The 137518-nt window shown below is 54.9% G+C and overlaps 6 protein-coding genes, 1 long non-coding RNA gene and 2 other non-coding genes across 13 annotated transcripts in view; 6 read left to right on the forward strand and 3 right to left on the reverse strand.

Moving 5' to 3' along the window:
• The window catches only part of UBE2M (ubiquitin conjugating enzyme E2 M), a 9651-nt gene extending 2873 nt beyond the window's left edge, over positions 1-6778 (reverse strand). Inside the window, exons 1-4 of the mRNA XM_059491312.1 lie at positions 6010-6778; positions 3230-3324; positions 2138-2176; positions 1115-1218 (exon numbers count right to left, since the gene is read on the reverse strand). Coding sequence (XP_059347295.1) covers positions 1115-1218; positions 2138-2176; positions 3230-3324; positions 6010-6118 — 347 coding nt within the window. The 5' untranslated portion in view covers positions 6119-6778. The remainder of the gene's footprint in view (positions 1-1114; positions 1219-2137; positions 2177-3229; positions 3325-6009) is intronic.
• A 2847-nt stretch (positions 6779-9625) lies between these two features.
• TRIM28 (tripartite motif containing 28) lies at positions 9626-28844 on the reverse strand. Its single transcript, XM_059491304.1, is given in 18 exon segments — positions 9626-10015; positions 10669-10803; positions 11385-11459; positions 12132-12240; positions 13229-13494; positions 13964-14267; positions 14932-14991; positions 15372-15408; positions 15670-15799; positions 16393-16463; positions 17212-17326; positions 19069-19215; positions 20337-20451; positions 21308-21424; positions 24563-24689; positions 26581-26760; positions 26798-26873; positions 28629-28844. Coding segments are annotated over 18 exon segments (2418 nt in total). The 3' UTR covers positions 9626-9877.
• A 12629-nt stretch (positions 28845-41473) lies between these two features.
• On the forward strand, positions 41474-46499 carry LOC132085708 (zinc finger protein 628-like). Its single transcript, XM_059491142.1, has 7 exons — positions 41474-41623; positions 41708-43289; positions 43713-43840; positions 43886-44074; positions 44120-44344; positions 44558-44707; positions 45131-46499. The coding sequence occupies exons 1-7, from the start codon at positions 41474-41476 to the stop codon at positions 45617-45619; spliced, it is 2913 nt and encodes a 970-aa protein (XP_059347125.1). The 3' UTR covers positions 45620-46499.
• A 4352-nt stretch (positions 46500-50851) lies between these two features.
• On the forward strand, positions 50852-76137 carry LOC132085709 (uncharacterized). Its single transcript, XM_059491143.1, has 22 exons — positions 50852-50960; positions 52453-52567; positions 52655-52738; positions 52846-52926; positions 53004-53075; positions 53153-53245; positions 53542-53665; positions 54127-54182; positions 54229-54321; positions 55008-55019; positions 55082-55682; positions 60973-61275; positions 62966-63064; positions 64360-64386; positions 64884-64910; positions 67701-67727; positions 68663-68683; positions 68794-68820; positions 69760-69847; positions 70334-70468; positions 70802-71060; positions 76033-76137. Exons 2-22 carry the CDS (start codon positions 52502-52504, stop codon positions 76135-76137), a joined length of 2400 nt encoding a protein of 799 aa, XP_059347126.1. The 5' UTR covers positions 50852-50960; positions 52453-52501.
• On the forward strand, positions 75877-75949 carry TRNAK-UUU (transfer RNA lysine (anticodon UUU)). Its single transcript has one exon. It is a non-coding gene; the product is annotated as a tRNA-Lys (tRNA).
• TRNAQ-CUG (transfer RNA glutamine (anticodon CUG)) lies at positions 76123-76194 on the forward strand. The gene has a single exon. It is a non-coding gene; the product is annotated as a tRNA-Gln (tRNA).
• Positions 76195-77173: 979 nt separating this feature from the next.
• SLC27A5 (solute carrier family 27 member 5) lies at positions 77174-86159 on the forward strand. The gene is made up of 10 exons (XM_059491339.1): positions 77174-77728; positions 80793-81002; positions 81424-81582; positions 81969-82093; positions 82185-82379; positions 83106-83196; positions 83322-83520; positions 84133-84230; positions 84914-85044; positions 85558-86159. The coding sequence occupies exons 1-10, from the start codon at positions 77239-77241 to the stop codon at positions 85732-85734; spliced, it is 1875 nt and encodes a 624-aa protein (XP_059347322.1). The 5' UTR covers positions 77174-77238; the 3' UTR covers positions 85735-86159.
• A 178-nt stretch (positions 86160-86337) lies between these two features.
• Positions 86338-92952, reverse strand: THAP7 (THAP domain containing 7). 4 transcript variants are annotated; one of them, XM_059491341.1, is made up of 7 exons: positions 92911-92952; positions 92529-92608; positions 90884-91061; positions 90761-90798; positions 90564-90611; positions 89451-89582; positions 86908-87473 (listed from the first exon to the last, which is right to left on the reverse strand). In XM_059491341.1, the coding sequence occupies exons 2-7, from the start codon at positions 92606-92608 to the stop codon at positions 86927-86929; spliced, it is 1023 nt and encodes a 340-aa protein (XP_059347324.1). In that variant the 5' UTR covers positions 92911-92952; the 3' UTR covers positions 86908-86926. The 4 variants fall into 4 exon arrangements, with proteins under 4 accessions (XP_059347323.1, XP_059347324.1, XP_059347325.1 ...); XM_059491340.1 differs by lacking the exon at positions 92911-92952 and having other exon boundaries at positions 86338-87473; positions 90574-90611; positions 90906-91061; positions 92529-92758; XM_059491342.1 differs by lacking the exon at positions 90564-90611.
• Positions 92953-111355: 18403 nt separating this feature from the next.
• On the forward strand, positions 111356-115922 carry LOC132085851 (uncharacterized). 2 transcript variants are annotated; one of them, XR_009420287.1, is made up of 7 exons: positions 111356-111737; positions 112530-112594; positions 113213-113276; positions 113967-114042; positions 114161-114470; positions 114811-114928; positions 115701-115922. It is a non-coding gene; the product is annotated as an uncharacterized LOC132085851 (long non-coding RNA). The 2 variants fall into 2 exon arrangements; XR_009420286.1 differs by lacking the exon at positions 111356-111737 and having other exon boundaries at positions 112377-112594.
• The last annotated feature ends 21596 nt before the right edge of the window (positions 115923-137518 follow it).

Genomic DNA, 137518 nt, shown 5'->3' on the forward strand with positions numbered 1-137518 from the left:
CACAGCCAGTGGGCAGTGGGCACTGTGGTCAGCGGGCACGGCCAGCGGGCAGCAGGCATGGCCACAGCCACTGGTCACTGCAGGCACTGTGGCCAGTGGGCACTGCAGCCACAGCGGTCAGCGGGCACTGCGGCCACTGGGCACGGCCAGCAGTCACTGGGCACTCATCCACGGCCACTGGTCACTGCGGGCACTGCAGTCACTGCGGTCAGCGGGCACTGTGGCCACTGCTGCCACATCTATGGCCAGGGCAGCCATTGTGCCCGCAGACATGGCCAGTGGTCAGTGGTCAGTGTGGCCACTGCAGTCAGCGGGCACTGTGGTCAGCCGTCACTGCCACTGAGGCCACTGCGGGCACGGCCATGGTCAGTGAGCACTGCGGCCATGGCCAGCGGGCACTGCGGTCAGGGGTCAGTGGCCACTGCGGCCATTGTGGCCACGGTCAGTGTGGTCGTTGGTCATTGGTCAGCGGTCAGTTGGCAATGCAATTAGAGGACAGCAGTCAGTGGGCAGTGGGCAGTGGTGTCAGTGGGCAGTGGGGTCAGTGCGGTCAGTGCGGTCAGTGTGGTCAGTGTGGTCAGTGTGGTCAATGTGGTCAGTGTGGTCAATGTGGTCAGTGGTCAGTGTGGTCAGTGTGGTCAGTGGGGTCAGTGTGGTCAGTGGTCAGTGTGGTCAGTGGTCAGTGTGGTCAGTGTGGTCAGTGGGGTCAGTGTGGTCAGTGTGGTCAGTGTGGTCAGTGTGGTCAGTGGGGTCAGTGTGGTCAGTGTGGTCAGTGTGGTCAGTGGGGTCAGTGTGGTCAGTGGTCAGTGGTCAGTGGGGTCAGTGTGGTCAGTGGTCAGTGGGGTCAGTGTGGTCAGTGGTCAATGGTCAGTGGGGCCACCACAGCCACCAGCAGGTGACCACAGCCCCCCAGGTGTGTCCCAGGTGTGTCCCAGGTGTGTCCCAGGTGTGTCCCAGGCTCACCTGAGGATGTTGAGGCAGACGTTGCCCTCCAGGTCGATGTTGGGGTGGTACAGCATGGCCAGGTGTGTCACTGTGTGTCACCGTGTGTCACTGTGTGTCACTGTGTGTCACTGTGTGTCCCAGGTGTGTCCCAGGTGTGTCCCAGGCTCACCTGAGGATGTTGAGGCAGACGTTGCCCTCCAGGTCGATGTTGGGGTGGTACACCATCGTCTCACACTTCACCTTGGGCGGGTCGTGAGGGTACCCCTGCCCCACCTGGGGGGACAACAGGGTCACCTGGGGCCACCGAGTGACCACTGAGTGACCACTGAGTGACCTCCAGGGGCCACCAATGGCCACCGAGTGACCACCGAGTGACCACTGAGTGACCCCCAATGGCCACCGAGTGACCACTGAGTGACCTCCAGGGGCCACCAATCCCCTCCCCAGCCCTGGCCTACCTGAGGGGGACACACCTGGGGGCCACCGAGTGACCCCTGATGGCCACCAACCCTCCCAATGGCCACTGAGTGACCCCAAGTGGCCACTGAGTGACCTCCAGCCCTCCTCTGGCCCAGGAGCCACCAAGTCACCATGGTGGCCACCAGCCCCTCCGGGGGCCACCAACCCCCCGTGACCACCCAGTGACCCCCAATGGCCACCAACCTCCCCAGGGGCCACCAGGCAGTGCCCGGTGGCCACCGAGTGACCCCCAATGGCCACCCAGTGACCCCCAATGGCCACTGACCCCCAATGGCCACCAACCCCCAATGGCCACCAGGCAGTGCCCAATGACCACCCAGTGACCCCCAGTGACCACCCAGTGACCCCCAATGGCCACCCAGTGACCCCTAATGGCCACTGACCCCCAATGGCCACCCGGCAGTGCCCAATGACCACCGAGTGACCCCCAATGGCCACCCAGTGACCCCCAATGACCACCGAATGACCCCCCATGGCCACCAACCCCCAATGGCCACCAGGCAGTGCCCAATGACCACCCAGTGACCCCCAATGGCCACCCAGTGACCCCCAGTGACCACCCAGTGACCCCCAATGGCCACCCAGTGACCCCCAATGGCCACCGACCCCCAATGGCCACCAGGCAGTGCCCAATGACCACCGAGTGACCCCCGATGGCCACCAACGTCCCCAGGGGCCACCGAGTGCCCGCCCAGGGGGGCCCAGCACTGACCTTGAAGCTGAAGACGAATTTGCCGCCCTTGTAGAAACCCTGGGGACACACAAACGTCACTGAGGGGACACGGGGACAGGGACACAGGGGACAGGGACACGGGGACAGGGACACAGGGGACAGGGACACGGGGACGGGGAGGGGACACACGAGGTGACACCCAGGTTCCCCAGGGAGCTTCTCCAGGGAGGTGCCCCAGGTTCCCCCCAACATGGCCCCCAGGTGCCCCCCAGGTGCAAGGTGACACAGGTGACACAGAAAGCTGCCCCAGATGCCCCCAGGTGCCCCCCAGGTTCTCCAGGTGCCTCCAAGTGCCCCCCAGGTGCTCCCCAGGTTCCAGGTGCCCCCAGGTACCCCCCAGGTCCCCCCAGGTGCCACAAGTGCCCCAGGTGCCACAGGTGCCACAGGTAGGTGCCCACCAGGTGCCAGGTGCCCCAGGTTCCCCCCAGGTGCCCCCCAGGCACCCTAGGGACGTTCCCCAGGTGCCCCCCCGGAGACACACAGGTGACACAGATGACCCAGGTGCCCCCAGATTCCCCAGGTACCCCCAGGGACGTTCCCCAGGTTCCCCGCAGGTCCCAGGTACTCCCAGGTGCCCCCCAGGCTCCCCAGATGCCCCCAGGTGCCCCAGGTGCCACCCAGGCTCCCCAGGGAGGTGCCCCAGGTGACACAGATGACCCAGGTGCCCCCCAGGTGCCCCCCAGGTGACACAGAGGTGACACAGGAAGGTTCCCCAGGTGCCCCCCAGGTTCCCCAGGTGCCTTGGGGTACCCTCCAAGTGACACACGTGACACAAGGAGGTACCCCCAGGTGCCCCAGGTGACACACAGGTGCCCCAGGCGTCACAGGGAGGTTCTCCAGGTGACACAGGGAGGTGCCCCAGGTGACATAGGAAGGTTCCCCAGATGCTGCCCAGGTGACACACAGGTGACACACACGCGACCCAGGTTCCCCATGGAGGTTCCCCAGGTGGCACAGATGACCCAGGTTCGCCCAGGTTCCCCCAGGTTCCCCAGGTGACACACAGAGGCGACACACAGAGGTGACACAAGGTGACACAAGGTGGCACAGGTGTCCCCATGCTGGGCGCACCTCGTCGGGGCAGATGAGCAGGCGGAAGTGCAGCAGATCGTCCTGGTCTGAGAAATCGATCTCACACGTCTTGGGCAGGTTCAGCTCGTTGATGTCTGGGGACACCAATGGGGACACTGAGGGGACACTGAGGGGACATTGGGACACTGAGGGGACATTGGGGACACTGAGGGGACACTGGGGACACTGAGGGGACACTGAGGGGACACTGGGGACACTGAGGGGACACTGAGGGGACACTGAGGGGACACCAATGGGGACACTGAGGGGACATTGGGGACACTGAGGGGACACTGAGGGGACACTGAGGGGACACCAATGGGGACACTGAGGGGACACTGAGGGGACACCAATGGGGACACTGAGGGGACACTGAGGGGACATTGGGACACTGAGGGGACATTGGGGACACTGACAGGACGGGGATCTCACACGTCTGGGCAGGTTCAGCTCGGTGATGTCTGGGGACACCAATGGGGACACTGGGGCCATTGGGACAGAGAGGACAATGAGGACATCGGGGACACCTGGGGACAAGCGAGGACAGCTGGGAAACATGGGGACATTGAGGACATGGGGACACACGGGGACAAGGAGGGACACACAGGACAGCTGGGGATAGATAGGGACACACGGGACACTGAGGGGACACAGGGACAGTGAGGGGACAGCGGGGACACACAGGGACAAATAGGGACACAGGGACATTGGGGACAGCTGGGGACACACGGGGACACAGGAGGGACAGCAGTGACACACAGGTGACACACACAGGTGACACAGGTGACACTCAGATGACACAGGTGACACAGGTGACACTCAGGTGACACAGGTGACAATGACACACACGGGTCACACAGGTGACACAGGTGACACACAGGTGACACAGGTGACACAGAGCCATGACACCCCATGAGCCCAACCCCTCCCTGGCCCATCCCCAGCACAACTGGGCTCAAACTGGGACCAAACTGGGCCATACTGGGAATCACTGGGACCATACTGGGCCATACTGGGAGCATACTGGGGCCGTACTGGGAGCATACTGGGACTATACTGGGATTATACTGGCACCATACTGGGGCCATACTGGGACCTGTATCTGACCCCTACTGGTCCCAGTATGTGCCCCCAACTGGTCCCAGTATGGGACCCCTGCTGGAACCAGTACCTGCCCCTTACTGGGACCAGTATGTGACCCCCACTGAGGCCTTACTGGGACCAGCACCGGACCCCTACTGGTCCCAGTATGTGCCCCTCACTGGTCCCAGTACGTGCCCTTTACTGGTCCCAGTATGTGCCCCTCACTGGTCCCAGCATGAGCCCTTTACTGGTCCCAGTACGTGCCCCTCACTGGTCCCAGTATGTGCCCCTCACTGGTCCCAGTATGTGCCCCTCACTGGTCCCAGCATGAGCCCTTTACTGGTCCCAGCACGTGCCCCTCACTGGTCCCAGTATGTGCCCCTCACTGGTCCCAGCATGAGCCCTTTACTGGTCCCAGTATGAGACCCTTACTGGGACCTCTTTGGGGCCCTTTCTGGCCCCAGTTTGAGGCCATTACTGGCCCCAGTTTACAGCCCTTACTGGTCCCAGTTTGCGGCCCTTACTGGGCCCAGACTGCGACTGTTACTGGGACCAGTATGAGGCCCTTACTGGTCCCAGTATGAGGCCCTTACTGGCCCCAGTTTCCAGCCCTTACTGGGCCCAGTCTGCGACCGTTAATAGGCCCAGTCTGAGACCCTTACTGGGACCAGTATGAGGGCCTGCTGGGACCAGTTTGGGGCCCTTACTGGGATCACTTTGGGACCCTTACTGGTCCCAGTCTGCAACCGTTACTGGCCCCAGTTTGCAGCCGTTACTGGTCCCAGTTCGAGGCCCTTACTGGCCTCAGTTTGAGGCCCTGCTGGGCCCAGTCTGTGGCCCTTACTGGGCCCAGTTCATGGCCCTTCCTGGGCCCACTTCGAGGCCCTGACTGGTCCCAGTTTGGGGCCCCTACTGGTCCTAGCTTCTGACCCTTCCTGCCCCAGTTTGGGATCCACACTGCCCCCCGTTTGTAGCCCTTACTGGCCCCAGTCTGTGGCCTTTATTGGCCCCAGTTTGGGACCGTTGCTGGCCCCAGTTTGGGACCCTGACTGGCCCCAGTTTGTGGCCATTACTGGCCCCAGTCTGTGGCCTTCATTGGCCCAGTGTGCGGCCCTGCTGGGCCAAGTCTGCAACCGTCACTGGCCCCAATTCGAGGCCCTTACTGGCCCCAGTGTGCTGCTCATACTGGCCCCAGTTTGGGACCCTGACTGGTCCCAGTTTGAGGCCCTGCTGGGCCCAGTGTGTGGCCATTACTGGCCTCAGTCTGTGGCCGTTACTGGGCCCAGTCAGGCCCTCACTGGCCTCAGTTCGAGGCCCTTACTGGGCCCAGTTTGGGGTCCCTACTGGCCTCAGTTTGGGACCCTTACTGGTCCCAGTTTGCAGCTATTACTGGGCCCAGTTTGTGGCCCTTACTGGTCCCAGTTTGAGGCCCTGTTGGGGCCAGTGTGCGGCCATTACTGGCCTCAGTCTGTGGCCGTTACTGGCCGCAGTTCGAGGCTTTTTCTGGACCCAGTTTGGGACCCTTACTGGCCCCAGTCTGCAGCCCTGCTGGCCCCAGTTGAGACCCTCACTGGCCCCAGTTTCCAGCCCTTACTGGTCCCAGTTCGGGACCTTTACTGGGCCCAGTGTCCAGCTCTGACTGGCCCCAGTGTGCGTCCCTGCTGGCCCCAGTCTGCGCCCGCCGCCTCCCCTCAGACCTTTCTGGATGCGGAGCTGCGCGGCCGAGGCCTTTTTGCTGGAGCTCTTGGTGCCGCCCGCCGATTCCTCCTCCTTCTTCTGCTGCTTCAGCGAGAACAGCTTGATCATCCTGCCGGGCCGGGGCGGCGGGGCCGGGGCGGGTCCGGGCCCCCCCCGGGGCCGAGGGAGCGGGGCCGGGCCGGGGGCGGCTCCGGTTCGGGGGCTCCGGGGGCGACGGGGGCCGGAGGCGAGCGCTGAGGGCCGGCCGGCTCGGCAACTTCCGGAGCCGCTCGGCAACTTCCGGAGCCGCTCGGGACTCTCCGGAACCGCTTCGGCAACTTCCGGGATCTCTTCGTGAAGCTCCGGAATTGCTTCGCTGCGACTTCGGGAGTTGCGGAAGCGCTTCGGGAAGCTCCGGAGGTGCTTGGCGACTTCCGGAACCGCTTCGGAACCGTCTCGGGGCTTTGCAGAACGGCCTCAGCGATGTCCGGAGCCTCTCGGAACCTTCCGGAAAGGAGGGAGGAGGTTCGGGACTCTCCGGAACCGCTTCGGAACCTCTGGGCGATCTCCGGGGCCGCTTCGCGGGTCTCTGGAATCTCTTCGAGAACCTCCGCAGGGCTTCGGAATCTCTCGGCAAACTCCGGAGCCGCCTGGCGAGTTCCGGACCCGCTTCGGAACCGTTTTGGCCTCGGGCTCCGCCGGCGCCGCTCGGGAGCCGCTTCCGGGAGCTCCGGAACCGCTTCGGGGATCTCCGGAAAAGGGGGGGGGGGGGGGGGGAGGGGAGGGGCTCGGGGGTCTCCGGAAGGGGGGGAGGGTCCCCTCAGCACTTTCTGGAAAGACTCCGGCGGGCCCGAGGGCGCTTCGGCTTCTTCCGGTAGGAGATCGACTCGTTCCGGCGCTTCGACCTCGCTTCGGCTCTTTCCGGAGCGCTTCGGGTTTTTTCGGAAAAGGGGGCGGGGCAAAGCGCTCCGAAAAGCGCCGATCTCCGCCCCTCGGCTCTTTCCGGCAGCCGCTTCGTTTCTGTTTCCCGCGTTTCACGCTCGGCTATTTACGGAAGCCTTCGGGTTTTTCCGTAAAAGGGGGCGGGGCGAGGTGATCCGAGAAGCGCCGATCTCGAGTCCTCGGCTCTTTCCGGAACACTTCGGGTTTTTCCGGAAAGGAGGCGGGGCGAAGCGCTCCGAGAAGTGCCAATCTCGTTTCTCTCTCCCTCGCCTCACGCTCGGCTCTTTCCGGAGCATTTCGGGTTTTCCGGAAAAGGGGGCGGGGCCAGGCGCTCCGAGAAGCGCCGATCTCATTTCTCTCTCCCTCGCCTCACACTCGGCTCTTTCCGGAGCCTTTCGGCTCTCCCCGGCTCCCACCAGCCAATCCCGCGCGGGGGGCGGGGCTTGCGGCCCTTTCTCCCAGTGGGCGCCGCCATGTTGCTCATGGGCGCTGCCATCTTTGCTGGCTCGGGGTGAACTGGGACCAGTTTGCCCTCCCAGCGCCTCCCGTCCCAGCCCCAGTTCACGCCCAGGGGTGGATCCGGCACGGAAATTGGGGAGAATTCAGGAAATCCAAGCATAGAAATTGTGGAGAATTCAGGAAATCCAAACATTAAAATGGGGGAGAACGCAGGAAATTCAAATATTAAAATGACGGAGAATCCAGTAAACCCAAGTACAGAAATGGGGGAGAATTCAGGAAATCTGAGCCCAGAAATGAGGGACAATGCTCAAAATTCAAACACTAAAATAAGGGCGAATCCAGGAAATCCAAGCCCTGAAATTGGGGGGTAACCCAGGAAATTCAAACATTAAAATGAGGGAGAACCCAGGAAATCCAAATATTAAAATGAGGCAGAATCCAAGAAATCCCAGCCCCAAAATGGGCGAGGAATTCAGGAAACATAAGCCCAGAAATGGGGCAGAATCCTGGAAATCCAAACATTAAAATGAAGGAAAATCCTGGAAATCCAAGCCCTGAAATTGGGGAGATTCCAGGAAATCAAAGCACAGAAATGGGACAGAATGCAGGAAATCCAAACCCAGAAATGAGGGAAATTCCAGGAAACCCAAGCACAGAAATGGGGCAGAATTCAGTAAATCCAGGTCAGATTAAGCCCTGAAATTGGGGAAATTCCAGGAAATCCAAGCACAAAAATTGAGTGGAATTCTAGGAAATCCAAGCCTTAAAACAAGGGAAATTCCAGTAAATCCAAGCCCTGAAATTGGGGGGTAACCCAGGAAATCCAAGCACAGAAATGGGGGAGAACCCAGGAAATCCAAAACCCAAAACTGGGGGGGGACTCAGGAAACCCAAGCACAGAAATGGGTTGAGAATCCATGAAATCCAAGCCCCAAAATAGGGGAGAATTTAGGAAATCCAAGCATAGAAATAAGGGTAATTCTAGCAAATCCAAGCCCAAAAACAAGGGAAATCCCACTAAATCCAAGCACAGAAATTGGGGAGAATCCTGGAAATCCAGGCACAGAAATGAGGGAAGTTCCAGGAAATCTAAGCACAGAAATGGGGCAGAATCCAAGCCCTGAAATGGGGGAGAATCCTGGAAATCCAAGGAGAGAAATTGAGGAGAACACAGAAAATTCAAGCCATGAAATGAGGGAAATTCCAGGAAATCCAAGCACAGAAATTAGGCCAGAATCCAGGAAATCCAAACATTAAAATGGGGGAAATTCCAGGAAATCCAAGCACAAAAAATTGAGAATTCAGCAAACCCAGCCCAGAAACGAAGCAGAACCCAGAGCCCAAACTTTAAACCCCCCCCCGGGGCTTTATTTACCCTTTATTTACCCCAGGATAGGGGGGACAGGGACACCCCAAAATCCTGGGGGGCTCTGGGGGGACCCCAAAATTCATGTGGGGGAAATTGGGGTGCTGTGAGGGGAATTTGGGGTGCTGGCAGTTAAAATCAGGATCCTGTGAGGGGAATTGGGATCCTCAGAGGGAATTTGGGGTTCTAGGCGAGGAATTTGGGGTGCTGTGAGGGAACTTGGGGTTTTGTGAGGGGAAATTGGGGTCCTGGGAGTTAAATTCGGGGTCCTGGAGGGAATTTGGGGATCTGTGAGGGAAATTTGGGTCCTGGGAGAGCAAATTGAGGTTCTAGGAGTTAATATTGGGGTTCTGTGAGGGAATTTGAGGTCCTGTGAGGGAAAACTGGGGTTCTAGGTGAGGAATTCGGGGTCCTGGGCAAGGAATTTGGGGTCCTGTGAGGGAAATCGGAGTCCTGTGAGGGGAATTTGGGGTCCTAAAAGAGGAATTTGGGGTTTTGTGAGGGAATTTGGGGTGCTGTGAGGGGAATTTGGGGTGCTGTGAGGGAAATTGAGGTCCTGGGCAAGGAATTTGGGGTCCTATGAGGGGAATTTGGGTCCTGTGAGGGGAATTTGGGTCCTGTGAGGGAAATCGGAGTCCTGTGAGGGAAATCGGAGTCCTGTGAGGGGAATTTGTGGTCCTAAAGGAGGAATTTGAGGTGTGGGTGAGGAATTTGGGGTGCTGGGAGAGAAACTGGGGTCCTAGAACAGGAAATTTGCGTGCTGAAAGGGGAAATTGAGGTGCTCAGAGGGAATTTGGGGTTTTGTGAGGGAATTTGGGTTGCTGTGAGGGGAAATTGGGGTCCTGAGAGGGAAATTGGGGTGCTCAGAGAGAAAATGGGGTCCTCAGAGGGAAACTGGGGTGCTCAGAGGGAAATTGGGGTACTCAAAGGGAAATTGAGGTCCTGGGTGAGGAATTTGGGGTCCTATGAGGGAAATTGGGGTCCTGTGAGGGAAATTGGGGTCCTAAGAGGAGAAATTGGGGTCCTAGAAGAGGAAATTTGGGGTCCTGTGAGGGAATTTGGGTGTTGTGAGGGGATTTTGGGGTTCTGGGAGGGTTTTGTCCCCCCAGAATCATCACTCAGGTCCCCGGTGACCCCACCAGGCTCTCCTCAGGCTCCAGCAGCATCCTGGAGAACTTCTGATCCCCGAAGGCGGCGCTGAGGCGGCTCTCGAGGAACCTCTGCAGCTCCAGGATGGACTGAACATCTGCCTTGTCCTAAAACGGGAATTCCTGAGGGGCTGAGCACCCCAAAAACCCCACAAACCCCCAAAAAGGGCCCTGGGGAGCCTCTCAAGGAACCACAGCAGCACCGGGATGGACTGCACATCCGCCTGGTCCTGAGGGGAAAATGGGGATTCCAGAGGGGTTGGGCACCCCAAAAATGTCACAAACACCCCAAAAAACTCCACAAAAGCCTGAAAAAACCCCCAGAAAGGGCCCTGGAGGGCAGCGCTGAGGCGGTTCCTCAAGGAACCGCTGCAGCTCCAGGACGGACTGCACATCCACCTGGTCCTGAGGGGAAAAACCCCAAAAACCCCACAAAAACCCCCAAAACCCCACAAAAACCCCAAAAACCCCACAAAAACCCCCAAAACACCCCAAAGACCCCACAAAGAACCCAAAAAGGGCCCCTGGGGCAGCTCTCGAGGAACCTCTGCAGCTCCAGATTGGACTGCACATCCTGAGGGGAAAATGGGAATTCCAGAGGGGCTGGACACCCCAAAAACGTCACAAACAACCCAAAAACACCCCAAAAACCCCACAAACACGCCAAAAACCCCACAAACCCCCAGAAAACCCCACAAAAACCCCACAAAAACCCCCTAGACACCCCAAACACCCCCCAAAGGGCCCCCCAGTTGGCAGACCTCGGTGAGGCGGTGGAACTGGCGCAGCAGGACCCAGCCGTCGCGCGCGAACTCCTGCGGGCTGCGGTACGCCGGGCTCAGCTTCTCCTGCAGCCGCGCCCGCATCAGCGTCAGGTCCATGGCGCCCGCGCCGTCCTGAGGGCGGGCACGGGGTCAGGGGGGCGCGGGGGGCACGTCCTGACCGTGGGCCCACCCACGCTCCAAAACGGGGCAGCTCCCACCCCTGATCCTGATCCCACGCCCTGAGCCTGAACAGGGCAGGTGCCATCCTGATCCCACCCCCCATCCTGATCCCACCCCCCATCTTGATCCCACCCCTGATCCCCCATCTCCCCTCCTGCTCACCAGGGCAGCTGATCCCACCCGTTTCCCCCAGATCACATCCCTGATCCCCCCCATATCCCTCCCCATCTCCCTCCAATCCCACCCCAGATCCCCCCCAATCCCTCCCCATCTCCCCCCGATCCCACCCCATCTCCCCCCGATCCCACCCCAGATCCCCCCCAATCCCTCCCCGTCTCCCTCCAATCCCACACCAGATCCCCCCCGATCCCACCCCAGATCCCCCCCAATCCCTCCCCGTCTCCCTCCAATCCCACACCAGATCCCCCCCGATCCCACCCCAGATCCCCCCCAATCCCTCCCCGTCTCCCTCCAATCCCACACCAGATCCCCCCCGATCCCACCCCAGATCCCCCCATTCCCCCGGCGCTCACGGCGGAGCTGCAGAGGCGCTGCAGGGGCCGCCAGGGCTCGTGGCACAGCAGCTCCAGCAGCACGAACTCGCAGCGCTGCGGGAACGGCATCGGGGTCAGGGATGGCATCCAGAGGGAGGAGATCCCAGGGGATCCCCTGGGATCAGATCAGCCCAGGGGATCCCCCAGGATCAGCACAGAGGGATCAGGAATGGGGGATCAGCCCAGAGGGATCAGCCCAGAGGGAGCAGGGGGTCACAGGATCAGCCCAGCAGGATCAGCCCAGCGGGATCAGCCCAGAGGGATCAGCCCAGAGGGATCAGGGGGTCACAGGATCAGCCCAGTGGGATCAGCCCAGTGGGATCAGCCCAGTGGGATCAGCCCAGTGGGATCAGCCCAGAGGAATCAGCCCAGAGGGATCCCTCGGGATTGGCCCAGCGGGATCAGCCCAGTGGGATCAGCCCAGCGGGATCAGCCCAGAGGGGTCGGCACAGAGGGATCAGCCCAGAGGGATCAGCCCAGTGGGATCCTCAGGATCGGGATTGGGATCAGCCCAGTGGGATCAGCCCCGGGATTGGGATCAGGGATCAGCCCAGCGGGATCAGCACAGTGGGATCAGCCCAGAGTGATCCTCGGGATCAGGATCAGCCCAGCAGGATCAGCCCAGAGGGATCAGTTCAGTGGGATCAGCCCAGCAGGATCAGCCCCAGGATTGGGATCAGGGATCAGCCCAGGGAGATCAGCCCAGTGGGATCAGCCCGGCCTCACCTGCTGGTCCTGGGGGCTCAGTTTCACCGGGGGGCCCTGCTCAGGATCCGGCTCCGGCTCCGGCAGGGGAGGGGGCAGCTCCTGGCACAGCAAACACGTCCACTCGGGGCTGCGGGATCGGGAATGGGATCAGGAACGGGGGATCAGGAACGGGGGATCGGGAATGGGGGATCGGGAATGGGATCAGGAATGGGGGATCAGGAACGGGGGATCGAGAACGGGGGATTGGGAACGGGGGATCGGGAATGGGGGATCAGGAACGGGGGATCGAGAACGGGGGATTGGGAACGGGGGATCGGGAATGGGGGATCGGGAATGGGATCAGGAATGGGGGATCAGGAACGGGGGATCGAGAATGGGGGATCGGGAATGGGGGATCGGGAATGGGATCAGGAATGGGGGATCAGGAACGGGGGATCGGGAATGGGGGATTGGGAATGGGGGATCGGGAATGGGATCATGGGGGCAGCTCCTGGCACAGCAAACACGTCCACTCGGGGCTGTGGGATCGGGAATGGGGGATCAGGAACAGGAATGGGGATGCCCAGGGGGCTTGGAGTGGGAACGGGGTCATGGGGGATCAGGGCAGTGGATCCCAGGGACATTGGGGAACTCAGGAGGGTGACACAGTGCAGTGGATCCCAGGCCCAGGGGGTGACAGGGACAGTGGCTCCCAGGGACATTGAGGGGTGACACGGTGCAGGGGATTATGGGGGAGTGACACGGGGTAACGGATCCCAAGGATATTTGGGGGTGACACGGGGCAGCGGATCCTGGGGACATTGGGGGACTCAGGGAGGTTACACGGGGCAGTGGATCCCAGGGACACTGAGGGGTGACACAGGACAGTGGATCCCAGGGACATTTGGGGGACAGTGGGTGACACAGGGCAGTGGATCCCGGGGAGGTGACACGGGGCAGTGGATCCTGGGGACATTGAAGGGTGACACAGGGCAGTGGATCCCAGGTCCCAGGGGATGACACAGGGGAACGGATCCCAGGAATATTGTGGGGTGACACAGGGCAGTGGATCCCAGGGACATTTGGGGGTGACACAGGGCACTGGATCCCCCTGGATCCCGTTGGTGCATCCGTACCTGGGCACGTCGTGCAGGGCGGGCAGGTGGCAGTGCAGGTGGAAGCAGCGCTGGCAGCGGTCACACATCACCACGGCCCCGGCCTGGCCGCACACGCGGCAGCACGAGACCCCAGGGACCCCCACGGGGACACCGGGGACACCCCCGGGGACACCAGGGACCCCCGGGACAGGGGCTGGGTCACCCAGGGCGGGGGGCAGCAGCCCCACGGGTTTGGTGTCCCCAGTGTCACCGGTGTCACCGATGGGCGACTCCTGCTGCTCCTCCTGCAGGGGGGGACACGGTCAGGGACAGGGACAGGGAGGGGGACAAGGACAGGGATGGGGACAGGGGACACACTCAGGGACAGGGTACACTCACCTGGATGGGGAGGGGACAATGGGCACTGGGGAGGGGGCACAGGGGACACTGATCTGGGTGGGGAGGGGACAGGAATGGGGACAGAGACTGAGGACATTCACCTGGGTGGGGAACAGTAGGGACCGGATGGGGACACTGGGGACACTCAGTGGGATGGGGACAAAGGGGATGGGGACAGGGGACACTCACCTGGGTGGGGAGGGGACACAAGGGATGGGGACAGAGACTGGGGACACTCACCCGGGTGGGGAAGGGACAGTGGGCACTGGGAGGGGACACAGGGGACACTCACCTGAGTGGGATGGGGACAAAGGGGACGGGGACAGAGACTGGGGACACTGCCCAGGGTGGGGAGGGGACACAGGTGTCACTCACCTTGACCGGCAGCGCTCCGTGTGGCTGCACCGTCCCCGCCGTCCCTTCTGTCCCTTGAGTCCCTTCTGTCCCTTGAGTCCCCTGTGTCCCCTCATTCCCCGCTGTCCCCGGTGTCCCCGGTGTCCCCGGCGCGCCCTGCTCGATGACGATGAGGCTGAACTCGTGCGCCGAGGGCCCGGGGAAGATGCGGAACACGGGCGGCTGTGCCGGGTCCAGCTCCAGGTCCAGCTCCAGGCGCTCCAGGCTCACCCGGGGCTGCTTGGGGAGCCGGGGGGGGCTGCCCCACACCGAGGGGGGGCCCCTCCTGCGGGGACACCAACGTCACCGGGGCACCCCAAAACCCGGGGGGGGCTGCCCCACACCGAGGGGGCCCCTCCTGTGGGGAAATGGGGTCACACGGGGACCCCAAACCTCAGGGGAGGGATCCTGGGAGATGCTGGGAACATCTGGGGACCCCAAAACCCCTGGGAGCCCCTCCTGGGGACAGCGGGGTCACAGGGGGACCCCAAAACCCCTGGGGGGGATCCTGGGGGACAGTGGGGACACACGGGGACCCCAAAGCTCTGGGGGGGAACCCAGGAGATTGGGGGGCTGGGGGTGCTGGGAGCTCTGGGACAGGGGGACACCAAGGACAGTGACAAGGCTCAGGGACAGGGGGACAAGGGACAGAGACAGGGGGACAGTGACAAGGGTTGGGGGGTGTTGGGGACAAGGGACAGGGACAGGGGGTCCTGGCACAGGAGGACCCCAGGACAGGGGACAGTGACAGGGAGGGACAGGACGGGGAGGGGCTGCAGGTGAGGTGACAAGGGACACAGGGGTGACAGGTGACAAGGGACAGGGGGTGGCAGGGTCACAGGGTGACAAGTGACAAAGGGGTGACAGGTAGCAAGGGACACAGGGGTGACAGGTGACACAGGGGGTGACAAGGGACAGGGGGTGGCAGGGTCCCCTCCCCCCCTCGTTACCGTTTAATGAGCAGCTTCTTAACGAGCTTCTCCTCCCGGGGGGAATGGCCGGGGACCCTCCTGTGGGGACAGGGACAGTGGCACCAGGGGACAGATGGCACCAGGGACAGATGGCACCAGGGACAGATGGCACCAGGGACAGATGGCACCAGGGACAGGGACAGCGGCACCCGGGACAGGGACAGTGGCACCAGGGGACAGGGGACAGCCCCAAATGTCACCATGGGATAGGGATAGGTAGGTGGCACCATGGGACAAGGGACAGATGGCATCAGGGGAGAGGGACAGATGTCACCCCTGGGACAGGGGGCAGGGGACCGTGTCACCATGGGACAGGGGACAGTACGAGGGTGACAAGGAGCAGGGGGGGTCCCAGGGGTGGCAGGGGGTGACAAGGGACAGGGGGTGACAAGGGACAGTGCCCCCCCGTCCCCACTCACGCGCTCCCTGCGGTGACGCCGTTCTCAGGGCTGGTGGCTGGGGACAAATGCCAGTCAGGGACTGCCCAAGGGTCCCCTCTCCTGTCACCTCCCCTGTCCCCAACCTGTGTCCCCATGTCCCCTCCCCTGCCCCATGTCCCCCTCCCATGTCCCCATCCTGTGTCCCCCTCCCATCCCTTCCGTGTCTCTGTCCCCGTGTCCCCATCCTGTGTCCCCCTCCCATGTCTCCCTGTCCCCATCCTGTGTCCCCTCCCCTGTCCCCGTGTCCCCGTGTCCCCTGTCCCCCGTGTCCCCTCACCGCGCTGGGGGCTGGGGGTGGCCGCGGGCTCCAGGGGGGGAGGTGACATCCGGGGGGCAGGTGACACCTGGGGGGGAGGTGACAGCCGGGGGGGGCCCTGCAGGAGCAGCTCCTGGGGCGCGGGGACAACCTGGGGACACGACACGACAGGGAGGGGACATCAGGGGGTGGCACCCGGGAACGTCACCGGGTACACGTGGGGACATCAGGGGGTGGCACCCTGGAATGTCACCGGGTTCAGCAGGGTGGGGTGGGGACAATCACAGGGGAGGTGGGGACATCACAGGGGGGTGGGGACATCACAGGGGGTGGCACCCCCAGAATGTCACCAGGGTACCTGAGAGGACACTGGGGAGGGGTGGGGACATTACAGGGGTTGGGGACAATCACAGGGGGTGGCACCCCTGGAATGTCACCCAGGTACCTGTGGGGACATCAGGGAGGGGTGGGGACATTGGGGACAATTACAGGGGGGTTGGGGACAATCACAGGGGGTGGCACTCCCCAAATGTCACCCCAGGTACCTGTGGGGACACCATGGGATGGGTGGGGACATTGGGGACATCACAGGGGATTGGGGACACCACTGAGGGGGGTGGCACCCCCGGAATGTCACCCCAGGTACCTGTGGGGACATCACAGGGGACACTGGGGACACCGCAGGGGGGCTGGGGACAACGGGGACACCGTGGGATGGCGTCACCCCCCAGTGTCCCCCCTTACCTGCGTGGTGGGGGAGGGGCCGCGGGGGGGGCTCCGCGAGGGGGGGAGGGGCGGCTCCGAGACGATGGCACCTGGGGGGAGGGGAGGGGTCAGGGACACCGGGGCCACCTGACACCCCCGTGTCACTGTCACCCCCTGTCACTGTCACCCCTTGTGTCATTGACAACCCCCTGTCACTGTCACCCCTTGTGTCATTGACACCCCCCTGTGTCATTGACACCCCCGTGTCACTGTCACCCCCCTTATCATTGTCACCCTTGTCACTGTCACCTCTGTGTCATTGTCACCCCCTCCCTGTGTCATTGTCACCCTTGTCACTGTCACCCCCCATGTCATTGTCACCGCCCCGTGTCACTGTCACCCCCCTTGTCATTGTCACCCTTGTCACTGTCACCCCCCTGTCACCCCTTGTCATTTGTCACCCCCTGTCCCCTGTCACCCCCTCTCTCCTGTCCTTTGTCACCCCATGCCCTTGTCCCTTGTGTCTCGTGTCCCCAAGCGTCCCCCCGGTGTCCCCTCAGTGTCCCCAGTGTCCCCATACCGAAGCTCTGGGCGCTCCGGCTCCATCCCTGCAGGTCCCACTGTCCCCAATGTCCCCACTGTCCCCAATGTCCCCACTGTCCCCACTGTCCCCAGTGTCCCCAATGATGTCCCCAGTGTCCCCACTGTCCCCTCAGTGTCCCCCATGTCCCCAATGTCCCCATTCCCCCCAATGCCCCCAATGTCCCCACTGATCCCCATGTTCCCAATGTCACCAGTGTCCCCAGTGATGTCCCCACTGTCCCCAGTGTCCCCAGCGATGTCCCCAGTGTCCCTCACCGAAGCTCTGGGCGCTCCGGCTCCATCCCTGCAGGTCCCACTGGAATTTCAGCTCCCCCTGAGGCTCGGGGGGCTCCAGGGGCACCCCCAGGGCAGCGAGCAGCTGGGCCTGCACCTGGGGACAACGGGGACATTGGGGACACTGGGGGGAATGGGGACATTGGGGACACTGGGGACATTGGGGACATTGAGGACATTGGCACCCCCAGGGCCCTCAACAGCTGGGCCTGCACCTGGGGACACATTGGGGACACTGGGGACATGGGGACACTGGGGAGAGCAGGGACATTGGGGACACCAGGGTCACTGACACTCCCAGGGCAGCGAGCAGCTGGGCCTGCACCTGGGGACACAGTGGGGACACTGGGGACATGGGGACACTGGGGGAATGGGGACACTGGGGACAGTGGGGACAATGGGGACCTTGGCACCCCCAGGGCAGCGAGCAGCTGGGCCTGCACCTGGGGACACATTGGGGACACTGGGGACACATTGGGGACATTGGGGACAACGGGGACACTGGGGACATTGGGGGGAATGGGGACAGTGAGGACACCGGGGGGACACTGGGGACATTGGTGATATTGGGGACACTGGGGACTTTGGGGGGAATGGGGACAATGGGGACATTGAGGACATTGGCACCCCCAGGGCCCTCAACAGCTGGGCCTGCACCTGGGGACACTGGGGACACATTGGGGACAGTGGGGACATCAGAGCCCCTGGGTTCCCTGGGTACATTTTGGGCACATTTTGGGGTATTTTGGGGTCTCTCAGCAGCCTCCTGGAGAGCAGCAGGGCGGTGCTGTGGGGGGAAATGGGGAGAAAATGGGAAAAATGGGGAGAAACGGGGGAAAATGGGAAAAATAGGGAGGAATTGGGAAAAATGGGGGGAAATGGGGGAAAATGCAGAAAAGTGAGGAAAAAAACAGGGAGAAAATGGGGAAAAACAGCAAAATGGGGAGGAATGGGGGAAAATGGGGGGAAATGGGGCAAAACATGGAAAATGGGGAAAAATGGGGAGGAATAGGGAAAATGGGGAGAAGACCGGGAAAATGGGGGGAAATGGGGGGAATGGGGGGAAATGGGGGGATAATGGGGAGGAATGGGGAGGAATGGGGAGGAATGGGGGGAAATGGGGAGGAATGGGGGGAAATGGGGAGGAATAGGGAAAATGGGGGGAAATGGGGGGAATGGGGGGAATGGGGGGAAATGGGGAGGAATGGGGGGAAATGGGGGGAAATGGGGGGATAATGGGGGGAATGGGGGGAATGGGGGGATAATGGGGAGGAATGGGGGGAAATGGGGAGGAATGGGGGGAAATGGGGAGGAATAGGGAAAATGGGGGGAAATGGGGGGAATGGGGGGAATGGGGGGAAATGGGGAGGAATGGGGGGAAATGGGGGGAAATGGGGGGATAATGGGGGGAATGGGGGGAATGGGGGGATAATGGGGAGGAATGGGGGGGAAATGGGGAGGAATGGGGGGAAATGGGGAGGAATAGGGAAAATGGGGGGAAATGGGGAGGAATAGGGAAAATGGGGGGAAATGGGGGGATAATGGGGGGAATGGGGGGAAATGGGGGGAATGGGGGGATAACGGGGAGGAATGGGGGGAAATGGGGAGGAATGGGGGGAAATGGGGAGGAATGGGGGGAAATGGGGGTAATGGGGAAAACGGGGAGAAAACAGTGAGAAAACAGTGAGCAAATGGGGGTGTCTCCATTGTGGGAGCACAGAGTCACAACCACAAAGGCCCCAAGCGTCCCCAAGTGCCACCGTGTCCCTGAGGGGGTGCCCGGGTGTCTCTGGGGTGCATTCTGGGGTCCGGTTGGGGCCCTGCGTGTCCGTGTCTCACCAGCCTCCGGGACAGCAGCAGGGCGGTGCCGTGGCGCCCGTGCAGGGCGCGCTTCCCGAAGCGCAGCGCGTGCTCCTGCAGCCGCCGCAGCCGGCTCAGCTCCCGGCGCTGCCGCTCCAGGCGCTGCCGCCGGCCCTCGGTCACGCGCTGGGGACACCAAGGGGACAATGATTCCTTTAAAACTGTCATCGTTTGGCGTTATTCATTCACGATTACATACCATTTTATTTATAATTATTTGTATTTATTTATAGTTACGTATATTATATATATAATGCCGCTCCAGGCGCTGCCGCCGGCCCTCGGTCACGCGCTGGGGACACCCAGGGGACAGCGATTCCATTAAAATTGTCATTGTTTAGCATTATTCATTCATAATTATGTATCTCCTTATTCATAATTATTTGTATTTATTTATAGTTATTTATATTTTATATAATGCTGCTCCAGGCGCTGCCGCCGGCCCTCGGTCACGCGCTGGGGACACCCAGGGACAGCGATTCCATTAAAACTGTCATCGTTTAGCGTTATTCACTCACAATTACATATCATTTTATTCATAATTATTTGTATTTATTTATAGTTATTTATATTATATATAACGCAGCTAAAAGCGCTGCCGCCGGCCCTCGGTCACACGCTGGGGACACCAAAGGGACAAGCAGTTATTGAAAATTGTCACTTATTTATCATTATTAATTAGTCATTTATCATTATTTAGGTATAATTATATATCATTTTTATTTATAATTATTTATAGTTATTTATATTATATATAATGCCGCTCCAGGCGCTGCCGCCGGCCCTCGGTCACGTGCTGGGGACACCAAAGGGACAATAATTTATAGAAAATTATAATTTATTTATCATTAGTTTTTATTATTACAATATATTGATAACTAACATTTATGTTTATAATTATTTAGTCCAATTTTTTATAATTTCTTTCATAATTTTATATATATATATATAAATGAATAAACCTTGGGCATTTATTAATTTGGGTTTCTGGCTGAGTTTTTATAACACCAGTGTCATCATGGCACTGACACTCAGGGGACACTCAGGGGACACTTAGGGGAAGATTTTCGTCAGAAAAATAAAACTTTTGCCATTTATTAGTTTGGATTTCCTAATGATCGTTAATACCAGCAGTGTCACCATGGCACCGACACTGTGACACTGAGGGGACACTGACTGTGACACTCGGGGACACTCGGGGACACTCGGGGGACAATGGGGACACCCAGGGCTGGTGGCATTCTCACCTGCACGTCCCCCATGAGGACCTTGGCGCGTTTGTTGAGCTCCCTCATGGCCTGGAGGACAGCGAGCTTCACCTCCACCTGCAGCTGCTTCTGCGTGTCCGATATGTGACGGGACCTGGGGACATGGGGACATGGGGACATGGGGGACATGGGGACATTGGGGACATGGGGGACACTGGGGACATTGGGGGACACTGGGGACATTGGGGACATTGGGGACACTGGGGACATGGAGTGTGCCCAGCTTCACCTCCACCTGCAGCTGCTTCTGCGCGTCCGATATGTGACGGGACCTGGGGACATGGGGACATGGGGACATTGGGGACACTCAGGGGACAGGGAGGGACACACAGGGGACACTCAGGGACACTCAGGGACAGGCAGGGACACTGAAGACACTCTGGGGACATTGGGGACAGTCATGGGACACTCAGGGGACACTTAGGGACATGGAGGTGACACTGGGGACATTCAGGGGACATTGGGACACTGAGGACACTCAGGGGACACTGGGGACATTCAGGGACACACAAGGACACTCAGGGGACAGTGACACACAGGTGACACACAATGACACTCAGGTGACACTCAGGTGACACTCAGGGGACATTTGGGGACACTGACCAGGCGTGCAGGCGGGCGCTGCAGCGCTGCACCTCGCCGTGTTTGTCAGGGACACTCAGTGACACTCAGTGACACACAGGGGATAGGAAGGTGACACAATGACACAATGACACAGTGACACACAGTGACACTCAGGTGACACTCAGGTGACACTCAGGGGACATTTGGGGACACTGACCAGGCATGCAGGCGGGCGCTGCAGCGCTGCACCTCGCCGTGTTTGTCAAGGACACTCAGTGACACTCAGTGACACACAGGGGATAGGAAGGTGACACAATGACACAGTGACACACAGTGACACACAGTGACACTCAGGTGACACTCAGGGGACATTTGGGGACACTGACCAGGCGTGCAGGCGGGCGCTGCAGCGCTGCACCTCGCCGTGTTTCTCCGCCAGGCGCTGCAGCAGCGCCGACAGCACCGAGCGCTGCTGGACAACGGCCTCGGCCACGGGCTGGGAGCTGGGAAAAATGGGGAAAAATGGGGGGAAATGGGGAAAAATGGGGGGAAATGGGGAGAAATGGGGGGAAATGGGGAGAAATGGGGGGAAATGGGGAAAAATGGGGGGAAACATGGGGAAAAATTGGGGGAAACATGGGGAAAAATTGGGGGAAACAGGGAAAAGTAAGGGGGAAATATGGGGAAAACATGGGGGAAAATGGCAGAAAATAGAGGAAAAGTAAGAGGAAAAGTATGGTGGAAAAATGGGGGGTAATGGGGAAAACATTGGGGAAAAAAAGGGGGAAAATGGGGAAAACATGGGGGAAATGGTGGGAAAATGGGGCAAAATGGAGGGAAACGGGGGAAGTGGGGATGAATAGGGAAAAATGAGACAAAAATGGAGAAGAAAATGAGGAAAAAGGGGCAGAGGGGAAAGAGGGGGGAAAGAGCAGGAAAAGGGGAAAGGGACAGAAAGGGAGGAGAAAAAGGGGAGGAAAAGAGGGAGAAAATTAAAAAGGAAAAGAGGGGAAAAGGAAAAATGGGAAGATAAAAAGGGAGAAAAGAAAAAGGGGAAAATAAAAAGGGAGAAATAGTGGGGGAAAGGGAAAAGGGGGGAAATGAAAAATGGGAAAAGGAAAAATAGGAAAAAAGGAAAAGGAAAAAGGGGAAAGGGTAAAAAGGGAAAATAAAAAGGGAGGAAAGGTGGGAAAAGGAAAAAGGGGGGAATTAAAAAGGGGGAAAAAGAAAAAGGGGAAAAGGAAAAAGGGGAAAAGGAAAAAGGGGAAAAGGAGGGGAAAACGAAAAAGGGGGAAAGGAAAAATAGAAAAAAAAGGAAAAGGAAAACGGGGACAAGGAAAAATAGGAAGAAAAGGAAAAAGGGGGAAAAGGGAAAATTGGAGAAAATTAAAAAGGGAGAAAAGGAAAAAGGAGAAAAGGAAAAAAAGGACAAAGGGGAAAAGGGAAAATGGGGAAAGGAAGAGAAAATGAAAAAGGGGAAAAGAAAAAAAGAAAAGGAATAACAGGAAAAAAGGAAAAGGAAAAATAGGAAAAAAAAAGAAAATAAAAAAGGGGGAAAGGGAAAATGGGAAAAGGAAAAATGAGGAAAATTAAAAAGGGGAAAAGGAAAAATGAGGAAAAGGAAAAATAGGAAAAATAAAATTGGGAAAAGGGAGCAGAAAAAGGGAGGAAAAAGGGGGAGAGAAAAGCAAAATGAAGTTGATTAGTTCATTACCCATTAATGGACTAATTAATCCTCATTACGCCTCAATTATCTAATTAGCTCCATGGATGAAGAGGTTTAGTTAATGAGATGCCCCAGGTAACAGATTCTGTCATTTAATCCTTAATTACATTAATTACATTAGTTACATTAGATCTTACCCAACAAAAGCGCTTCTTAATTGATCATTAATGCCATTAATGAGTAAGTAATTAGCTAATTAATAAGGTGATCAAGCTAATTAAAGATGTGCTCAGCTAAGCAATCAAAGCAATTGATTCCCCCAAGTTTGGCCAATTAAAACAGCAAAACCATAAACAGAAATCAATTAAAATTGATTAAAAATCAATTAATTTAAACAATCAGTAATTAAACCAGTCATAGAACCGGTAATAAACTCAATAATAAAACCAGCAACGAAATTACTAATTAATTAACAGCAGTAATTAACCTGCAGGCCAACTCCAGGTGTTTCCCAGTAATTAATCAGCCTCATTCATTAATTAATTACCGTAATTAGCAGTAATTAACATTACTCAGGGGTGCTGTGGGTGCTCCCTCTGGTGGCACTCCCAATTACAGCAATTACAGTATTAATTAATTAGGAGTAATTAATGTTACAGGTGCTGTTGGTGTTCCCTCCAGTGGCACTCCTGGTTACAGTAATTAATTAATTAGCAGTAATTAACGTTAATTACACTCACAGGTGCTGTTGGTGTTCCCTCCAGTGGCAGTCCCAGTTACAACAATGACACTAATTAATTAATTAGCGGTAATTAACACTAATTAACGTTACTCACAGGTGCTGGTGGTGTTCCCTGCAGTGGCACTCCCGGTTACAGTAATTAATTAATTAGCAGTAATTAACATTAATTAGACTCACGGGTGCTGTATGTGCTCCCTGCGGTGGCAGTAATGACGGTAATTCAGTAACTGCAGTAATTAACACTCAGTGGCAGCAGCAATGACACTAATTAATTAATTAGCACTAATTAAGGTTAATTAGACTCACAGGTGGTGGCGGTGCTCCCTCCTGTGGCACTCCCGGTTACAGCAATGCCAGCAATGACAGCAATCAGCACTAATTAACGCTAATTAACACCAATTACACTCACGGGTGGTGGCGGTGCTCCCTCCTGTGGCACTCCCGGTTACAGCAATGCCAGCAATGACAGCAATCAGCACTAATTAGCGCTAATTAACACCAATTACACTCACGGGTGGTGGCGGTGCTCCCTCCTGTGGCACTCCCGGTTACAGCAATGCCAGCAATGACAGCAATCAGCACTAATTAACGCTAATTAACACCAATTACACTCACGGGTGGTGGCGGTGCTCCCTCCTGTGGCACTCCCGGTTACAGCAATGCCAGCAATGACAGCAATCAGCACTAATTAACGCTAATTAACACCAATTACACTCACGGGTGGTGGCGGTGCTCCCTCCTGTGGCACTCCCGGTTACAGCAATGCCAGCAATGACAGCAATCAGCACTAATTAACGCTAATTAACACCAATTACACTCACGGGTGGTGGCGGTGCTCCCTCCTGTGGCACTCCCGGTTACAGCAATGCCAGCAATGACAGCAATCAGCACTAATTAACGCTAATTAACACCAATTACACTCACGGGTGGTGGCGGTGCTCCCTCCTGTGGCACTCCCGGTTACAGCAATGCCAGCAATGACAGCAATCAGCACTAATTAACGCTAATTAACACCAATTACACTCACGGGTGGTGGCGGTGCTCCCTCCTGTGGCACTCCCGGTTACAGCAATGCCAGCAATGACAGCAATCAGCACTAATTAGCGCTAATTAACACCAATTACACTCACGGGTGGTGGCGGTGCTCCCTCCTGTGGCACTCCCGGTTACAGCAATGCCAGCAATGACAGCAATCAGCACTAATTAACGCTAATTAACACCAATTACACTCACGGGTGGTGGCGGTGCTCCCTCCTGTGGCACTCCCCGCAGGTCAGGCTCTCGCAGGAGCTGCAGAACAGCGACAGCGGCTCCCGGGGGTGCGAGCGGCACCAGGACGGCAACGGGGCCGGATCAGCGGGATCAGCGGGATCAGCGGGATCATCGGGAACGGATGGAGAGCCTGGGGAGAGAGGGAATGGGAGAATTGGGATGGGAGAAACTGGAATGGGAATGGGAAAATTGTAAAGGAAGCAAAAATGGCAACAGAAAAAGGAATGGGGGAATGGGGAAAACTGGGAATAGGATCAAGGGAATTCCCATTCCCATTCCCCCATTCCCATTCCCCCATTCTACCATTCCATGTTCCAGTTTCCCTCATTCCCATTCCCATGTTCCCATTCCAATTCCCATATTCCCAATCCCATTCCTCTGCTCCTATTCCTATTCCAAATTTCCCCCATTCCCATTCCCCGTTTCTATTCCTATTTTCCCATCTCCATTCCCATTCCCTTGTTCCCATGTTCCCATTCCAAATACCATTTCCCTGTTCCCATTCCCATTCTCCCATTTCCCATTTCCCTATTCCCCATTGCCACGTTCCTGTTCCCAGTTTCCCCCATTCCATGCTCCCAGTTCCCCTCATTTCCTTTCCCAGTTTCCCCATTCCAATTCCCATTTTCCCAATCCCACTGCCTTTGTTCCCATGTTCCCACTCCCATTCTCCCACTCTCCCATTCCCATTTCCATCCCCCATTCTGAGTTTTCCCCATTCCCCCATTCCCAATTTTCCAGTTTCTCCCATCCCAATTCTCCCATTCCCATTACAGTTCCCATTTTCCTAATCCCATTCCCATGTTCCCATTCCCCCATTTCCAATTTCCAAGTTTTCCCCATTCTAATTGGGAATGGGAATGGGGGAATGGGAAAATGAGGGAATGGGAATGGGGGAATGGGAATGGGAGAATGGGGGAATGGGGGAATGGGAATGGGGAATGGGGGAATGGGGGAATGGGAATGGGGGAATGGGGGAATATGGGAATGGGAATGGGAGAATGGGAATGGGGAATGGGGGAATGGGAGAATGGGAATGGGGGAATGGGGGAATGGGAATGGGGGAATGGGGGAATGGGAATGGGGGAATGGGAATGGGGAATGGGGGAATATGGGAATGGGGGAATGGGAGAATGGGAATGGGAGAATGGGAATGGGGGAATGGGAATGGGGGAATGGGGGAATATGGGAATGGGAATGGGAGAATGGGAATGGGGAATGGGGGAATGGGGGAATGGGAATGGGAATGGGGGAATGGGGGAATGGGAATGGGGGAATGGGAATGGGGAATGGGAGAATGGGAATGGGAGAATGGGAATGGGGGAATGGGAATGGGGGAATGGGGGAATATGGGAATGGGAATGGGGGAATGGGAATGGGAATGGGGGAATGGGAGAATGGGAATGGGGGAATGGGGGAATGGGGGAATGGGAATGGGGGAATGGGGGAATGGGAATGGGAGAATGGGAATGGGGGAATGGGGGAATATGGGAATGGGGAATGGGAGAATGGGAATGGGGAATGGGGGAATATGGGAATGGGGGAATGGGGGAATGGGAATGGGGAATGGGGGAATGGGGAATGGGAATGGGATTGGTCTGGCACCAGGAATGGCACCGAGATGGATCCAGTGACAGGGTCAGCACCTCGTAACAAGGGGTGACACAGTGACACAGGGAGGTGACACAGGGAGGTGGCACAGTGACACAGGGAGGCGGCAATGAGGTGACACTCACCCAGGGGCTGCACTCGGTGCTCCCGGGTGTACCTGACCCTCAGGTGAGCCCCCTCGCAGGTGGCACACAGCCATGGGGACAGCACAGGGTGACACAGGGAGGTAACACAGTGACACAGGGAGGTGACACAGGGAGGTGACACAGAGGGACACAGGGAGGTGGCAATGAGGTGACACAGTGACACAGGGAGGTGACACAGGGAGGTGGCACAGTGACACAGGGAGGCGGCAATGAGGTGACACTCACCCAGGGGCTGCACTCGGTGCTCCCGGGTGTACCTGACCCTCAGGTGAGCCCCCACGCAGGTGGCACACAGCGGCTCCGAGCACTCCAAGCAGAAGCTGGTGGCACTGGCATTGTCCTCACAGCTGGTGCAGCTCTGGGGACAAGGGACAGCTCATTAACCTCCAGGGTTAGTTAGCGCTAATTAGTGTTAATTAGGGTTAATGAGGCCGTACCTGGCTGCTGGCGCTGGGCTGCAGGAACAGGTTGTCCATGATGTCACCCAGGGGACACTGCTGGTGGCACACGGGGCACTCGAACGCTGAGGGGACACACAGGGACACAGAGGGACACAGAGGGGACACACACAGGGACACAGAGGGACACACAGGGACACAGAGGGACACAGAGGGGACACACACAGGGACACAGAGGGACACAGAGGGACACAGAGGGGACACACAGAGGGACACAGAGGGACACAGAGGGACACAGAGGGACACAGAGGGACACACAGGGGACACACACAGGGACAGACAGGGACACGCAGGGACACAGAGGGGACACACACAGGGACAGAGAGGGACACACAGGGACACACAGGGGACACACACAGGGACAGAGAGGGACACACAGGGACACAGAGGGACACAGAGGGGACACACACAGGGACACAGAGGGACACACAGGGACACAGAGGGGACACACAGAGGGGACACACAGAGGGACACAGAGGGACACAGAGGGACACAGAGGGACACACAGGGGACACACACAGGGACAGACAGGGACACGCAGGGACACAGAGGGACACACAGGGACACACAGGGACACACAGGGGACACACACAGGGAGAGAGAGGGACACGCAGGGGATACAGAGGGGACACACAGGTGACACACAGGGACACCCAGGGGACACCCAGGGGACACAGAGGGAACACAGGGACCGACAGGGACACACAGGGGACACACACAGGGGACACCCAGGGACACCCAGGGGACACAAAGGGGACAGACAGGGACACCCAGGGGACACACAGGGACACCCAGGGGACACCCAGGGACAGACAGGGACACACAGGGGACACACAGGGGACACAGTTATTCCATGGTGTCCTTGTCACCTCCACTGCCACCAGGGCCACCAAGGTCACCTCAGGGACGGACAGGGGACAGTGGTGTGCCCAGGGAGGGAACAGTGCAATCTCCCAGTAGCTCCCAGTATCCCCCAGTGGCTCCCATAATTCCCAGTATCTCCCAGTAAGCCCCAGAACTCCCATTGTTCTCAGCGGCTCCCAGTAACCCCCAGTGCTCCCAGTAACCCCCAGTATTCCCAGTATCTCTGAGTATCTCCCAGCGCTCCCAGTAACCCCCAGGCTCTCCCAGTGCTCCCAGTAAGCCCCTGAGCATCCCCCAGTATCCACAGGGCTCCCAGTAACCCTCAGTGCTCCCAGTATCCCCCAGTATCCCCATTAACCCCCACTAACCCCCAGTGTTCCCTGTCTCTCCCAGTAACTCCCAGCATCTCCCAGTGGCTCCCAGCATCTCCCAGTGGCTCCCAGTCTCTCCCAATGCTCCCAGTAACTCCCAGTGTTCCCAGTAACCCTCGGTATCTCCCAGTATTCCCCAGTAACCCCCAGTGCTCCCAGTATCTCCCAGTGCTCCCAGTAACTCAAATAAACCCCAGTGTTCCCAGGCTCTCCCAGTAGCCCCCAGTATCTCCCAGTATCTCCCAGTGTTCCCAGTGTCCCCCAGTATCTCCCAGTGTTCCCAGTATCCCCCAGTAAACCCCAGTATCTCTCAGTATCTCCCAGTGACCCCCAATACCTCCCAGTATCTCCCAGTGACTCCCAGTAGCTCCCAATGCTTCCAGTGCTCCCAGTAAACCCCAGTATATCCCAGTGTTCCCAGTATCTCCCAGTAACTCCCAGTATCCCCCACTGCTCCCATAATTCCCAGTATCTCCCAGTAACCCCCACTGCTCCCACTGTTCCCAGTAACCCTCAGTGCTCCCAGTATCTCCCAGTGCTCCCAGTAACCCCCAGTGTTCCCAGTATCCCCATTAACCCCCAGTATCCCCTCACCGTTCTTGTCCCCGTGCTCGCTGCCGATGCAGCCCCGGCACACGGAGTGCAGGCACGGCAGCAGCCTCGGTTTCCGCTGCGGGCTCAGCCGCTGCCTGCAGGCCCCGCAGAGCTCCAGCAGCCCCAGCGGCTCGGGCAGCTCCGCTCCGCTGGCCCCGGGGCCGCTCCCGAGCGCCGCCGCCACCTCAGGCGCCGCCATGGCGGCCGCGTCCCCCTCACGATGGGCACGGCGTGCTGCTCCCGCCCCCGCACCGCCCCGCGGCCAATCAGCGCCCCCGATGCCTGATTGACGTTTTCGAGAACCAATGGGAGAGCGGGAGGGCGGGGATTAGTGGGGATTGACAGCGCGCTGGAGCAATGGGAGAGGAGAAGGCGGGAAGGAAAGGGCGGGAGGAGGTCTCCGGCGCGTGGAGGCGAATGGGCCAATCAGCGCGCAGAGCGGGAGGAGCTGAGCCAATCAGCGGGCGTAGATCCCTGGGGAAGGAGGGAGCTTCTTGGACTGAGCGGCCAATCGGCATCAGCGCGCGACGAGGAGGCGGGGGCGATGATATGATGGACAGCTGGACAAACCAATGGGGAGCAGAAATGGGGAAGGACTGGGGGTTACTGGGAGCACTGGGAGCTGCTGGGGGTTAATGGTGTCGCTGGGGTTACTGGGAGCACTTCGGGACGTCCCAGAGCTCCCAGTAACCCCCAGTGCTCCCAGTAACCCCCAGTAACCCCCAATGCTCCCAGTACCCCCCAGTGTTCCCAGTATCCCCAGTAACCCTCAGTGCTCCCAGGAACCCCCAGTATTCCCAGTAACTCCCAGTTACTCCCAATTGCTGGGAATTACTGGGAATTACTGGGACTACTGGGGATCACTGGGGGTTACTGGGAGCACTGGGAGATACCGGGACAGAGCTGAGCAGGTGACACAGCCCAGGTGACACAGCACAGGTGACACCCCACAGGTGACACAGCCCAGGTGACACTCCACAGGTGACACAGCCCAGGTGACACCCCACAGGTGACACCACAGGTGACGTCACTTTTAATGTAAAAAACAGCAAAAGAACAGCACCAAGAGTGTCCCTGAACCCCCGGGGTCATTGTCACCATCGAGGGGACAGGAGCGAGGCCGGTCCCACGTCAATCCCCAGCTCTGGGGTCACTCTCAGGTGTCCCTGGGTCCTTCTCCAGGTGGGACACCTCAATCCAGCCCTGCGAGCGCCTCCATGGCCACTCATGGTCCATCTGTCCATCCAATCCCTGCTCTAGAACATTCCGGGGGTCCCATCAGGTCAACGACATCATCACCCTCATTGTCCAACCCTCTGAGCACCTCCATGGCCACTCATGGTCCATCTGTCCATCCAATCATCTCCACGGCCACTCATGGTCCATCCATCCAATCCCCGTGCCCACCAGAGTTCCAGAACATTCCGGGGGTCCATCAGATCAGGATCTGTCCCTGCTCATGGCCCTGCCTGGCCCCCCGGGTTTCCCCCCCGGGTGTCCCCCCCGTCCCCTTCTCCTGTGCCCAGGCAGGTGCCCCCACCCTGCAGAAGCCCCTGGAGATGCCCTCACGCTCCTGCTCCACCCCTCACCCCCAGGCCCTCCCCGCCAGCCCCGCCAGGGGCTGGGACCCCTCCTCAGCTGTGGGAGCGGGGCCAGCGCCCACCACGGCCGGACACGGGCCCGGGGCAGGCTCTGCTGGTGGTCCTGGTGGTGGCCCCGGTGGTGGCCTCAGTGGTTGCTCAGATGGTGGCCCTGGTGGTCCTGATGGTGGCCCTGCTGGTGGTCCTGGTGGTGTTCCTGGTGGTGGCCCCGGTGGCAGTCCAGGTGAAGGTCCTGCTGGTGGCCCTGGTGGTGGCCCTGGTGGTGGCCCCAGTGGTGGTCCTGCTGGCCCTGGTGACCCCAATGGTGGCCCTGGTGACAGTCCCAGTGGTGGCCCTGTTGGTGGCGGTGGTCCTGGTGGCAGCCCAGGTGGTGGCCCTGGTGGCAGTCTAAGCGGTGGCCCTGGTGGCAGTCCCAGTGGCCCTGGTGGCAGTGGTGGCCCCGGTGGCAGCCCTGGTGATGACCTGGTGGCAGTCCTGGTGGCAGTCCCAGTGGTGGCCCTGTTTGCCCTGGTGGCAGTCCCAGTGGTGGCCCCAGCGCCAGCCCAGATGGTGGCCCTGGTGGTGGCTCTGGTGGCAGCCCTAGTGGTGGTCCTGGTGGTAGTCCTGATGGTGGCCCTGGTGGCAGCCCGGTGGTGGCCCTGGTGGCAGCCCAGGTGGCAGTCCGAGTTGTGGCCCTGGTGGCACCCCGGGCGATTGTCCTGGTGACAGTCTCAGTGGTGGCCCTGGTGGCGATCCTGCAGGTGGCCCTGCTGGTGGCCCTGCTGGTGGCCCTGGTGGCAGCCCTGGTGGTGGCCCTGGTGGTGGCCCCAGTGGCATCGCAGATGGTGGTCCTGGCGATGGCCCAGATGGTAGCCCTGGTGGTGGCCCTGGTGACAGCCCAGATGGTGGTCCTGCTGGTGGCCCCAGTGGTGGCCCTGGTGGCGGCCCTGGTGGCAGGCCCAGTGGTGGCCCTGGTGGCAGCCCAGATTGTGGCCCTGGTGATGGCCCTGGTGGCAGTCCCAGTGTCGCTGCTGTCCCTGATGGCGGTCCCAGTGGTGTCCTTGCTGTCCCCATCGCTGTCCCTGTTGCTGTCCCCATTGTCGGTGTCCCGGGTGCCAGTGCCATCGGTGTCCCCGCTGTCCCCGTTGGTGTCCCTGCTGTCCCTGGTGGAGGCCCTGGTTGCAGTCCCATCGGTGCCAGTCCCATCGCCGTCCCCGCTGCTGTCCCCATTGTCAGTGTCCCAGGTGCCAGTGCCATCGGTGTCCCTGCTGTCCCAGGTGCCAGTGCCATCGGTGTCCCTGCTGTCCCAGGTGCCAGTCCCATCACTGTCCCCAGCGTTGTCCCCACTGTTGGTGTCCCTGGTGCCAGTCCCATCACTGTCCCCGCCGCTGTCCCCATTGCTGTCCCCATTGTCGCTGTCCCCATTGCTGTTCCCATTGTCACTGTCCCTGGTGCCAGTCCCATTGGTGTCCCTGCTGTCCCCGTTGCTGCTGTCCCCATTGCTGCTGTCCCCATTGCTGCTGTCCCCATTGCTGCTGTCCCCATTGCTGTCCCCGTTGCTGCTGTCCCCATTGCTGCTGTCCCCATTGCTGCTGTCCCCGTTGCTGCTGTCCCATGGTGTCCCGCGTGCCTCTGAAGCATGGCGCGGGGCGTCCCCATTGCTGTCCCTGTCGCTGTCCCCACTGTTGGTGTCCCAGGTGCCAGTCCCATTGCTGTCCCCATTGCTGTCCCCGTTGGTGTCCCTGGTGGCAGTCCCATTTGTGTCCCCACTGCTGTCCCTGGGCGCGCGGCGGCTGCCGTGTGCCTCTGGAGCGGCGCGCAGTGCGTCCCCGCTGCTGTCCCCATTGCTGTCCCTGTTGGCAGTCCCATCGCTGTCCCTGCTGTCCCCATTGTCGATGTCCCTGGTGGCAGTCCCATCGCTGTCCCCATTGCTGTCCCTGTTGGCAGTCCCATTGCTGTCCCCATCGCTGTCCCCATTGCTGTCCCCATCGCCGTCCCCATCGCTGTCCCCGTTGCTGTCCCTGTTGGCAGTCCCATCACTGTCCCTGCTGTCCCCATTGTCGATGTCCCTGGTGGCAGTCCCATCGCTGTCCCCATCGCCGTCCCCATCGCTGTCCCCGTTGCTGTCCCTGTTGGCAGTCCCATCACTGTCCCTGCTGTCCCCATTGTCGATGTCCCTGGTGGCAGTCCCATCGCTGTCCCCATCGCCGTCCCCATCGCTGTCCCCGTCGCCGTCCCCATCGCTGTCCCCATCCCCGTCGCGCGCTGTCCCACGTGCCGGTTGAGCGCGGCCCGTGGCGCGCAGCCGCGGCGGGCGAGGCGGCGCTCGGGGCGGCGCTCGGGGCGGTGCGTGCGCATGTGCACGTTGAGCGAGCTCTTCTGCGTGAAGCGCTTGCAGCACACGGAGCACTGGAAGGCGCGCACGCCCGTGTGCGTCACCATGTGCTTCAGCAGGTAATCGCGGAGCGAGAAGGAGCGCCAGCACACCGAGCACTGGTGGGGCTTCTCACCTGTGCGGAGAGAAACGGGCACTGTGCTCAGCGTGGGTCAGTACTGGTCAGCGTGGTCAGTGTGGTCAGCGTGGTCAGCGTGGGTCAGTACTGGTCAGTACTGGTCAGCGTGGTCAGCGTGGTCAGCGTGGTCAGTGCGGGTCAGTGTGGGTCAGTACTGGTCAGTGTGGTCAGTGTGGGTCAGTACTGGTCAGTGTGGGTCAGTGTGGGTCAGTGTGGTCAGCGTGGGTCAGTACTGGTCAGTGTGGTCAGTGTGGGTCAGTACTGGTCAGTGTGGTCAGTGTGGGTCAGTACTGGTCAGCGTGGGTCAGTGTGGGTCAGTGTGGTCAGCGTGGGTCAGTACTGGTCAGTGTGGGTCAGTACTGGTCAGTGTGGGTCAGTGTGGGTCAGTACTGGTCAGTGTGGTCAGTGTGGGTCAGTGTGGTCAGCGTGGGTTAGTGTGGTCAGTGTGGTCAGTGTGGGTCAGTGTGGTCAGCGTGGGTTAGTGTGGTCAGTGTGGTCAGTGTGGGTCAGTGTGGTCAGTGTGGGTTAGTACTGGTCAGTGTGGTCAGTGTGGGTCAGTGTGGTCAGCGTGGGTTAGTGTGGTCAGCGTGGTCAGTGTGGTCAGTGTGGTCAGTGTGGTCAGTGTGGGTCAGTGTGGTCAGTGTGGGTTAGTACTGGTCAGTGTGGTCAGTGTGGGTTAGTGTGGTCAGTGTGGGTTAGTGTGGGTTAGTGTGGGTCAGTGTGGTCAGTACTGGTCAGTGTGGTCAGCGTGGGTCAGTGTGGGTCAGTGTGGTCAGCGTGGGTCAGTACTGGTCAGTGTGGGTCAGTACTGGTCAGTGTGGGTCAGTGTGGGTCAGTACTGGTCAGCGTGGTCAGTGTGGTCAGCGTGGTCAGTGTGGGTCAGTGTGGGTCAGTGTGGTCAGCGTGGGTCAGTACTGGTCAGCGTGGGTCAGTGTGGGTCAGTGTGGTCAGCGTGGGTCAGTACTGGTCAGTGTGGGTCAGTACTGGTCAGTGTGGGTCAGTGTGGGTCAGTACTGGTCAGCGTGGTCAGCGTGGTCAGTGTGGTCAGTGTGGTCAGTGTGGTCAGTGTGGTCAGTGTGGGTTAGTGTGGGTTAGTGTGGGTCAGTGTGGTCAGTACTGGTCAGTGTGGTCAGTGTGGGTCAGTGTGGCCAAACTGGGTCAATGTGGGTCAGTGTGGGTCAACATTGGCCAAAGTGGGTCAGTGTGGGTCAATATGGGCCAACTCAGGTCAACGTGGGCCAAACTGGGTTAATGTGGGTAAACACGGGCCAAAATGGTTCAGTGTGGGTCAACAGGGGCCAGACTGGGTCAACACAGGTCAACACGGACTAAAATGGGTCAACGTGGGTCAACATGGGTCAAACTGGATCGGTGTGAGTCAACATGGGCCAACACGGGCCAAAATGGGTTAACACGGGTAAATACAGATCAATACAGGTCAACGCGGGCCAAAATGGGTCAACATTGGTCAACATGGATTGGAACAGATCAACATGGGCCAAAATGGGGCCCTAGGACCCCCAGGTGTGTCCCCATGTCCCAGGTGTGTCTGTGTCTGTCCCCAGGTGTCCCCAGGTGCGCTCACCTGAGTGGATGAACGTGTGCTTGCTGTAGTTCTTGCGGGTGTGTCCCCATGTCCCCAGGTGTGTCCCATGTCCCCAGGTGTGTCCCCATGTCCCCAGGTGTGTCCCCATGTCCCAGGTGTGTCCCCACATCCCCAGGTGTGTCCCCATGTGTGTCCCCATGTCTCCAGGCGTGTCTCCATGTCCCCAGCTGTCCCAGGTGTGTCCCCAGGTGTGTCCCCATGTCCCCAGGTGTGTCCCCAGGTGTGTCCCTGTGTCCCCAGGTGTGTCCCCATGGCCCCAGGTGTATCCCCAGGTGTGCCCCCAGGTGTGTCCCATGTCCCCAGGTGTGTCCCCATGCCCCCAGGTGTGTCCCCAGGTGTGTCCCATGTCCCCAGGTGTGTCCCCATGCCCCCAGGTGTGTCCCCAGGTGTGTCCCCAGGTGTCCCCAGGCGCTCACCTGAGTGGATGAACAGGTGCTTGCTGTAGTTCTTGCGGGAGCTGAAGCTCTTCTGGCAGTGCCCGCACAGGTACGGGGGCGGGGGCTGGGCCCGGCCCCGGGGGGCTCCGGGGGGCGCCGGGGGGGCCCTGAGAGCCCCGCCCACCCCCGGCCCCGCCCACCAGGGCGGCGCCCCGGCCCCGCCCCCGCCGGGCCCCGCCCACGGCGCCTCGGGGGCGGCGATGGCGGCGCCGAAACGCGGCGGGGACGGCGGGGCCCGGGGGGCGCCTTCATCCCCCGCCGCCTCCTCATCCTCCTCCTGGCCATCCTCATCCTCCTCCGGGCGCTCCTCCTCGAGCGGGACGGGCGGCAGGCGCAGCGGCTGGCGCTGCTTGCGGCTGTGCCCGCTGCTGGGCAGCCCTCGGGGCACCTGCGTGGGCAGCGGTGCGGTCAGTTCTCTGGTCAGCGGTGTGGTCAGTTCTGTGGTCAGCGGTGTGGTCAGTTCTCTGGTCAGCGGTGTGGTCAGTTCTGTGGTCAGGGATGGGGTCAGTGGTGTGGACAACGGTGTGGACAGCGGTCTGGTCAGCTCTGCGGTCAGTTCTCCGGTCAGCGGTGTGGCCAGCTTTGTGGTGAGTTCTGTGGACAGTTCTGTGGACAGCGGTGTGGACAGTGGCGTGATCATCTCCGTGCCCATCTCAGTGGTCAGTTGTCTGGTCAGTGGTGTGGCCAGCTCAGTGGCCAGCTCAGTGGTCAGGGATGGGGTCAGTGGTGTGGTCAGTGGTCTGGACAGTGGTCTGGACAGTGGTTTGGCCATCTCTGTGGCCATCTCACTGGTCAGTTCTGTGGTCAGTGGTGTGGCCATCTCCGTGGCAATCTCCGTGGCCACCTCAACAGCCAGCGGTGTGGACAGTGGTGTGACCATCTCCCTGGCCATCTCAGTGGTCAGTTCTCCGGTAAGTGGTGTGCCCATCTCCGTGCCCATCTCCGTGCCCATCTCAGCGGTCAGTGCCGGTGTCAGCAGTGTGGCCACCTCAGTGCCCATCTCCGCAGCCATCTCAGCAGTCAGTTCCTTAGTCAGCGGTGTGCCCATCTCCGTGGTCAGTTCTGTGGCCACTGGTGTGCCCATCTCCGTGCCCACCTTCAAGCTCACCTCAGCGGTCAGTTCAGTGCCCATTTCCGTGCCCACCTCAGCGGTCAGTTCAGTGCCCATCTCCGTGGTCAGTTCTGCGGTCAGTTCAGTGCCCATCTCCGCGCCCATCTCCGTGCCCACCTCCGTGCCCATCCCCGCGCCCATCCCGGCGCTCAGCGCGGGCGCCAGGGGCCGCGCCTGCGCCAGGATCCGGGCGCACTCTCCGATGACGGCCTCGATGCGCAGCACGGCGGCGGCCGTCAGCAGCGGCAGCGCCTCGGAGCGCGGCACCGCCAGGCTGCCGCTGTACAGGAACTCCACCAGCTGGCGCACGGCGGCCGCGGGCACCACGGGCGGCACCTCGATGGCCGAGTGGCCCAGGCTGAGCTTGTCGTGGAAGAAGGGGCTGCCGGCGGCCAGCACGCAGCGGTGGGCGCGCAGCGAGGCGCCGCGGGCGCGCACCGTCACGTCGCAGAAGCGGCCGCGGGCGCGCTGCCCGTCCAGCGCCCGCAGCAGCGAGCGGCTGAAGGTGCGCAGGTGGATGTGGTGCACCGCGTCCGGCATGGCGGCCACGGGGACGGGGGGACAACGGGGGCACGCGGACGGAGGGGATGGTGGGGACGCAGTGGGTAGAGGGGACACTGAGATGGTGGGGATAGAGGGGACACTGGGGGATGGTGGGGACAGACGGACACGGGGGACACTGGGAGGGGACACAGGGACACTGGGAGGGTGAGGACACTGGGGACAGAGGGACACGGGACACTGGGAGGGGACACAGGGATGGTGGGGACACTGGGGACAGAGGGGACAGAGGGACACAGGGATGGTGGGGACACTGGGGACAGAGGGGACAGAGGGACACGGGGATGGTGGGGACACTGGGGACAGAGGGGACAGAGGGACACGGGGACACAGGGATGGTGGGGGACACTGGGGGACAATTGGGAGACAGGGGGACAATGGGGGGCACTGAGGGTACAGGGGGACAATGGCAGGACTGGAGGGCAATGGGGGACAGGGGGGACAATGGGGGGACAGGGGGACAATGGAGGGCACTGGGGGGCACTGGGGACAATGGGGGGCACTGGGGACAGTGGGGGGACAGGGATAGAGGGGCACTGGGGGATGGTGAGGATGGGGGCGATGGCGGGGTTAGGAGGACAATGGGGCACAGGGGACAATGGGGGACAATGGGGAGAGAGGGGGACAATGGGGGGGGACACTGGGGGACAATGGGGGGGGCACTGGGGCACAATGGAGGGCAATGGGGGACAATGGGAGGCACTGGGGGACACTGGGGGACAGGGAGACAATGGGGACAGAGGGCGCACAGGGACACCAAGGGGACACTGGGGACTCAGGGGGAACAGGGGCTAGAGGGGACACAGGGATGGTGGGGATAGAGGGGACACAGGGGGACAATGGGGGACAATGGGGGGACAGGGGGACAAAGGGGGCACTGGGGGGACAGGGATAGAGGGGATGGTGGGGACACAGGGGTAGAGGGGACACTGGGGACAGAGGTGACACTAGAGACACGGGGACACTGGGATAGAGGGGACAGAGGGGACGCTGGGGACTCAGGGACAGAAGACAGAGGGGACACGGGGACAGAGCGGATAGATGGGACACTGGGAACTCAGGGGACACGGGGGATAGAGGGATACGAGGACACTGGGGACTCAGGGGACACACGGGGATGGTGGGGACAGAGGGGACACTGGGAGGATAGAGGGGACACTGGGACACAGAGATGGCAGTGACAGGCGGGACTGGGGACGGCAGGGACAGAGGGCACAGAGGGCACAGAGGGACGCGGGGCTGGCGGTGCCGGGGACACGCACGGGGACAGCGCTGGGGACAGCGGCGAGGCCGGCGGGACCTGGGGACAGAGACACGGGGCTGGTGACGTCACCGGGGCTGGGGACACCCCCCCGTGTGACGTCATCAGAGCCTGGGGACACTGATGGGGACACCGGCGGAAGCTGGGGACACCCCGCGTGACGTCACCGGTGCCCGGGAACAGCCCGTGTGACGTCAGGGCGCGCCGATGACATCACCGCGAGGAACAGCGCGGTGTCCGCGAGCTCAGCCGGAACCCCCCGGGCCCGTTCCCCCGCCCCCCCCGGGACCCCTCGGGACCCCCCCGGCCCCACCCCGCCCCTCCCCCACCCCAAACCCTCCCCCCGGGACCCCCCGGCCCCTCCCCCACACCTCGCTCGGCTCCCGCCGCCGCCGCTCGCCGACGTCACTTCCGCCGGAGGCGACCGGAAGTGGATCATAGAGAGGGGCCCAGAGTGGCCCCGTGGCCGCCATAGAGACGGGAGAGAGGCGGGCGCGCCCCCTGGCGGAGCCGGGGTGCGGCGGGGCCGGATGGAGACACAGCGGGACCCCAATGTCACCAAAGGGACCCCGATGTCCCTAAAGGGACCCCCCGCTGTCCCCACAGGGATCCCATCAGGACCCAATGTCTCCAATGTGCCCAATGTCCCCGCAGGCCCCACAGGGATCCCCATGGGAACCCCAATGTCCCCAAAGGGACCCCCATGGGGACCCCAATTTCCCCATGGTCCCCACAGATGACAACGCCCCCGAAGGGATCCCCTCAATGTCCCCACAATGACCCCAAAGGGGCCTCAATGTCCCCAGAGACCCCCACGGGACCCCCACGGAGCTGGACCCCCCACACACCCCCACAGGGACCCCATGGTGGTCAGTGTCCACCCTTGGTGACCCACGGTGACTCATTGACCCCCGTCCATCCATGGTGACCCACGGTGACTCCTGTGGACCCCTGTCCATCCATGGTGACCCACGGTGACTCCTCTTGGTCCATGACGGTCCATCTCCATTCATGGTGACCCACATTGACTTGTTGACCCCGTGTTGGCCCACATTGACTCCTCTTGTCTCAGGATGGTCTGTGTCCATCCATGGTGACCCACATTGACTCCTCTTGGCCCATCTCCGTCCATCTCCATTCCATGGTCACCAACATTGAACAGTTGATCCCGTGTCCATCCATGGTTATGCATGTTGACCCCTGTTGATCCATGGTGACCCACATTGACTCCTCATGGTCCATCTTGATCCAGGTCAGCCCACTTTGTCTCCTCTTGGCCCATGACGTCTGTGTCCATCCATGCTGAGCCACACTGTCTCCTCCTGGTCCATGTCCATCCATCTCCATCCGTGGTGACCCACGTTGACTCGTTGACCCCTGTTGATCCATGAGGATCCACATTGACTCCTCTTGGCCCACGGTGGCCCATCTCCATCCATGTTGGCCCGCGTTGACTCCTCTTGGTCCATGATGGTCCATGCCCATCCACAGTCACCCATAACTGGCTTGTTGACCCCTGTTGATCCGTGGTGACCCACGTTGACTCCTCATGGCCCATCTCCATCCATGGTGACCCACTCTTGGCCCATGACAGTCTGTGTCCATCCATGGTGACCCATGGTGACCCCTCATGGCCCATCTCCATCCATGTAACTCACATTGACTTGTTGACCCCTGTCCACCCATGATGACCCAAATCGACCTGTGGTGACCCTTGGTGACCCCCAGTGACACTCTGTGTCACTCCACGGTGACCTGTGGTGACCCACAGTGACCCATGGTGACCAGTGTCACTGTGTCTCTCCCTGTTGTCCACACTGTACAGGTGACCCCAGCAATGACCCCTTGATGACCCCATGACCCCCTGGTGTCCCCTCTGTCTGACCCAACCCCGACCCACGCCAGGAGTCAATGACCCTTGTGACATCACCCAGAGCCTTCACCATGGTGACGTCAGACCCAGCACCAAGATGCCACACCCAGAACCGTGATGTCACACCCACCACCATGATGTCACACCCTGCACCGTGACGTCAGTGACGTGACAGTAAAAACTCAATAAAACCCAGTATAAACCAGTATGGACCAGTAAAAACCAGTACAGACCAGTATAGCCAGTATAAACCAGTATGGACCAGTACAGAACAGTAGAAACCAGTACAAAATCAGTGTGGACCGGTATAAACCCGTATGGGCCTGTAAAAACCAGTACAGACCAGTATATACCAGTATAAACTAACCAACCAGTACATACCAGAACAAACCAGTCAAGACCAGTACAACCCAGTACAAACCAGTATAAACTAATGCAAACCAGTATGGACCAGTAGAGACCAGTATAGACCAGCACAAACCAGTAGAAACCAGCAAAACCCAGTACAGACCAGTGCAATCCAGTACAACCCAGTACAGCCCAACACAGCCCAGAAAGAGCCGCTAGACCAGGCTCGGTTGGGGACTACATTACCCAGCGTGCACCGCGCGCGCTTCCGGGAGGGAAAGGAGGGGCGTGGCCTGGCCCAATGAGGTGCTGTCCGATTGGCGGCGGGGAAGGCGGGAAGGCGGAGGGGGCGTGGCCTCATGAGGCGGAGGGGGCGTGGCCTCGTGAGGCGGCGAGGCCCGGGCGTTGCGCGGCGGCGGCGGCAGCGCCGGGCCCGGTTCTGGCCCGGTTCTAACGCGGTTCTAACCCAGTCCTGGCCCGGCTCCGGCCCCGGCGGAGCCACCGTGAGCCCCGCAGGTGAGCGGAGGGAGGAAGAAGAGGAGGAGGAGGAGGAGGAAGCGGCGGGGCCGCGGCGGCGGCGCCTGCGCGGGGCGGGCCTGGAGGAGGCGGGGCCTGCAGGGGCTGAGGGGAAAGGGGCGGGGCCTGAGGGCCATGAGGGGGGCGAGGCCTATAGAAAGGGGCGTGGCCTAGTGCGATCTGGCCACGCCCTCCGGATCGACTTTGGGGTCCCACCTGCACACCTGGGGTAGGGCTGGGGTCTCACCTGCACACCGGGGATGGGGCATTGGTCATACCTGTTCCCCTGGGTCAGATTTAGGGTCTCACCTGTGTCTGTGTCTCATGTCCAAGGTTTTACCTGCCCAGCTGTACTGGGTCTGGGGTCTCACCTGTGCTGGGACTGGGGTCTCACCCGTCCCTGTGTTTCCCATCTGTACTCTCACCTGCCCCCCATGTTCCATGTCTGGGCTCTCACCTGTCCCAGGTCTGGGCTCTCACCTGTGTCTGTGTTTCAGGTCTGGGCTCTGACCTGTCCCCCATGTTCCATGGCTGGGCTCTCACCTGTGTGAGGTGCAGGCTCTCACCTGTCCCTCGTGTTCCATGGCTGGGCTCTCACCTGTCCCTGTGTTTGATGTCTGGGCTCTCACCTGTCTGTACATTGGGTCTGGTGTCTCACCTGTCTCAGATCTGGACTCTCACCTCTCCCCATCTGTCGGGTCCCCTGTGTCAGGTGCAGGCTCTCACCTGTCCCCCATGGTCCATGTTTGGGCTCTCAGCTGTGTCAGGTGTGGGCTCTCACCTGTCCCTGCCCCAGGTCTGTGCTCTCACCTGTGTCAGCTCTGTGCTCTCACCACTCCCAGGTTTGTGATCTCACCTGTCCCAGGTGCAGGCTCTCACCTGTCTCAGATTTGGGCTCTCACCTGTGTCAGGTTTGTTCTCTCACCTGTCCCAGCTCTGTGCACTCACCTGTCCCAGGTTTGTTCTCTCACCTGTCCCAGGTTTAGCCTCTCACCTGCAGCCATGTCCCCCCAGGTGCGGCCATGGCGGGCGCGGCGCCCCCCGCAGGTGCCCCTGAGCACCCCTTCACCTGCCGGGAGTGCGGCAAATCCTTCCGCTGGTCCTCGCGCCTGGCGCATCACCTGCGCAGCCACACAGGTGAGCGCCCCTACAAGTGCTCCGAGTGCCCCAAGGCCTTCAAGGGCTCCTCCGCCCTCCTCTACCACCTGCGGGGCCACACAGGTGAGCGCCCCTACACCTGCGCCACCTGTGGGAAGAGCTTCAAGCGCTCCTCGCTGCTGCAGACTCACCTGCGCGTGCACACGGGGCTGCGCGCCTTCAGGTGCGCCCAGTGCGGCCTCACCTTCAAGTGGGCGTCGCACTACCAGTACCACCTGCGGCAGCACTCAGGTGAGCGGCCCTACCGCTGCCCCACCTGCCCCAAGGCCTTCAAGAACTCCTCCAGCCTGCGGCGCCACCGCCACACCCACACAGGTGAGCGCCCGCACACCTGCGACACCTGCGGCAAGGGCTTCGCCCAGGCCACCAACCTGCGGCAGCACCTGCGGGTGCACACGGGGGAGCGGCCGTACACCTGCGCCACCTGCGGCAAGAGCTTCACGCACTCGTCCAACCTTCACCTGCACCGGCGCACGCACGGCCCCGCCCCGCAGTGCCCCACCTGCGCCACGCCCTTGGCCTCGCGCACCTGTCCGCAGAGGCACCCGCAGGGCCCCGCCCCGCCCGGCGCCGCCTCACCTGAGCCGCTCTGGAGGCCGCTGGGGCTCACCTGTGCCGAGCAGGAGGTGACGGTGACACCGGCCACGCCCCCGGCCCCGCCCCACCGCTGCCTCACCTGCGGCAAGAGCTTCAAGAACGGGGCGGGGCTGGCGCGGCACCTGCCCGGGCACGAGCGGCCCCGAGCCCCACCCGCGCCAGGTGAGGCCGAGGCGCCGGCCCCGCCCGAGCGGCCGTACAGGTGCGGCGAGTGCGGCAAGACCTTCAAGGGCTCTTCGGGGCTGCGCTACCACCTGCGCGACCACACAGGTGAGCGCCCCTACACCTGCGCCACCTGTGGGAAGAGCTTCAAGCGCTCCTCGCTGCTGCAGACTCACCTGCGCGTGCACACGGGGCTGCGCGCCTTCAGGTGCGCCCAGTGCGGCCTCACCTTCAAGTGGGCGTCGCACTACCAGTACCACCTGCGGCAGCACTCAGGTGAGCGGCCCTACCGCTGCCCCACCTGCCCCAAGGCCTTCAAGAACTCCTCCAGCCTGCGGCGCCACCGCCACACCCACACAGGTGAGCGCCCGCACACCTGCGACACCTGCGGCAAGGGCTTCGCCCAGGCCACCAACCTGCGGCAGCACCTGCGGGTGCACACGGGGGAGCGGCCGTACACCTGCGCCACCTGCGGGAAGAGCTTCACGCACTCGTCCAACCTGCACCTGCACCGGCGCACGCACTCGGCGGCGCGGCCCTTCCGCTGCCCCACCTGCCCCAAGGCCTTCGTCATGGCCGCCTACCTGCAGAGACACCTGCGCACGCACGGCCCCGCCCCGCGACGCGCACCTGGCGCTGCCGCCGCACCTGGCGGTGCCACAGCTGTGCCATCACCTGCTGGCGCTTACCTGGTGCTGCCTGGCCCTGGTGGCTCCTCCCCCCACAAGGTGCTGCTGGTGGCGGCCACGCCCGGCCACGCCCAGCCGCACCTGGCGCAGGTGGGCAGGGAGCAGCGCACCTGGCACAGCGTCCTGCTCATACCTGGGGCGGGCAGGGAGGGGGCGGCAGCGGGGGTGCAGGTGGCTGGGGTGACAGGTGTGACAGGTGTGGCAGAAGTGACAGGTGTGACAGGTGTGACAGGTGTGGGTGTAGCAGGTATAGCAGGTGTCACAGGGGTCCCAGGTGTGGCAGGGGTGACAGGTGTTACAAGTCCCGGTGTGGCAGGTATGACAGGTGTAGGTGTGGCAGGTGTGACAGGTGTGACAGGTGTGACAGGTGTGGCAGGAGTGGCAGGTGTGACAGGTATTACAAGTCCAGGTGTGACAGGTATGACAGGTGTAGGTGTCACAGGGGTCCCAGGTGTGACAGGTGTAGGTGTGACAAGTGTCACAGGGCTTACAGGTGTGACAGGTGTAGGTGTCACAGGTGTGACAGGTGTGACAGATGTAGGGGTCACAGGTGTCCAGCTCCAGGTGCTGCCGGTGGCCCCAGAGGTCACCAATGTCCAGGTTCATGGTGGGGAGGTGGCAGGTGTGACGGGTGTGACGGGTGTGACACGTGTAGGTGTGGCAGGTGCAGGCGTGGCAGGTATGACAGGTGTGGCAGGGCTGCAGCTCCAGGTGCTCCCAGCGCCTTCAGAAGTCACCAACGTCCAGCTCCAGGCAGGTGAGGTGACCAACGTCCAGCTCCAGGTGTTGCCACCACCACCTGCAGGTAGCTCAGGTGTGCAGCTCCAGGTGTTGCCAGCACCACCTGAGGTCACCAATGTCCAGCTCTGCACAGGTGAGGTGACCAATGTCCAGCTCCAGATGTTGCCACCACCACCCCCAGGTGGCACAGGTGTGCAGCTCCAGGCAGGTGAGGTGACCAACGTGCAGCTCCAGGTGTTGCCACCCCCACCTGAGGTGGCCAATGTCCAGCTCCAGGTGTTGCCAGCACCACCCTCAGGTGGCACAGGTGTGCAGCTCCAGGCAGGTGAGGTGACCAATGTCCAGCTCCAGGCCCTGCCGCTGACCTCAGGTGTCACCAACGTGCAGCTCCAGGTGTTGCCACCACCCGCAGGTGGCACAGGTGTGCAGCTGCAGACAGGTGAGGTGGCCAATGTCCAGCTCCAGGTGTTGCCACCACTTGCAGGTGGCACAGGTGTGCAGCTCCAGGCCACTGAGCTGCCCAGTGTCCACCTGGACATCTCAGAGGTGACCAACGTCCACCTGGAGACCATGGAGGAGGTGGCCAGTGCCCACCTGGAGACCTCAGAGGTGACCGATGTCCACCTGGAACCCACTGAGATGACCGATGCCCACCTGGACATGTCACGGCTGCCCAGTGCCCACCTGGAGACCACCGAGATGACCGATGTCCACCTGGACACCTCAGAGGTGACCGATGTCCACCTGGAGACCACCCAGATGACCAGTGCCCACCTGGAACCCATGGAGGTGCCCAATGTCCACCTGGACACATCAGAGGTGAGCGATGCCCACCTGGACATGTCAGAGGTGGCCACTGTCCACCTGGAGACCTCAGAATTGCCCAGTGTCCACCTGGAGACCTCAGAGGTGACCGATGCCCACCTGGCAACCAGTGACACAGCTGATGCCCACCTGGACACATCAGAGATGACCAATGTCCACCTGGAGACCTCAGAGGTGACCGATGCTTACCTGGAGACCACTGAGGTGACCGATGTCCACCTGGGGACCACTGAGGAGGTGCCCGGTGTCCACCTGGACACCTCAGAGCTGCCCAGTGCCCACCTGGAAGCCACAGAGGTGAGCAATGCCCACCTGGACACCAGGGAAGTGACCCATGTCCACCTGGAGACCTCAGAACTGCCCGGTGCCCACCTGGACATGTCGGAGGTGCCCTCTGACCACCTGGACACCACAGAAGTGACTGATGTCCACCTGGGGACAAATGAGATGACCCATGCCCACCTGGACATGCCAGAGGTGACTGATGTCCACCTGGAGACGTCAGAGCTGCCCAGTGTCCACCTGGACACCTCAGAGGTGACCAATGTCCACCTGGAGAGCCCAGAACTGTCTAGTGTCCAGCTGGACGTGTCAGAGGTGCCCAGTGCCCACCTGGAGACCAATGAGATGACCAGTGCCCACCTGGAGAGCTCAGAGGTGCCCAGTGCCCACCTGGACGTGTCAGAGGTGACCAATGCTCACCTGGAGACCACTGAGGTGACCGATGTCCACCTGGAGCCCATGGAGGAGGTGCCCAGTGCCCACCTGGACGTGTCAGAGGTGACCGATGTCCACCTGAAGACCTCAGAGGTACCCAGTGCCCACCTGGATATGCCTTGTGTCCACCTGGAGACCACCGAGGAGGTGACCAATGCCCACCTGGAGACCTTGGCAATGACCAGCGTCCACCTGGAGGTGCCTGGTGCGCACCTGGACTCATCAAAGATGCCCGGTGCCCACCTGGAGCCCACAGAGGTGCACCTGGAACCCCCCTAGGAGGTGGCCAATGTCCACCTGGAGACCATGGACACGCTTGATGCCCACCTGGGTGTGTCAGAGGTACCCAGTGCACACCTGGACACAGCTTGGAGATGACCAGTGTCCACCTGGAGACATCAGAGGTGTCCTCTGCCCACCTGGAGACACCTTGGAGGTGCCCAGTGTTCACCTGGGTGTGTCAGAAGTGCCCAGTGCCCACCTGGAGGTGCCCAGTGCCCACCTGGGCATGTCAGAGGTGCCCAGTGCTCACCTGAAGACCATGGACATGCTCAGTGCTCACCTGGACACACCTTGGAGGTGCCCAGTGTCCATCTGGAACCCACTGAGAAAGTGCCCAGTGCCTACCTGGAGACCACACAGGTGCCCTGTGCCCACCTGGAGACCACACAGGTGGCCTGTGCCCACCTGGACACACCTTGGAGATGCTCAGTGCCCTCCTGGGCATGTCAGAGGTGCCCAGTGCCCACCTGGAACCCACTGAGAAAGCGCCCAGTGCTCACCTGAAAACCAAGCAGGTGCCCAGTGCCCACCTGGAGGTGCCCAGTGCTCACCTGGAACCTACCGAGAAAGTGCCTAGTGCTCACCTGGACACACCTTGGAGATGCTCATTGCCCACCTGGGCACACCTTGGTACCCAGTGCCCACCTGGAGGTGCCCAGCGCTCACCTGGAGACCATGGACATTCCCAGTGCTCACCTGGGCACACCTTGGAGATGCCCAGTGTCCATCTGGGCATGGCAGAGGTGCCCGGTGCTCACCTGGACACATCAGTGCCCACCTGGACATGTTAGAGGTGCCCTCTGCCCACCTGGACTCACCTTGGAGGTGCCCAGTGCCCACCTGGAACCCCACAGGTGCTCCTGGCCTGGGGGACCCTGTGCCCCGCCCCTGTGCACACCTGTGCCCGCAGGTGATGGGGGTGCCAGGGGGTACCTGAGGGGTACCTGAGCTCACCTGGCACAGGTGAGGGGTACCAGGGGGTACCTCAGTGGTACCTGAGCTCACCTGCCCAGGTGAGGGGCACCTGAGAGGAACCTGAGCACACCTGGCACAGGTGAGGGGTGCCAGGGGGTACCAGGGGGGTGCCAGGGGGTACCTGAGCACACCTGGCACAGGTGAGGGGTACCTGATGGGTGCCAGGGGGTGCCAGGGGGTTCCTGAGCTCACCTGCCCAGGTGAGGGGTGCCAGGGGGTACCTGGGGGTACCTGAGCTCACCTGCCCAGGTGAGGCCGTTCCCGTGTTCCCCTCCCCCCCCCCATGTCAATAAAGGCGCCCCTCCCCCACCCACCGTGCAGTTTGTGCTTCCGGGAGGGGCGGGGCCAAGGGAGGGGGCGGGGCCATGGGCAATGGATGGGAAGGGCCAATAGAAGGGGCGGGGCCAGGGCCCAGAAGAGGGAGGGGCTAAAAGAAGGGGAGGAGCCAAGGGGCAGGATGGGGCAATGGGGGCGGGGCCAAAAAGTCAAAAGATGGGAGGGGCCAAATGGAGTGGGCAGGGCCAAGGGGTTATTGGGAATGGGGGCGGGGCAGTTTAGCGACCAGTATGGCCCAGTCCGTCCCAGTATAGCCCAGTATAGGGACCAGTACGGCCCCAGTGACCCCAGTGATTCCCAGTCCATCCCAGTATGGCCCAGTCCGTCCCAGTGTGACTCCAGTATAGCCCAGTATGGATCCAGTTTGGCTCTGGTATAGCGCCAGTATAGCCCAGTTTGGCCCCAGTATGACTCCCAGCTCCCCCCAGTTTATCCCAGTCCCTCCCAGTTTGTCCCAGTCACTCCCAGTTCCCCCCAGTCTCCCCCAATCTCCTCCCAGTACCTCCCAGTTTATCCCAGTTTATCCAGGTTTATCCCAGTCCCTCCCAGTCCCTCCCAGTTTATCCCAGTCTATCCCAATTCCCTCCCAGTTTATCCCAGTTTATCCCAGTCCCTCCCAGTCCCTCCCAGTTTGTCCCAGTCCCTCCCAGTTCCCCCCAGTCTCCCCCAATCTCCTCCCAGTACCTCCCAGTTTGTCCCAGTCTATCCCAATTCCCTCCCAGTTTATCCCAGTCTATCCCAATTCCCTCCCAGTTTATCCCAGTTTATCCCAGTTTATCCCAGTCCCTCCCAGTTCCCCAGCCCCCCCGGGTGGGGGAGGGGCGCTGGCGCGGGGCCCGGTGGGGGAGGGGCAGGGCCAGGGACAGGTGCGGGGGGACCGAAATAACCGGGGGGGAGGGGAGCGGGGGGGACTGGGAGCTCTGAACTGGTCTGTACTGGCCCATACTGGTTTATACTGGTCTGTACTGGTCCCTACTGGTTTATACTGGCCCATACTGGTTTATACTGGCCTGTACTGGTCCATACTGGTTTATACCACTCCATACTGGTTCCATACTGGTTTATACTGGTCCGTACTGGTTTATACTGGTCCGTACTGGTTTATACTGGTCCATACTGGTTTATGCTGGTCCGTACTGGTTTATACTGGTCCATACTGGTTTATGCTGGTCCATACTGGTTTATACTGGTCCGTACTGGTTTATACTGGTCCATACTGGTTTATGCTGGTCCATACTGGTTTATACTGGTCCGTACTGGTTTATACTGGTCCATACTGGTTTATGCTGGTCGCTCCGTTCTCTCCCCACTCTGACCCGGGAGGAATTCGGGGCCGCCCCTCCCCCCCACAACCACCTGTGCCTGCGCTAATTAACGGTGATTAATGAGCGGGATTGATTGCAGAGGGTGATTAATGACCGTGGGGAATGATTAATTACCGAGAGGAATGATTAATTACCAGGGATTGATTACCGGGAGTGATTAATTGCCGGGAGGAATGATTAATGACCCTGGATTGATTACCGGGAGTGATTAATGACCAGGAGGAATGATTAATTACCGGGAGCAATGATTAATTACCAGGGAATGATTAATTACCAGGGAATGATTAATGACCGGGGATGGTCCGTGACGGCAGAGCAGGGGTTAATTAGCGGCTGTCGTTAATTACGGGCGCTGTTAATGAGCCGAGACTCGGTGGTGCGGAGGGGGGGGGGGGGGAACTGGGACGGACTGGAACGGACTGGGCTGTACTGGGATGGACTGGGATGGACTGGGATGGACGGGGCTGTACTGGGATGGACTGGGATGGACTGGGATGGACGGGGCTGAACTGGGATGGACTGGGAGCGCTGAACTGGGAGCACTGAACTGGGATGAACTGGGCAATACTGGGAGCACTGGGATAAACTGGGAGTACTGGGCTGTACTGGGATTAACTGGGAGTGCTGAACTGGGATGGACTGGGATGAACTGGGAGCACTGGGATGAACTGGGATGGGCTGAACTGGGAGCACTGGGATGAATTATTAATTACCAGGTGTGATTAATTACCGGGAATTATTGATTACCAGCGAATGATTAATTACCCTGAATTATTAATCACTGGAATGATTAATTACCCGGAATGATTAATGACCAGGATGATTAATGACCGAGGATGATTAATGACCGAGGATGATTAATTACTGGAATGATTAATGACAGGGATTATTAATAACTGTGTGTGATTAATGAGCGGGGCTGCCACAGCAGTTAATTAGAGCGGGGATTAATTACCAGGAATGATTAATGAGCCGTAGGGGTTAATTAGGGCCGGCATTAATTACCGGGAATGATTAATGAGCGGGTTGAGCTGCCGCAGGGGTTAATTGCAGGGGTTAATTAGGGCCGGGATTAATTACCGGGGAGGGGCAGAGACAGCGACAGGTGCGGGGGGGAGGGGCGGGAGGGACAGAGCGGGGAACTGGGAGGGACTGGGATAAACTGGGGGGAACTGGGATGAACTGGGAGGGGATTGGGATATACTGGGATGGACTGGGATATACTGGGATATACTGGGATGGACTGGGATATACTGGGATAAATTGGGAGGAACTGGGACTGGGCCCAGTCCTTGGCACAGGGTTTGGGGACACCAGTATGGCCCAGTATGGTCCCAGTATGGCCCCAGTACAACTCCAGTATGGCCCAGTATGGTCCCAGCATGATCACAGCTTGGCCCAGCTGCCTCCCAGTATGGCTCCAGTATGACCCAGTCCATCCCAGTATGGCCCCAGAATGTCCCAGGATAGTCCCAGTATGCACCAGTATGGCCCAATATGGTCCCAGTACGTCCCACTATGGCCCCAATATGGTCCAGTTTGGTTCCAGCATGGCCCAGCATGGCCCCAGCACAGCTCCATACACCCAGGTTCACTGTCCCAGTGCCCTCCCAGTATATCCCAGTGCCCCCAAACCCCCTCCCAGTGCCTCCCAGTCCCCCTTTGTCCCTGTCTTGTCCCTTTGGGTCCCCTCCTGTCCCCTCCCGCCCTCCCCGTCCCCCTTGTCCCCTCCTGTCCCCATGTCCTGTCCCCTCCGTGTCCCTCCTTGTCCCCTCCTGTCCCTGTGCTCCCCCCGTCTCTGTGCCCTCCTGTCGCCCCCTTCTCCTTTGTCCCCTGTCCCATCAACCCCTGTCCCCTCCTCTCCCCGTGCCCCCTTTGTCCCCTCCTGTCCCCCTCCCCTTTTGTCCCCTGTCCCCTCCTGTCCTGCTCTCCCTGTCCCACTCTTGTCCCTCTGTGCCCTCTGTCCCCTCCCCCATCTCCCCCCGTCCCCTCAATCCCTGTCTCTGTCCCCTCCTGTCCCCCCCCTTTTAAACCCTGTCCCCTTCTGTCCCTTGCTGTCCCCTCCTCCTTGTGCCCCCATGCCCCCTTGTCCCTCTGTCCGCCCCGTGTCCCTCCCTGTCCCCTGCTCTGCCCCTTCTCTGTCCCCCACTGTCCCCCCCGTCTCTCGCTGTCCCCCGTGTCCCCCCCGTGTCCCCCCCTGTCCCCGCTCTGTCCCCTGTGTCCCCCCCGTGTCCCCCGTTTCCCCCATGTCCCCGCGCTGCCCCCACCCAGTGTCCCCCCCCGTCTCTCGCTGTCCCCAAACTGTCCCTGCACTGTCGCCCCACTGTCTCTCGCTGTCCCCCCATCTTCTCGTGCTGTCCCCGCGTGCTGTCCCCCCCGCTGTGTCCCCTCCTGTCCCTGTCCCCGCTCTGTCCCCTCCCTCTGTCCCCGCTCTGTCCCCGCTCTGTCCCCGCTCTGTCCCCGCTCTGTCCCCTCCTGTCCCTGTCCCCCCCCGTGTCCCCGTGCTGTCCCCCCGCGCTGTCCCCTCCTGTCGCTGTCCCCCCGCGCTGTCCCCGCGCTGTCGCGCCGCAGGTGACAATCCCGGCGGGGCGGTGGCACCGCGGGCTCGGGAAACTCTGAGTCACAACCGCGGGGCCACCGGGGGGGACACGGCCCAGGGGACAGCGGGGACACCTGGGGACAGCCGCAGCGCCCGGACACAGGTGGGGCACCTGTGGCACCCCGGGGACAGCGCGGGGACCCTGGGGACAGGGGGGGGACCCTGGGGACAGGGGGGGAACCCTGGGGACAGCTGCGACACCCGGGGGACAGTGGGGGGCCCTGGGGACAGCTGGGGACCCTTGGGGACAGCAGGGCCACCCTCAGCGACATTTGGGGACACTCGGGGCCATCTGGGCCCCTCTTGGGGACAGCTGTGGCACCCCGGTGACAGCTGGGGGACCCTTGGGGCACTCTCGGGGACACTTGGGGACACTCAGGGCCATCTGGGCCCCACTTGGTGACAGCTGGGGGACCCCTGGGGACAGCTGGGGGACCCCTGGGGCACTCTCGGGGACAGCTGGGCCACCCTCGGTGACACTTGGGGACACTCGGGGCCATCTGGGCCCTGCTTGGTGACAGCTGGGCCACCCTCAGTGACAGCTGGGGGACCCCTGGGCCACCCTTGGGGACAGCAGGGGGACATTGGGGACAGCTGGGCCACCCGTGGCAACCCTTGGGGACCCTCGGGGACATCTGGGGCCCCTCCTGGGGACAGCTGAGCCACCCCCGGGGCCTCTTGGGGACACCTCTGGGATGCCCAGGGACAGCTGGGCCACCCTGGTGACACCCTGGGACAGCTGGGGGACCCTGGGGACAGCTGAGCTGCCCCTCAGGCCCCTTGGGGACAGGTGAGGGACCCCTGGGGCACTCTTGGGGACAGGTGAGGGACCCTTGGGGACACCTGGGCCACCCCTGGGGCCTCCTTGGGGACACCTGTGGGACCCCGGGGACAGCTGGGCCACCCCTGGGGCCACCCTGGGGACACCATGGGAACAGGGGGCGACTCTTGGGGACAGCTGGGCCACCCTCAGGGACATTTGGGGACACTCGGGGCCATCTGGGGCCCCCCCGGGGCACTTGGGGCACTCTCGAGGCCACCTGGGCACGCTGGAACAGGTGGCACCGGTGCCACGGGGGGCCCTGGTGACATCGGTGACCCCGGTGGCACTCGGACAGGACAGGTGGCACTGGGGACACCGGGGGGGGGGAGGGGAACAGGTGCTGGGGGGGAGGGGAGGGGGGGGAGGGGAACCCACACTGGGCTGGGCTGGTTCTGCTGGGTTCTACTGGGCTGTACTGGTCTGTACTGGTTATACTGGGGGACACTGGGGGACACTGGGGGACACTGGGGGACACTGGTCATACTGGTCTGTACTGGTTGTACTGGGGGACACTGGGGGACACTGGTCTGTACTGGTCTGTACTGGTTTGTACTGGTCATACTGGGCTATACTGGGGGACACTGGTCATACTGGTCTGTACTGGTCTGTACTGGTTTACACTGGGTTATACTGGTCAGTACTCGTTTGTACTGGGTTATACTGGTTTGTATTAGTTATACTGGTCCATACTGGTCCATACTGGTCCATACTGGTTTACACTGGGTCATACTGGTCTGAACTGGTTTATATTGCATTATACTGATCTATACAGGGTTATACTGGTTTATACTGGTTCATACCGGTTTATACTGGTCCAGGCCATGGACACTCCCTCGGATGAAGGTGACGATGATGATGATGAGCAGGCTCAGGAGCGCCCCCTGCAGGTCTGTACTGGGTCATACTGGTTTGTACTGGTTCATACTGGTTACACTGGTTCATACTGGTTTATACTGGTCTGTACTCATCTGCAGGCCACGGATGCACCTTCAGAGGCCGATGATGATGATGAAGGTGACGATGATGACGATGGGCAAGGTCAGGAGCACCCCCTGCAGGTCTGTACTGGGTTATACTGGGTTATAGTGGTTATACTCATTCATACTGGTTTATACTGGTCTGTACTGGTTCATACTGGTCATTACTGGTCCGTACTGGTCTGCAGGCCACGGATGTCCCCTCAGACGCAGATGATGATGAAGATGACGATGATGATGATGAGCAGGCTCAGGAGCGCCTCCTGCAGGTCTGCACTGGTTTGTACTGATTATACTGGTTTATACTGGTTTGTACTGGTTCATACTGGTCCATACTGGTCTGCAGGCCACGGATGCACCTTCAGAGGCCGATGATGAAGGTGACGATGATGAGCAGGGTCAGGAGTGCCCCCTGCAGGTCTGTACTGGTTTGTACTGGTTCATACTGGTCTGCACTGATTCATACTGGTTCATACTGGTTTATACTGGTGGCAGATCATGGATGTCCGCGTGGAGGCCGCTGCTGATGAAGGTGACGATGACGATGATGAGGAGTCAGTAGCAGAAGCTCAGGAGCGGCTCCTGCAGGTCTGTACTGGTTGTACTGGTTGCACTGGTCTGTACTGGTTTGTACTGGTCTGTATTGGTCTGTACTGGGTTATACTGATTTATACTGGTTGTACTGGTCTGTACTGGTCCATACTGGTTTGTACTGGATATACTGGTCTGCATTGGTCCATACTGGTCCTTACTGGTTTATACCAGTCCATACCGGTCCATACCGGTCCATACTGGTTTATAACACCCCATACCGGTCCATACCGGTCCTTACCGGTCCGTACCGGTCCGTACTGGTCCATACTGGTCCATACTGGTCCCTGCAGGCGCTGATGGCCCGCGCGGACCGGGCGCTGCCCCGGCGGGCGCTGGAGCGGGACTGGTCCATACTGGGAGAGCTGGGCAGCGGCTCCTACGGGCGGGTGCTGCTGGCACGGCCCCGGCACGGAGGTGAGAGAGCACCTGGGCACACCTGGGATACACCTGGGGGCACCTGGGCACACCTGGGGACAGCTGGGGACAGCTGGGGACAGCTGGGGACACCTGGGGACAGGTGGGGATACACCTGGGGACACCTGGACACAGCTGGGCACAGCTGGGGGCACCTGGGGATACACCTGGGGACAGCTGGGGGCACATGGGCACACCTGAGGATATCTACAGACACACCTGGGCACACCTGGGCACACCTGGGGGCACCTGGGATATACATGGGCACACCTGGACACACCTGGGTACACCTGGGGATATCCACAGACACACCTGTGCACACCTGGGCACACCTGGGCAGCAGCTCCCATGGGTGCATGCTGCTGGCACAGGCCTGGCGCGGGGATGAGCGCACCTGGGGGCACCTGGGCACAGCTGTGCCTGTCCCTATCCCAGGTGTGTCACCTGTCCCAGGTGCGCAGGTGGCGCTGAAGCTGCTCTCCAAGGCGCGCACGCCCCGGTTCCGTTTCCTGCGCGAGTTCTGCACTCACCTGTGCCTGCGGGGGGCGCTCACCTGCGTCCAGGTGCTGCCGCTCGCCTTCGAGACGCCCACGGAGTTCGGCTTCGCCCAGGAGCTCGCACCTGCGGGGGACCTGTGCGGGCTGCTCACACCTGGGGTGAGTCACAGGTGAGGGACAGACAGGTGGGACAGGTGAGTCACAGGTGAGGGACAGGTATGACAGGTGAGACAGGTGAGGGACAGGTGAGGGACAGGTGAGATACAGGTGAGGGATGGAGCTCACACCTGCGGGGGACCTGTGCGGGCTGCTCACACCTGGGGTGAGTCACAGGTGAGACAGGTGAGGGACAGGTGGGGGACAGGTGTGAGGTGAGTGACAGGTGAGTGGGAAGAGGGAACAGTTTTGCACCCGGGTGGGAGGACAGGTGTGCCCAGGTGACCTCTCAGGTGACACAGCCCTGGCTGGGTGACAGAGCTGAGTGTCCCCAGGTGGTCCCCCATCCCCAGGTGTGTCCCCAGGTGTGTTCCTGTCCCCAGGTGCCACTGAGTGACCCCATAGGTGTGCCCCAGGTGTGTCCCCCAACCCCAGGTGGGTCTCCTGGAGCTGCAGGTGAATAACTGACCCCACCCAGGCGACCCCAGCTGTGTTACCTGTCCGTAGGTGTGCCCCCAGGTGTGACCCCCATCTCCAGGTGAACCCAGCTGTGTCCCCTACGCCCAGGTGTGACCCCAGGTGTGTCACCTGTCCCCAGGTGTGACTCCCATCTCTAGGTGACCCCAACTGTGTTACCTGTCCCCAGGTGTGCCCCCAGGTGTGCCCCCAGCTGTGTTCCCCATGCCCAGGTGTGCCCCCAGGTGCGTTACCTGTCCCCAGGTGTGCCCCCAGGTGTGACCCCATCTCTGTCCCCTGCCCGCAGGTGGGCCTGCCGGAGCCGCAGGTGAAGCGCTGCGCCGCCCAGGTGTGCTCGGCGCTGTGCTACCTGCACGGCCACGCCCTGGTGCACGCGGACCTCAAGCTGGACAACGTGCTGGCCTTCGACGCCGAGTGCCGCCTGGTCAAGCTCGCCGACTTCGGCCTGACGCGCGTGCAGGGCGCGCAGGTGCGCCCCGCCCCCGGCCACGCCCCCTACGCCGCCCCCGAGCTGCTGCCCCGCCCAGGTGAGCCGCACCTGCCGCACCTGCCGCACCTGGCGCCGCCCGTGGACACCTGGGCGCTGGGCGTGCTGCTCTTCGCGCTGCTCACCGGAACCTTCCCCTGGACTGCGCCTGCGCGCTCCGACCCCGCCTTCCGCCGCTTCCGCGCCTGGCACCGCCGCGCATGCGCAGCGGGGCAGGGGGCGGGGCCGGGCCAGGGGGCGGGGCCGCCGCCGCGCACCTGGCGGGGTTTGGGGGGGGCGGGGCTGGAGATGCTGCGGGGGCTGCTCCACCCCCAGGCCGGGAGGCGGAGCCCACCTGGGGCGGTGCTCGGGTACCTGGGGGAGGCGTGGCTGCGGCACGGCGGACAGGTGAGGGGGACAGGTGAGAGTGGGAGCGGACAGGTGAGCTCTGCAGGGGAGGGGGGACAGATGAGCCCGACAGGTGAGGAGGGAGAACAGGTGAGCTCTGAAAGTACGAGCAGCCAGGTGAGCTCTGCAGGTGAGTGGGGGAGTGGCCAGGTGAGCCCAACAGGTGAGGGGGGACAGGTGGGCTCTGAAAGTGGGAGCAGCCAGGTGAGCTCTGCAGGTGAGGGGGGACAGGTGAGTCCCACAGGTGGGAATGGCCAGGTGAGTTCTGCAGGTGATGGAAGGAGTGACCAGGTGAGCTCTGCAGGTGAGAGCAGCCAGGCGAGCTCTGCAGGTCAGGAGGGACAGGTGAGCCTCACAGGTGAGAGCAGTCAGGGATTCCCCACAAGTGGGAGCAGCCAGGTGAGCCCCACAGGTGAGTGGGGGAGTGGCCAGGTGAGCCCAACAGGTGAGTGGGGACAGGTGAGCTCTGCTGGTGGGAGCAGCCAAGTGAGCTCTGCAAGGGAGAGGGGACAGGTGAGCCCCACAGGTGACAATGAGAGTGGCCAGGTGAGCCCCACAGGTGAGAGCAGCCAGGTGAGCCCCACAGGTGAGGAGGGACAGGTGAGCTCCATAGGGGAGGGGGAACAGGTGAGTTCTGCTGGGGAGAGTGACCAGGTGAGCCCCACAGGTGAGGAGGGACAGGTGAGCCCCACAGGTGACTCCAGATCCCCCAGTAGTGAGGTGGGGACACCTGGACAGGTTAGGAGAACACCTGGGCAGGTGAGGGGAACACCTGGACATGGGATAGGGACACCTGGACAGGTGAGGGGAACATTTGGAGATGGGCTGGGAACACCTGGAATGAGATGGAAACACCTGGAGATGGGGTAGAGACACCTGGACAGGTGATGGGCACACCTGGACAGGTTAAGGACACACCTGGAGAGGGTCCAGTACACCTGGACAGGTGATGGATGCACCTGGGATGGGCTGGGAGCACCTGGATAGGTGATGGGCAGAGAGCCACACTTGGAGTTGTCTGTGCTCACCTGTGCTCACCTGTGCTCACCTGAGCTCACCTGGGAATCCCTGTGCTCACCTGGGGTCACTTGAGGTTACCTGGGCTCACCTGTGCTCACCTGGGCACACCTGGGGCTACCTGAGCTCACCTGGACTCACCTGTGCTCACCTGTAGCTACCTGTGCTCACCTGACCACACCTGAGCTCACCTGTGCATACCTGAGGTTACCTGGGGCTACCTGGGCACACCTGTGCTCACCTGGCATTACCTGTGCCCATCTGTGCTCACCTGGGCACACCTGTATTCACCTGGGCACCCCTGGGCACACCTGGGGATCCCTGGGAACACCTGGGGCTACCTGAGCTCACCTGGACTCACCTGGGCACACCTGGCATTCCCTGGACTCACCTGGGCACACCTGGGGCACACCTGGGGTTACCTGTGCACACCTGGGCTCACCTGGGCTCACCTGTGCACACGTGGGGATCCCGAATTCAATAAAATTCCCGGATTTTGGACTTTTGCCTCTTTCTTTTTTTTGTCCTTTTTTTACCTGTTTGGGTCTGGTGGGTGGGGGAGGGGCAGAAAATTGGGGGGAAATGGGGGAAAATGGGGAATAAAAGGGGAAAATGGGAATTTTTGGGGAAAATGGGAAAAATGGGGGGGAAATGGGGTAAATTGGGAAAAATGGAGGGAAAATGGGAGGAAATCAGGGAAAAGGGGGGAAATGGGGGAAAATGGGGGAAAATGGGGGAAAGAGAAAATTGGAATTTTTGGGAAAAATGGGGAAAATTGGGAAAATTGAGAAAAATTGAAAAAAATTGTGAAAAAATGGGGAAAATGGGAAAACTGGGGGGGGGGAGGATGGGGAAAAATTGGAAAACTGGAATTTTGGGGGGAAATGGGAAAAAATGGGGGGGAATGGGAAAAGTTGGAAAATAGTGGGGAAAATTGGAGCAAAACTTGGGGGGAAGGGGGGAAATTGGGGAAATTGGGGAAAAAGGGAAAAATGGGGGGATGGAAAAATTGGGGAAAAGGGGCGGGATGGGAATTTTGGGGGAAAATGGGGAAAAATTGGAAAAGTGGTGAAAAGGGGAAGGAAAGAAAAAGGCGGGAAAATTGGGGGGGAAATGGGGAAATTGGCTAAATATGGGGAATAAAAGGGCAATAATCCTTTAAAAGGATTTTTAAAGGAACTAAAGAAATTGAAATGGAATTTAAAAGGAATTTAAAGGGAATTTTAAAGACATTTAAAAGGGATTTTTAAAAGACTTTTACAGGTTTTTAAAAGGATTTTAAAGGAATTTAAAAGAATTTTTAAGGAACATAAAGGGAATTCTAAAGGAGTTTAAAGGTATTTTAAAAGAATTTTTAAAGTGTTTTAAAGGAATTTTCTGGGAATTTTAAAATAGTTTTAAGGATCGGGAGGATCAAAATCCCAATTTTTTCTCACTGAACCAACATCCAAATCCCCTCATTCCCACTTTTTCTCATCCTGGAATCCCTTATGCTGAATTCCCACAAAATCCCAGAAAATTCCTTGGAAAAAAAAAACCCTGACTCTTCTTTTCTCCAATCCCCAGAAGTTTTTTAAGGCAAATCCACCAAAATCCCCCCAAATTCCCAAATTGAACCAAATTCTCCAAATCCCCAATCCCCCAAATGCCCAAACCCCAAATCCCCAATCCTCAATCCCATAAATCCCAAATCCCCAATCCCAAATCTCAAATCCCATCAATCCTATAAATCCCAATCCCATAAATCCCCACATCCCCCAAATCCCCACATCCCCCAAATCCCCACATTCCCCAATTCCATAAATCCCCCAATGCCAAATCACCAATCTCAAATCCCATTTTTCCCACAGTCCCCCAAACCCCAAAAATCCCCCAAACCCCATAAATCCCCCCAAATCCCCCCAAACGATTCCGGTCCCTCCCGTTTCCCGCTGCCCTTTGGATCCGCGGCCGTTCCGGGGCCGAAGTTCCGGGAGCGGCTCCGAGGGAGCGGCCGCAGGTGGGGCCGGGATCTGGGGGGGATTTTGGGATCCCGGTGGATTTTCGGGAACATTTCTGCAGATCCCAGGGGATTTTTGAGATCCCGGTGGATTTTCGGGAACATTTCTGCAGATCCCGGAGGACTTTTGGGATCCTGGTGGGCTTTTGGGAATATTTCCCTGGATCCTGGTGGATTTTCAGGATCCCAGTGGATTTTTGGGAACGTTTCCCTTTTCCCTTTTCCCTTTTCCACCTTTTCCTTTTCCCCTGTTCCCTCCCCACCCCATTCCCGCTGTTCCCAACCCCAATTCCAGACCCTGACCCTGGAATTTCTCCTTCCCTGCAGGATTGGGATCGGGATCAGCACCGGCATTGGGATCAGGATCGCGATTGGGATCGGGATTGAGATTGGATCAGGATTGGGATTGGGATCGGGATTGGGATCAGGGATTAGATTGGGATCAGGATCGGGATCGGGATTGGATTGGGATCAGAATTGGGATTAGGATCAGGACTAGGATCAGGATTAGGACCGGGGCCAGGATCAGGATCAGGGATTGGGATCAGGAATAGAATTGGGATTGGGATTGGGATTGGGATTGGGATTGGGATTGGGATTGGGATCGGGATTGGGATCAGGGATTAGATTGGGATCAGGATCAGGATTGGGATTGGATTGGGATTAGGATCAGGATCGGGACTGGGACCAGGATCAGGATCAGGGATTGGGATTTGGAATAGAATTGGGATTGGGATTGGAATCGGGATCAGGAATAGGATCAGGACCGGGATTGGGATCAGGAATAGGATTAGGATCAGGATCGGGATCAAGAATAAGATCAGGAATAGGATCAGGACCAGGACTAGGATTGGGATTGGATCAGGATCAGGATCAGGACTGGGATCAGCATTGGGATCAGGAGTAGGATCGGGATTGGGATCAGGATCCGCATTGGGATCGGGATATTGGATTGGGATCAGAACCAGGATCAGAACCAGGATCAGGTCCAGGACCAGGAATGGGATCAGGAGTCCCGCCCCCGCTGCTGCCGCTGCTCCTGGTGCTCTCCGTGCTCCGTCCCATAACCGGTGAGTTTGTGGGATCGGGAATCGGCAATTCGGGATCCAAATCCCCACAGAGCCGTGATCCCATCCCGGGAACGGGGATCCTGAACTCTGGGAATGGGAAACCCCAAAAACCCCGGGAACGCCAAAAATCCTGGGAATGGGAAACCCCAAAAATCCCGAGATATTAAACACAGAATTCGGGAATATTGAATCCAAAGAATCCCAGAATGTGAATCTCAAAGAATTCCGGGATATTGAACCCCAAAAACCCCAGGAATGGGAAATCCTAAAATCCCAGGAATGTTAAACCCAAAAATCCCAGGAATGAGAAACCCCAAAAACCCAGGAAACAGAAACCCCCAAAACTCCGGGAACCCCCAAAATTCTGGGATACTGAACCCTAAAAATCTGGGAATGGGAAACCCCAAAAACTCTGTGAATGGGAAATCCTAAAATCCCAGGAATATTAAACCCAAAAATCCCAGGAATGAGAAACCCCAAAAACCCTGGGAAACAGAAACCCCAAAAATTCCGGGAACCCCAAAAATCCCGGGAATGGGAAACCCCAGAACTCTGGGATTTGGAACCCCAGAAATCCCGGGATATTGAACCCCAAAAATTTGGGAATATTGATCCCAATCAATTTGGGAACATTGATCAGAAAGAATTCTGGTATATTGATCCCAATCAATCCCAGAATATCGATTCCAATCAATTGTTTGGGATCAATAATCAATCTGGGAATATTGATCCCAATCAATCCCAGGATTATTGATCCAAATCAATCTGGGATTATTGATTCCAATCAATCCCAGGGGTTTTGACCCCAATCATTCAATGATTATTGACCCAAATCAGTTGGGGAATATTGACCCAAATCAATTCAGGATTATTGACCCAAATCAATTCAGGATTATTGATCCAAATGAGTTTGAGAATATTGATACCAAACAATTTGGGAATATTGATGCCAATCAATTCTGGATTACTGATCCCAATCAATCTGGGGTTACTGACCCAAATAAATTCCAGGATTATTGACCCAAATCAATCCATGATGATTGATCCCAAACTATCTGGGAATATTAACACCAACCAATTCTGAATTATCGATCGCAATCACTCTGAGATTATTGACCCAAATCAATTGGGGAATAGTGACCCAAATTGGAGATTTTTGCCCCCAAATCCTCTTTCCCCCCCGGTCACCTCGGTGATTTTCCCTCCCGTCCCTGCAGGGACGCTCCGGGCGCCGCTGCTGGTGCTGGAGGGGCCGGGCCCGGCCGGGATCCGCCTGCGGTGCCTCGCGGAGCCGCCGGAGCCGAACCTGCGCCTGCTCTGGGGCTCCGGGCCCGGCCGGGACCCCCCGGCGGCTGCGGAGGATCCCGGGGACCCCCAAAATTCCCAGAACAATTCTGGAAATTCCCAAAATGCCGAGATCTCGCTGCTGCTCCGGCCGGGCTCCGGCACCGCCGGCGCCGTGTGCCGGGCCCTGGGCCCGGAACCGGGATCGGCCGCCGAGTCCGCCGTGGTCATCGCCGGTGAGGGGCCGGGAAATCGGGAATTCTGCACCCAATGGGAAAATCCAGCGGGGTTTGGGTTTTGGGGTGGTTTTTTGAGGTAATTTTGTAGGTTTTCTGGAGTGGTTTTTTGGGTTTTCTGGGATTTTCTGGTGTTTTCTGGGATTTTCTGGGGTTTTCTTGGGGTTTCCGGTGTTGCCTGGGATTTTCTGGGTTTTTCTGGAATTTTTCAGTGTTTTCTTGGATTTTCTGGGCTTCCAGGGGGTTTTGGAGATTTTCTTGAGTTTCCCGGGGTTTTCTGGGCTTTTCTGGGGTTTTCTGGACTTTTCTGGGATTTTCCAGCGTTTTCTGGGGTTTTCTTGGGTTTTCCATGTTGTTTTTTTTTTTTATTTTCTGAATATTTCTGCACTTTTCTGGTGTTTTCTGGGGTTTTCCGGGGTTTTTTGTGTGTTTTCTGAGCTTTTCTGGCATATTCTGGGGTTTCCCGAGTGTTTCCAAGGTTTTCTGGGATTTTCCAGGGTTTTCTGGGGTTTTCTGAGTTTTTCTGGGTTTTTCTGGAAATTTTTCAGGGTTTCCCGGGATTTTCTGGTGTTTTCCAGCATTTTCCGGCATTTTCTGGGATTTTCCGGGGTTTTCTGGGGTTTTCTTGGGTTTTCTGCGGTTTTCCAGATTTTTGGGGGGATTTTCCAGGGATTTCCAGGTTTTTGGGAAATTTTCTGTTGTTTTTTGGGACTTTCCAGCGTTTTCTGGGATTTTCTTGGGTTTTCTGGGGATTTTGGGCATTTTCTGGAGTTTTCAGTGTTTTCGGGGGTTTTCCAGATTTTTGGGGGATTTTCCAGTGTTTCCCAGGGTTTTCTGGGATTTTCTGGGGTTTTTCTTGGGTTTTCCAGCATTTTCCGGAGGTTTCTGGGATTTTCTGGGGTTTTCTGGGGGTTTGGGAAGGTCCCAAATTGGGCGGGATGGTTTTCTGTGGGATGGGATTCCCAGTTTGGGATGGGATTCCCAGTTTATGGCTGGAATTCCCATTTTTAATGAAATTCCCTTTTTTTTTTGGCCACAATTCCCATTTTTTGCCATAATTCCAATTTTGTAATGGAACTAACATTTTTAACAGAGTTACCGATTTTTTTGGCCATAGTTCCCAATTTTTAATGGAATTCCCATTTTTCCCCATAATTCCCATTTTTTACAGAATTCCTTTTTTTGACAGAATTCCCACTTTTTGTGCAGTTCCTCGGGTTTTTTTTCCATAACTCCCATTTTCTGATGGAATTCCTGTATTTTTGGCCATAATTCCCTTTTTTTTTTACAGAATTCCTGGGGTTTTTTTGCCATAATTACATTATTTATGGAATTACCATTTTTTTGGCCGTAATTCCCATTTTCTGATGGAATTCCTGGGGGTTTTTGCCATAATTCCCATTTTCTATGGAATTCCAGTGGTTTTTTTGCCATAATTCCCATTTTTAATAGAATTCCCATTTTATTTGCCATAATTACCATTTTTTGATGGAATTCCCGGATTTTTTTTTGCCGTAATTCCAGTTTTTTTACATAATTCCTGTTTTTTGCCATAATCCCCTTTTTAAAATGGAATTTTTTTGACCACAATTCCCATTTTCTTTGGCCAGAATACCCATTTTTTTACTGAATTCCAGGGGCTTTTCTTCCATAATTCCCATTTTTCTGCAATTCCCGGGTTCCTTTCCAGACGTTTTCTTCCCGTCTCCGTCGCCGTGGCTCCCGGCCTTCGTCCTGCTCCTCATCCTCGCGCTGTGCCTGGTGCTGGCCGCCGCCTTCCGCCTGCGCCGTGAGCGGAAAAATCCCCAAAAATCAAAATTTTCCATTTTTCCTCCCTTTCCCCCCTTTTTATTCCCTTTTTTCCCCTTTTCCCACCTTTTTTATTTCCCTTTTCCCCCTTTTTTTCCCTTTCCCCCTCTTTTTCTTCCCTTTTAATTTCCTTTTTATTTCCCTTTTCTCCCCTTTTTATTTCCCCTTTTCCCCCCCAATTTCCCTCTTTTTTCTCCCTTTTCCCTCTATTTCCATTTTTATTTCTGTTTTTCCCCTCTTTTCTCCCTTTTTATTTCCCTTTTTCTTCCCTTTTCCCCACTTTAAATTTCCTTTATTATTTTCCCCTTTTTATTTCCCCTTTCCCCCCCAATTTCCCCCTTTTCCCTCATTTTATTTCCCTTTCATTTCTATTTTTCCCTCTTTTCCTCCTATTTCCCTTTTTATTCCATTTTCCCTCCTTTCTATTTCCCTCTTTTCCCTGTTTTCCTCCCCTTTTATTTCCTTTTTCCCCATTTCCCCCCGTTTCCCCTTTTCAATTCCCTTTTTTCTTCTTTCCCCTTTTTTATTTCCTTTCCCCCCCATTTTCCCCTCTTTTTCTTCACTTTTTTCCCTCTTTTCCCTTTTTTCTTCCCTTTCCCCCCTTTCTATTTCCCTTTTATTTCTGTTTTTCTTCCCTTTTTCTCTCTTGTTTTATTTCTCTTTTCCCTTTTCTTCTTCCCTTTCCCCCCTTTTTGTTTCCCTTTTTCTTCCTCCTCTTTTTCTGTTTTTCCCCATTTTTCCATTTTTCCCATTTCTGGCCTTTTCCCCCTCATTTTTCCCCTTTTCCTCCTTTTCCCCTTCAATTTTTCCGTTTTTCGTTTTCTTCCCCATTTCCATTTTTCTTTCCCCTTTTCCCTTTTACTCCCTTTATTTCATTAATTAAAAATTCATTATTTCCTGTTCATTAGCCATTCAGTACCCATTAATTGCTCATTAATTACCCAGTAATTTATCCATTATTTACTCATTAATTACCCAATAATAACCCATTATTGACCCATTAATTACCAATTAACCACTCCTAATTTATTCAATAATTACCAAATAATTATCCATTAATAACCAATTAACTGCCAATTAATTACTCATCATTAATTACCCATTCATCACCCATAATGTCCCCATTTATTACCCATTAATTTCTCATTAATTACCCAACATTTACCAATTAATTACCCATGATGTATCATTCAATTATCCATTAATTATCCATTAATTTCCCATTATCTGCCCATTAATTTCCCATTAATTATCTCCTAATTACCTGTTCTCCAGGAGACCGCCGGATTCTGGCTCAGGAGCGTGAGTGCATTAATGAATTGCATTTATTAATTATTAATTAATTATTCATGATTTATATTATTTTTCAATATTTAAATTAAATTTAAATTTAAATAATTTTAAATTTAGATTAATTTTAATCAAAAAGAAAGCAAAATTAAATACTATATAAAATGAAATGAAATAAATTAAACTAAATTAAATTGAGATGAAATAAAATTGAAAATTAAATTAAGTAAAATCGATGAAATTAAATGAAATTAAATGATATGAAATAAATTAAATTTTTAAAAATATAATAAAATAAATGAAATTAAATGAAATTAAATTATATTTTAAAAATAGAATGAAATATGAAATGTAATGAAATTATAAATAAAAAATAAAAATGAAATGAAATAAAATATGAAACGAAAATAAATAAAAAGAAAATAAATGAAATAAAATAAAACTTCAAAAATTAAAGACTACATAAACAAAAATTCCATTTAAAATCCCATTTGCTCTCCCGTTCCCAGGGAAATCCCAGCAGGAAATCAGCGAGGGTGAGCTCAGCTCTGGAATTCCCCAAATCCCCAAAATTCCCAAAGTTCCAGTCCCTAAATCCCCAAATCCCAGGAATTCCCGAAATTTCCTGCTCTTAAATCCCAAATATTCCCCAAATTTCCTCAAAATTTCCATTCATAAATCCTAAAAATTACCCAAATTCCCCAAAACCCTGTGCCTAAATCCCAAATTCCCCGAAATTCCCGTCTCTAAATTCCCAGATCCTCCTGGAATTCCTGAATTCGAGTCCCTAAATCCCCAAAAACCCCCCAAAATTCTCATTCCTAAATCCCAAAATTCCCCAAAATTCCCATCCCTAAATCCCAAAACTTCCTGGAATCCTCCAAAATTCCTGCTCGTAAATCCCCAAATTCCCCAAAATTCCCATTCCCAAATCCCAAAAATTCCCCAAATTCCCCAAATTCCCCTAAAATTTCTGGAATTCCCAAAAATTCCCGTCCCCAAATCCCCAAATCCCCAAATCCCCAAATTCCCGAATTTCCGAATCCCCAAATTCCCGAATTCCCGAATTCCCGAATTCCCAAATCCCCAAATCCCCAAATTCCCAAATTCCCCGAATCCCCAAATTCCCGAATTCCCAAATCCCCAAATTCCCAAATCCCCAAATTCCCAAATTCCCGAATCCCCGCAGAGACCGAGGAGCTCAGGATGGAGCTGGGTAAGAGCTGCACTCATTCATTAATAGCCACTGATTAATTCATTATTACAGTTAATAAACAATTAGCCGCTAATTATTAATTTATTAGCATTTTATTAATTTGTTATCAGCCCCTAATGAATGATATATTAGCTGCTAATTAGCTAATTATTAATCCTAGATTAATTATTTATTAGACTTAGGTTAATTATCTAAATAGTGATTGATTAGACATAGACTAATTGACTATTACAAATAGGCTAATTAATTATTTATTAGACGTAGATGAATTAATTATTGATTAGACATAGACTAATTATAATAACACGTAGACTAATTAATTATTACAAATAGACTAATTAATTATTTATTAGACACAGATAAATTAATTATTGATTAGACATAGACTTATTATTATTACATGTAGAATAATTATTTATTAGACGCGGATCAATTAATTATTGATCATATATAGACTAATTAATGATTTATTAAACAATGACTAATTAATAGGGACGTTAATTATTAGACTCGAATTCTTTATTAGCTTTATTCTGATTATTATTTCAATTAATATTTGTAATTATATTCTTAGATTTAATTATTATATTAATTGTAATTTTAATTATTTAGCTAAAAAGTTTGTAATAATTAATGAATAAATAATTAAATTTATATTGAATACAATAGTTAATTAGCAATAAAAAGTGAATTAATTATAATTAGATAATTGTATATTAAATACAATATAATAATTTAAAACATTCAGTAATTAATAATAATAAAGTATATAAAATATAATAAAATAAAGTAATAATAATTAATAATTAATAATTAATTATCTTAAGATTAGCAATAAAAATATGAAAGAATGATAATGAATTAATAATTACTAACTCATAAATGAAAATAATAAATAAAAATAAAAATTAAAAAAATAATAAATCCATTAATTATTTATGTATAGCAGCCACTATTCATTATTAGTCTGGCACTAATTAATGATTAATTGCCAATTAATAATTTCCATTTTTCTCTTATTTCCAGAGGAGGTGACGGGGAAACTCCAGAGGGGTAAAAATGCCAAAGCTGCGATTTTGGGAATTGAGATTTCTGCTAATTAGTTCCGTAATTAATTAGTTAATTAATCAATTCATTCAGCAATTAATTATTTATCAGGGGGAAAATTTGAGATTATTTTGGGAAAAAGACGCAAAAAAAAGTGAAATTTCAAATTAATTTAAAATTTGCTTAAGCCTGAATTAATTATGGATTAATTAATTAAAATAATATTTTAATATTTGATAATTATCATTAATGTATAATAATTATTTCAGATTTCTAATATCAAATTATTAATAAATTATATATTAATAATTGTTATTTTCTCTTAATTAAAAATAAAAATATTCATTAATAGTTATTCATTTCTATCAATAAAATTAATTTCTAGGAATTAGTTAACAATAACAAATTATTAACTCTTAATATTAATTTATAACTATTATTTTTATTTTCTAATAATAAATTCATAATAATAAAGTATTAATTATTATCAATGTCTAATAAAGACAATTTTCTAGGAAGAAAATAATACTATTGCAATATTAATTAATAATCAACAATTTCTAATAGAATTTAAGTTTCTCATAATAAATTAATAATAATATAATATCAATTAATAGTAATTTTAAATAAAATTTATTTTCAGATATTAAAATAATGATAAAACATTCATTAGTAATTATGAATTTCTAGTAAATAATTGAATTCTCTTAAGTAAATAATAAAGAAATATTCATTATTAATTATTGATTGCTAATAATAAATTCAATTATCTAATAGTAAATTAATAATAAGAAATTATTCATTATAATCATAAATGTATAAAAATAAATTTTCTAGTAATTAATTACAATTAGTCATTAATAATGATTAGTTTTAACAATAATTTTATAATAATTCATTATTTTAAAGATTGATATTTATTAATTATTCATTTATAATAATATATTAATTTTAAGTAATTAATACTTATGAGTTATTCATTAACAAATATTAATTTCTAATAATTAATTATTTAATTAATTGATATCCCAGAATTCCCCAATTTCCTTTTCTGCCCCCGCAGAGAAACTGGAGATGGACGCAAGACTGGGTGAGGCTCTAATTAATGATTGATTAGCCAGGGACTAATTAACGATTGATTAGACATTGACTAATTAATGACTGATTAGACAGAGGCTACTTAGTGATTGATCAGGCATTGACTAATTAATAGCTGATTGGAGAGGGACTCATTAAAGATTGATTAGACAGAGTGTAATAAATGATTGATTAGATATTGGCTAATTAACGATTGATTAAACACAGACCAATTAATGATTGATTAGGCATTGTCTCATTAATGATTGTTTAGTCAGGGACTCATTAATGATTGATTAGAGGCTAAATAGTAATTGATTAGGCATTTATTAATTTATTATTAGACAGAGACTAATTAATGATTGATTATACAGAGACTAATTAATGATTGATTGGGCATTGACCAATGATCGATTAGACAGGGACTAATAATGATTATTTAGAAATAGGCCATTTAATGATTGATTAGACAGAGAATAATTAATGACTGATTAGACATTGACACAGGTGTCATACAGGTGTCACACACAGGTGTCCCTCAGGTGTCACACTCAGGTGTCACACAGGTGTCACACACAGGTGTCACACTCAGGTGTCCCTCAGGTGTCACACTCAGGTGTCCCCCAGGTGTCCCTCAGGTGTCACACACAGGTGTCACACACAGGTGTCACACAGGTGTCACACACAGGTGTCACACACAGGTGTCCCTCAGGTGTCACACACAGGTGTCACACACAGGTGTCACACACAGGTGTCACACAGGTGTCACACAGGTGTCACACACAGGTGTCCCTCAGGTGTCACACACAGGTGTCACACAGGTGTCACACAGGTGTCACACACAGGTGTCACACACAGGTGTCCCTCAGGTGTCCCTCAGGTGTCACTCAGGTGTCCCTCAGGTGTCACACAGGTGTCCCCCCTGACCTCTCGGCGCTCTCGTTCCAGAGCAGCTCCAGGCCCAGCTCGGTGAGTGGTTCCCGCCCCCCGGCCATATGCAAATGAGCTGCCCTTAATGAGCGTTAATGGCCGTCAATCAGTGATAATTACCGGTAATTAGCGCTGCTGCTCTCCCGCAGATTTCCGAAGGGCCCAGAGCCATGCAGGTGAGTGCGGCCCGAGCCTTCCTCTTCTTCATCCTCCTCTTCCTCATCGTCCCCTTCCTCATCCTCATCCTCATCCACATCTTCTTCCTCTTCCTCTTCCCCTTCCTCATCCTCATCCTCATTTTCTTCCTCTTCCTCATCCTCATCCTCATCTTCTTCCTCTTCCCCTTCCCCTTCCCCTTCCCTTTCCTCATCCTCATCCTCTCCCTCTTCCCCTTCTCCATTTCTCTTCCTCTTCCTCCATTTCCTCCTCCGCTTTCTGTTCCCGTTTCTCTTCCTCTTCCTTTTCTCCTTCCTCTTCCTCTTCCTTGTCCTCTTCCTGTCCCTGTTTCTCTTCCTCATCCTCTTCTCCTTCCTCATCCTCATTTCCATCCTCTTCCTTTTCCTCTTCTTTTGCCTTTTCTCATTTTCCCTTTCCTCTCCCAAACAACACCACACAATATTGAGTGATATCACCTGATATCAAACTAAATCAAACGGTATCAAATGATATCACATCATCAACGATATCGCATGGTATCAAACAATATAAAATTGTATCAGATTATATCCCACGATAGCCTACGATATCAAACGCTATCAAGCGCTATCAAACCCCTATCAACCCCCTATCAAACCCCATCAAACACTACTGAACCCTATCAAATGCTATCAAACCCTATCAAACACTATTGAATTCTATCAAATTCTATCAAACCCTATCAAACGCTATCAAACACTATCAAAACACTATCAAACCCTATAAAAAACCTATCAAACCCTATCAAATCCCTATCAAATGCTATCAAACCCTATCAAACCCCTTTTAAACCCTAACAAATCCTATCAAAACCCTACCAAACCTTATCAACCTCTATCAAACTCTATCAAACACTATCATAAACCTATCAAAACCCTATCAAACCTTTATCAAACGTTCCCCGCCCCCCTCTTTCCCAGTCTCGCTGACGCTGGACGAGAGCTGCACCCACCCGGCCCTGCTGATCTGGGGCCGATCCTGGATCTGCCCCAATCCTGGATCCCAAATCCCCGGCCCCGATCCCGGATCCCAAATCCCCGGCCCCGATCCCGGATCCCAAATCCCCGGCCCCGATCCCCGATCCCAAATCCTCAGCCCCAATCCCCGATCCCAAATCCTCAGCCCCGATCCCGGATCCCAAATCCCCAGCCCCAATCCCGAATCCCAAATCCCCAGCCCCAATCCCCGATCCCAAATTCCCGGCCCCAATCCCGGATCCCAAATCCCCGGCCCCGATCCCGGATCCCAAATCCCCGGTCCCGATCCCGGATCCCAAATCCCCAGCCCCGATCCCAGATCCCAAATCCTCAGCCCCGATCCCGGATCCCAAATCCCCAGCCCCGATCCCAGATCCCAAATCCCCGGCCCCGATCCCGGATCCCAAATCCCCGGCCCCAATCCCGGATTCCAAATCCCCGGCCCCGATCCCGGATCCCAAATCCCCGGCCCCAATCCCGGATCCCAAATTCCCGGCCCCGATCCCCGATCCCAGCCCCACCTGGGGGCCCTGGCTGTGGCTCGGGAGGGATTTTCCCATGGGAAGCACTACTGGGAAGTGGAGCTGGGACATAGCAGCGACTGGGAGCTGGGCGTGCTCCCAGAGGAGATCCGGGATTCCATCCGGGATTCCCTGAGGGATTCCATTCGGGATCCCATCCGGGATTCCACCCTGGATTCCATCCCAGATTCCCTGCAGGATGAGTCCCTGAGGGATGATTCCCTGCGAGATTCTGTTCGGGATCCCATCCTGGATTCTCTGCAGGATCCCCTGGGGAATTCCACCCCAAATCCCATCCCAGATCCCATCCCAAATTCCATCCCCAATTCCCTGCAGGATCCCATCCCAGATCCCATTCGGGATTCCATCCCAAATCCCACCCTGGATCCCACCCCGGATTGCCACCGGTACCACCCCGTCCCGTCCATCCCGGGGGCTGCGGCCCCATCCCTGGCCCCATCCCTGGCCCCATCCCTGGCCCCATCCCTGGCCCCATCGCTGGCGTTTTCCCGGGGCGCGTTCCGGCTGCGGGGCGGGCGGCTGCAGCGGAGCCCGGGGCGCTGCCGCGTGCTCGGGGTGCTGCTGGACCTCGAGCGGCGCCGGCTCCGGTTCTTCGACGCCGAGGAGCAGCAGCTCCTGGGATCTGTGCCGCTGGAAATCCCCGGGAATCTGTTCCCGTTCTTCAGGCCGGGATCGGGCGGGAGTGGGCTGGGGATCCGCCCCGTCAGGGCTTGAAACAGACCTGGGGAATATTTGGGTGTAAAAATTAAATTTTCAGGTGTATTTTCAAATTATTCTCATTTTAAAATTCCAATTATCCCCTAGAAAAAAAAAAACACTTTGAAATGTTTGCATTTAAAAATTAAATTCCCTGTTAAATAAGCAAAAAATTCTCATTTTATTATTTCAAATATTCACTGACACTAACCCTAACCATAACACTAACTCTAACCCTAATCCTTACCCAAACCCAAATTAGAATTTAAAGATCATAATAATTCCTATTTTAATATTACACTTATCCCCTAACCATGACAGTGACGATGACCCAAAACCAAAACGTGACCCTAACCCTAACATTTTTATATTCAAATTATTATAATTTTAAAATTCCAATTATCCCCTAACCCCAACCCTAACCTCAAACCTAAGCAGAACACATTGGAATATTCACTTTTAAAAATGAAATCCCAATTAGATATTCAAACTATTTTCATTTTAATATTCCAAATACTTACAAACTGTTATTATGACCTTTACACTAACCCTAACCCAAATTCCAATAGGAATATTCAAATTATTCACATTTAACATTCCAATTATCCCCTAATCCTGACCTTAATCCCATGCAAAATTCTGACCCTAAACCTAAACCTAACACTAACCATTAATCTAACCTTAACCCAAATTCCCATTTAAATATTCCAATTAATTCCATTTTAATATTCCAAATATTTCCTGATCCCAACCCTGACCCTGACCCTAACCCTATGGAATATTCACATCTAAAAATTAAATTCCCAGTTAAATATTGAAATTATTCTCATTTTAAAATTCCAATTATCCCCAAACCCTAACCCTAACACAAACCCTTTGAAATGTTTGTGTTTAAAAATTAAATTTCCTGTTAAATATTCAAGATATTCTCATTTTAACATTCCAAAAATTTACTAACAGTAACCATGACCTTAATCCTAACCCTAATCCTAAATCTAATGCTAACTCAAATTCTCATTTAAATATTCAAATTATTTACAGTTTAATATTCCCAATATTCCGTGACCCTAACCCTGACCCTAACCTTATGTAATATTAGCATTAAAAAGTTAAATTCCCTGTTAAATACTCATATTATTATCATTTTAATATTCCAATTATCCCCTAACTCTGGCCCCAACCCCAACCAAAACCCTAAACCTAAACCTAAACCTAACCCAAATTCATATTTAAATATTAAAATTATTTGCATTTTAATATTCCAAATATTCCCTGACCCTAAACCTCACCCTATATGCTTTAAAAAATTATTTTAAAATTATTATATAAAACATATTATATTAAATATTATAAAAAGTCAAAATTTAAATTATTCTCATTTAAATATACCAATTATCACTCACCCTAGGCGACAGCAAAGGGGATGGACATGGGGACACCCAGCAGGAAAGGATGAATTGAGAAGAAAATCCAAATTTGTGGGCAGCAAACATGAGGGGAGAAAAGGGCAGAAAGAGTGAGGTAAAAAATAGGAAAGATAAGAGAAAAAAGGGTGGAAAATGTGAGAGAAAAAATTGTGGGAAACGTGAGGGAAGAAAATGGAGGAAAATGTGAGGTAAAAAATGGGAAATGTGAGGGGAAAATGGTGGAAAGCTCAGGGGAGAAACTGTTGGGAAATGGGAGGGGGAAAGAGGGCAGAAAATATGAGGCAAAAAATGGAAAATGTGAGGGGGAAAATGGGTGGGAAATGTGAGTGGGAAAAAGAGGGGGAAACGTGAGGGGAGAAAAGGGCGGGAAAACGTGAGGGGAGAAATGGAGGTAAACATGAGGGGGAAAAGAGCAGAAAAGGTGAGGCAAAAAATAGGAAAGATAAGGGGGAAAAGGGTGAGAAACATGAGGGGAGAAGAGGGAAACATGAAGGGAGAAAATGGAGGGAAACATGAGGGGAGAAAATGGTGGGAAATGTGAGGGGAGAAAATGGAGGGAAACATGAGGGAAAAGGGACAGCAAAGGTGAGGTAAAAAATTAGAAACGTGAGGGGAAAATGGGTGGGAAATGTGAGAGGAAAAATGGTGGGAAACATGAGGGGGGAAAATGGGGGGAAACATGAGGGGGGAAAATGGGGGAAACGTGAGGGGGGGAAATGGGGGGAAACGTGAGGTAAAAAATGGGAAATGTGAGAGAAAAAAGGGTAGGAAACATCAGAGGAGAAACTGTTGGGAAATGTGAGGGAGGAAGCGGGCAGAAAATATGAGGTAAAAAATGGGAAATGTGAGGGGGAAAATGGGTGGGAAATGTGGGAGGAACAAGAGCAGGAAACGTGAGGGGAGAAAAGAGCAGGAAATGTGAGGGGATAAGGGCATGATACATGAAGGAAAGAGGGCGGAAAACATAAGGTAAGGAAATGGGAAACATGAGGGGGAAAGAGGGTGGAAAATATAAGGTAAAAAATGAGAAATAAGAGGGTGAAAATTGTGGAAGGCGTGAGGGGAGAAACTTGGGAAATGGGAGGGAGAGAGGGACAGAAAAGGTGAAGTAAAAAAACGAGAAATGTGAGGGGAAAATGGGTGGGAAATGTGAGGGGAAAAAAAAGAGTTGGAAACGTGAGGGGAGAAAAGGATGGAAAATGTGAGAGGAAAAATGGTGGGAATGGTGAGGGGAAAAAAGGTGGGGGGAGAAATTGTTGGGAAATGTGAGGGGGAAAGAGGGCAGAAAATATGAAGTAAAAAGTAAAATATAAAATAGGAAGTAAAAATGGGAAATATGAGAGGGAAATGGGTAGGAAATGTGAGAGGAAAAAGAGCAGGAAACGTGGGGGGAGAAAAGGGCGGGAAATGTGAGGGGAGAAAAGGGCAGGAAACATAAGGTAAGAAAATGGGAAACATGAGGCGGAAAGAGGGTGAAAAACATGAGGTAAAAAATGAGAAATAAGAGGATGAAAATGGTGGGAAGTGTGAGGGGAGAGAATGTTGGGGAACATGAGGGGGAAAAGGAGCAGGAAAATGTGAGATAAAAAATGGAAAATGTGAGGGGGGGAAAAGGGCGGGAAATATGAGGGGAGAAAATGCTGGGAAATGGGAGGAGGGAAAGAAGGTGGAAAACCTGAGGTACAAAATGGGAAATAAGAGGTGGGGGAAAGGCCAGAAAACGTGAGGTAAAAATGAGAAATAAGAGAGTGAAAATGGCGGGAAGTATGAGGGGAGAAAATGTTGAGAAATGTGAGGGGGAAAGAGGGTGGAAATTATGAGGTAACAAATGGGAAACCTGAGGGGGGAAATGGCAGGAAACGTGAGGGGGAAAAGGCCGGAAAATGTGAGGTAAAAAATTGGAAATAAGAGGGTGAAAATGGTGGGAAATGTGAGGGGGGGAAAGGAAGGGTGGGAAGTGTGAGGCAAAAACCAGGAAATGTCAGGAGACAAAATGGTGGGAAGTGTGAGGAGGGAAAAGTGTTGCAAACCTGAGGTAAAAAAATGGGAAATAAGAGAGGGAAATGGCAGGAAACATGAGGCGGGGAAAGAGCAGAAAATTTGAGGTAGAAAGTGGGAAATAAGAGAGGGAAATGGCAGGAAACATGAAAGGAAGAAACTGGAAATGTGAGGGGGAAAGGGGGTGGAAAATGTGAGGTAAAAAATTGGAAACAGGAGGGAAAAAATGGGAAATAAGAAGTGAAAGAGGTGGAAAACGTGTGGAAAAAATGGGAAATAAGAGGGTGAAAATGGCAGGAAATGTGAGGGAAAATGTTGGGAAATGTGGGCCTATCCACCAATGGTCCTTGTGGAGGATATAATAATAGTAGTAGTAGTAGTAGTAGTAGTAGTAGTAGTAGTAGTAGTAGTAGTAGTAGTAGTAGTAGTAGTAGTAATAATAATAACAATAATAATATCGTAAGACTATAATGACTACTTTTATTTTTTCTAGTAGATTTATATATTATATTGCTATATAATTTTTTATTTTATTTTATTTTACTTTATAAATGTATTATTATCATAATTATTTGCGTTGTTATTAATAATGGTTGTAGTTGTAGTAGTAATAGTAAAAATGTTATTTTGAAGTAAACCCCGAAAATCCCTCACTCGGGGAGGAAGAAGCCAACAAACAGCCCTCCGGTTTTTTTGGGAAAAACCCAAATCTAGTTATTTCTCTATTCCCCTGCACGGAAATGCGTTTGTGGAGAAAGCTGAGGGTTTCTGGGGTTAAATTCCACCAAAAATCTCCAATTCCGTATTCGGTTCTCTGTCTGGGGCAGCTCTGCCGCGTTCTGCCCCTCCCTGCCCCAACCCCGGCGAGTTAAAATCCCCCAAACCCGCGGGTTTCTCCCCAAAACCTCAGGTTTTTCCCCAGAACCTCGGGTTTCTCCCCAAAACCTCTGGTTTCTCCCCAAAACCTCATGGTTTTCCCTAAAACCTTGGGGTTTTCTCCCTAACATCACGTGTTTCTCCCAAAACCCGCGAGATTTTCCCCCAAAACCTCCAGGTTTTCCTTAAAACCTCGATTTTCTCCCTAAAATATCGGGTTTCCTCCCTGAAACATCGGGTTTTTCCCTAAAACCTCTTTTTTCTTTTTCCCAGAATCCCTTTTTTGCCCTCAAAACCTCGTTTAGTTTTCTCCCCAAACCCTTTTTTTTTCCCCCTACAACCGCTCGATTTTAACCTACAACCGCTCTATTTTTCCCCAAATCCTCGAGGTTTTCCCGAAAATCACGAGGTTTCTCCCGAAATCCTCGGGTTTCTCCCCCAAATCCCCCGATTATTTCCCCAAACCCGCGAGTTTTTCTCCAAATCGCCTTGAGTCCTGTCCTGTAGGCGCGTGTTGCAGAGCCCGGATAGCTCAGTCGGTAGAGCATCAGACTTTTAATCTGAGGGTCCAGGGTTCAAGTCCCTGTTCGGGCGACTCTTCTTTTTCTCTCTTTTTTCACTTTTCCCCATTTTTTCATTTTTTTCCACTTTTTTTCGCTTTTTTCCTCTTTTTCCAGCCCTTCCCGGGGGTTTCCCGCCCCCTCCCGCAGGGGCGGCCCCGCGGTCTCTTTTTCGTGGCGGAGGGAGCGGGACGCAGCATTGCGGGCGGTCCCATGGTGTAATGGTGAGCACTCTGGACTCTGAATCCAGCGATCCGAGTTCGAATCTCGGTGGGACCTGCGCCTCCTTTTGCGGCAGCACCGCCCAGACCCCGCCCCGGGGTGTCCCCGCAGTGTCCCTGATTTGGGGGTGTCCCCGGGGTGTTCCCGCTTCAGGAGTGTCCCCGAGGTGTTCCTGCTTTGGGGATGTCCCCGAAGTGTCCCTAGGGTGTTCCTGAGGTCTCCCGGGGTGTCCCTGCTTTGGAATTGTCCCTCAGGTGCCCCTGAGCTGTCTTTGGGGTGTCCCTGAGGTGTCCCCGGGATGTCCGGTGTCCCTGGGCTGTCGTTGATGTGTCTCCTAGGATGTCCCTGCTCCGAGGGGTGTCCCTCAGGTGTCCCTCAGGTGTCCCTGGGGTATCCTCGAGGTGTCCCCAGGGTGTCCCCGGGGTGTCACCGAGGTGTCTCTGGGATGTCCCAGATGGACAGCCAGGCTGACAGAGGCTGGACAGATGGACAAAGGCTGGACAGATGGACAGCTGGGCTGGCAGAGACCAGACAGCTGGACAGAGGCCGGACAGCCAGACAGATGGACAGCCAGGCTGGCAGAGGGTGGATGGCTGGACAGAGGCCAGACAGCCGGACAGAGGCTGGACAGATGGACAGATGGGCTGGCAGAGGCTGGACAGTCAGACAGAGGCCGGACACCTGGACAGCCAGACTGGCAGAGGCCAGACAGCTGGACAGAGGCTGGACAGCCGGACAGATGGACAGCCAGGCTGGCAGAGGCTGGACAGCTGGACAGAGGCCAGACAGCCAGACAGAGGCTGGACAGATGGACATCTGGGCAGCTCAACAGACATCCAGCTGGACAGACAGCCAGCCGGATGGACAGACAACCAGCCAGCCAGCCGGGCAGGCAGAGCCAGCGGGCTGTGACAGCTGTGCCCACAGAGCCGCTCCCGGGGGCGGGGAAGGCCAAAGGGAACAAAACAATCAGAGAGGAGGAAGGAAAACAAACAGAGAGCACGAACCAGAGAGCGGCGACCTCCGGCCCCAGCACCTCCACCAGCACGGCCCAAAGGTCACCCCGCGGACCTTGGCCACCGTCCCCACCGTGCGGTGGCCATGGCGGTGCTGCTGCCGGCCGTGGTGGCCCTGCTGGCCGTGCTGCTGGCCTTGCTTCCTCTGGCCGCTGCCCGCCTGGTGCCCTTCCTGTGGCAGGACCTGGCCTTCTTCGGCACCATGGCACGGGCATCGCTGCGCAGCCGCCGGCGCGTGGCCACCAGGCCGGCCACCACGCTGCTGGACGTGTTCCGGCAGCACGTGCGGCAGCGGCCGCGCCATCCCCTGCTGCTCTTCCAGGACCAGGTGCTCACCTTCGAGGACGTGGAGCGCCGCAGCAACCGCGCGGCCTGGGCGCTGCAGCGGCACGCGGGGCTGCGCCGGGGCCAGACCGTGGCCGTGTTCCTGCCCAACGAGCCGGCCTACCTGTGGACGTGGCTGGCCCTGGCCAAGTTGGGCTGTCCCATGGCTTGTCTCAACTGCAACGTGCGGGGACGGGCGCTGCGGCACGCGCTGGAGGCGGCCGAGGCCACCGTGATGCTGGCCAGCCCTGGTGAGAGGGGAAACATGGGGTTTGGGGGGTTTGTGGTCACCAGGGCCACCGTGTTGAGAGAGGACAGTGGGGGGTTTGGGGTCACCAAGGCCACCGTGATGTTGGCCAGCCGTGGTGAGAGGGGACAGCACAGGTTCTAGGGGGTTCGGGGGCGTTTGGAACCACCAAGGCCACCATGGTCTGTGCCAGTCCTGGTGAGAGCGATCAATGAGGTGTTTGGGGGGGTTTGTGGTCACCAAGGCCACCCTGGTTAGAGGAGACAATGTGGCATTTGAGGAGGTCTGGGGACATGAGGGGTTTGTAGCCACCGTGATGCTGGCCAGCCCTGGTGAGAGGGGTCAATGGGGTGTTTGGGGGGTTTGTGGCCACCAAGGCCACCATGACGCTGGCCAGCCCTGCTGAGAGGGGACAATGTGGCATTTGAGGAGGTCTGGGGACATGAGGGGTTTGTGGTCACCAGGGCCACCGTGATGCTGGCCAGCCCTGCTGAGAGGGGACAATGGGGTGGTCGGGGGGATTTGTTTGGGATCTTGATGGGTTTGTGGCCACCAAGGCCACCATGGTCCTTGCCAGTCCTGGTGACAGGGGACAATGGGGTGTTCAAGGGGGTTTGGGGACATGAGAGGGTTGTGGCCACCGAGGCCACCGTGATGCTGACCATGCCTGGTGAGAAGGGACAATGGGGTGGTTGGGGTGGTTGGGGACACCAAGGCCACCGTGATGCTGGCCAGCCCCAGTGGGAGGGGACAGTGCCATGTTCAGGGGGCTGTTTGTGGCCACCAAGGCCACTGTGGTGAGAGGGGACAATGTGGCATTTGAGGGGGTTTGGGGACTCAGTGGCGTTGTGGCCACCAGGGCCACCCTGGTGTTGGCCAGTCCTGATTAGAGGGGACAACACAGGGTTTGGGGGGGTGTGGGGACATGAGGGGGTTGTGGTCACCAAGGCCACCTCGGTTAGAGGGGACAGCTTGTCCCCAGGTGTTTGGGGGGTTTGGGGACATGAGGGGTTGTGGCCACCGAGGCCACCTCGGTTAGAGGGGACAGCTTGTCCCCAGGTGTTTGGGGGGTTTGGGGACATGAGGGGTTGTGGCCACCGAGGCCACCCTGGTCTGTGCCAGCCCCAGTGAGTGACCATGGGGTGAGGGGATTTGCACAGGTGTCACTGTCCCCAGGTGTGTCACTGTCATTGTCCCTGTGCATGTCACTGTCCCCAGGTGTGTCACTGTCACTGACCCTGGGTGTGTCACTGTCTGTGTCATTGTCCTCAGATATGTCACTGACACTGACCCTGGGTGTGTCCCTGTGTGTTCCACCGTCCCTGTGTGTCCCTGGGTGTGTTATTGTCCCCGGGTGTGTCACCATCACTGGGTGTCACTGTCCCCGGGTGTGTCACTGTGGGTGTCACTTCCTCTATGTGCGTCCCTTCCTTTATGTCACAGACTGGACATGGCTGTCCCTGTGTGTGTCCCTGTGTGTCACTGTCACTGTGTGTGTCCCTGTGTGTCACTGTCACTGCTGTCACTGTGCGTGCCACTGTGTGTCACTGTGTGTGTCACTGTGTGTCACTGTGTGTGTGTCACTGTGTGCCACTGTCCCTGTGTGTGTCCCTGTGTGTCACTGTCCCTGTGTGTGTCACTGTGTGTCACTGTCACTGTGCGTGCCACTGTGTGTCACTGTGTGTGTCACTGTGTGTCACTGTGTGTGTGTCACTGTGTGCCACTGTCCCTGTGTGTGTCCCTGTGTGTCACTGTCCCTGTGTGTGTCACTGTGTGTCACTGTGTGTGTCCCTGTGTGTCACTGTCCCTGTGTGTGTCACTGTGTGTCACTGTGTGTGTCACTGTGTGTCCCTGTGTGTGTGTCCCTGTGTGCCACTGTCACTGTGTGTGTCACTGTGTGTCCCTGTGTGTGTCCCTGTGTGCCACTGTCACTGTGTGTGTCACTGTGTGTCACTGTCCCTGTGTGTGTCACTGTGTGTCACTGTGTGTGTGTCACTGTGTGTGTGTCCCTGTGTGTCACTGTCCCTGTGTGTGTCACTGTGTGTCACTGTGTGTCACTGTCACTGTGTGTGTCACTGTGTGTCACTGTGTGTCACTGTCACTGTGACTGTGTGTGTGCCACTGTCCCTGTGTGTGTGTCACAGCCTGGACATGGCTGTCCCTGTGTGTGTCACTCTGTGTGTCACTGTCCCTGAGTATATTTTTTGGGTTTTGGGGTGTCTGGGTGGTCAGGAACCCATTTTGGGGTGCTCTGGGTGCCCCCCAGGCTCGTGCATGGACCCCGCTGGGTGCCCGGGGCCCTCGGGTGCCCACCCTGGGGTTTGGGATTTTGGGGGGTCAGGGAGCCCTTTTGGGGTGCTCTGGGTGCCCCTCGGGGTTTTGGGGTGCTCAGAGGGGTCAGGGAGCCCTTTTGGGGTGCTCTGGGTGCCCCTCGGGGTTTTGGGGTGCTCATGGTGCCCCTGCCCCTCCTGGGTGCCCGGGGCCCTTGGGTGCCCCTCCTGGGTTTTTGGGGTGCCCCCAGCCCCAGGGCTCACATTTGGGGTGGGTCTGGTGCCCACCTGGGCAGGTGCTCACCTGAAATACCTGGGGTGCCCACCTGAGAAACCTTGGCCCTCCCACCCACCCATTCTCGGGGTGCCCACCTGACCAGGTCCCCCTTTGGGATTCCAGCTGTGCCCAGGTGCCCATTTGGGATACCCAGGGTGCCCACCTGGGGCTATTGGCTCACCCACCCATTCTGGGGGTGCCCACCTGCCCAGGTGCCCATTGGGAATACCCGGGGTACCCGCCTGAGAACTTCAACCCACCTGTGATTCCAGGTGTGCCCACCTGACCAGGTGCCCATTTGAGAGGCCTGGCATGGTCACCTGAGAACCTCAGCCTCCCCACCCATTCTGGGTGTGCCCACCTGCCCAGGTGCCCATGTGGCACTCCAGCTGTGCCCAGGTGGCATTCCAGCTGTGCCCAGGTGCCCATGTGCCATTTCAGCTGTGCCCAGGTGCCCGTGTGGCACTCCTGCTATGCCCACCTGCCCAGGTGTGCTCACCCCGTGCCCGTGTGCCCCACAGAGCTGCGCGAGGCCGTGGAGGAGGTGCTGCCCGAGCTGCGCCAAGCTGGCACCGCCGTGTTCTACCTGAGCGCGGCCTCGCCCACGGCAGGTGTGGAGGCGCTGCTGCCCCACATCGAGAGCGCACCTGAGGAGCCGCCGCCCGCCGGGCACCGCGCCGGGGTCAGCGCCGACTCCAAGGCCATGTTCATCTACACCTCGGGCACCACAGGTGAGTACGGGGGGGTCTGGGCGGGCATGGGCACCTTGGGAGGGTCCTGGGGTCAGCACCAGCTCCAAGGCCATGGTCATCTACACCTCGGGCACCACAGGTGAGCTGGGTGGGCACCTTGGGGGGGTTCTGGGGTCACCACCGTGTTCATCTACACCTCGGGCACCACAGGTGAGCTGGGGGTCTGGGTGGGCTTGGGCACCTCGGGGGGTTTGCTGGACCATGGTGGGTCCACCTGGGCCAGGTGTGTCCTGTGTCCATGGGAGGGTTGGACATCACTCCCTGGATGAACCTGGACCAGGTTCCTCACGGTTCTTCCAACAAGAGCCAATGACCCCCACATGCAGAGACCCCCAGTGTCCACCCCAGACCCCCAGCACCCCCAGGACCCCGTGTCCCACCCAGTCCCTTGTCCCCGCAGGGCTGCCCAAGGCGGCGGTGATCACGGAGCTGAAGATGATGATGGTGGCCAGCCTGGCCAGGATCTGCGGGCTGCGGCCCGACGACGTCGTCTACACCACCCTGCCCCTGTACCACTCTGCTGGGCTCCTGGTGGGACTGGGAGGGTGCCTGGACGTGGGTACGGACACAGAGGGAGGGACGGACAGATGGACAGCATGGATGGATGGATGGATGGATGATAGATGGATGGTTGGATGGATGGATGGATGGATGGATGGATGGATGATGGATGGATGATGGATGGATGGATGGATGGATGGATGGATGGATGATGGATGATGGATGGATGGATGGATGGATGGATGGATGATGGATGGATGGATGATGGATGATGGATGGATGGATGGATGGATGGATGGATGGATGGATGGATGGATGATGGATGGATGATGGATGGATGATGGATGGATGGATGGATGGATGGATGGATGGATGGATGGATGGATGGAGACAAGGACAATAGATAAAATTGTCCTGGTCACGGTCCCCATGCCATGTCCCCAGGTGCCACCTGCGTCCTGCGCTCCAAGTTCTCGGCCTCACAGTTTTGGCCCGACTGCCGCCGCTACAACGTCTCCGTCATCCAGTACGTGGGCGAGCTCATGCGCTACCTGTGCAACACGCCCAAGGTGAGGCCCTGCCCACCCCAAACCCCCCATGAGGCGTCGCCACCTCTCCGGTCACACCCCCTGCGGTGGCCCTGTCCCCGTGTCCCCCCAGCGCCCCGACGACCACGAGCACGGCGTGCGCATGGCGCTGGGCAACGGCATGAGGGCCGAGGTGTGGAGGGAGTTCCTGCGGCGCTTCGGGCCCGTGGCCATCTGGGAGTTCTACGGCGCCACCGAGGGCAACGCCGGCTTCATCAACTACACCGGCAAGGTGGGCGCCGTGGGCAGGGCCAACCCGTTCATCAAGGTGAGCACGGCGTCCTCGGGGTGACACCAACGTGGCTGCTCAAGTTGGATTCCAGCCAAGGAAAGCCTTGGTTGTATCTTGGATGAATCTTGGATGAATCTTGGATGAGCCTTGGTTGAGATATTTCTGGACATTTCCACAGGAATTTCCACGAGAAGGAAATTCCAGACATTTCTGCCATAAGGAAATTCTGGAAATTTCCATGAGAAGAAAATTCTGGACATTTCCTTGGAAAGGAAATTTCCACAGGAGGGAAATTCTGGAAATTTCCACAGAAAGAAAATTCTGGCAATTTCCACAGGAGGGAAATTCTGGAAATTTCCATGGAATAAACTCTGGAAATTTCCACAGGAGGGAAACTCTGGACATTTCCATGGGAGGGAAATTCTGAAAATTTCATCGGGAAAGACAATTCTGGAAATTTCCACTGAAGGAAATTCTGGAAATTTCCATGGAATGAATTCTGGAAATTTCCCTGGGAGCGAAACTCTGGAAATTTCCACCAGAAGGGAAATTCCACAGGAAGAAAACTCTGGAAATTTCCACGGGAAGGAAATTTCCACAGGAAGGAAATTCTGGAAATTTCCACAGAATGAATTCTGGAAATTTCCATTGAATGAATTCTGGAAATTTCTACGGGAAGGAAATTTCCATGGGAGGGAAATTCTGAAACTTTCCATGGAGGGAAATCCCCGTTTCTACCGCGGGTTCCTCCCTCCCCTGCAGCTCTTCGCTCCCTTCGAGCTCATCAGGTACAACGTGGAGCAGGACGAGCCCGAGCGCGACCACCGCGGGCTCTGCATCCCCACCAAACCCGGTAAGGGGACATGGACACCCACCCACCCAAACCACCTCCCCACCACCATGGAACCCACCAGGAACCCCTGGGAGAAACCACAGGAGGGGTTGGGCGACCTCCAACCGTCCTGTTCCTCGCTGCAGGTGAGACGGGGCTGCTGGTGATCAAGATCACCAAGAGCACGCCGTTCCACGGCTACGCCGGCGACGCGCAGAAGACGCAGAAGAAGATCCTGAGGGACGTCCTGGCCAAGGGCGACGCCTTCTTCAACAGCGGCGACCTCCTCATGATGGACGCGGAGGGGTTCGTCTACTTCCAGGACCGCGTCGGAGACACCTTCCGGTAACTGCAGAGCCTCCTCGGGTGGGGTTTGAGGGTCCCCAGGATGAGGGAGGAGATGAGAACCTGGACTCCATGGTTCAGAAGGAGGATTTATTATTTTATTTATAATTTTATTTACTTTTATAAAGAAAATTAAATATTATTATATTACATTACATTACATTATATTACATTACATTACATTAATATGTATATTATATTAAAAGAAAATTAAATATTAAAAATTTTACTAAAAGAAAAGAAGAAAGGATTTCATAGGAAAGAAAATTTCAAGGAAAGGAAAAGGAAAAGGAAAAGGAAAAGGAAAAGGAAAGGAAAGGAAAGGAAAGGAAAGGAAAGGAAAGGAAAGGAAAGGAAAGGAAAGGAAATTATAAAATCTGTGATAAAATCTGTGGCTGCTCACGGCCTCGACACAGGTGGGGCTGTCATTGATCATCAACTCAAAAACAGTTTCATATCCTGGATGAAAAATTCTCCATATCCCATCCCAAAGCAGCAAAGGTGGAGAAGCTGAAGCTTCTCATCTTCTCAGGAGGAAAGATCCTGGCAAAAGGATTTTTCATGAAACGTGTCCGTGACACCCCTGAGGGTTCCATCCCTTCTCCTCCCCAGGTGGAAAGGGGAGAACGTGGCCACGACAGAGGTGGAGGCCACGCTGGCCTTGGTGAGCTTCATCCAGGAGGTCAACGTCTACGGCGTGGCCGTGCCGGGTGAGTGCCACCAAAACGAGGACCTGAGGGGGTTTGAGGTGTCCCCAGGTGGTGTCAGCCACCAAAACGAGGACCTTGAGGGGGTTTGAGGTGTCCCCAGGTGGTCTGAGCCACCAAAACGAGGACCTGGGGGGGTTTGAGGTGTCCGCAGGTGGTCTGAGCCACCAAAACGAGGACCTTGAGGTGGGTGAGGTGTCCCCAGGTGGTCTCAGCCACCAAAACGAGGACCTGGGGGGGTTTGAGGTGTCCCCAGGTGGTCTGAGCCACCAAAACGAGGACCTTGAGGGGGTTTGAGGTGTCTGCAGGTGGTCTGAGCCACCAAAACGAGGACCTTGAGGTGGGTGAGGTGTCCCCAGGTGGTCTCAGCCACCACCAAGAAGGTTCAAAAGGGGCTTTTTAACACCCAGAGGTGCTTTGAGCACAAAACATCCCCAACAATGACCCCAGAATGGTGAAAACGGGACTTGGTCACCCAAAGCGAGTGTCAGGTGCTGGGTTGGGTCACAAAGGAGGCAAAAATTGGGAGAATTCACCCCAAATGAGCACCTGGCATGGGACATGCCTCCAGCACCATCCCAAAATGGGACAAACCCACCCAAAACACGTTTGGCCACCCAACAAGAGGACCCCAAGGACCCCATGGAGATGAGGCGGCCCCAGGTGACGCCAGGTGACGTTGGCAGGGTGCGAGGGCCGCTGCGGCATGGCCGCCGTGCGCCTCAAGGACGGCGCCGCCTTCGACGGGGACGAGCTCTTCGCCTTCACGCAGGACACGCTGCCCGCCTACGCCGCCCCGCGCTTCATCCGCATCCAGGTCAGCAGGACCCGCCCACCCGGAGCTCCGGGGGTGGGGCTGGGCTGGGCAGGGGGAGGGGCCAGCGCTGGAACAGCCAATCAGGGACCGGTGGGGTCACGAGAGGGTTTGGGTTGGAGGGGAGTTTGGAGTTCATCCAGTTCTGGCCATGGCCAAGTGCGGTCACAGGAGGGTTTGGGTTGGAGAAGAGTTTAGGGTTCATCCAGTTCCATCATGGCCAGGTGGAGTCATGGAAGGGTTTGGGCTGGAGGGGAGTTTAGGACTCATGGAATGGTGGAACTCATGGAATCATGGAATGGTTTGGGTTGGAGAAGACTTCAGAACTCCTCCAGCTCCATCATGGCCAGGTGGAGTCATGGAAGGGTTTGGGTTGGAGGGGACTTCAGAGTTTATCTAGAGAACCACCTGGTGCCAATGATGGTCACCTGGTGCCAATGAGCATCACCTGGTCCCAAAGGTGGTCACCTGGCACCAACGTTTGTCACCCGGTGCCACCGCTGTCCCTGTCCCCAGGATGCCCTGCAGGTGACGGGCACCTTCAAGCAGTGCAAGACCCACCTGGTGCAGGAGGGCTTTGACCCCACCATCATTGGGGACCGGCTGTTCCTGCGCGACGCCGTGCGCCGCTCGTACGTCCCGCTGAGCCACGCCGCCTTCCGCGACATCCAGCAGGGCAGGCTGCTGCTCTAATTAGCCACGGCCAATTAGGGGTAATTACAGCACTGTGGGCACGTCTGGAGAACCTTAGGGTTGGTGGAAATTAAACCCTGAACTCCCATTTTTGAATCTTCTTTGGGGTTATAGAGGTTCCTCAGGGGCTCCACCGTGGCCACAGGGCGCTGATGGCCCCAGGGTAATTAGCAAAGGCTAATTAGGGGTAATTAGGCACTGTGGGCAGGTCTGGAGAACCTTGGGGTTGGTGGAAATTAAATCCCGAATTCCTGTTTTTTTGACTTTTTTTGGGGGTTGTAGAGGTTCCTCAGGGGAGTTCTGTTGTGGACCTGGAGTGCTGATGGCCCCGGGGTAATTAGCAAAGATTAATTAGGGGTTAATTAAGCACTGTGGGCACCTCTGGAGAACCTTGGAGATGGTGGAAATTAAAGCCTGAATTCCCATTTTTGACTCTTTTTTGGGGTTGTAGCAGCTCCATGGTGGCCCCAGGGCGCTGATGGTCCCGGGGTAATTAGCAAAGACTAATTAGGGGTTAATTAAGCACTTGGGGCAGGTCTGCAGCACTTTGGAGTTGGTGTCAGCCCGGGCCAACACTGGAAATGAAATCCTGAATTCCCATTTTTGAGTCTTCTCTGGGGCTGCAGAGGTTCCTCAGGTGGTCCCAGGGCGCTGATGGCACCAAGGTAATTAGTAAAAGTTAATTAATTGTTAATCTCTTCACCCTGGAGCTCCACCAGCCGCACCCTCAGGGTAAAATCCTTTATTTACAAACCTCCAACTCCTCACTGCCCTCCTCCAGCATCCCCGAGCAGCTCCAAGCACTCCTTGGAGCTCCACGGGCTCCTTGGAGCTCCTCTGCTCTCCGCTCCCTCTGGAGCTCCACGGGCTCCTTGGAGCTCCTCCGCGGCTCGGAGCCGGCTCTGCGCTCCCTGCGGAGCTCCACCAGCCGCACCCATAGAGCGAAATCCTTGATTTCCAAACCTCTGTGCCACCCCTGAGCCTTGGAGCTCCTCCAACTTCTCACCGCCCTCCTCCTCCTCCATCTCCGAGCACCTCCAGGCGCTCCTTGGAGCTCCTCCGCTCTCCCCTCCCTGAGGAGCTCCACCAGCTGCAGGTCCACGGGCTCCTTGGAGCGCCTCTGTGGCTTGGAGCCCGCTCTCCTCCCCCTCTGGAGCTCCACCAGCCGCACGCTCAGAGTAAAATCCTTTATTTACAAACCTCCAACTCCTCCTCCTCCATCCCCGATCACCTCCAGGCGCTCCTTGGAGCTCCTCCGCGGCTCGGGGCCGGCCCGGCGCTCCCTCTGCAGCTCCGCCAGGCGCAGCCTCAGCCGGTGCTCGCGGCGTTTCCCAGCCTGGAGCTGCCTCTGCGCCTTGTCCAGCGCGTCCAGCGCGGCCTCGGCGCGGCGCTTCCAGAGCAGGGCGCTGCCCACCTGGTAGCTGTGCTCGCTCTGGATGTACGAGCCGGCGCGGGGCGGCAGCCGCAGCATGAACAGCGACGGGGACGGCGGCGCCGGAGGGGCCGGGGGTCCCGCGGGGGTCGGGGGCGCCCCCTCGGGCAGGGCCGGGGTGGCGGCGGCCGCGGCGTCGCCCGTGGCCGCCAGGAGCGTCTCTGGGATGGAGCCCGAGGGGCCGGGCAGCGCCGGGACCCCGCCGTGGTCGCCGGCCGGGGGCGGGCCGGGGTCTTTGGAGTCGCGCGGGAAGCACGAGACGTCCGAGGGTACCGGGGGGGGCGGCGGGGCTGGGGGGAGGTCCCGTCTGTGGGGAGAGGGGACAGGGGTCAGTCTGGAGAAACACCCAAAATAGCCCCGGAGAGACCCCAAAATGCCATCAGAAAGAGACCCCCAAATACCCACGAACAGACCCCAAAATATCTCCAAAGCGACACCTGAAACACCCCTGGAGAGAGCCCCAAAATAGCCCCAGAGAGACTCCCGAAATAGCATCGGAGAGAGCCCCAAATAACCCCGGAAAGACCCCAAAATAGCCCCAGAGAGACCCCAAAATTATCCCCAGAATATTCCTGGAAAGACCCCCAATATAGCATCAGAGAGACCCTCAAAATACCCCCGGAGAAACCCCCAAATAGCCCCGGAGAGACCCCCAAGATATTCCTGCAGATCCCCCCAAAATAGCTCAGCAGGGACCCCAAAATACCCCTGGAGAGATCCCCAAAATACCCGTGGAGAGACCCCCAAAATAGCCCCAGAGAGACCCCCAAATCCCCACGGAGAGACCTTAAAATATCCCCAGACAGACCCCAAAATACCCCCAGAGAGACTCCTGAAATAGCCCCAGAGAGACCCCCAAAATACCCCTGGAGAGACCCCAAAGTGGCCCCGGAGAGACCCCAAAATAGCCCCAAAGAGATCCCCGAAATAGCGATGGAGAAACCCCCAAATAGCCCCGGAGAGACCCCCAAGATATCCCTGAAGATCCCCCCAAAATAGCCCGGGAGTGACCCCAAAATATCCCCAGAGAGACCCCAAAAATAGTCCCGGAGAAACCCCCAGAAAACCATCGGGGGGACACCAAAATATATCCGGAGAGACCCCAAAAATAGCCCCGGAGACACCCCCAAACACGCCCTGAGAGACCCCAAAATTATCCCCGGAAAGAATCTAAAATATCCCTGGAGAGCCCCCAAAACACCCCCAGAGAGACCCCCAAAATATCCCTGGAGAGACCCCAAAATACCCCTGGAGAGACCCCAAAATATCCCTCTAAAGACCCCAAAATACCATCAGACAGACCCCAAAATATCCCCGGAGAGACCCCCAAAAAACCATCGGGGGACACCAAAATATCTCCAGAGAGACCCCCGAAATAGCCCAGAGAGACCCCAAAAATGGCCCTGGAGAGACCCCAAAATACTCCTGGGGCTTCCCGAGGGTCTCGGGGTTGGAGGGGTCAGGGGGAACTGGGGAGGGGGTCCCAGGGGGAGAGGGGTTGGGGTGAACTGGGGGGGGGTCCCAGGGGTCAGAGAAGTCAGGGGGAATTGGGGGGGGTCCCAGGAGTGGGAGGGGTCGGGGTGAATTGGGGGTCCTGAGGAAGGGGGGTGGTCCTGGAAGGGGTCAGGGGGAATTGGGGGGGATCCCAGAGGGGTTAGGGGGAATTTGGGGGGGGGGTCCCGGGGTGGGAGGGGTGAGGGGGAAATGGGGGTGGTCCTGGGGAGAGGTTGGTGAGGAATGGGGGGCTCCAGCAGGAATTTTGAGGGGGGGGGGGTCCAGCAGGGATTTGGGGGAGGGGTCAGGGGAAATGGGGGGGGGGGGGGGTCCGGAGAAAATGGGGGTGAGGTCTGGGGGAAATGGGGGGATCAGGAGAAATGGGGGGTCCAGGAGTGCGGGGGGTCTGGGGGAAACGGGGGGTCTGGGGGACATGGGGGACCCAGGGAAAATGGGGGAGATCCAGGAGTGGAAGGGGGCTCTGAGGAAAATGGGGGGGGAGGGGTGTTGGGGGGAAATGGGGGGGGTCCAGAGGAAATGGGGGGGAGGTCCGGGGGTCCCACAGGGCCCAGCAGGGAAGGGGTCGGCCCCCGCTGTTCTGGGATGAACTGGGGAGCCCCAAACGCCCCCAAAACCCCTCAAAATCCCCCCCAAACCCCCCCAAAAGACCCCAAAAAAACCCCCCAAAACCCCCCCAAAGCCCCCAAAAAAACTCCCAAAAATCCCCAAAAACCCCCCAAACACCCCCAAAATCCCCCCAAAGCCCCCCCAAATCCCCCTCCCCACTCACCTCCACCTGCGGGCGCCCCGCGGGGGTCTCGGGGGGTCGCGCTCCGGGGGGGGCTTGGGGGGCCGGGGGGGCCGCGAGGGGCCGGGGGCGAACACGGTGGGCACGGCGCCCTCCTTCAGCCGGTGATAACCACTGGAAATGGGGGGAAAAATGGGGGTCAGGGGCACCCCAAAAATGGGGGGAGACCCCAAAACCTGGGGGGATCCTAAAACACCTGGGGGGGCTCAGGAGAACCCCAAAAACATGGGGAGAGAGACCCCAAAATGGGGGTGAACACGGTGGGCACGGCACCCTCCTTCTGCTGGTGATAACCACTGCAAAATGGGGGAAAATGGGGGAAAATGGGGGTCAGGGGCACCCCAAAAACGGGGGGAGACCCCAAAATGGGGGAGTCAGGGGCGCCCCAAAAATTGGGGGGGATCCTAAAATACCTGAGGGCGGTCAGGAGTACCCCAAAAACCTGGGGAGACCCTAAAATACCTGGGGGGGACCTTAAACTACCTGGGGGGGTCAGGGGCACCCCAAAAACGAGGAGGGACCCTAAAATGGGAGGTCAGGGGCACCCCAAAAAACGGGGAGAGACACTGAAATACCTGGGGGGGTCAGCGGCAATCCAGGAAACGGGGGGAGACCCCAAAATGGGGGGACAGACCCCAAAAAAGGGGTGTCAGGTGCACCCCAAAACCAGGGGGGGACCTCAAAATGGGGAGGGGGGTCAGGAGCACCCCAAAAAGGGGGGAGACTGAAATACCTGGGCCGAGCCCAACACCTGGGTGAGTCCTGGAGTACCTGGGGGGACCCCAAAACCGAGGGGGACCCCAAAAACCTGGGGCGATCCCAATACCTGGGGGGACCCCAAAAACTTGGGGGGATCCCGAAATACCTGAGGGGACCCCAAAATCTGGGGGGACCCCAACATACCTGGTGGTTTCCTTCACCTGCAGCTCCCCCAAACTCACCTGCAGCCCCCCCAAACTGACCTGTAACACCCCCAAACTCAACTGTAGCACCTGGACACACCTGTGTCACCTGGACATATCTGTACACACCTGTACTCACACCTGCACACACCTGTGCACACCTGTACACACCTGAGCACACCTGTACACACACCTGTACACACCTGTACCCGACCAGCTCGAAGCAGGACTGTTCGAAGTGCTGGGAACAGAAGTAGATGTATTTGGAGCTCACCTGTATACACCTGCACACACCTGTACACGCCTGCGCACACCTGTACACACCTGTACACACCTGTACTCACACCTGTACACATCTGCACACACACCTGAGCACACCTGTTCACTCACCTGTAGCCCAGGAGCTCGAAGCAGGACTGTTCGAAGTGCTGGGAACAGAAGTAGATGTATTTGGAGCTCACCTGTACACACCTGCACACACCTGCACACACCTGCACACACCTGTACACACACCTGAGCACACCTGTACACACACCTGTAGCCCACGAGCTCGAAGCAGGAGCTCTCAAAGTGCTGCGAGCAGAAGTAGATGTATTTGGAGCTGGGGTCCCAGCGCCCCCCCCCGGCCGGGTCCCGCCGCCGGCTGTTCTCCAACCACTGAGCGCGACGGGGGTCGTCACGGCGAGGCAGCCTGGGGACAATGGGGACACTGGGGACACTGGGGACACTGAGGGTACAATGGGGACATGGGGACATTGTATAGGAACAGGGAAATTGGGGACAGCCCCCGCCAGCTGTGCTCCAACAACCGAGCACAACGGGCGTCCCCCCCGTCGTCACGGCGAGGCAACCTGGGGACAATGGGGACATTGGGGACATTAATGGGGACATGGGGACATTGGGGACTGTGCCCGCCAAGGGCCATCCTGCTGTGGCAGCCAGTGTACACCAATGGGGACAGCAATGGGGACACTGGGGACACTGAGGGGACACTGAGGGGACATTGGGGACTGTGCCTGCCAAGGGCCATCCTGCCGTGGCAGCCTGTGTACACCAATGGGGACAGCAATGGGGACACTGGGGACACTGAGGGGACATGGGGGACATTGCATGGGGACACTGGTGACACCAATGGGGACAATAATGGGGACACTGAGGGGACATCAATGGGAACATTGGGACAGCAACAGGGACATGGGGACATTGGGGACACTGGGGACATGGGGACATGAACAGAGACACAAACAGGGATAGGGACTGGCCATTCCTGGGGGGGTGACACCGGTGACAGGGGGACACAGGAGTGGGAGACGACACAAGAGTGTGGGGACATGGTGGGACACAGGGAGGACAAAGGTGGCACACAGGTGATATGGGTGACATAGGTGACACGCAGGTGACAGAGACAATGGGCAACAGAGGTCACACAGATGACACACAGTGACACAGATGACAGTAGGTGACACACAGTGACACACACAGGTGACAGAGGTCACACACAGTTGACACACAGGTGGCACACAGGTGAGCCGTGAGGACTGAACCTTCCTCCCCCTGCGCACCTGGGAATGGAACAGCCCGGCCGAGCCCTTACAGGGGGACAGGGCTGAACCATCCCTCAAACGGGGGGGGGGGTGGGGGGGGGGGAGGAACACAGACACACCTGGGACACACTTGGGACAGCCCATTGCACAAACAGGGGTGGGACAGACACACCTGGGACACACCTGGGACAGCCCAATGCTCAAATGGGGAGGTGACACCTGGGACAGCCGTTGCCTAGGGCAAGTGACACCTGGGACAGCCCATTGCAGGGGGCAGGGGGTGACACCTGGGACAGCCCATTCCTGGAAGGGGGTGACAGCTGGGACAGTCCATTCCTCATGTGGGGGCTGACACCTGGGCCCATTCCTAGGGAGAGGGGGATGACACCTGGGACAGCTCATTCCTGAACGGGGCGGGGTGACACCTGTGCCAGCCGCTCTTAAGTGCAGGTGACACCTGGGACAGTCCATTGTTAAAGGGAGAGGGGGGATGACACCTGGGACAGTCCATTCCTGAGGGCGGGGTGACACCGGTGACAGGAGCGGGCTCACGGAGGTGACACCGGTGACAGGAGGGCTCAGGGGTGTGGGGGTGTCCCTCAGGGCTCCCTCACCGGTGGAAGGAGATGCCTCTGCCGCGGGTGTCGCGCGTGTCGCGGGTGCAGCAGCCGGCGGCGGAGCAGTGCCGGGGCATCTGCGGGTACAGGGGTGTCACGGGGCTCCCAAAACCCCGGGACACCCCCAAATCCCCTCAGTGTCACCCCCAAAACCCCTCAGCGCCACCCCCGCCCCTCCGCCCTCAGCGCGGCCCTGCCCCCCCCACCCCCTCACGCAGGGCCTGCCCCGCTCCACCCCCTCAACGGGCCTGACATCCCCCCATAACGGCCTGACCTGCCTCCCCGCACCCCCTCCCGTCCGGTTCGGCCGATTTTTCCCGCTTTTTGCCCGTTTTTTCCCCGGTTTTGCCCCGTTTTTCCCCCCCTTTCCCGGCCCCACCTCGGCGCTCCCATCCCGCCGCCGCCGCGGCCTCCCCGGAAGTCTCGCGAGAACTCGCGCGGGGGGCGGGGGGGGGCGCGAGAACGGCGCCCGCTGAGGCCTCATTAGCTATGCAGGCCACGCCCCTCTTCGCGGGCGCGCCGCGCCCCCTCCAGGCAGATTTTGGGTGGATTTTGGGATTTTTTGGGGGTTTTGGGGCTTTTTGGGGGTTTCAGCTCCCAAAATGGGATTGAAAGGGTCTTTCCCACCCCCTCGAACAGATTGCGGAGGAACTGGAGAAATCGTGGGGTTTTATTGAGGGATTTCAGCCCCCACAATAAGGATAAAGACAGTTTTGGGGTGTCTCCCAAATTTTGGGGGATTTTAGGGGTTTTTGTGGGGTTTGGGGACATTTCTCCCCCCTTCTCATCAGACTAGGGGGGGGGTTGGAGAGATCCTGGGTGGTTTTGGGGAGGTTTCAGCCCGCCTAATGAAAGTAAAGACACTTTTGTGAAAGACACTTTTGTGATGTTCCAGCAGACTTTGGGGGATTTTAGGGGATTTCACCCCAAAAAATTGGCGCAGAGTCGCTTTTGGGGTCCCTCCCTCCGTTTTGGGGTCTTTCAGCCTCTCCACACTCCAGAATATTTTAATCCCCCCCAAAACTCAGCATGGACCCCAAAAAGGAACCGAGGGTGGTCCCAGACCCCAAATCCCTTTTTGGGGCCCGGTTTTAGGGTTTCCCCCGGTTTTGGAGTCCCCTTCGGGTTTTGGGTTCCCGCCCCCGTTTTTGGGGTACCCCCCGGTTTTGGGGACTCCCGCCCCAATTTCGCTCGGTTTTGGGGTTCGGGTTTGGGGTCAGGGTCGCGGTTTTGGGGCGGTTTTTGGGGTCGGGGGGTTCAGGGCGTGTCCCCAGCGCTGGGGGCGGGGTCAGGGTGGGCGTGGCCGCTGTCGCTGTCGCCGCTGTCGCTGTCGCCGCTGTCGCTGTCGCTGTCGCTGTCGCGCAGCATCCGCCGCACCGTGCGGGACAGGTTCATGGGGTCACACCTGGGGGGACCGGGTGAGACCCCACTGAGACCCCATAGACCCCCTAGGGAGCCCCAATATCCCATAGAGACCCCATAGGGACCCCAACACCCCACAGACCCCATAGGGATCCCATAAACCCCATAGGGACCCCACAGACCCCATAGGGACCCCCATATCCCATAGACACCCCACAGACCCCACAGAGACCCCATAAACGCCACAGGCCCCATAAGGATCCCATAAACCCCACAAGGACCCCAATATCCCATAAACCCCACAGACCCCACAGACACCCCAATATCCCGCAGAGACCCCACAGACCCCAGAGAGACCCCAGTACCCCATAAACCCCACTGACACCCCACAGAGCCCATAAGAGTTCTATAGGGCCTATAGGGGTTCTATAGGGTTCTATGTAGTCCATAGTGGTTCTATAGGCCCCATAGGGGTGCTGTAGGGTTCTGTAGGCCCCCTAGGGGCTCTATCAGGCCCATAGGGCTCTATAGGGTCTATAGGGTCCACAGGGGCTCTATAGGGTCCATATGGGCTCTGTAGGGTCCATAGGGGTTCTGTAGGGCCTATGGGTTTCTCTAGGCCCCATAGGGTCTCTATAGGGTCCATAGTGTTTCTATAGGGTTCTATAGGCTCCATGGGGGCTCTACAGGGTTCTATAGGGTTCCATGGGGTCCATAGGGGTTCTATAGGATCTATAAGGTCTGTAGGGGTTCTATGGGGTTCTATAGGTTTCTATAGGATCTCTAGGGTTCTATAGGCTCTATAGGGCCCATAGGGTTCTATAGGCTCTATAGGGTCCATGGGGGCTCGATAGGGTTCTATGTGGTCCATAGGGGTTCTATAGGCTCTATAGGGTCTATAGGCTCCACAGTGGTCTGCAGGGTCCATAGGGGTTTTATGGGGTTCTATAGGGTCCCCTAGGGTCTCTATAGGGTCTATGGGGTTCTATAGGGATATCTAGCCCCCCTAGGGTCTCTATAGGGTCTATAGGGTCTGTGGGGCTCTATAGGCTCCGTAGGGGCTCTATAGGGTTCTATGTTTTCCATAGTGGTTCTATAGGGTCCATAGGGTTCTATAGGCCCCTAGAGTCTCTATAGGGTCCATAGTGGTTCTATGGGGTTCCATAGGCTCCATAGGGGTCCTATAGGGTCTCTATAGGGGTCCATAGGGGCTCTATAGTCCCCCTAGGGTCTCTATAGGGTCTGGTGGGGTCTATAGGGGCTCTATAGGGTCTATAGGGTCCATATGGGTTCTATGGGGTCTATAGGGGCTCTATAGGGTCTGTCAGGTTCTATGGGGTTCTGTAGGGTTCCATGGGGTCCATAGGGGTTCTAGAGGGTTCTGTGGGGTCCATAGGGGTTCTATAGGGCCCATAGGGTCTCTCTATAGAGTTCCGTGGGGTTCTATAGGTTCTATAGGGTCCATAGCGTCTCTATAGGGCCCATAAGGTCTCTATAGGTTCTATAGCCCCCATAGGGTCTCTATAGGTTCTATAGGGTCCATAGGGTCTCTATAGGGTTCCATGGTGTCTATAGGGTCTCTATTGGTTTCTATAGCCCCCATAGCGTCTCTATAGGGTGCCGTAGGGCCCATAGGGTCTCTAGAGAGTTCCATGGGGTTCTATAGGGTTCTATAGGGCCCATGGGGTCTCTATAGGGTCCCTGGGCCCCATAGGGCTTCTATAGGTTCTATGGGGTCCATAGGGTCTCTATAGGGTTCCATGATATCTATAGGGTCTCTATAGGTTCTATAGCCCCCATAGGGTCTCTATAGGTTCTATAGGGCCCATAGGGTCTATAGGGCCCATAAGGTTCTACAGGGATCTCTATGTTTCTCTGGGCCCCATAGGGTCTCTATAGGTTTCTCTGGGCGCCATAGGTCTCTATAGGGTTCCATGGGGTTCTATAGGGTCTATAGGGTCTCTATAGGGTTCCATGGGGTTCTATAGGGTCTATAGGGCCCATAGGGTCTCTATAGGGTTCCATGGTGTCTATGAGGCCTATAGGGCCCATGGGGGTCTCTATAGGTTCTATAGGGCCCATAGGGTCTCTATAGGGTTCATAGGGTCTCTATAGGGTCCATGTGGCCCATAGGGTCCCCACAGGGCCCTATCGCATCTGTGCCCACCTGAGCCGTGCCCGCAGCCGTGCCCTGAGCCGGGCGGTGGCCGCGGCGCCGTCCCCGACGTCCTCGAGCTCGCGGCGCAGGAGGCGGCCCTGGGCCAGCGCCCGCGCGGTGCCCGCTGCCACCAGGGCCACCTGCTGGGCCACCAGGCAGGCAGCGGCGTCTGTGGCACGGGCCTGGGGACATTGGGGACATTAACGGGGACATTGGGGACATTGGGGACATTGGGGACACCAGGGCCACCTGCCGGGCCACCAGCCGGGTGGCGGCATCTGCGGCACAGGCCTGGGGACATTAACGGGGACATTGGGGACATTGGGGACATTGGGGACATTGGGATGTGGGGACACAGGGAGGACACACGGGGACACAGAGGCTGTGGGGGACAGCAGGTGACAGCGGGTGACAGAGGTGACAGGAAGTGACAGGAAGTGACAATAGGTGACAATACGTGACATTCAGTGACAGTAAATGACAGGACGTGACAGCGGGTGGCAGCAGGTGACAGTGACAGCTTGTGACAGAATGTGACAGAGGTGACAGGAGGTGACAGGACATGATAGCAGGTGGCAGCAGGGGACTGAGGTGACAGTAAGTGACAATAGGTGACAATAGGTGACAATAAGTGACACAGAGGTGACACTCAGGTGACACACAGGTGCCACAGGTGCCAGGTCTCACCTGCTCCCGGTACCGCTCCCCCCGCAGCCGCTGCTCCTCGGCCTCGGCCGCCAAGAGCCGCAGGCGGCGCCCGGTGACACGGGCACAGCGCGACAGCGCCACCCGCGCCCTGAGGGGACATCTGTGTGTCACCTGTGTGTCGCCTGTGTCACCTGTGTCACCTACTGACAGCTACTGTCACCTGTGTGTCACCTGTGTGTCACCTGTGTCACCCACAACAGCCCGGTGACACGGGCACAGCGCGACAGCGCCACCCGCGCCCTGAGGGGACACCACTGTCACCTGTTTGTCACCTGTGCCCCCCCTGTCCCCACCTGTCCCCGCTGTGTCCCCCCATGTCCCCATGCCCCCCATATCGCCCCTGTCCCCCACCATGTCTCCCCGTCCCCCCTGTCCCTCTGTAGCCCCCGTCCCTCTGTCCCCTCCCGTCCCGCCCAGTGTCCCTTGTCACCCCGTGTCGCCCCCTATCCCCTCTCCCCATGTCCCCGTGTCTCCCGTGTCCCCCCCTGTCCCCCTGTCCCTCCGGTGTCCCCCTGTCCCCACCCACCCCGTGTCTGCTGTCCCCTATGCCCCCATGGTGTCCCCAGTGTCCCCCATGTCCCCCTGTCCCCTCCTGTCCCCTCCGTCCCTCCATGTCCCCTCCTGTCCCCCTGTCCCCGTGTCCCCCCATGTCCCCATGTCCTCCTGCGTCCCCCATGTTCCCTGTCTCCTCTGTCCTCCCTGCCCCCTGATGTCCCCAGCGACCCTGATGTCCCCCGGTCCCCCCTGCCCCCCATGTCACCCATGACCCCCATATCCCCATGTCCCCCTCTGTCCCCCCTGTCCCTCTTGTCCTCTGTGTCCTCCCGGTGTCACCAGTGTCCACGGTGCCCCCCTGTCCCCGCCATGTCCCCCCTGTCCCCCCCTGTACCCCTCTGCCCCCCATATTCCCACGCCCCCCATGTCCCCTGTCCCCTCCTGTCCCCTCCTGTCCCCGGTGTCCCCGGTGTCCCCATGCTCCCTTGTCCCCCATGTCCCACTCTGTCCCCTCCATGCCCCCCCATATCCCCTGTCCCCCCCGTCCCCCTGTCCCCGTGCTGTCCCCGCGCTGTCCCCGCTGTCGCTGACCCCGCCTCTCTCCGCAGCAGCTCCTGCAGGTGCGCGCAGCGGGCGCGCAGGGCAAGCTCGGGACCCCCGTGACCACCGGGACCCCCGGGACCACCGGGGACACTGAGGGTCCCGAGGCTCCCGATGGTCCCAGGGGTCCCGGAGGTCCTGGAGGTCCCGGGCGTCCCGGGGATCCCGATGGTCCCGAGGGTCTCAACGGTCTCAAAGGTCTCGATGATCCCGAGGGTCTCAATGGTTTCAGTGGTCCGAATGGTCCTGGTGGTCCCAGGGGTCCCGATGGTCCCGGGGGTCTCGGGGGTCTCGGTGGTCTCAATGGTCTCAAAGGTCTCGGGGATCCCGGTGGTCCCGGTGGTCCTGATGGTCCCGAGGGTCTCAATGGTCCCAAAGGTCTCGGGGATCCCGGTGGTCCTGGGGGTCTCGGGGGTCCCGATGATCCCGGAGGTCCTGATGGTTCCGATGGTCCCGGTGGTCTCGGGGGTCCCGGGGAGGTCCTGCAGCCACTCCCGGAGCCGTCGCTGCTCCTGCGCCAGCCGGGCCCGCGCCACCTGCGCGTCCTGAGCCCGCGAGCCCGCGGCCGCCAGAGCCCAGCGCAGCTCCTCCACCTGAGACAGGGATGAATCTGTGCCCACACCTGTGCCCCTGGCACCCATGGCACCCACACCTGTGCCCATGGCACCCACACCTGTGTCCATAACCAGCAGAGCCCAGCGCAGCTCTCCACCTGGCACAGGTCAGACAGGTGAGTATGGCACCCATGGCACCCACACCTGTGCCCATGGCACCCACAGATGGATCTACATTTGTGCCCAAGTCCCCCCAGGTATCCCAGGTGTGTCCCCACCTGTCCCAGCCTCTCCTGCAGCCGCTCCTGCAGGTCCCAGTTGTGCTCCCTCCATATCCCCCAGGTGTCCCCCAGGTGTCCCCACCTGTCCCAGGCGCTGCCGCAGCCGCTTCCGCAGGTCCTGGTTGTGCTCCCCCTGTACCCCCATGTCCCCCAGGTGTCCCCATGTCCCCAGGTGTCCCCACCTGTCCCAGCCTCTCCTGCAGCCGCTCCTGCAGGTCCCGGTTGTCCTCCCTCCATGTCCCCCATGTCCCCATGTCCCCCATGTCCCCAGGTGTGTCCCCATGTGTGTCCCCAGGTGCGTCCCCACCTGTGCCAGGCGCTGTCGCAGCCGCTCCCGCAGGTCCCGGTTGTGCTCCCTCCATGTCCCCCATGTCCCCCAGGTGTGTCCCCACCTGTCCCAGCCTCTCCCGCAGCCGCTCCTGCAGGTCCCGGTTGTGCTCCCCCCATGTCCCCCAGGTGTGTCCCCACCTGTCCCAGCCTCTCCCGCAGCCGCTCCTGCAGGTCCCGGTTGTGCTCCCGCAGCTCCTCCAGCGCCGCCTGCAGCGCCGCGGGGTCACCGCTGGGGGCGCTGCGGGGACATTGGGGGGACATTGGGGGGACATTTTGGGGGGACATAGGGGACATATGGGGACATTGGGGGACATTTGGGGGAGACATTTGGGGACATTTGGGGACATGGGGGGCCTGTAGGGGGGACATAGGGGACATATGGGGACATTGCAGGGGACATTGCAGGGGACATTTGGGGACATGGAGGGGCTATAGAGGAGACATAGGGGATATAGGGCACATATGGGGACATATGGGGACATATGGGGACATACAGGGGACACTGCAGGGGACATTTGGGGACTTAGGGGGGACATAGGGGATATAGGGGACATATGGGGACATACAGGGGACATTGCAGGGGACATATAGGGGATATAGGGGGGACATAGGGGACATATGGGGGGACATAAAGGGGACATAAAGGGGACATATGGAGGACATATGGGATAGATGGGGGACAGAGGGGGACATGGGGGGCTATAGGGGACACATGGGGACATGGGAGCATATGGGGGACATAGAGGGGACATATGGGGGCTATAGGGGACACAGGGGACATATGGGACACATAGGGGATATATGGGGACATGGGGGACATAGGGGACATAGAAGGGACACATGGGGGATATATGGGGACATAGGGGATATGGAGGGGACACTTGGGGACAGACACGTGGGGGCTATAGGGACACATGGGGACATGTATGGGAACATATGGGGGCCACGGGGGCCATGGGGACATACAGGGGACATATGGGGGCTATGGGGACATATAGGGGGACATAAGGACATATGGGGACTATAAGGGCCATAGGGACACGGGGACATACAGGGACATATAGCGGCTATAGGGACATAGAGGATCTATAGGGGTATAGAGGGGCTATAGGGACCTATAGGGGCTATAGGGGTCCTACAGGGGCTACAGGGACACCTGGAGGCTATGGGGACATGGAGGGACATATAGGGACATACAGGGGACACGGGGAAGTATAGGGGCTATAGGGGACGTATAGGAACATACAGGGGCCTATAGGGGATATGGGGACATGTAGGGGCTATAGGGAAACATGGGGGCTATAGGGACATATGGGGTCTATAGGGGACGCATGGAGGATATAGGGACCTATAGGGGTCTTATAGGGGCTATAGGGGTCGTACAGGGGCTATAGGGACACCTGGAGGCTATGGGGACATGGAGGGACATATAGGGACATATAGGGGACATGGGGAAATAAAGGGGCTATAGGAGACATATAGGGGACATGCAGGGGCCTATAGGGGATATAGGGACATGTAGGGGCTATAGGGGTCATATAGGGGCTATAGGGGACATGGGGGCTATGGGGACATGGGGGCTATGGGGACATATAGGGGCTATAGGGGCATAGAGGGTCTATAGGAAAACATGGGGGCTCTGTAGGGACCTATAGGGGCTATAGGGGACCTATGGAAGCTATAGGGGACATATAGGGGATATAGGGATCTCTAGGGGATATAGGAGACCTATAGGGACTTTGGGACATGTGGGGCGTGTAGGGGTCATGTAGGGGCTATAGGGAAACATGGGGGCTATAGGGGACCTATAGGGGACACCCCTATATATCCTATATACCCCCTGGGTATAGGAGATGTAGGGGATGTATATAGGGGTGTAGGGGACACCCCTACATCCCCTATATACCCCCTGGGACCCTTTGGCCAGGGAAAAGGGCGTGGCCAAGCTCACCTGGGTGGGGGGGCGTGGCCAACCTTGGCCGCCACCTGGTTGCGCTCCTGCTCCGCCCGGCACCTGGAACGCTGGGCTGCCTGCACCGCCTGTGGGCGGGGCCAGAATGGACACATCCCCCAGCCTGAGCCACGCCCACCACCAGACCCACACCCACCGGCTGATTTAGCCCTGCCCATAGGTCCTTAGCCCCGCCCACAGGGGCTATAGCCCCACCCACTGCTCTTACCCCGCTCCAAGTACAATAGCCCCGCCCATAGGTCCTTAGTCCCACCCACAGATTGTTATAGCTCCTCCCATTGGTCCTTAGCCCCACCCCAGCTGTAAAAGCTCCGCCCATTACCCATGGCCCCACCCCTCACCTTAGCCCCGCCCACCTGTCGCAGCCGCTCCAGCTCCGCCCCCCGGGCCCGGCACTGAAGCTCCGCCTCCTGAGCCCGGAGCTCCGCCCCCAGCTTGGCAGCGCGAGAGGCCTCAAGCTCTGCCCACAGCACTTTTTTCGCCTCCTGCAGGGGGGCAGGGTCAGACACAGGCCACTCCCACACAACTGGTCCCGCCCACTGCCCCACAACCCTCTGACCACGCCCCTTTTAGCCAAACCGCGCCTCCTTAGCCCAATCATAGCCGCACCCACCTCGACTCCACCCATTCAGGCCCCTCCCCATAGCCCCACATGGCCTTGCCTCCCCCACAGGCCACACCCCTTGGCCACACCCCCACCTCACACCTGTCATAGGCCCCGCCCCCTCGGCCCCAGGCCCCGCCCACCTGCTGCAGCCGCAGCCGCTCTTTGGCCCGGTCCAGGGCCCGGCAGGCTCCGCCCACCCGAGCCTTGGCTCCGCCCACTGCAATCTCCAGTGCCCGCAGGGCCCCGCCCTCCATCAGGCTCCGCCCACGTTCTGCCGCCAGGCTCCGCCCCAGCACCGCCACCTGATTGGGCAGGGAGTGATTGACAGCAGCAGGCCCCGCCCTTGGATGATTGACAGCTCGAAGCTCCGCCCATACAGTAAGGGACCACTCCATGACCCGTCGGCTTTGGGTGATTGACAGCCGCAGGCCCCACCCCTTCCCTGGTGGGAGGCGGGGCCAGGCTGTGACTGACATGTGCTGGCCCCGCCCCTCTCCGCACGCCCCGCCCACCTGGCTGCTAAGGTCACGAAGCTCCGCCTCCAGGTCCCGCCGATGCTGAGCCTGGGGGAGAGGGGAGGATTTGGGGGGTCCCAAAATTCCCAAAAACCCAAACATTCCCAAAAATCAGAGGGGTACGAAAATTCCCAAAAATCCCCAAATTGCCAAAGTTTTTAAAATTCCCCCAAAATCCCCAAATATCAAGGGGGTCACAAAATTCAAAAAAATCCCCAAATTCCCAAAGTTCCCAAAATTCCTCAAAATCCCAAAATTCCTAAAAAGTCCCAAAATCCTGGGGGGGTCCCAAAATCCAGGGGGGGTTCCAAAACCTGGGGGGGTCCCAAAATCTTGGGAGGGTTTCCAAAATTTGGGAGTTCCCCAAATTCCCGGGGGGTCCCGGGGGTCTGGGGGACCCCAAGTGTCCCTGGGGGTCCAGGGAATTCGGGGTGTCCAGAGGGTCCCAAATGCGCGGGGAACGCCAAAGTTTGGGGGTCCAGGTATTTGGGGGGGTCCCGGATCTTTGGGGGTCCCAGGTATTGGGGGGGTCTCAGGTTTTTGGGGGTGTCCCAGGTCTTTGGGGGTCCCAGGTGTTTGGGGGTCTCAGGTATTGGGGGTCCCAGGTGTTTGGGGGGTAGCAGGTATTGGGGGTCCCAGATGTTGGGGGGTCCCCGGTGTTTGGGGGTCCCAGGTTTGAGGGGATCCCTGGTCTTTGGGGGTCCCGGGTGTTTGGGGGAAGTCTCAGGTGTTTGGAGGGCCCAGAAGTCCGGGGGTCCCAAATTCTGGGGGTCCCCATTGCCCGCAGGTCCCCAAGATGTCCCGGGGGTCCCCACGAATCCGGGGCCCCCTCAGGGCCCTTGGGGGGAACAAACGGGGGGAACAATTTGGGGGGCATGGGGGGGATGGGGAGTCTCCGTGTCGCTCTGTCGCTGTCCCCTCCCCGCCGTCCCTGTCCCTGTCGCTGTGTCGCTGTGTCGCTGTCGTTGTCCCCTCTGTCCCCTCCCCGCTGTCCCTGTCCCTGTCCCCTCTCTATCGCTGTCCTCGTTGTGTCGCTGTCCCTGTCCCCTCCCCGTTTCGCTGTCCCTGTCACTGTCCCCACTGTGTCCCTCGCATTGTCGCTGTCTCTGTCCCCGCCCCGTGTCCCATTCCTTATCGCTGTCCCGGCTCACTGTCGCTGTCCCCTCCCTGTCCCCGCTCTGTCGCTGTCCCCGTTGTGTCGCTGTCCCTGTTGCTGTCCCCTCCCTATCCCTCTCATTGTCGCTGTCCCCGCCCCGTGTCCCTGTCGCTGTGTCGCTGTGTCGCTGTGTCGCTGTCGCTGTCCCCTCCCCGTGTCCTATCACTGTCCCCTCTGTGTCCCTGTCCCCTCCCCGCTGTCCCCGCATTGTCGCTGTCCCCGCCCCGTGTCCCATTCCCTGTCGCTGTCCCCTCCCTGTCCCCGCATTGTCGCTGTCGCTGTCCCCGCCCCGTGTCCCCATTCCAGCCGGGGGCCGCCCCGGGGGCTCCGGGGGTCCCGAGCCAAAGGGGGGGAGGGGCGGGACTGGGAACCCTCCCCTCCCCCACCCCACGGGACCCCCCAGGACCCCCTCGGGGCTTTGGGGGTCCCCAAAATCACCTGAGACCCCCAAACCCCCCCGGTCCTCCCCACACCTGGGGGTTCCCTCATTGATCTGGGGGTCCCCTCATTCACCCGGGGGTCCCCTGGGGGGTTTCTCCCCTCACCTGGGGGTCCCCTCATTGGTCTGGGGGTCCCTCCCCAATCTGGGGGTCCCCTCATTCACCTGGGAGTCCCCGGGGGTCTCTCCCCTCACATGGGGGTGCCCTCATTGGTCTGGGGGTCCCTCCCCACACCCAGGGGTCCCTCATTCACATGAGGGTCCCTGGGGGTCCCTCATTGATCTGGGGGTCCCTCCCTTCACCTGGGGGTCCCATGGGGGTCCCCCCCTCACCTGTGCCAGCCGCTGTCCCCCGCTGTCCCCCGTGTCCCTCATGGCTCTGGAGCAGCTGCAGAGACCCCTCCCCAAAATCCGCATCAGCCCCGGATGGGGATGGACCCCCGACCCCTCCCCAAAATCTCCAGGTCTCTTTTTGGGGAGGGGGAAAAGGGTCGAGGGTCCCCGGATCCCACCTTGGGGGTGTTTTGTGCCCCCTGCCCACCCTGGAAGGGATTTTGGTGCCCCCTGCCCACCTTGGATCGGATTTTTGTGCTATCCTGGGGGATTCAGGTGCCCCCTGCCCACCCTGGGTGGGATCTCTGTGCCCCTGCCCACCCTGGAAGGAATTTGGTGCCCCCTGCCCACCTTGGATGGGATTTTGGTGCCCCCTGCCCACCCTGGGGTGGCTTTGTGCCCCCTGCCCACCTTGGATGGGGTTTTTGGTGCCATCCTGGGGTTTTTGTGCCCCCTGCCCACCCTGGGGGGGTTTTGGTGCCCCTGCCCATCCCGGGCTGTTTCGGACCCCCCTCCCTCCCCGTGTCCCTCACCTGTCGCTAACCTGTCGCTGCCGAGCCCCGGCCGTGGCACCGACAGCGGCACCGTGTGCGACATCCGATAGTGACACCCGAGTGGCACCGAGGGTGGCACCGCGCCCCTCCCCCCGCGCTGTCCCGCCCCTCCCCCTCCCCCCCGGGGCTCCGTTCGGCCCCGGGGCCGCCCCCGCCCGAGGGGACCCCGCGGGATTGGGGACACCGGAATGGGGGGGACACACCTGTCCTCACCTGAGGGGACACCGGAATGGGGGACACCCTCACCTGAGGGGACACCGGAATGTGGGTGACACCGGAATGTGGGTGACACCTGTGCCCCAGGGGACACCCCGGAATTCGGGTGCCACCCTCACCTGAGGGGACACAGGTGGCACAGAGCACCCCGAAATTTCAGTGCCACCTCACCTGGGGGGACACCGGAATGTGGGTGACACACCTGTCCCCACCCAAGGGGACCCTGCGGGTTTGGGGACAATGTCCCGGGCACCCCGGAATGTAGGTGACACACCTGTCCTCACCTGAGGGGACACCGGAATGTGGGTGACACCTGTGCCCCAGGGGACACCCCGGAATGTGGGTGCCACCCTCACCTGAGGGAACACAGGTGTCCCAGGGCACCCCAAAATTTGGGTGGCACCCCAACTGAGGGGACACCAGAATGCGGGGGACACCAGAATGTGGGTGACACCCTCACCTAAGGGGACACAGGTGTCAGAGGGCACCCCAAAATTTCAGTGACACCTTCACCTGAGGGGACACGGGAATGTGGGTGACACCGGAATGTGGAGGACACACCTGTGCTCACCTGGGGGGACACTGCAATGTGAGTGTCACACCTGTCCCCGCCCCGGGGGACCCCGCGGGTTTGGGGACAATGGCATCGGAATGTGGGTGACACCTGTGCCCCAGGGACAACCCCTCCCTGGTGCACAGGGCACAGCAGCCTCCAAGGGGAGTATTCGTCTGTTTGAGAAATTGTTGATGGGAAGTTTGGAAAATTAAGATTTTCTCTTTGGTGCAGGTCAGATGGGTGACAGCCTGTGCACTGCCACTGTGCTAACCTGTGTGCCTCTCCTTCCCTCCCTGCTCCACAGGCACAGCAACACCGGAGCAGCAGGGAGAGGTGCCTCTGTCCTGGAGGATCCGGGAGCTCGCTGTGGGCATCTGAGCCTGCAGCCTCAGCACTTATTTCTTTCTCAAACTGTCACACACATAAAAGCATTTCTGCGGCCCGCTCCTGTGGGATTTTCAGCGTCATTGGATATCATTTCCTTTTCCCTCAGATATCTTTTCTTCCTAGCAGGAGTCTTCAAAATCCTTTCCTCCTCTTCAAGACTCTGTGTCTCTTCATTCTGTAGCAGGTAAGAGCACACAGCATGGTGGGACAGTGCAATCCCTTGTGCCTTGCCAGCAGCCTGGAGCCGCAGAGGCTGCTGTTGGCCACAGGCATTCTCAGCTGCGTGTCATCGGGCCCCAGTCTAATCTGCGAGGTGCAATTGCCGTGGCATGAAATCCTTGGCTGGTGGCCGATCACCCCCAGCCCGTTGGATGGCACGGCCAGGAGCTGGTGCTCACCAGGGCAGGAAGGGTTCAGGAATCCTGGCTGAAGCGCTGAGCAGAGCCGATCTCTGAGAGCTGACACGGGAGCTCTGGTGAGGACAGCTGCTCCCCTGCCTCGGTGTGGGACCTGCTGAGCTGCTGTTCCTGTGGGGGGAGTGTTTCTCCTCTCATCCAGGCAAGCCAGAGACCTCCTAGGGAAGGGGCAGGTAAGGTTTAAGTGCCGAGATCTCTCCGGTAAGAGGTGACGTGACAAAAGGAAATGGCCTCAAGTTGCAGCAGGGAAGGCTTAGATTGGCTTTGAGGACCAATTTGTTCACTGAAAGGGTAGTCAGGCGTAGGAGCAGGCTGCCCAGGGCAGTCCCCATTGCTGGAGACATTTAAAGCATGGCAAGATGTGGTGTTTAGGGACCTGATTTGGGTGGGGGCTTGGCAGTGCTGGGGCAGCAGCGGGGCTCGATGGCCTTAGAAGGCTTTTGAAACCTAAAGGATGCTATGGCTCTGGAAAGCCTCGACCCCTCTGGCTCTGACACAGCACCTGGATGCTGACGGAAGGTCACAGAGCCTGGAGGTCCCTGTCCCACGGGGAGGGAGAGGACGAGGCAGCGTCGCCTGCAGGGAGGGTCTCGTCCCCAGAGAGCAGCCGGCGACTCCGTCCCTGCCCGGGGCTCCGGGTGCACCCTCGGGGAGGACGCCTGCCCTCAGGTTTCCCCCTGGGCACCCGGGGAGGGAACCAGGTCCATCCGTGTGGCAGCTGCAGGGCCTGCGGGCTCTGGGGCTCTGCGGCCGTGTGCCTTGTCACAGGGTGGCAGGGACGTGGCACTGCCCGGCCGCGCCGCTGGCCTCGGATCCTCGCTGCTTTGCTCCTGATCCCACATGGATGTACCAGCAGTCTTCTGTCTTTTCTTTAAAAGTGTCCTTGGGAGAGTTCAAAGAGAGGGTAATCAGTGATGTCAAAGCCGACATATTTGACCCGTTGGCACTCAAGAGAAAAGACAAAAACCTGCTTTGCATCCTTGTGCCTGCAAGTCATGAAGGGGCTGGGCGAGGTCACTGAGGCTCTGAGATGGGGGTGAGTTTGCATTCCAGTTTATTGGAACGGAGGCTCATCAGAAGTTTCCTCGGCTATCCAAGGCACAGAGCCCCGGAGCCGAGCGAGCCTGAGCTGCTGCGTGCTTGCTGTGAGCTTTGGGGTGAGCGGGCATCGTTGCAGGCCTGGGATGGATTGAAATGCGCTGAGGAAAGCAGAGGCAGGGAGGGAGGGAAATGCTCTGTTAACTTGTGCCAATTCTTCTGTCAGACTCATCACGGCGGGACAGCGTGAGGACTGAAAGTGTAAGAAGATGTGGAGGGAAACAGAGAACCTGACAGGAGCAGCGAACGCACGAGTGCACGAATTTTGCTTTTTTGCTTGGATGTAAACTCAGGAGTTGAAAGGAATTTGGGAGTGAGAAGGGACATTTTAGAAGGAGAAGAAGAAAAAGAAGTTGTTGTTGTTGTTACAGTCCTGGCAAAATCTTTTCTTCTAGCTAATAAAAGAAGTTAGCTTAAAAAACAAAAAGAACAAAATGTAGTGGTTTTTTTTTTTTCCTTCACTATTATATTCATTGGTGGTATATGGTGTGTTGTTTTATTTCTTGGCATTATTAACTCTGTGTAAATTGTTTTTTGAGTGAAGCTGACTTTCTGGCTGGGTTGGTTTGTATTTGAGGCAGGATTAATTTCAATAGGATTCTTTCATAGATTTCTGATGGGTATTACTGGGATTTTGGTTTTGTTTGTTGTATGTATAAACATAGAGCTTTGGTAGGGCCAGCTGGGCTGCTGGAGTGTTGGGTGTGAATTTATTAGATGGCTTTTGTTAGATGCAGTTTTTAATTTTTGAAATGTTTTTCAATGTAGTGGTTTTAAGGTGGTTTTTAAGAATTCCTTGTATTGTTTTCTGTTGTTTGTAGTTGGTGTATGATAAGGGATGTGGTGTGACTTCTTGAACGCTATGGTTTTGGTGTTCCTAAGTTGTGATTTCTTTCTGGTTCTATATTTTTTTTTTTATTTTTTGGGACAGGGGCGTTTATACGGTGTGTTTTTATAGGCAATTCGTTTTTTAATTTGGGTAGTGATATTTTTTAGTATTTTAATAGTTTAGGTTTCTTATTTTCATTGTTTTAATTATTTTTTTTTATTTTTTCAAATAACTTGTATAGATGATAGGTTATTATTTGTGCATTAACATAAAGGTAGATCTTTGGGGACTTTTTTTAGTAATGTTTAAGGTCTGTTGTGCAGTTTTGAGTCTAGTGAGTTGGTTTGATTTAATTGTTAACGGGTGTTTGTTTTTACTAGCAGTTGTGTCATTTTCGAATTGTTTTTGAGTTTTTTGGGGTTTTTGAGATACTGGTTTAGGAGGAAGTTTATGATGAGCATGTGCGGAGGTTTTGGGCTACTTTATACTGGGATTTAAAATTTTTTACAGTTAGGTTTATTTGAGCTTTTATTAGGGTTCAGTGACGTTGTGGGATGTTTGTTCCGTTGGTGATAGAAACAGGTTTGGTTTGATGTGCTGCGACGGGACGGGCGTGTGCTGCGTGCCGGTGCTGACAAAGGTACGGTATCGTTGTGGCTCTGGTGTGTCGGGTTAGTGAACTTCTATGGTTTAATATAGAGATGAAAATAGAAATAAATATACATTTAAAAATAAATATAACATTAGAGTGGTAAACATAAATATAGATAACAGATACATACATAAAACTATAATACATGGTATATAATTGTAACATATTATCACATCGGTAAATGATAGTCTATTTTATATATATATATATATATATATATATATATATATATATATATATACAAAGATAAATATAGATTGTAAATATAAAAATATTTAAATAGAGATAAAATGAATTGGGGGGTTTTATTAGGTTATAGGCTGGGGTTTTTAAATAAATGACAGAAATAAAATATCAATTCAGATATACAAATATATATACAAATACAAATCTCTATAAATATTTAATTTAAATAAATATGAGTAAAAGAAATATACAATACAGAAAATATATATCTATTATTCTATTAGAAGGTATTCTCTCTAATATATATAATATCTATGAATAAAATAAATAAAAATATCCATATAACTATCATTGTAATTTTGAAAAATAAATTTACTTCCTGCATTTTAAATCTGGTTCAAATAAAGGGGTGTCCTTGGTTTTTATTTGGTTAGAGGCAGGAGTTTTATTTTAAATAATATAAGTAATATAGAAATGTGGATCTTAAGATAGAAATATATAATAAATATATAAAGAGAAATTGCTGAAGTATGAATATAAATTTATTTATAAATATTTTAAGTAATATGATGAGTTGTAGAACAGAATATAAATAACATTATATGGGAATATAAATATAAAAATATGTAAATATAGTTTAAAAGAAAGGGAATGTTTTGGCTTTTATTTAAGTAGAGGCAGGGGTTTTATTTTGAATATTATAAGTGTTAGAGAAGTAAAAATCTTGACGCAGAAATATTTAATCAATGTATAAAAATATGTATAAAAATATATAAATAACTACTCGCATCAGATGAAATATAGAATGTAAATTTATTCATAACTTGACATTGGTAAAGATAAATGTATAAGTAAGCAATAGCCATTAATATACATTATTATAAATAGAAATAGGAATATAAAAATCAGACATAAGGATAAAACCTATTTAAATATTTTTTAAAAGAAAGGGTTGGGGTCTTTTTTATTATTGGGTTAGAGGCAGGGTTTTCATTTTAAATAATATGAATGTAGATATTATTATATATTTCTAAATGTTGAGATATAAAATCAAGATATAAATTTATATATATAAACACAAAATATAAGTAAATATAAATAATAGGAAGAGATGTAATGGAGAATACAAATAAGAGTATACATTAGTATACATTTTAAATGTAAAAGTGAATATGAACCTGGAAAATAGAATTTTAAAAAATATTTAAATACAGTTGAGAAGACTGAGGTTCTTTTTGGCTTTAATGTGGGTAGAGGCAGGGGTTTCATTTTAAATAATGTAAGCGTTACAGATGTAAAAATCCTAACACAGAAAGATATAATAAATATATAAAGATATGTGTAAAAGTATATAAAAATATAAGTAATAGGAACACATGTAACATAGAATATAAATTCATAAATAAATCGCTAAATATGAATGCAAAATCGATCATACATCAGTAAACATTTTAAATATAAATTTGAAAAATATTTTTTTTAAAAAATTTAAATACAGTTGAAATGAAAGGGGGTTTTATTTGCCATGTATGGGGTAGAGGCAGGGGTTTTATTTTGAGTACTGTGAGTGTTACAGAAGTAAAAATCCTAACAGAAATATATACTTACTATGTAAAAATATGTATAAAAATATAAAAATAAATTTAAGTTTTAGGGATATATGCAATATGGAATAGAAATGTATTCATAAAAACAAATGTATAAATGGACAGTGTACTTTAATATACATTATTAAATAGAAATGTGAATATTAATATGAAAAAAATATTTTTAAAAATATTTAATTTTTTTTTTAAAGAAATTGTTGGGGTTTTGTTTTGTTTTATCCTATTAGATTAGAGGCAGAAGTTTTTTTTTCCTCTTCCCGGTTGTTTTGGGGCATTTATTTCAGAGCAGTTTTCGGCGGGGGTCGCCCCTGTTGTTTTTTGCCGTCTTCGCTGCCCGCAGCCCCGAGGCGCGCTGCGCCCCCGGCTGGGGCGGGCGGCAGTGCTGCCGCCTTGTGGGCAGAGCGCGGTACTGCAGCCCTGCGCCGAGAGGCCGCCACCTTGGGAGTGGCGCGTCGCGGATGTCGCGGACTTTTAATTGACCTTCTCAACAGGGCGGCGAAAAGGGCGGGGAAGTGGAGGACCGGGGTGGGTGTCACTGGACTGCCTGCATGGAATACCGACCCCGGCGCGGCCCCGGTGGTATTTTCTGTGGCGTTTCAAGTGTACCCGACACATGCTGTGGTCTCAGCGGCGCCGCGGGCGGGCGTATTTCGGCGGGTTTGTGACAGGCATGTGGGGAAACGCCTCGCTGTGCCGGGGTCCCCTGACAGCCGCTTTCCCGCCCTGAGGGAGCCGAGCCGGGCCGAATTGTTCCGAAGAGCCGAAGAGCCGAGTGTGGGCGAAAACAGCCGAGTTTCCCCGAAGAGCCGAGTATGGGCGAAAACAGCCGAGTTTCACCGAAGAGTCGAGTGTGGCCGACAACAGCCGACTTGAGCCGAAGAGCCCAGTGCGGCCGAAAACAGCCGAGATGAGCCGAAGAGACGAGTGTGGCCGAGTGTAACAGATAGCCGAGTGTAGCCGGCATTGGCCGCATTTAGACAAAGAGCCGAATATGACCGACTTTAGCCCAACCGGGCCGAGTTCAGCCGAAGAGCCGGAAAAGCCGAATTTAGACGAAAAGCCGAACCGAAACGATTTTAGACCTAAGCCGAACCAAGCCTAATTTAGCCGAGTTTATTTAAACAGAACCGAACGACGCCGCATCGCTCTGCGCGCAGACGGTGCGCCGGTGCAGACGGCAGGGGCGGTGTATAAAGTGAGTATGAAATATCAACTATATATAAGAAGGAACAAAAAGCTCTGAGTCATGTGCAGCAGTAGAAAATTTCAGGCTCCCAGGGAATAAATAGTTTTCTTTCAATCGTTATAGTTTTGGGGTTTTTTTTACTCCCAGGTAGCCTGAAAGTTACTACTGCTGCTTTTTTATTCTAAAGCTAGAAAGGCAAACCAAGATTAGAAATACAAGAAAAAGAAAGGGAAAGGGAAAAAAAAAGGAAAAAAAAAAAAAAAAAAAAAAAAAAAAAAAAAAAAAAAAGGAAAGAAAGCAGGAGAGCAGAAGGGAAGGGAAAGGGGTGAAAAACAGAGTTAAAAAAAGAAAAAGAGTTGGAGGGAAAAAGAGAGGGCATCCGGGAGGAGCGGTGCTGCCTCAGGTCCTTCCCCGCCCTGGGGCGAAGGACCCGTTTGATGCCCGGGAGGGACTGCAGCTCCCGGTGGCGGGGGACGGAGCCGTGGCTGTCAGCACGAGACTACAATTCCCGGCAGGCCCTGCTGCCGGCGCGGCGTGTGACGCAACGGCTGACGCGGCACATGAGTGGCTGCCAGCCCGAGACTCCAACTCCCGGCAGGCCCTGCTGCCGGCGCGGCCTGTGACGCAGCGGCCGACGCTGCCCGGCATTTTTCTCTAAATCGGCAGTAAATACAGCTGAGTTAAATTAGCTTGGTTTTCTTCCTTCTTTTGTAACTGAACTGTTTTTATTAAAAATCCTATTTGAATATGTAGAAAAAGTGGGGATGTCCTGTAATATATCCTAGCTTTTCTTGTTTCCAGGGTGCTCAGAAAACATGCGTCCCTTAGAGTCCCACAGAAACGTTCTCAGTGCGCTCTCTATCAAGGTATGTATTTACAAATAAGTGATCCCTTTAGATATTTGCCTGTGTACCTTTTCCTGTAATTGAGAGCTTGCGTTCTGTGGGTTTTACGATAAACCTGTAAAACATGTAAGAATGGTTTTGCAAGTCTGAATCGTTGAAGGCAGCAATAAGTGGATTTAGAGCCTGTTCTTGAGCAGACAAAGGGAAAAAGTGTGACTTTGATGCTGGACTTGTCATTTTTCATTTGACTTATCTTGAATGATTTAGGAATAGAGAGAACTAGAAAAAGAGAGAAATAGAATTGGTTATTGAGCCCTCCTCAAATGCTCACCATGATTCAGTGTAGAGCCAAAGGGAAGGGTGATGGAACAGAGCTCTGTGCTTTGGAAGGAAATAAATTTAAACCTGACCTCCACACAGAGTCTCACTAACTTCTGTTGTTTTAAAATACAAAATACGTTTAGGAAGTGTTGGAAGTTAGTGTTTTGGGAAAGAAACGGCAATTCCACAGAACATTCCATTGAACAGAGGCTCTGGGAACGATTCATGTTGTAACTGCTGTCACTGCAATCAGTTGGTGGCTCAGCCTTGAAATGTGCACTTGCCCTTCTATAAAGCACGGTTTTGTTTGCCTTTCAGTGCTATGAGTCTTGAGAAATTGGAGAAGAGCCCAAGAGAAATTTTTCATCCCTTGATATAAAAGGTAGGAAGTGACTTTTTTTGGTTTGGTTCTTTTTCTTTATTATTTTCTGGAAATAAAAGTAATTAAGTATAGGTACTACTGGTTTGTTTCTTCCAGTAGCAGGTGATAATAATAGTAGTAGTACTAGTAAAAATAATAATAGAAATAATAATAATAGTAATGTAATACTACTTAAACTGTCTTTATCCATTGGACTGGCCATTTCAAATCAAAACTTCTAAACAGAAATCAAACCATCATCCTCGTAGAATCTTTCACAGCAGCGGGCTAAAGATCCTGGTTTTGTTGACAGGATTTATTGGTTCTGGAAGAACAAGAGGGAAGTAGAAGCCTAACTACTTCTAGCTCACAGACCCGTCCAGTGAACAGAGCTTTGTGTTTTGGTGGGCTTGTGATGACTTTGAAATCAATTGCTCATTCCAGTAAAAAAAATTCATGTTTTTTTGCACGTGACAGCAGAAATAACTGTAGGCACCAACTGAATAATAATAGATCACCAGTTTAAGTTGAAAATTCATGCCATACTATCAAAATTTAAAGGTAAATTATTATGTATTAGGTGATGGTATAAAGTGTATGTTCTAATGTGTAATGCAAAGATACATACGTACCTGAAAGTCCTTAGAGGAAACAAATTTTTATGTCTGCTGTTTGATTGTTTACCATACGATATTCGGTTTTATTTCCCAGGGATCAGTGAATTTTAACTTTGGAGTCCTCTGTGCTAAGGATGCTCAGCTTACAGGTGATGAAATGTTCAGTAATGGTGAGTTTTTCACCTTCTCTTTAATTGCTATGCTGATCTGAATAAGAAAAAAAACAAAAGCAAGAGGAAAAAAAAGGATGGTTTATTATTTTTTACGCTGTTTTGTTTGTTTCCTCAGTATTTGCTGCAGCTCTGCTTACCCAAGCTTTGGGTTCCTTCTGTCCCACTGGGAGTTGCCCAATTTGGTTGCATCTGGTGAAATTCCCCCTGAGACCTTACAGAACTAGCTCAAACTACGTGAGAGCCATTTGCAGTTCTCTCCAGACACCTGGAGAATGGGCGACGTTTCTGAGGATCCGGCGAGCGCGCTTCTATCCAAACTCAGTCTGTGAAATTCCTGGGGAAAACCCTTCTGTGTCCTGAAGGGTTCAAACTCTGGTGAGGATCCAGTTATCAGGTGCTCACCTGGACGGTTCCAGCTCCCAAAGGTAGCACTTGTACTCTTGCCCTGTAGTTTACATCTATTGTATTTTTGTTATTTTGCAAGATTTTTTGTCTTTGCAAAATATTGTGCGTTTCACTCTTTGGAACCTCTCAGATGGTTCTTTGGTGCAGCACCACCCCATGGGACACTTGGCTGCTGTCCTGAAGGGGTTGGTCGCTAGAATTGTAAATCCTGGAGAGTTTATAAGTCTTCTGTCCCCAGGGAGGTATCATGCTTTGTTTACTTTTGTTCTGTTGGTTAGGCGCTGCTTCTCGTTGCAAGTATGAATTTCAAACTGCCCTGTTCTTTTTTTAACTGTTTTCCTGGTTCTCTCCGTCCGGCAGGGAAAGACTCTCGTATCCTTGTCGTCGGGCTCGGTGCTGTCCAAGAAGATGCAGAGACTAAAAAAATCATAAGAAGCAAAATATGACTGCAGGGAAAAGAAGCTGGAGAGAACAGAAGGTGATATTGTTATCCTTACCCTGTATTAGAAACATCCGCTGTGCTTTGATGCTGGCAGCTGCCAGGGGCTTGTTAGCTCTTTGTAGGCAGGTGTAGGTGTTCACTTGTAGGTTTTTTCTCTGGACAAGGCAATTCAAACTTTGCTAAGCTTATATTTGCAGATTAGTCTCTAGCACAGTCCAGCATGACATTTTTGAATGTTGTAAAAATACCATGTTACTTGGAAATTGCTAATGATGAGAAGCTTTAGGGGAAATTAAGATTTCAGGGTTGGAAGATGTGAGAAGAATTTTGAGGGGATGTTAGACTGAAGTAAAGCACACTTGAAGCTGGACTGGCACGCTGGCAGGTCCCCTATTAAACAGTGGTGCTGAGGTTAGCCTGGGGGTTGCCCATTGTTTCTGTAGAAATCAATGTTTCCTGGTCTTCAGAGGTAAGCTGCTTTGAAAAGCTGGAAGGTGCAGCATGCTGACAATCCCCGTGCTTTGGATTAAAAGTAGATTTCAGAAGGGTCCTAAGCTTCTGTCTTTTCCTAGAAGTCGATGTAGTCCTGTCAGGGAGTTTTTAATTCTGTGTTGCCATGTCATCGATCAGGGCCCTGTTGTACTAATCTTCATACAAGTACAAAACAAAAAATCAGACCCTGTCCCGACCACTTAGAGCCCAGAAGACGATTTCCTCGGGCTGCCAATTTTGTGCCATCGGTACTCACCACAGATGGGAGCTGGGGATTGTTGCAGCTGTTGGGAACAAACCGCTTCTCGTCACACAGAAATGGAATTGGGACGACGCCTCGGCCAGCCCCTCTCTGCCATCGTCTCCTGAATCTGCCACAGAGCAGTTCCAGTCCATTCGGGCACGTGTAATCCAGCTCCTGATGATCTGAGCGCACGGAGCAGCGCTCAGCTGCTTTGGGGGGCTCAGGGAAGGCAGAGTGTGCATTGTCATCTTCCTGAACCTACAGACGAATCCAAGTGAGAATCCACAGCATGGAAATCAGTCGCATATATGCTAAATAAAACTTGCAGATTTTTTTAAGAATTGTTGTTGTTTGTTCTTTGTTGTGCTTCACTGCTTAGAAAACCTCCCATTAAAATCAGTTCAAATCATCAATTGAACCTTTGTTTGCAGACCCTCAGTGAGCAGAATTTGTTGCAGACTCAGTGCACGCTGTGCTGGCCTCCTGGGAGTGTGAGGAGCTCATGTGTGCTACTTTTTGCTTTAGGACGCTCTAAGGTATTTATTCCTTTTGGGATACATGATGAGAATTCCCAAGAGCAGTAGTTATAAGGTATGACATCGGGAAAAAGCCTGTGTGGTTGGAATATTGTTGCTGTCAAAATTAATTTTTTCTTAGCCAGTAGTTAGCTTTTTGCTTTATTTTTGTGGTATCAGTATTTTATTGTTTAAAAAATTCCTTCAAAATAACTTCAGTGGCTGGCCATCAGTATCATGTTCAGATTTGCCTATTTGCTTGTAGCTAAAATGTTCACATCTTGTTTATCATTCTATTTAAGAAACTGCTGCCCAGCCAACTAATAACTGAATATCCATCTGTCTAGGACACGGGGAGAGGATTTAGGTAATGTCTTTGTTTCCAGAAAAAAGTTCCAGTGTAGTTTCTAAATAGAGGAGAAGGGGGTGAAGACTTGGGGCTCTGATGCCATTGGGGCACCCCAAGGTCCCCAGGAGAAGGGGCCCCACTGCGGTGCAGGAGCAGGTGTGTTCTCATGTAATATTGAACAAATTATAAATATAAATATGAAAATTATAAACATGAAAATATTTTTAAAATACTTAAATAAAGCGGATTTTCTTTATTGGTCAATAGGCAGGGTTTTGATTGTAAAAATTATAAATACAAATAATATAAAGGTAGAAATCTAAGTTTAGAAATATATAGTAAATACATACAGATAAATATAAAAATTAAAAATATAAGAAAAAATTAGTTGTAGCAGTAGATATTATACATAATTTAAATAATAATTTAAATATATTTTAAAATTTTATATATATATCATTATTAATGTAATACATCCAAAGAAACGATAAAATATGAATGTATAATTATACAAAGTATCAATAAAAAACATTTCAATATCCTTTAAAAGAAGGGGTTTTTCATTTATTTGGTTAGAGACGGGGTTTTTATTTGGAATAATGAAAGTATTATAGAAGTATAAAACTAAATATAGAAATATACAGTCAATATAGAAAGATATTTGTAAAAACACGAACGAACGACGCCTCCTTCGGCCGAATGGAACGAGCTCAGCCGAACCAAGGCGAGACCGGCGGAACCTGACGGCCTCGAGCGAACCGAGGCCAGGCTTGCGAGGCTGCCTGAACGGAGCCGAGCTCAGCCGAACCGAGCCCGCTGCTCTCGTGCGCGCTAATTAGCGCGAGTGCGGTCACAGCCCAATGAGCTCCTGTGCCACCCCGCGCTCCCGGTCGTGTCCGTGCGATGGCCGGGCCGCCCGCGGGACGCGGCAGCAGGAGAGCCCCGAGCCGGGCGAGTTTAACGTGAGGCGGCGCCGCTTGCCCGCCGTCAGGGAGCCGAGCCGAGGCGAGCTCAGCCGAACGCGGAGAGAGCGGCTCCGAGTTCGGCCGAAGCGAGCCGAGGCGCGCCGAGCGCAGAGAGCGGCTCCGAGTTCGACCGAAGCGAGCCGAGGCGCGCCGAGCGCAGAGAGCGGCTCCGAGTTCGGCCGAAGCGAGCCGAGGCGCGCCGAGGGCACAGAGCGGCTCCGAGTTCGACCGAAGCGAGCCGAGGCGCGCCGAGCGCAGAGAGCGGCTCCGAGTTCGGCCGAAGCGAGCCGAGCCGCGCCGAGGGCACAGAGCGGCTCCGAGTTCGGCCGAAGCGAGCCGAGGCGCGCCGAGCGCAGAGAGCGGCTCCGAGTTCGGCCGAAGCGAGCCGAGGCGCGCCGAGCGCACAGAGCGGCTCCGAGTTCGGCCGAAGCGAGCCGAGCCGCGCCGAACGCGCATAGAGCGGCTCCGAGTTCGGCCGAAGCGAGCCGAGCCGTGCCGAAGGGTCGAGTCCAGCCGAATGCAGATGACAATGGCCGAGTTTAGCCGATTAGAGCCGAGTTTAGCCGAGCAGCTGTGAGCCTTGCACGCTTGAGGTGAGCGTGCATCGTTGCCGGCCTGGGATTGAGTGAAATGCACTAAGGAAACCAGCTCTGGGGAGGGAGGCAGGGAAATCCTCTCTTAACGTTTACCAATTCTTTCGTCAAACTCGTCACGGCAGGACAGCGTGAAGACTGAAAGTGTAAGAAGATGTGGAGAGAAACAGAGAATCTGGCAGGAGCATCGAACACACAAGTGCACGAATTTTGCTTTTTGCTTGGATGTAAACTCAGAAGTTGTAAGGAATTTGGGAAGGAGAAGGGACATTTCAGAAGGAGAAGAAGGAGAAGAAGTTGTTACAGTCTTGGGAAAAGCTTTTGTTCTAGCTAATAAAAGAAGTTAGTTTAAATTAAATAAAAAAAAAAAGTAGTTTCTTTTTTCTTCACTATTATATTCTTTGGTAGTATATGGTGTGTTGTTTTATTTCTTGGTGTTATTAGCTCTGTGTAAATTGATTTTTGAGTCAAGCTAACTTTGCATGGGTTGTTTTGTATTTGAGGTAGGATCAATTTCAATAGGCTTCTTTCATAGACTTCTGATAGGTATTAGTGGAATTTTGGTTTTGTTTACTGTATGCATAAACATAGAGCTTTGGTAGCGCCAGCTGGGCTGCTGGAGTTTTGGGTGTGAATTTAATAGATGGCTTTTGTTAAACACAGAATAATTATGTAAGGTAACAGCAAATTACCCAATTACCCAATTGATCTAGCTATGTAACCTTACCACAAAGTTTTATATCTTACCAGTTTTCTGTTCTTCTGCTCCAAGTAGTTGTTGCAAAAAAGAAAGCACTGTTACTTTTCTGAAAAGTTTTCTTCTATAACAAGCCCTTTACTGCCCTTGAATGTGAGTCAGAGGAGCCAAACAGCTGCAGCTGCTCTGAGGGGTTGGTGGGATTTGCCCCCTCCCTTTTCCTGGGTGGCATGGGAACGAGAGGCGGGCACAATCAGGGGTATATTAACCCCAGCCGTGGCTGAGGGGCTTCATTCCCTCTCTGGGATGTGCTGGGGTAAGAGCTCTCCTCTCATTTCAGTGAAGAGGCTTTTTAAGCCCATCTCAGCTTCTTTTCAGCAGGTGTTTCTGGGCATCTAAAGCACAGAGGCTCGGAAGATTCTGTGAAGAAAACAGCATGGAATACAGGGAGTATTTAGGTTTGTGGTTTTGGGTTTTGTGTTTAGGAGTGGTAAGGTGCTTTTGTAGTTTTTAGTTTCGCTCTGGTTTTTTTTTTTTTTTGGTAGGATTTCTTTTGGTGGAATTTTTGGGTGTTTTTGTTTTCTTTTTGGGGTTTTTGGTAGATTTTTGTTGGTTTTTTGAATTTTTTGATGTTTTCTGTGGTTTATTTGTGTCTGTGGGGAGTTAGGTGTTTTGGGTTTTATTGTGTTTGTGGGCTTTTGTTTGTTTTTTTTTCCTTGTTTGTTTTTGGGATTGTTTTTGGGTTTTTTATTATTTTTTTTTAATTGAGAAGTACAACTCCCTGAAATTCCAAGCTGTGTCAAGCACAATATTTCCCTCAGCAGATTTATCATATCAAAAGAGGGATCTGCCCAGTGTCCAAGATGATGTTTGAGATTGAGGCTTCAGGTGAGTTGAGGATTGTGACTGAGAGAGGGAGGGTGATCAGGTATCCAGTTAGGAGTTCTTGGGAGGGGGTTTGCAGGCAGCAGGGTGAGAAAGGGTGTTTATTTGTTTATTTGAGGGCCCCCCCACACAAGGCTGTTCAGAAGCCTAGCAGAGGCATTCCCATGTCTTAGAGCACACAAGGTGATCCACTGCACTCACAGGAGTGCCATTTAACTTTGCCTTTCTCTAACCCAGGTGCCACTCCTAATGAAGGCCACAGCCTTGGAATCAGGATGAAGCTGGAGCCTGAAGGAGCCAGGCACACTCAGGAGAGGGCAAGTAGCTGCCTTGCAGGGATTTGGCCCACATAACTCTGGACTCACACTTTGGTTTTCGTTTTCTTTATTGCAGCTGACCGAGAGGCTCACAGGCCATCACAGAGCCCTCCAAGGCAGACTCATTTCAGGTGCAATGTGGATTCCCATCATCCAAAAGATAAGTCGGGGGCCTTGGCCTGGAGATGGTGGAGTAGCAGGTTGGGAGTTGTTGGGGCAGATTTGAAAATTGGCAGTGGGGAAAGCAATCTTCTCCAAGGGCCTCTTAGGACAGCTAAAGGGAGAGGCTCTACTTTTGATGGCAGCTTTCAGGCGGGCAGTGCAGAACAGCTCTGGTCTGTGTTGTGTTGTCCAGTGTTCTGTGTTCCCTAGTGTGTCTTTGGGTCCCTTTTCCCTTCTCCCCTCGAGGCCCTCACCACAAGCATGATGTGTCGTGTTTCATGTCCCCCTGTTTGTCACGTTCTGTGTCACGGGTGCGTGCCCATGTTTGTGCCAGAGCTGTTCTGCCCTGCCGCATGGCCTGCTGCAGTAGGACAAGCCTGGGGAGTGGGAATTTGTAATGAGGGCTGTACTTGGGCTCTAGATGCTGTTCCTAGATTGACATAAGGTGTTTGCAGCTTGTGAGTTACCCTGGTGGTGTTTGACATATGTTCTAACTTTCTTTCAGGTGCAGATGCATTCCATGTGTTGCAGGGGGTCAGGGTTAGGAGGTGCCGGGCCTTCTTAGGAGCGTGGTGAGTAGCAGAGTGGTGGGGTTTTGGCCGATGCGGTGCCAAGATCAGGCACTGATGTTTGGTTCTCTTTAATCTAGCTGTCTGAGAGACACCAGCCCGGTGCCAGCAGGACCTTCCCAGCTGACGAGGTGGCCTTTCTTTGCACCTGACACAGACTGGCATCCCCAGATGTCTGAGAGATAAGTAGAGGGCTGTGACCCACAGTGGGGATGAAGGCATGGTGCTGGTTTGGGAATTACTGGGAGGGGTTTTTGAGCCCAGTTTGGAGGGGGGGGTGTTCATTAAATGGCTCATTAGGCCCCGTAAAAGCCAAGTCTCACTTTTGATCACAGTGCTTAGGTGTGCAGGGCAGAGCAGTCCCGGTGTGTCTCGTGTCACTTGTCTGTTGTCCCTTGTGTGTTGTTTGTGTATCTCCTGTCCTTTACCTTAGGCCTTTGAGGGCCGTGTCAGTACCCCTGGCATCATTGTTAGCATCTGTGATCTCTGCATTCCCTGGTCTGGCACCCGGGCCACAGAACTTTTGACTCGGGAGCTCAGACAGGCATCAGACTCTCTTCTCTCTTGGAAGCATCCAGTCAGGTGTCTTGTCAGGTCTTCTTCTGAGCTGTATGGACAGCTGTGCCCCACCTGGATCCATTATGGTGGATTAGGACTTGCAATAATATGAGGTTAGGTGCAGCATTCTGACCGTAGGATTCCTAGGCATCCCTCTTTGCTGTCCTTGGAATAAATCATTCAGTTATCATCTTCTTCCTCCAGGGTTCTCTGTGCCTCATCAGCTGACCATCGGTCTCAGCTCGGTCATCTCCTTTTGCATTCTCTCAGTCCTTGCAGCCATTTTCCTTGCCAAGAGATTTCTGTCTGTGTCTTGTGCCCATTGTTTGTCACGTCCTGTCCTGTGTCACGGGTGTCAGCACACATTTGGGACGGGGCTGCTCTGCCCTGCCGCATAGCCTGGTGCGATAGGAGAAGTCTTGGAGCCTTGGAATGTGTAATGTGGGGTGTAGTTGGACTCTAGATGGGATTTGTAGATGGACACATCATATCTGGAGCTCTTCAGTTATCCTGCAACAGTGTGACTCTTGTCCTAACTTTTTTTTTAGATTGAGATGGATTAAATCTGTGCCAGAGGGCCCCATCCCGGGTGAGGGGATTCCCCCGAGCAGGTGAGGCCCCATTTGTCTCTGCAGCAGAAGTGTTTGTGGTGACTGTGTTACAGCTCTGTTCTTTGTCTTTCTTTTTAGGAAGTCAATCTAGATGCCAGCAGTCAAGGTATGCAGTGGAGAGAAGTGGTTGTTATTACTCAGCTCTCAAGAACAACAATTTTTCAGCAGATTCATCGTGTCACAAGAGGGATCTGCCCAGTGTCAAGGTTGATGTTTGAGATTGAGGCTTCAGGTGAGTTGAGGATTGTGACTGGGAGAGGGAGGGTGATCAGGTATCCAGTTTAGGAGTTCTTGGGAGGGGGTTTGCAGGCAGCAGGGTGAGAAAGGGTGTTTATTTATTTATTTGAGGATCCCCGACACAAGGTTGTTCAGAAGCCTAGCAGAGGCATTGCCGTGTCTCAGAGCACACAAGGTGATCCACTGCACTCACAGGAGTGCCATTTAACTTTGCCTTTCTCTAACCCAGGTGCCACTCCTAATGAAGGCCACAGCCTTGGAATCAGGATGAAGCTGGAGCCTGAAGGAGCCAGGCACACTCAGGAGAGGGCAAGTAGCTGCCTTGCAGGGATTTGGCCCACATAACTCTGGACTCACACTTTGGTTTTCGTTTTCTTTATTGCAGCTGACCGAGAGGCTCACAGGCCATCACAGAGCCCTCCAAGGCAGACTCATTTCAGGTGCAATGTGGATTCCCATCATCCAAAAGATAAGTCGGGGGCCTTGGCCTGGAGATGGTGGAGTAGCAGGTTGGGAGTTGTTGGGGCAGATTTGAAAATTGGCAGTGGGGAAAGCAATCTTCTCCAAGGGCCTCTTAGGACAGCTAAAGGGAGAGGCTCTACTTTTGATGGCAGCTTTCAGGCGGGCAGTGCAGAACAGCTCTGGTCTGTGTTGTGTTGTCCAGTGTTCTGTGTTCCCTAGTGTGTCTTTGGGTCCCTTTTCCCTTCTCCCCTCGAGGCCCTCACCACAAGCATGATGTGTCGTGTTTCATGTCCCCCTGTTTGTCACGTTCTGTGTCACGGGTGCGTGCCCATGTTTGTGCCAGAGCTGTTCTGCCCTGCCGCATGGCCTGCTGCAGTAGGACAAGCCTGGGGAGTGGGAATTTGTAATGAGGGCTGTACTTGGGCTCTAGATGCTGTTCCTAGATTGACATAAGGTGTTTGCAGCTTGTGAGTTACCCTGGTGGTGTTTGACATATGTTCTAACTTTCTTTCAGGTGCAGATGCATTCCATGTGTTGCAGGGGGTCAGGGTTAGGAGGTGCCGGGCCTTCTTAGGAGCGTGGTGAGTAGCAGAGTGGTGGGGTTTTGGCCGATGCGGTGCCAAGATCAGGCACTGATGTTTGGTTCTCTTTAATCTAGCTGTCTGAGAGACACCAGCCCGGTGCCAGCAGGACCTTCCCAGCTGACGAGGTGGCCTTTCTTTGCACCTGACACAGACTGGCATCCCCAGATGTCTGAGAGATAAGTAGAGGGCTGTGACCCACAGTGGGGATGAAGGCATGGTGCTGGTTTGGGAATTACTGGGAGGGGTTTTTGAGCCCAGTTTGGAGGGGGGGGTGTTCATTAAATGGCTCATTAGGCCCCGTAAAAGCCAAGTCTCACTTTTGATCACAGTGCTTAGGTGTGCAGGGCAGAGCAGTCCCGGTGTGTCTCGTGTCACTTGTCTGTTGTCCCTTGTGTGTTGTTTGTGTATCTCCTGTCCTTTACCTTAGGCCTTTGAGGGCCGTGTCAGTACCCCTGGCATCATTGTTAGCATCTGTGATCTCTGCATTCCCTGGTCTGGCACCCGGGCCACAGAACTTTTGACTCGGGAGCTCAGACAGGCATCAGACTCTCTTCTCTCTTGGAAGCATCCAGTCAGGTGTCTTGTCAGGTCTTCTTCTGAGCTGTATGGACAGCTGTGCCCCACCTGGATCCATTATGGTGGATTAGGACTTGCAATAATATGAGGTTAGGTGCAGCATTCTGACCGTAGGATTCCTAGGCATCCCTCTTTGCTGTCCTTGGAATAAATCATTCAGTTATCATCTTCTTCCTCCAGGGTTCTCTGTGCCTCATCAGCTGACCATCGGTCTCAGCTCGGTCATCTCCTTTTGCATTCTCTCAGTCCTTGCAGCCATTTTCCTTGCCAAGAGATTTCTGTCTGTGTCTTGTGCCCATTGTTTGTCACGTCCTGTCCTGTGTCACGGGTGTCAGCACACATTTGGGACGGGGCTGCTCTGCCCTGCCGCATAGCCTGGTGCGATAGGAGAAGTCTTGGAGCCTTGGAATGTGTAATGTGGGGTGTAGTTGGACTCTAGATGGGATTTGTAGATGGACACATCATATCTGGAGCTCTTCAGTTATCCTGCAACAGTGTGACTCTTGTCCTAACTTTTTTTTTAGATTGAGATGGATTAAATCTGTGCCAGAGGGCCCCATCCCGGGTGAGGGGATTCCCCCGAGCAGGTGAGGCCCCATTTGTCTCTGCAGCAGAAGTGTTTGTGGTGACTGTGTTACAGCTCTGTTCTTTGTCTTTCTTTTTAGGAAGTCAATCTAGATGCCAGCAGTCAAGGTATGCAGTGGAGAGAAGTGGTTGTTATTACTCAGCTCTCAAGAACAACAATTTTTCAGCAGATTCATCGTGTCACAAGAGGGATCTGCCCAGTGTCAAGGTTGATGTTTGAGATTGAGGCTTCAGGTGAGTTGAGGATTGTGACTGGGAGAGGGAGGGTGATCAGGTATCCAGTTTAGGAGTTCTTGGGAGGGGGTTTGCAGGCAGCAGGGTGAGAAAGGGTGTTTATTTATTTATTTGAGGATCCCCGACACAAGGTTGTTCAGAAGCCTAGCAGAGGCATTGCCGTGTCTCAGAGCACACAAGGTGATCCACTGCACTCACAGGAGTGCCATTTAACTTTGCCTTTCTCTAACCCAGGTGCCACTCCTAATGAAGGCCACAGCCTTGGAATCAGGATGAAGCTGGAGCCTGAAGGAGCCAGGCACACTCAGGAGAGGGCAAGTAGCTGCCTTGCAGGGATTTGGCCCACATAACTCTGGACTCACACTTTGGTTTTCGTTTTCTTTATTGCAGCTGACCGAGAGGCTCACAGGCCATCACAGAGCCCTCCGAGGCAGGCTCCTTTCAGGTGCAGCGTGGATTCATATCACCCATCATCTAAAAGATAAGTCGGGGGCCTTGGCCTGGAGATGGTGGAGTAGCAGGTTGGGAGTTGTTGGGGCAGATTCAAAAATGAGCAAAGGATAAAGCAATCTTCTGCAAGGGCCTCTTAGGACAGCTAAAGGGAGAGGCTCTACTTTTGATGGCAGCTTTTAGGTGGGCAGTGCAGAACAGCTCTGGTCTGTGTCCTGTTGTCCGGTGTGGTGTGTTCCCTAGTGTGTCTTTGGGGTCCCTTTTGCCTTTTCCCCTCGAGGCCCTCACCACAAGCATGATGTGTCGTGTTTCATGTCCCCCTGTTTGTCACGTTCTGTGTCACGGGTGTCTGCAGGTATTTGTGCCGGAGCTGTTCTGCCCTGCCGCATGGCCTGCTGCAGTAGGACAAACCATGGGGAGTGGGAGTTTGTAATGAGGGCTGTACTTGGGCTCTAGATGCTGTTCCTAGATTGACATAAGGTGTTTGCAGCTTGTGAGTTATCCTGGTGGTGTTTGACATATGTTCTAACTTTCTTTCAGGTGCAGATGCATTCCATGTGTTGCAGGGGGTCAGGGTTAGGAGGTGCCGGGCCTTCTTAGGAGCGTGGTGAGTAGCAGAGTGGTGGGGTTTTGGCCGATGCGGTGCCAAGATCAGGCACTGATGTTTGGTTCTCTTTAATCTAGCTGTCTGAGAGACACCAGCCCGGTGCCAGCAGGACCTTCCCAGCTGACGAGGTGGCCTTTCTTTGCACCTGACACAGACTGGCATCCCCAGATGTCTGAGAGATAAGTAGAGGGCTGTGACCCACAGTGGGGATGAAGGCATGGTGCTGGTTTGGGAATTACTGGGAGGGGTTTTTGAGTCCAGTTTGGAGGGGGGGGTGTTCATTAAATGGCTCGTTAGGCCCCATAAAAGCCAAGTCTCACTTTTGATCACAGTGCTTAGGTGTGCAGGGCAGAGCAGTCCCGGTGTGCATCGTGTCACTTTCTGTTGTGCATTGTGTGTTGTTTGTGTATCTCCTGTCTTTTAGCTTAGGCCTTTGAGGGCCGTGTCAGTACCCCTGGCATCATTGTTAGCATCTGTAATCTCTGCATTCCCTGGTCTGGCACCCGGGTAACAGAACTTTTGACTCGGGAGCTCAGACAGGCATCAGGCTCTCTTCTCTCTTGGAAGCATCAGTTCAGGTGTCTTGTCAGGTCTTCTTCTGAGCTGTATGGACAGCTGTGCCCCACCTGGATCCATTATGGTGGATTAGGACTTGCAATAATATGAGGTTAGGTGCAGCATTCTGACCGTAGGATTCCTAGGCATCCCTCTTTGCTGTCCTTGGAATAAATCATTCAGTTATCATCTTCTTCCTCCAGGGTTCTCTGTGCCTCATCAGCTCACCATCGGTCTCAGCTCGGTCATCTCCTTTTGCATTCTCTCAGTCCTTGCAGCCATTTTCCTTGCCAAGAGATTTCTGTCTGTGTCTTGTGCCCATTGTTTGTCACGTCCTGTCCTGTGTCACGGGTGTCAGCACGCATTTGGGACGGGGCTGCTCTGCCCTGCCGCATAGCCTGGTGCGATAGGAGAAGTCTTGGAGCCTTGGAATGTGTAATGTGGGGTGTAGTTGGACTCTAGATGGGATTTGTAGATGGACACAGGACATCTGGAGCTCATCAGTTATCCTGCAACAGTGTGACTCTTGTCCTAACTTTTTTTTCACATTCAGATGGATTAAATCTGTGCCAGAGGGCCCCATCCCGGGTGAGGGGATTCCCCCGAGCAGGTGAGGCCCCATTTGTCTCTGCAGCAGAAGTGTGTATGGTGACTGTGTTACAGCACTGTTCTTTGTCTTTGTTTTTATGAAGTAACTCTGGATATCAGCAGCCAAGGTGAGCAGTGGAGAGAAGTGGTTGTTATTGCTCAGCTCTCAAGCACAACAATTTTTCAGCAGATTCATCGTGTCACAAGAGGGATCTTCCCAGTGTCAAGGATGATGTTTGAGATTGAGGCTTCAGGTGAGTTGAGGGTTGTGACTGGGAGCGGGAGGGTTAGCAGATATCCAGTTTAGGAGTTCTTGGGAGGGGGTTTGCAGGCAGCAGGGTGAGAAAGGGTGTCTATTTGTTTATTTGGCCCCCCCACCCAAGGCTGTTCAGAAGCCTAGCAGAGGCATTCCCATGTCTTAGAGCACACAAGGTGATCCACTGCACTCACAGGAATGCCATTTAACTTTGCCTTTCTCTAACCCAGGTGCCACTCCTAATGAAGGCCACAGCCTTGGAATCAGGATGAAGCTGGAGCCTGAAGGAGCCAGGCACACTCAGGAGAGGGCAAGTAGCTGCCTTGCAGGGATTTGGCCCACATAACTCTGGACTCACACTTTGGTTTTCGTTTTCTTTATTGCAGCTGACCGAGAGGCTCACAGGCCATCACAGAGCCCTCCGAGGCAGGCTCCTTTCAGGTGCAGCGTGGATTCATATCACCCATCATCTAAAAGATAAGTCGGGGGCCTTGGCCTGGAGATGGTGGAGTAGCAGGTTGGGAGTTGTTGGGGCAGATTCAAAAATGAGCAAAGGATAAAGCAATCTTCTGCAAGGGCCTCTTAGGACAGCTAAAGGGAGAGGCTCTACTTTTGATGGCAGCTTTTAGGTGGGCAGTGCAGAACAGCTCTGGTCTGTGTCCTGTTGTCCGGTGTGGTGTGTTCCCTAGTGTGTCTTTGGGGTCCCTTTTGCCTTTTCCCCTCGAGGCCCTCACCACAAGCATGATGTGTCGTGTTTCATGTCCCCCTGTTTGTCACGTTCTGTGTCACGGGTGTCTGCAGGTATTTGTGCCGGAGCTGTTCTGCCCTGCCGCATGGCCTGCTGCAGTAGGACAAACCATGGGGAGTGGGAGTTTGTAATGAGGGCTGTACTTGGGCTCTAGATGCTGTTCCTAGATTGACATAAGGTGTTTGCAGCTTGTGAGTTACCCTGGTGGTGTTTGACATATGTTCTAACTTTCTTTCAGGTGCAGATGCATTCCATGTGTTGCAGGGGGTCAGGGTTAGGAGGTGCCGGGCCTTCTTAGGAGCGTGGTGAGTAGCAGAGTGGTGGGGTTTTGGCCGATGCGGTGCCAAGATCAGGCACTGATGTTTGGTTCTCTTTAATCTAGCTGTCTGAGAGACACCAGCCCGGTGCCAGCAGGACCTTCCCAGCTGACGAGGTGGCCTTTCTTTGCACCTGACACAGACTGGCATCCCCAGATGTCTGAGAGATAAGTAGAGGGCTGTGACCCACAGTGGGGATGAAGGCATGGTGCTGGTTTGGGAATTACTGGGAGGGGTTTTTGAGTCCAGTTTGGAGGGGGGGGTGTTCATTAAATGGCTCGTTAGGCCCCATAAAAGCCAAGTCTCACTTTTGATCACAGTGCTTAGGTGTGCAGGGCAGAGCAGTCCCGGTGTGCATCGTGTCACTTTCTGTTGTGCATTGTGTGTTGTTTGTGTATCTCCTGTCTTTTAGCTTAGGCCTTTGAGGGCCGTGTCAGTACCCCTGGCATCATTGTTAGCATCTGTAATCTCTGCATTCCCTGGTCTGGCACCCGGGCCACAGAACTTTTGACTCGGGAGCTCAGACAGGCATCAGGCTCTCTTCTCTCTTGGAAGCATCAGTTCAGGTGTCTTGTCAGGTCTTCTTCTGAGCTGTATGGACAGCTGTGCCCCACCTGGATCCATTATGGTGGATTAGGACTTGCAATAATATGAGGTTAGGTGCAGCATTCTGACCGTAGGATTCCTAGGCATCCCTCTTTGCTGTCCTTGGAATAAATCATTCAGTTATCATCTTCTTCCTCCAGGGTTCTCTGTGCCTCATCAGCTCACCATCGGTCTCAGCTCGGTCATCTCCTTTTGCATTCTCTCAGTCCTTGCAGCCATTTTCCTTGCCAAGAGATTTCTGTCTGTGTCTTGTGCCCATTGTTTGTCACGTCCTGTCCTGTGTCACGGGTGTCAGCACGCATTTGGGACGGGGCTGCTCTGCCCTGCCGCATAGCCTGGTGCGATAGGAGAAGTCTTGGAGCCTTGGAATGTGTAATGTGGGGTGTAGTTGGACTCTAGATGGGATTTGTAGATGGACACAGGACATCTGGAGCTCATCAGTTATCCTGCAACAGTGTGACTCTTGTCCTAACTTTTTTTTCACATTCAGATGGATTAAATCTGTGCCAGAGGGCCCCATCCCGGGTGAGGGGATTCCCCCGAGCAGGTGAGGCCCCATTTGTCTCTGCAGCAGAAGTGTGTATGGTGACTGTGTTACAGCACTGTTCTTTGTCTTTGTTTTTATGAAGTAACTCTGGATATCAGCAGCCAAGGTGAGCAGTGGAGAGAAGTGGTTGTTATTGCTCAGCTCTCAAGCACAACAATTTTTCAGCAGATTCATCGTGTCACAAGAGGGATCTTCCCAGTGTCAAGGATGATGTTTGAGATTGAGGCTTCAGGTGAGTTGAGGGTTGTGACTGGGAGCGGGAGGGTTAGCAGATATCCAGTTTAGGAGTTCTTGGGAGGGGGTTTGCAGGCAGCAGGGTGAGAAAGGGTGTCTATTTGTTTATTTGGCCCCCCCACCCAAGGCTGTTCAGAAGCCTAGCAGAGGCATTCCCATGTCTTAGAGCACACAAGGTGATCCACTGCACTCACAGGAGTGCCATTTAACTTTGCCTTTCTCTAACCCAGGTGCCACTCCTAATGAAGGCCACAGCCTTGGAATCAGGATGAAGCTGGAGCCTGAAGGAGCCAGGCACACTCAGGAGAGGGCAAGTAGCTGCCTTGCAGGGATTTGGCCCACATAACTCTGGACTCACACTTTGGTTTTCGTTTTCTTTATTGCAGCTGACCGAGAGGCTCACAGGCCATCACAGAGCCCTCCGAGGCAGGCTCCTTTCAGGTGCAGCGTGGATTCATATCACCCATCATCTAAAAGATAAGTCGGGGGCCTTGGCCTGGAGATGGTGGAGTAGCAGGTTGGGAGTTGTTGGGGCAGATTCAAAAATGAGCAAAGGATAAAGCAATCTTCTGCAAGGGCCTCTTAGGACAGCTAAAGGGAGAGGCTCTACTTTTGATGGCAGCTTTTAGGTGGGCAGTGCAGAACAGCTCTGGTCTGTGTCCTGTTGTCCGGTGTGGTGTGTTCCCTAGTGTGTCTTTGGGGTCCCTTTTGCCTTTTCCCCTCGAGGCCCTCACCACAAGCATGATGTGTCGTGTTTCATGTCCCCCTGTTTGTCACGTTCTGTGTCACGGGTGTCTGCAGGTATTTGTGCCGGAGCTGTTCTGCCCTGCCGCATGGCCTGCTGCAGTAGGACAAACCATGGGGAGTGGGAGTTTGTAATGAGGGCTGTACTTGGGCTCTAGATGCTGTTCCTAGATTGACATAAGGTGTTTGCAGCTTGTGAGTTACCCTGGTGGTGTTTGACATATGTTCTAACTTTCTTTCAGGTGCAGATGCATTCCATGTGTTGCAGGGGGTCAGGGTTAGGAGGTGCCGGGCCTTCTTAGGAGCGTGGTGAGTAGCAGAGTGGTGGGGTTTTGGCCGATGCGGTGCCAAGATCAGGCACTGATGTTTGGTTCTCTTTAATCTAGCTGTCTGAGAGACACCAGCCCGGTGCCAGCAGGACCTTCCCAGCTGACGAGGTGGCCTTTCTTTGCACCTGACACAGACTGGCATCCCCAGATGTCTGAGAGATAAGTAGAGGGCTGTGACCCACAGTGGGGATGAAGGCATGGTGCTGGTTTGGGAATTACTGGGAGGGGTTTTTGAGTCCAGTTTGGAGGGGGGGGTGTTCATTAAATGGCTCATTAGGCCCCGTAAAAGCCAAGTCTCACTTTTGATCACAGTGCTTAGGTGTGCAGGGCAGAGCAGTCCCGGTGTGTCTCGTGTCACTTGTCTGTTGTCCCTTGTGTGTTGTTTGTGTATCTCCTGTCCTTTACCTTAGGCCTTTGAGGGCCGTGTCAGTACCCCTGGCATCATTGTTAGCATCTGTGATCTCTGCATTCCCTGGTCTGGCACCCGGGCCACAGAACTTTTGACTCGGGAGCTCAGACAGGCATCAGACTCTCTTCTCTCTTTGGAAGCATCCAGTCAGGTGTCTTGTCAGGTCTTCTTCTGAGCTGTATGGACAGCTGTGCCCCACCTGGATCCATTATGGTGGATTAGGACTTGCAATAATATGAGGTTAGGTGCAGCATTCTGACCGTAGGATTCCTAGGCATCCCTCTTTGCTGTCCTTGGAATAAATCATTCAGTTATCATCTTCTTCCTCCAGGGTTCTCTGTGCCTCATCAGCTGACCATCGGTCTCAGCTCGGTCATCTCCTTTTGCATTCTCTCAGTCCTTGCAGCCATTTTCCTTGCCAAGAGATTTCTGTCTGTGTCTTGTGCCCATTGTTTGTCACGTCCTGTCCTGTGTCACGGGTGTCAGCACACATTTGGGACGGGGCTGCTCTGCCCTGCCGCATAGCCTGGTGCGATAGGAGAAGTCTTGGAGCCTTGGAATGTGTAATGTGGGGTGTAGTTGGACTCTAGATGGGATTTGTAGATGGACACATCATATCTGGAGCTCTTCAGTTATCCTGCAACAGTGTGACTCTTGTCCTAACTTTTTTTTTAGATTGAGATGGATTAAATCTGTGCCAGAGGGCCCCATCCCGGGTGAGGGGATTCCCCCGAGCAGGTGAGGCCCCATTTGTCTCTGCAGCAGAAGTGTTTGTGGTGACTGTGTTACAGCTCTGTTCTTTGTCTTTCTTTTTAGGAAGTCAATCTAGATGCCAGCAGTCAAGGTATGCAGTGGAGAGAAGTGGTTGTTATTACTCAGCTCTCAAGAACAACAATTTTTCAGCAGATTCATCGTGTCACAAGAGGGATCTGCCCAGTGTCAAGGTTGATGTTTGAGATTGAGGCTTCAGGTGAGTTGAGGATTGTGACTGGGAGAGGGAGGGTGATCAGGTATCCAGTTTAGGAGTTCTTGGGAGGGGGTTTGCAGGCAGCAGGGTGAGAAAGGGTGTTTATTTATTTATTTGAGGATCCCCGACACAAGGTTGTTCAGAAGCCTAGCAGAGGCATTGCCGTGTCTCAGAGCACACAAGGTGATCCACTGCACTCACAGGAATGCCATTTAACTTTGCCTTTCTCTAACCCAGGTGCCACTCCTAATGAAGGCCACAGCCTTGGAATCAGGATGAAGCTGGAGCCTGAAGGAGCCAGGCACACTCAGGAGAGGGCAAGTAGCTGCCTTGCAGGGATTTGGCCCACATAACTCTGGACTCATACTTTGGTTTTCGTTTTCTTTATTGCAGCTGACCGAGAGGCTCACAGGCCATCACAGAGCCCTCCGAGGCAGGCTCCTTTCAGGTGCAGCGTGGATTCATATCACCCATCATCTAAAAGATAAGTCGGGGGCCTTGGCCTGGAGATGGTGGAGTAGCAGGTTGGGAGTTGTTGGGGCAGATTCAAAAATGAGCAAAGGATAAAGCAATCTTCTGCAAGGGCCTCTTAGGACAGCTAAAGGGAGAGGCTCTACTTTTGATGGCAGCTTTTAGGTGGGCAGTGCAGAACAGCTCTGGTCTGTGTCCTGTTGTCCGGTGTGGTGTGTTCCCTAGTGTGTCTTTGGGGTCCCTTTTGCCTTTTCCCCTCGAGGCCCTCACCACAAGCATGATGTGTCGTGTTTCATGTCCCCCTGTTTGTCACGTTCTGTGTCACGGGTGTCTGCAGGTATTTGTGCCGGAGCTGTTCTGCCCTGCCGCATGGCCTGCTGCAGTAGGACAAACCATGGGGAGTGGGAGTTTGTAATGAGGGCTGTACTTGGGCTCTAGATGCTGTTCCTAGATTGACATAAGGTGTTTGCAGCTTGTGAGTTACCCTGGTGGTGTTTGACATATGTTCTAACTTTCTTTCAGGTGCAGATGCATTCCATGTGTTGCAGGGGGTCAGGGTTAGGAGGTGCCGGGCCTTCTTAGGAGCGTGGTGAGTAGCAGAGTGGTGGGGTTTTGGCCGATGCGGTGCCAAGATCAGGCACTGATGTTTGGTTCTCTTTAATCTAGCTGTCTGAGAGACACCAGCCCGGTGCCAGCAGGACCTTCCCAGCTGACGAGGTGGCCTTTCTTTGCACCTGACACAGACTGGCATCCCCAGATGTCTGAGAGATAAGTAGAGGGCTGTGACCCACAGTGGGGATGAAGGCATGGTGCTGGTTTGGGAATTACTGGGAGGGGTTTTTGAGTCCAGTTTGGAGGGGGGGGTGTTCATTAAATGGCTCATTAGGCCCCGTAAAAGCCAAGTCTCACTTTTGATCACAGTGCTTAGGTGTGCAGGGCAGAGCAGTCCCGGTGTGTCTCGTGTCACTTGTCTGTTGTCCCTTGTGTGTTGTTTGTGTATCTCCTGTCCTTTACCTTAGGCCTTTGAGGGCCGTGTCAGTACCCCTGGCATCATTGTTAGCATCTGTGATCTCTGCATTCCCTGGTCTGGCACCCGGGCCACAGAACTTTTGACTCGGGAGCTCAGACAGGCATCAGACTCTCTTCTCTCTTTGGAAGCATCCAGTCAGGTGTCTTGTCAGGTCTTCTTCTGAGCTGTATGGACAGCTGTGCCCCACCTGGATCCATTATGGTGGATTAGGACTTGCAATAATATGAGGTTAGGTGCAGCATTCTGACCGTAGGATTCCTAGGCATCCCTCTTTGCTGTCCTTGGAATAAATCATTCAGTTATCATCTTCTTCCTCCAGGGTTCTCTGTGCCTCATCAGCTCACCATCGGTCTCAGCTCGGTCATCTCCTTTTGCATTCTCTCAGTCCTTGCAGCCATTTTCCTTGCCAAGAGATTTCTGTCTGTGTCTTGTGCCCATTGTTTGTCACGTCCTGTCCTGTGTCACGGGTGTCAGCACACATTTGGGACGGGGCTGCTCTGCCCTGCCGCATAGCCTGGTGCGATAGGAGAAGTCTTGGAGCCTTGGAATGTGTAATGTGGGGTGTAGTTGGACTCTAGATGGGATTTGTAGATGGACACATCATATCTGGAGCTCTTCAGTTATCCTGCAACAGTGTGACTCTTGTCCTAACTTTTTTTTTAGATTGAGATGGATTAAATCTGTGCCAGAGGGCCCCATCCCGGGTGAGGGGATTCCCCCGAGCAGGTGAGGCCCCATTTGTCTCTGCAGCAGAAGTGTTTGTGGTGACTGTGTTACAGCTCTGTTCTTTGTCTTTCTTTTTAGGAAGTCAATCTAGATGCCAGCAGTCAAGGTATGCAGTGGAGAGAAGTGGTTGTTATTACTCAGCTCTCAAGAACAACAATTTTTCAGCAGATTCATCGTGTCACAAGAGGGATCTGCCCAGTGTCAAGGTTGATGTTTGAGATTGAGGCTTCAGGTGAGTTGAGGATTGTGACTGGGAGAGGGAGGGTGATCAGGTATCCAGTTTAGGAGTTCTTGGGAGGGGGTTTGCAGGCAGCAGGGTGAGAAAGGGTGTTTATTTATTTATTTGAGGATCCCCGACACAAGGTTGTTCAGAAGCCTAGCAGAGGCATTGCCGTGTCTCAGAGCACACAAGGTGATCCACTGCACTCACAGGAATGCCATTTAACTTTGCCTTTCTCTAACCCAGGTGCCACTCCTAATGAAGGCCACAGCCTTGGAATCAGGATGAAGCTGGAGCCTGAAGGAGCCAGGCACACTCAGGAGAGGGCAAGTAGCTGCCTTGCAGGGATTTGGCCCACATAACTCTGGACTCATACTTTGGTTTTCGTTTTCTTTATTGCAGCTGACCGAGAGGCTCACAGGCCATCACAGAGCCCTCCGAGGCAGGCTCCTTTCAGGTGCAGCGTGGATTCATATCACCCATCATCTAAAAGATAAGTCGGGGGCCTTGGCCTGGAGATGGTGGAGTAGCAGGTTGGGAGTTGTTGGGGCAGATTCAAAAATGAGCAAAGGATAAAGCAATCTTCTGCAAGGGCCTCTTAGGACAGCTAAAGGGAGAGGCTCTACTTTTGATGGCAGCTTTTAGGTGGGCAGTGCAGAACAGCTCTGGTCTGTGTCCTGTTGTCCGGTGTGGTGTGTTCCCTAGTGTGTCTTTGGGGTCCCTTTTGCCTTTTCCCCTCGAGGCCCTCACCACAAGCATGATGTGTCGTGTTTCATGTCCCCCTGTTTGTCACGTTCTGTGTCACGGGTGTCTGCAGGTATTTGTGCCGGAGCTGTTCTGCCCTGCCGCATGGCCTGCTGCAGTAGGACAAACCATGGGGAGTGGGAGTTTGTAATGAGGGCTGTACTTGGGCTCTAGATGCTGTTCCTAGATTGACATAAGGTGTTTGCAGCTTGTGAGTTACCCTGGTGGTGTTTGACATATGTTCTAACTTTCTTTCAGGTGCAGATGCATTCCATGTGTTGCAGGGGGTCAGGGTTAGGAGGTGCCGGGCCTTCTTAGGAGCGTGGTGAGTAGCAGAGTGGTGGGGTTTTGGCCGATGCGGTGCCAAGTTCAGGCACTGATGTTTGGTTCTCTTTAATCTAGCTGTCTGAGAGACACCAGCCCGGTGCCAGCAGGACCTTCCCAGCTGACGAGGTGGCCTTTCTTTGCACCTGACACAGACTGGCATCCCCAGATGTCTGAGAGATAAGTAGAGGGCTGTGACCCACAGTGGGGATGAAGGCATGGTGCTGGTTTGGGAATTACTGGGAGGGGTTTTTGAGTCCAGTTTGGAGGGGGGGGTGTTCATTAAATGGCTCATTAGGCCCCGTAAAAGCCAAGTCTCACTTTTGATCACAGTGCTTAGGTGTGCAGGGCAGAGCAGTCCCGGTGTGTCTCGTGTCACTTGTCTGTTGTCCCTTGTGTGTTGTTTGTGTATCTCCTGTCCTTTACCTTAGGCCTTTGAGGGCCGTGTCAGTACCCCTGGCATCATTGTTAGCATCTGTGATCTCTGCATTCCCTGGTCTGGCACCCGGGCCACAGAACTTTTGACTCGGGAGCTCAGACAGGCATCAGACTCTCTTCTCTCTTTGGAAGCATCCAGTCAGGTGTCTTGTCAGGTCTTCTTCTGAGCTGTATGGACAGCTGTGCCCCACCTGGATCCATTATGGTGGATTAGGACTTGCAATAATATGAGGTTAGGTGCAGCATTCTGACCGTAGGATTCCTAGGCATCCCTCTTTGCTGTCCTTGGAATAAATCATTCAGTTATCATCTTCTTCCTCCAGGGTTCTCTGTGCCTCATCAGCTCACCATCGGTCTCAGCTCGGTCATCTCCTTTTGCATTCTCTCAGTCCTTGCAGCCATTTTCCTTGCCAAGAGATTTCTGTCTGTGTCTTGTGCCCATTGTTTGTCACGTCCTGTCCTGTGTCACGGGTGTCAGCACACATTTGGGACGGGGCTGCTCTGCCCTGCCGCATAGCCTGGTGCGATAGGAGAAGTCTTGGAGCCTTGGAATGTGTAATGTGGGGTGTAGTTGGACTCTAGATGGGATTTGTAGATGGACACATCATATCTGGAGCTCTTCAGTTATCCTGCAACAGTGTGACTCTTGTCCTAACTTTTTTTTTAGATTGAGATGGATTAAATCTGTGCCAGAGGGCCCCATCCCGGGTGAGGGGATTCCCCCGAGCAGGTGAGGCCCCATTTGTCTCTGCAGCAGAAGTGTGTATGGTGAGTGTGTAACAGCTCTGTTCTTTGTCTTTCTTTTTAGGAAGTCAATCTGGATGCCAGCGGTCAAGGTGAGCAGCGGAGAGAAGTGGTTGTTATTGCTCAGCTCTCAAGAACAACAATTTTTCAGCATATTCATCGTGTCACAAGAGGGGTCTGCCCAGTGTCAAGGATGATGTTTGAGATTGAGGCTTCAGGTGAGTTGAGGATTGTGACTGGGAGAGGGAGGGTGATCGGGTATCCCGTTTAGGAGTTCTTGGGAGGGGGTTTGCAGGCAGCAGGGTGAGAAAGGGTGTTTATTTGAGGGTCCCCCCACACAAGGCTGTTCAGAAGCCTAGCAGAGGCATTCCCATCTCTTAGAGCACACAAGGTGATCCACTGCACTCACAGGAATGCCATTTAACTTTGCCTTTCTCTAACCCAGGTGCCACTCCTAATGAAGGCCACAGCCTTGGAATCAGGATGAAGCTGGAGCCTGAAGGAGCCAGGCACACTCAGGAGAGGGCAAGTAGCTGACTTGCAGGGGATTTGGCCCACATAACTCTGGACTCATACTTTGGTTTTCGTTTTCTTTATTGTAGCTGACCAGAGGCTAACAGGTGATCATGGGGCCCTCCGAGGCAGACTCATTGCAGGTGCAACATGGATTCCCATCACCTATCATCCAAAAGATAAGTCGGGGGCCATGGCCTGGAGATGGTGGAGTAGCAGGTTGGGAGTTGTTGGGGCAGATTCAAAAATGAGCAAAGGATAAAGCAATCTTCTGCAAGGGCCTCTTAGGACAGCTAAAGGGAGAGGCTCTACTTTTGATGGCAGCTTTTAGGTGGGCAGTGCAGAACAGCTCTGGTCTGTGTCCTGTTGTCCGGTGTGGTGTGTTCCCTAGTGTGTCTTTGGGGTCCCTTTTGCCTTTTCCCCT

This window comes from Ammospiza nelsoni, chromosome 32 (assembly GCF_027579445.1).
Source record: "Ammospiza nelsoni isolate bAmmNel1 chromosome 32, bAmmNel1.pri, whole genome shotgun sequence".
In the NCBI taxonomy this organism is placed as follows: domain Eukaryota; kingdom Metazoa; phylum Chordata; class Aves; order Passeriformes; family Passerellidae; genus Ammospiza; species Ammospiza nelsoni.

Excerpts from the sequence above, each read along its gene's own strand:
- THAP7 (XM_059491340.1), bottom strand. The coding sequence starts at position 92,608 with ATGCCCCGGCACTGCTCCGCCGCCGGCTGCTGCACCCGCGACACGCGC. Across the intron at positions 90,799-90,905 it reads TTCGAGCTCGTGGGCTACAG|CACTTCGAACAGTCCTGCTT; the intron begins GTGTGTGTACAG and ends TTCTGTTCCCAG. Across the intron at positions 90,612-90,760 it reads TTCGAGCTCCTGGGCTACAG|CACTTCGAACAGTCCTGCTT; the intron begins GTGAGTGAACAG and ends TTCTGTTCCCAG.
- LOC132085708 (XM_059491142.1), top strand. The coding sequence starts at position 41,474 with ATGGCGGGCGCGGCGCCCCCCGCAGGTGCCCCTGAGCACCCCTTCACC. Across the intron at positions 44,075-44,119 it reads TGGCCAATGTCCAGCTCCAG|GCAGGTGAGGTGACCAATGT; the intron begins GTGTTGCCAGCA and ends GTGCAGCTCCAG. Across the intron at positions 44,708-45,130 it reads TCCACCTGGAGACCTCAGAG|CTGCCCAGTGTCCACCTGGA; the intron begins GTGACCGATGCC and ends GAGACGTCAGAG.
- SLC27A5 (XM_059491339.1), top strand. The coding sequence starts at position 77,239 with ATGGCGGTGCTGCTGCCGGCCGTGGTGGCCCTGCTGGCCGTGCTGCTG. Across the intron at positions 82,094-82,184 it reads ACCTGTGCAACACGCCCAAG|CGCCCCGACGACCACGAGCA; the intron begins GTGAGGCCCTGC and ends GTGTCCCCCCAG. Across the intron at positions 85,045-85,557 it reads CGCGCTTCATCCGCATCCAG|GATGCCCTGCAGGTGACGGG; the intron begins GTCAGCAGGACC and ends CCCTGTCCCCAG.
- LOC132085709 (XM_059491143.1), top strand. The coding sequence starts at position 52,502 with ATGGACACTCCCTCGGATGAAGGTGACGATGATGATGATGAGCAGGCT. Across the intron at positions 68,684-68,793 it reads GCAGCTCCAGGCCCAGCTCG|ATTTCCGAAGGGCCCAGAGC; the intron begins GTGAGTGGTTCC and ends GCTCTCCCGCAG. Across the intron at positions 70,469-70,801 it reads CGGGATTCCATCCGGGATTC|GGCCCCATCCCTGGCCCCAT; the intron begins CCTGAGGGATTC and ends GGCCCCATCCCT.